At 32.0% G+C, this 144,179-nt stretch overlaps 9 protein-coding genes across 15 annotated transcripts in view; 5 read left to right on the top strand and 4 right to left on the bottom strand.

Annotated features, from left to right (window-relative positions):
• Positions 1-32,344: 32,344 nt before the first annotated feature.
• On the top strand, positions 32,345-36,873 carry LOC128193245 (peroxisome proliferator-activated receptor alpha-like). Its single transcript, XM_052866591.1, has 7 exons — positions 32,345-32,489; positions 32,771-33,270; positions 34,047-34,144; positions 34,666-34,810; positions 35,056-35,246; positions 35,546-35,906; positions 36,266-36,873. Exons 2-7 carry the CDS (start codon positions 32,781-32,783, stop codon positions 36,478-36,480), a joined length of 1,500 nt encoding a protein of 499 aa, XP_052722551.1. The 5' UTR covers positions 32,345-32,489; positions 32,771-32,780; the 3' UTR covers positions 36,481-36,873.
• A 19,059-nt stretch (positions 36,874-55,932) lies between these two features.
• Positions 55,933-76,572, bottom strand: LOC128155387 (phosphatidylglycerophosphatase and protein-tyrosine phosphatase 1-like). Its single transcript, XM_052817077.1, has 4 exons — positions 76,387-76,572; positions 74,953-75,033; positions 74,278-74,469; positions 55,933-57,438 (listed from the first exon to the last, which is right to left on the bottom strand). The coding sequence occupies exons 1-4, from the start codon at positions 76,528-76,530 to the stop codon at positions 57,301-57,303; spliced, it is 555 nt and encodes a 184-aa protein (XP_052673037.1). The 5' UTR covers positions 76,531-76,572; the 3' UTR covers positions 55,933-57,300.
• Positions 76,573-76,764: 192 nt separating this feature from the next.
• LOC128155386 (electron transfer flavoprotein subunit beta-like) lies at positions 76,765-79,815 on the top strand. Its single transcript, XM_052817076.1, has 7 exons — positions 76,765-76,905; positions 77,087-77,245; positions 77,892-78,050; positions 78,169-78,231; positions 78,590-78,748; positions 79,018-79,214; positions 79,576-79,815. The coding sequence occupies exons 1-6, from the start codon at positions 76,849-76,851 to the stop codon at positions 79,186-79,188; spliced, it is 768 nt and encodes a 255-aa protein (XP_052673036.1). The 5' UTR covers positions 76,765-76,848; the 3' UTR covers positions 79,189-79,214; positions 79,576-79,815.
• A 403-nt stretch (positions 79,816-80,218) lies between these two features.
• Positions 80,219-84,150, bottom strand: LOC128155388 (delta(14)-sterol reductase TM7SF2-like). The gene is made up of 8 exons (XM_052817078.1): positions 84,101-84,150; positions 82,798-82,898; positions 82,421-82,607; positions 82,064-82,258; positions 81,555-81,944; positions 81,377-81,457; positions 81,094-81,216; positions 80,219-80,476 (listed from the first exon to the last, which is right to left on the bottom strand). The coding sequence occupies exons 1-8, from the start codon at positions 84,111-84,113 to the stop codon at positions 80,316-80,318; spliced, it is 1,251 nt and encodes a 416-aa protein (XP_052673038.1). The 5' UTR covers positions 84,114-84,150; the 3' UTR covers positions 80,219-80,315.
• A 2,300-nt stretch (positions 84,151-86,450) lies between these two features.
• Positions 86,451-89,384, top strand: LOC128155333 (E3 ubiquitin-protein ligase XIAP-like). Its single transcript, XM_052816986.1, has 5 exons — positions 86,451-87,346; positions 87,614-87,786; positions 87,881-87,986; positions 88,079-88,237; positions 88,910-89,384. Exons 1-5 carry the CDS (start codon positions 86,593-86,595, stop codon positions 89,104-89,106), a joined length of 1,389 nt encoding a protein of 462 aa, XP_052672946.1. The 5' UTR covers positions 86,451-86,592; the 3' UTR covers positions 89,107-89,384.
• Positions 89,385-89,721: 337 nt separating this feature from the next.
• On the bottom strand, positions 89,722-107,918 carry LOC128155332 (golgin subfamily A member 6-like protein 22). Of its 3 annotated transcripts, none has more exons than XM_052816983.1 (26): positions 107,788-107,918; positions 105,164-105,304; positions 104,794-104,940; positions 104,473-104,559; positions 104,326-104,361; positions 104,106-104,189; positions 103,814-103,897; positions 103,570-103,653; positions 103,372-103,425; positions 103,128-103,202; positions 102,653-102,727; positions 102,033-102,107; positions 101,423-101,485; positions 99,356-99,463; positions 99,130-99,225; positions 95,040-95,210; positions 93,008-93,244; positions 92,720-92,887; positions 92,421-92,618; positions 92,125-92,292; positions 91,848-91,994; positions 91,416-91,583; positions 91,020-91,218; positions 90,829-90,915; positions 90,624-90,719; positions 89,722-90,538 (listed from the first exon to the last, which is right to left on the bottom strand). In XM_052816983.1, the coding sequence occupies exons 2-26, from the start codon at positions 105,244-105,246 to the stop codon at positions 90,245-90,247; spliced, it is 3,084 nt and encodes a 1,027-aa protein (XP_052672943.1). In that variant the 5' UTR covers positions 105,247-105,304; positions 107,788-107,918; the 3' UTR covers positions 89,722-90,244. The 3 variants fall into 3 exon arrangements, with proteins under 3 accessions (XP_052672943.1, XP_052672944.1, XP_052672945.1); XM_052816984.1 differs by having other exon boundaries at positions 102,045-102,107; XM_052816985.1 differs by having other exon boundaries at positions 101,423-101,449; positions 102,063-102,107.
• A 492-nt stretch (positions 107,919-108,410) lies between these two features.
• LOC128156700 (homeobox protein PKNOX2-like) lies at positions 108,411-114,460 on the top strand. 2 transcript variants are annotated; one of them, XM_052818953.1, is made up of 10 exons: positions 108,411-108,489; positions 109,057-109,207; positions 109,406-109,486; positions 109,932-110,103; positions 110,234-110,557; positions 110,756-110,873; positions 111,035-111,138; positions 111,417-111,493; positions 111,724-111,962; positions 112,276-114,460. In XM_052818953.1, the coding sequence occupies exons 2-10, from the start codon at positions 109,119-109,121 to the stop codon at positions 112,392-112,394; spliced, it is 1,323 nt and encodes a 440-aa protein (XP_052674913.1). In that variant the 5' UTR covers positions 108,411-108,489; positions 109,057-109,118; the 3' UTR covers positions 112,395-114,460. The 2 variants fall into 2 exon arrangements, with proteins under 2 accessions (XP_052674913.1, XP_052674912.1); XM_052818952.1 differs by having other exon boundaries at positions 108,464-108,514.
• Positions 113,628-123,509, bottom strand: LOC128156699 (cilia- and flagella-associated protein 91-like). Of its 2 annotated transcripts, XM_052818950.1 has the most exons (16): positions 123,350-123,509; positions 122,828-122,904; positions 122,512-122,669; positions 122,248-122,394; positions 121,759-121,943; positions 121,381-121,558; positions 120,881-121,038; positions 120,344-120,666; positions 119,714-119,830; positions 119,103-119,129; positions 117,926-117,997; positions 117,575-117,721; positions 116,441-116,662; positions 115,929-116,077; positions 115,496-115,587; positions 113,628-115,374 (listed from the first exon to the last, which is right to left on the bottom strand). In XM_052818950.1, exons 1-16 carry the CDS (start codon positions 123,417-123,419, stop codon positions 115,250-115,252), a joined length of 2,247 nt encoding a protein of 748 aa, XP_052674910.1. In that variant the 5' UTR covers positions 123,420-123,509; the 3' UTR covers positions 113,628-115,249. The 2 variants fall into 2 exon arrangements, with proteins under 2 accessions (XP_052674910.1, XP_052674911.1); XM_052818951.1 differs by lacking the exon at positions 119,103-119,129.
• A 14,259-nt stretch (positions 123,510-137,768) lies between these two features.
• The window catches only part of LOC128156698 (hemicentin-1-like), a 36,976-nt gene continuing 30,565 nt past the window's right edge, over positions 137,769-144,179 (top strand). Inside the window, exon 1 of one of the 3 annotated variants that reach the window (XM_052818943.1) lies at positions 137,769-137,906. The gene's annotated coding sequence lies outside the window, so the exon portion shown is untranslated. Of the gene's footprint in view, positions 137,907-141,693; positions 141,848-142,959; positions 143,028-144,179 lie in introns of those variants that run through there. The other 2 variants (XM_052818942.1, XM_052818944.1) reach the window with 2 other exon arrangements.

Below are 144,179 nucleotides of genomic sequence, written 5' to 3'. Positions count from 1 at the left end.
ACATTCAGCAGAGACTAGCCAAAGCCAGAGCAGCATTTAAGAACTTGCAAGCTGTGTGGAAATCCAGCCAGTATACCAACAAGACAAAGCTCAAACTGTACAAAAGCTGCATCATACCAATTCTTTTGTACGGTTCAGAGTGCTGGAGAATGACAGAGAACGACCTTAACAAACTGTCAACTTTCCACACCAAGTCCCTGAGAAGAATCCTAAAAGTATTTTGGCCAAATACCATCTCAAATCAGGACCTTCTCAGCAGATGCGATCAGAAGGATATGGCCACCATCATCACCAGGAGACGATGAACCTGGATTGGTCACATACTCAGAAGGGACCCTGAATCCATCATAAAGACAACCCTCTTCTGGACACCAGAAGGTAAAAGGAAGAGAGGGAGACCAAAAGTTACCTGGCGGCGAACAGTTAAAGCCGAGATGAAAGAGCATCAGAAAAGCTGGGGCACTCTCCAGAAGCTAGCCAGTGACAGACAGGGATGGAGAGCCCTCGTTACTGCCCTATACGCTAAAGGCGTCACGGGCAGTAAGTAAGTAAGTAAGTTTCTTACTAAATTATAGTTTATAGCTTAAGAAATCATATCTAAAAAAAATTAGAAAGATCTACTAAAATGACAAAACTATCGTGGTTTTTAAATTTCCTTTCGCCAAATGTTTGTGAAAAGGGTCGTTAAGGAGCCTTAATTTGATCGAAATTGAATTATTGTCGTCCTGTACAAAAATTGATTTGCTATATATTCCTTAGAAGAAATATCTTTCCTCTGACAAAAATTAATGATTTTTTTCCAGCCTTATTTATCATAAAAGTTTAAGTTACATGCAGACTTAGCATATTAGCAGGTTTTCACAGCAAAATAAAATTCTAAACAATACAGCTCATATTGCTTTAAGTTATTCATCAGTAATTTTCTTCTATTATCAGTTGAAAAGCAAACTTACGGTTGTACATCTACAACAGCGTCTACAATCGTTTAAATCACGGCGTTTAAAATCTTGAATTTTGATTAAACTCGGGGAAACCCACAAAACAATAATATTTAACTAAATTAATGATCCAGTTTGTGAAAAAAAAATCTTATTTTTTTTCTTCAGTTTGGCAATATCATCAACTACTTGTAATATGCACATTCTTTTTATAACTTTTTTATTCATTTTCCTAATTTTTTAAACATTGTCTTAAACACCATCTGAGAAACCAATCACAAAAATATGAGAATTTTTTAAAATATACATGTAAAAAGAATTTTTAGAGTCTGATTTTATTTTATTAAAAATCTAATTTAAAGGTATGCATACCAGGTTTAGCATCTTTATTTAAGTTTTAAAGCATTTTTATGTATCGTATTGTGCTGTGTGTACAAACAATATTATGTTATATAGCTTTTATTTCAGATATTTACACTGTATTACAAAAGTATCTTTAACACATTTTCCATTGCAACATATAACTGTCTTCTGTAAATGTTCAAAGAATCTTTTAAAAAAATGCTTGATACACATGTATCTTTTGTTAATCAGTGTAATAAAATCATGAACTTTTTTTTCTTTGGGTGGCATTTCAAATAATTTAATGAATCATTAATAAATAAATTCTTGCTCATAAAACCAAATGCAAAATAAGGAAACAACATTTAAAGCATTTTATAATGATCCAGCAACCAAACTTTTACAAAACTCTTTTAGTACAAGCCCACAAATAACCATTGATGAAAATAATACCTAATACTATTTGCTGCAGAATTGTAAGAATCATGAAACACCGAAAGAATAGTTTATCCAGATACTTTACGATAATCTGCCACTGGATAACAATATCTCCCTGAAAATGCTCAACTTCCTGGTCAATTTTTGATTTCGCTCCCTTAACATTTATTTCTACAACATTGGTTTCTTTTTAACAACAACATTTCATTGTTCGCATCCCTCTAGCTGTCCGGCCCATCAATTATACATTATGACCAGCCAGTTCGGTATTGGGTCATCCTCTGGGGCGTGATGACAAGAAAGGACGTTTTTTGACAGGACAACAACGACCCCACCTGAAACTAATGTGATAATTAGGTATAAACCTGTGCAAAAAGTAAAACAAAGAAGTAAAATTTACGTCAATTTATCACCATTGGGAGTCCTATTAGGTTTGTTACTGACTGTGTACAAACATTTGTGGGGTCGGTAAAGTCCATAGAAGGCGAGGCGGAGCCGAGCCTTCTATGGACTTTACCGATCCCACAAATTTCTTGACACAGTCAGTAACAAACCTAATACATGTAAGTGTTTTGTTTTGTCGAGGACCTACAGTTTGATATGTAAACAAACAGAAGATAATACATAATATTGAAATTCATAGCTTAATTCTTTTTACCTTTTTTACCTTTCTCGTCAGTCGTCTGTGCAAACCTGGATGCCATATTGTAGGATCATAATATTACGTCACGGGCAAAGGGGGGGGGGGTCACTCTAAATATTTTGGGGCGTAAAAATCAAAGGTATGGTTGAACATTTGTGTAAAAAATCAGCTTAAATAACGTTACGTCTTCCATGTTGCCGTATAGATTTTGACGCTTGCCGTGTAAAGGAATTTATAAGGCAATCACGTGACGCTATTCATCCAATGACGTCGAGACATTCCAGTCCGAGGCAGAACAAAAGGAGCTGTGTTGCAATCGTTAATGATACAATGCCCCTTAATGATAATAAAAGTACTGAATTGTAATTATGAGAGAGAGAGAGAGAGAGAGAGAGAGAGAGAGAGAGAGAGAGTACTTGTTGAGAAGAACAAATGATGGAAACCACGTATACTTTCCGAAAGTGAAAATAGATTTTATAGGTGAATATGCTGCACTGGACGACCACATCAGACGCGGGTCCGACCATACCTAGGTTAAATAAGTTATTTCATATCAAGAGCGACAAACTCTGTAGCGACGTCAAGCATTTTTGGGAATTATTTATTAACTTATATGCCTTGTGGTTTTTTGTTTTCATTGTGTCCATATATGCTATGGATCCTTCTATAGGATTGCATATATTCAATATTAGTTTTAGGTCTATGGTCTTCTCATAACAGCTCTCAGTAATTTGACAACATTATGTTTATACAGTATCTAAAGGTAATGTGCTTCCGCGGAAAGCTTGATATCCTTATTCCGATGAAATTTATATTAATCTGTCTGATTATAAATGTTTTATCTCATAATTTTTGTTCTCAGTTCCTAGCTGTTTATTTCAAACTTACAAAAGTAAAAAATCAAGCGATAGTCATAGAACCTTCTGCAATGTCCTGTAAATTTGAAATAATAAAGAAAAATAATGAAAAAATACTTTTAAAAAGTATAACTATGAACTATTTATGCACGAAAATCTTTTACAAATAAATAAATTCTAGTAATATGAAATGCATTTGTTGCGCCCGGCTTGATCAACATAAATTGTATACATGCAACACTTACTATGTCCATTAAAGCCATCGGATATAGTTTGATAGTAACGTTAACATTGCCGTCTGGGCTAACATATTCATCATAATGATTGATTTGAAAATATTTTATTGTATACATATTTATAAGATACAAATACAAATGGTTTGGACACAATTCTGACAACTTACTAGGTCTTTACCATTAAATAGAAAAATTATACAAAACTTAGTGTTACAACAGTTATTGATTGATATAGAATTGTTATTACGATAAATGAAAATAGGTGATATATACGAGAATAAGAAACATGCACATAAACTATATTCAACAAATCTACCAGTTTCGTTGATGTACAATTGAACTAATGAGAATAATTGCTTGTTTATATCAAGGGATATTGACTCATCGCCCCATAATAAAAGAGTAATGATCTAGTTGTAGCAGATTAATAAAAGAAATTATTTCTAGCGATAGTATAATTTTTGCATTTGAAGAAAAAATGGTAAGCATCTTCGGGTCATCCACACCGACAATTACCGCTTTCTATAATATTCATTTTGTGTAAATCATAATTGAGTATGCAATTGTGTCTTAGCTTGGTATGTGTTATGTTTAGCTTGCGCTTGCCATGTGTAAATCAAAGTATCGAAGAACTAACGGGAGTTGATTTTATCGATGTTTATTTATTTAAAATTCAATGATACATGTATGTAAACAGTTATTTTGCATGACATTAGTGCAGGTAGTTTGAAATCTGTATTTGAATTACGCACATTTTTATAGTATGAATTTTCGGACTTTTTCGACACAAGAATGTTGATAAAACCCCATGTGAATCATGTTAAGTAATATTTAAAAATAGAATTAATTTAATTCAATCAAACTATGTATCAGTAATAGATATATTTCGGGAAAATTTAGGGATCCAAGCAATATTGAACTCTCGTCTTGTTCAACCAATGCAAGCGCTCGGATGTCGCCGTTAATCTCCGACAAGAAGAGAAACTCTCTGCTTGTCGGAGATTTACGGAGACGGCCGAGCGTCGAGTTGAACGAGACTATATTGAACTCTGGCGTAAGAATACATACGACTACAAAAATATCTAAATTGTTCGTACCATTCAATTATTTTCAAGAACTAAGTCTTGTCAGCGGCAATGATTTGTGCTTTGGTCCAAACACTGTTTCACTTTCGGTTTGTCAGAGTAACTGCATAGGAGAGTTGATTAAAACCAACTCCCAAAAAGAGGGAGCTTTAGCTATGTGTTTGGATTTTTATTATGAACTCATGAATCTTTGTATAGAAGTTTCATTTCTTACTCCTATACTTAATGTATTCAACAATTGAATAATGTCCGGTACAAATGATTTCTTAAATAATTCTGTTCTACACCTAGGTAAACTATAATTTTCAATGTTCCTTGTTCTACATGCAGAATCGTTACTTCTAGTATTAGGGATGATCTGAGATAAATATTCAGGGACACACCATGGTGGTAAGTTAAGACGTCATACTTTTAGCAGAAAGAGATTCCCAGCCTGTTTCAAAATATAAGGATGTTTTTGATGCAATAATTGGTAACCCTGTAACAATGCGGGCATCATATAATTGAACTTTCATGAACTATCATAATGATTGGTAGTCCACAGCAGGGTTATTAACTCTCCTTCTTTAGTAATCCTTGATCCAAACGCCTCTATCGAGGAGACAACAAAAACAGTGTCTTATAAAACAAAATGCAAATATCGGTACATGTTACTGATTTCGTTCAGCCAGGATGCATCTGGTCATGATTTGGTAGGCAAATGCTGTTTGAAAATAAGAACTTGATGAGATTGGCCCGTATGGCGTTTCTGAACACTCGCTCAGTAAAAACAGAAGAATAGTAATAAGTGCTTCATGTAAACTTGTAAATCCGAATATGCAATCGTGCTGATGTGTGAGCCTGAGCATGAATATGTGTAATTCTGATCGTGTAACCTATAAACCTCGGGCATAAACACGTGTAAGATTTGACTCAGTTCCTTCGCATGATGCACATTTTGCAACTTTATTGTTTACATTAGTTAATTAAACCTTCAACTTTGCACACTTTGAATCCGTGGTTTCTGCGTTTGTAACTTCAGGCTCGGCAATAGCACATCTGACATGATACAAATTGACAAAGTTTGTCGAATTTTGACATGACCTTATATGGAAACAGTGACGTCACTGATAAAAAAAAAGGCTAGCTGCAGGTAAAGGCATGCCGTAATCGCCGGAATAGGGACGGAATAAATAAAAAAAATATTAGGTAAGCCTATAATCATATTATCTCACAAAACCAATGTCTTTAAATAGTTTGTTTTTCTTGAGTTATCGATAACTTTGCAACTCAGCTGACGGACCCCGTGTAATTTTTTAATTTTTCGCGGGGGGGGGGGGGGGGTCTTGTCACAACTTTTTGGTAGCGATAAGGATACATTTGGAGATATTTTCTTAATTCAGCCGAGGCCTATACTTTAACAATTTGTTGCATGTACTCTAATAACAGTGGCGTCGGAAGCAAATTGAAGGGGGGGGGGCTAAACTAATCATGAAAAATATTGACAAGAATTCCCATAATCATGAAAATTCTAATCCGTGGGGGAGGGTATACCAATAGCTCCAATCTTACCTGCCCAATTTTTTCCCCCAAATCATGAAATTCCTAATCCCTGGTGGTAGTGGGGGGGGGGGGGGGGTGTGCTAGTATACCTACTATGACTCTAATTTTCAATATCACTATTAATATTTCATTCTCTTTAAGGTCTTTTAAGGAACAGTTTTGTTTGTTGCGAGGAAAAAGAAGGGGGGGGGGGTGAATCCTCCCTATTGCTATGTTCCTAATGCTTAGGTCTAACTTGGCAAAAAAGTAGGGGGGGGGGGGGGCTATGTCCCCCCCCCCCTCCCGGTTCAGACGCCTATGAATAAAAATGCGTATATATCTTTATACACGTGTATTCAAACAAAGTCATTAAATGTAAATTTTTTTCAGTTCTAAGAGGATATCTGAAGCCGATCGAATTCTTTACTCGCATCTTTTATACATTCTCTTGATAAAATGTACACCAATCTCATAATTTACTTTTCCGAAAACTAATACTCTATGAAATGTTGTTATCCAGAGATAATATGATTATAGGCTTACCTAATATTTTTTTTAATTTATTCCGTCCCTATTCCGGCGACTACGGCATGCCTTTACCTGCAGCTAGCCTTTTTTTATCAGTGACGTCACTGTTTCCATATAAGGTCATGTCAAAATTCGACAAACTTGTAAACTTTACATTTGTCAATTTGTATCATGTCAGATGTGCTATTGCCGAGCCTGAAGTTACAAATGCAGAAACTACGGATTCAAAGTGTGCAAAGTTGAAGGTTTAATTAACTAATGTAAACAATAAAGTTGCAAAATGTGCATCATGCGAAGGAACTGAGTCAACTCTTACACGTGTTTATGCCCGAGTTTTATAGGTTACACGATCAGAATTACACATATGTTCAGGCTCACACATCAACATGATTGCATATTCGGATTTACAAGTGTACATGTCTGGATTTTTGAACACGATTACCCTCCATACGTTTGACCTATTCTTTGGTTTCTGACTTACAGTGAAAGATTTTTAAGCTTAAAATGTAACTTCCGGTATTTCATGTTATATTTCATGTATAGATCGATATCTGACATTCTGGTATGTAATTTTTCCCAAATATTAATGCAATATGCACATTTGTAGTGTGTTAAAGGGAATGTACTTCCGGCTTTATAAATTTATGGTCGGGCTCAATGTCCAGTTTTTGCGCCATTCTGGCTTTTGAAGTCATGCGAAGAGATAATCTTTTACAATACTTTAAGTAATTTAATCGAATACATTTATTATCATGAAAGTGATTTGTTGCTTGTTAATTGATAGTGAAATCACTTTAAAATGCACCTGACCGGGCTCTCTAACTCTAACATGTTAATCACTTGGCCCCTTGATATACTATATAACATAATTCTTTTAAAATTCTTTCAATTTCAACAACGAAACTCTAGTTCGCAAGCAAATATCTTGCTATAGAAAATTAAATTATCTTGTTTGCTATGTAATGTGAAAGTTATGAACTATTAGTATGTCGGTTACCGGAAGTAAGACATCGACTGGTATGTAAAACCATTATGCACTAGATAAGAGTATTAAATCGTTAAAAATCAGTAAAAAAAAATCATTTAGTTCAGGACATCATAAATTGAATAAAGGTCATTCCCTTGCCTGAATCTCGGTTCTGCAGAACACCTGTTCAATGATTTACGAATATATTGCTTTGTATTTCTCGATTAGCAATCATTTATTTAGCAACCAAGTTAACTTTACCCGAATCCTTTGATCCCCAGTTGTTAAAGAATACATTATGATTCTATATTTGACTACATATTTTTATTTACAACGGGGCGAACATAAAAGTTTTAAAAATAATTGCCGAAGAATCATCAAATCGAGCTTAACATTTTAAAGGTGCAATAACACACCTGGAAAAAGTCAGGTTTTTATACTGAAAGATATAATGATAAATAAACTGTACAAATGCCAAATAAGCGAAAATTTTGCAGTTTGGGGGTAAAAAATGAATTTCTAAAATATTTATTCCAGTAAGTAACAACAAAAGCCCCTGCGGTATTCGAACTCGGGATGTACGGATCAAAAGTCCGACACTTTATCCACTCGGCTGTGGAGTAAGTTACATGTTTTAGTCCTAAAATATTTTTAATAAAACGAAATGTCGTTTCGATCAGCGGTCAGCCATTTTGTGATGATGTGTTATTCAACCTTAAGGTATTTAATAACTAATATCTTTACATTGAAGCACATAGAGTTATCCCTCTTTTTGTATCTATTCCGGGCGAAGTTCTCTAGGGGGCGTGTCAAGGAGCAGGGTAGGAAAAATCTAAAACAAAAGTCGCTCCCTGTCAATTCGAAGAAATAAATCAGTAAAGTATTCCAATCATAGGTACATGATTGACATATACCTACCATCATTGATTTTTTACGGTGCTATAATTGCTTTTAAAAGTATTCTTTAAAAAAAAAATAAACACGACAAAAATAGTCTGGATGCATCGCTTTTGGTTACTGGTATATTTTTTTATGATTCCACACACCTTTGATTTTGAACAGAATACACGCACCTTAGAAATTGAACAGAATACAACACTATCTTAGATAGAAATGTCCCTAACAAAAAAAGGTAAAAGTGGAAAGTACATGTGTATATATAAATACCAATCTGAAATCTTTATATCGAAATTTAAAAATTCTTCAAATAAAATTTACATGTGATCTAATGTTCTCTTTTTTGTGCATCATTTAGTTGCATTTATTTAAAAAAGTTTTCGCCTGAAAAATATTATATGTAGCTCAAACAATATATACCATAAGTCTTTCGGGGAAATATACCTTTGGTCACCAATCCTAGCTTACAAATCGGCTTTTGTAGAAACTAATGCTCCAAGGTCCAGACCGATTGATGAAGCATATATAAGTAAGGCCTCTTACACTCCATTCCTTTGCTCAATAGCGTAATTGTTCTAATACGCCGTATCTATTTATATCTCTCTGCCATGAATATTTGATTTCTGGAATCCAAGTAGGATACTTTTCTGTTGTATTTGGTGCCTAGATGCCATACTGAGTAAATATAGTAAGATATTTTGCGTTTATTTTGTAAAAGACTGGATACATTTTTCAATACGTTTTTCCTTTCCTTTATTTTTTATTCATTACAAACACAAAATATTCTTACAGTAGTCTCAATTGTATTGTTTACAGTATTATCAATAACATAAAGCTGGAATGACATTCATATTAACGTTTCTAATTATTTACTTCTTTTCCGAAATACATGAACTAGAACTTGTACATGTAGTTGCACTTCAAGTTGTTAATACGCAGAAAGCATTTTGTTAAGTAGGTGAACAGCGACACAGTTTTAAAAAGTAAGCTTTCAATGAGTATTTGTCACAGAAATTCTATCGTCGGGCCCTACAATATTGTCACCCCAGAAGGAAAAAAAACCCCATCTGGGTTCATTTAACTATGAAAATTAGTTCCGAGAATAAGATTTTCTTTTCAAGTGTTATATCAAGGATATTGATGATTATCATTTCTACAACGTCACGTGAAAGAAGAAATCGAAACTGGGTGAATTTACATGGATCAGGTTTAGGTCTTCGCAAATGTAGAAGCTGACCCAGATAAAAATGAACCTGACTGTATATTAATTCTCGAAAGGAATTTGAATGCTGCTGTACAGCTATGGGCGCATTAAGAAAATTAGGGGGGAAATGCCGGTATATTTGCAGTTTTCTTCATTCGTATGACATTATGTACATATTTTTTAATTGCTTTTTAGATTGCGTTCTAGGAAGAAATGTGTTTATTTTTTCTATAAGTTTAAATGGTAACAATAGCTGCAGATCCATCAGTACTTCTAAGATCCAAATTCCTGAGATATTTTTCTTGCCTCAATCGTATTCTTCAACACCCTAAACGACCTTTGAAAGTATTGGTATCAATAGCCGCCAGTTTTACCTGTAAACAACCCACATCATTTCACTTTACAGAGCTGGTAAAGTTGTTTTAAAGATATCTAGTAAAGTAATGACATCTAAAGTAAGATGTCTCAGATGCTTTTTCTTTTTTGCAGTAATTTTTTCATAAAATATATTCATAAATTAGTTTAATAACTCCAAAACCTTGGCAACTTTTTGCGCAATAAATATTCAGGGTTTTTTTGTATGGATGAACCTGTAGCTTCACGGTCCGTCAACCCGAATTTCCTGTGAAGCTGTACAGTTCTGTATCTACGGAAACGGCTGATTAATGTCACTCGTCCAAGTCGGCGTTTTGTTTGCTTTAAAGTCGAAATAAAATTACATAGATATAATATAATTATAATTCATATTAAAAATCAAGATTTTTAACGTAATTGATCTGAGAAAATATGCATCTATATGCCTGGCAATTCATCATAAAAGTAGCATGATATGTTAAAACACATTGTGATGTTGTATAATTCTACATTTCTGAATGGAATGGCCATTGTTCTGATTTTTGTTCTTTCAGGGACACGTGTTTTGCCGCATGCGTTTTTCAAACTCTTAATAGGTACAGGTACTAGTAAACGGTTTTTTGGGGTTTTTAATTGGCCATGAATAAATTAAATTCTAAAACCATTTTTACTCTTGAAGAACTTTCAGATCACCTGAAATTATGTACTCTAAAGAGTTGCAGGTAAACTGTTTTTGGGGGGCTTTAATTGGCCATGATTAAATTCAATTCTATAACCTTTTTCTACTCGTGATAAAATCACATGTCACAAAGAATTATATAGGAAGAGACTGGCACATTATTTGATTGTCTGTACACTGTGCCGGATAATTATGCCAGTGCCAAGGTGGCATTTTTGCACCTTCTTAAGATGCAGTTTCATAAAGATCCATATATACCAACTGTAGACCATTTTTTAGAGAGTGTATAATCCCTTTTTTGGTGTGGCTAAAAATTTGTCAGGTGAGATATTTACCATTAAATATTTTTTTTTTTTTATTTGCATTTTTCAAATTCAAACATACATAATTACTATTAAACTGATGTCAACTTCTTTTTTAAATATTATAATCACTCTTTCATACCACTTTCATTCATACACTCATTCAAAAATCAAAATTAAATGAACCTGAGGTTGTATATTAAATGGTTAATAAAAATAATAAATGAAATAATAATATTCGTAGCAAATTCCACCTCTGTAAAATATAGGTATACAATTATAAACAAAAGAGATCTTCCCACTGTGACCAACATTTTTCAAATTTCCTAAGTTGAAATTTTTGAACCGATGCATATTTCTCTATCTTGTATATAAAACTCAAATAATATAATAGATCAACATAGTTTGGAATCTTATTCTGCTTCAAACATATATATATGAATTGTTTTGTATATAAAATTATGAAGTTCACAGGTTTATTGTCTACACTTAGAGAATTTTCTCCAAATAGTATATTGATAACATTGAATCCAACCCTCTTTGTTGTTTTTCTATATATAGACATACTAAGATCATTCCACAATGGTAAAACATTAGTACAACTAAAGAATACATGTTGTATTGTTTCTATTTCTTCTTTACAAAAAGTACAACAATCATTTGTAATGATCTTGATTTTTTTTAAATAATAGTTAACAGGAAGAATTCTGTGTAGAACTCTGTATTGTAGCCATTGAACAGATGTATCATTAGTTGTCATAAAACATATTTTGAAACAGTCTTGTATGCACAAATTTTGTTCAAGTGGTAATTCATTATTCCATCTTGATATTGCAGTTGGAACCGCTTCAGTATAGTTCAAAATTTTATAAATTGCCTTTGTACATTTTTCATTCAATAAAATCACTTCAAAATACATTGTTTACCATTAAATATTGATATCCAACAGGAAAATAATAAATCCTATAGGAAAAATAATTTTCTTACAGGACATATTGAAAATCCTATAGGGTATTGTAAAAATACTACAGAAATTATATATCTGTAGGAGAAAAGTATTTTCTGCAGCATTTTGATTCAGTCAGGTAGTTTTCCTATAGGAAATTTAGATTTTGTATTGGATTTTAAAATCGTATGGAAGTTTTGTTCGAATCCTACCGGGATTTAAATGTCTATAGGAAGTTCGTTTATTCCTGTAGGAAAGGAACAAATATCCTATAGGAAAATTGTTTTACCTATGAGAAAAAGTTTTTTGCATGAATTTATTTTTTGAAGGTTAATTTTTCACCTGACAGTTGAGATACATTAATAACAAAGTCGGTTATAAACTCTTTTAGTAATGATCTATCGTATTGCATATTCAAATTGTTCGATGCATGCAGCTGAAGTGGGTGCAAACATGCCAGCTTGGCACTGGCATAATTATCCAGTATAGTGTTTGTTCTTTTCTTAAATTGAGATTTTTTTTAAAAATGCATTAATGTTACACATACTCATTTCTTTCTTTCTTCTTTAACAAGTTTTATTCATATACATATATACGTTTCTTGAAGTTAGGACTTAGCAAATCCATTTTGATAAAGGCTATTGAATATGCACTTACTTCATTTTTTCTTTACCAAGCCAATAAGAGTCTAGTAATACTCTACAAACCTAATGCAGACTTTGCGTTTAATCCATTAAATAGAGCTTCGATTGATTCATCCACATCCAATGCACTCAAATTATCATTTTATAAAGCCAAATTCTACACTTATTTAAAACAAATGGCAGTGTAATTGTATGCATTGGACCTGATATAACTGTTTGGTATCTCTTAAGGTTAATGTAGATTGTACCGGAAGTATCTGTATTTATTTGTCTATAAATGCTATGATTTCTTTTACGATCCGTGATAAGATTGTCTATCTTGCAGAGATATCACGGACATGGAAAAGCGCTCTATGCGCTTTTTCCGCAAAAACTATACCATATTTTTTAAGCAGTTTTTGATATACAAATATTGTCTTTTTTTACAATTTTGCATTGAAATTTTAACCAAATTTAGAGTAAAGCAGCATCTAAAGGCTCTATATTGAAAAAGGAACTAAATATATTTTCAAACATAAAAATAAACAAAAAAAAATAAAGGACACAACACTTTTTGATGCAAATATCATTTTTGCGATATCCGCGTTTGCCCCAATAAAAGTCAATACGTTTCTGTAGTTTTGGGATAAAATCATTCAAGAATAAATCTATTTGAAAGAGAAACCCTTTCAGCTTGAAAGTCTTTTTTAAAAGGACACATTTTTTGTCAACCATTATTTTCCACATTTACACGGTTTCACAATGTTGTCCCACGTTGAGTCCAAGTTACTTCGCAATTAGAATACAGTGATGAAAATCGACAAAATGACATCAATTTGCAAACTTAAGGTATACTTATTATTATTGTTATTTTGCAATCCATCTAAAGTGAAAAGAAAAGAGAAAAGACAAGTAGAATACTACGGCAAAAGAAAACACACAAGAATTCAATTGGAAAAATCTATTGATATCAAATAATGTTTTTCTATCTACAAACTGCAAGAGGATAACCATATGCAAGCTGAAATTAATAATGTGTTGGTAACTGCTTCACTATCAAAGTTAAGATGTAACAGTCTAATAAAAATTGTACATTTTTATCATATAATTTCCTATCTTCTCACATTAAAAATTTCATTTGTAGGTTTTGCTTTTTGATACTTTTGCATCATACACACAAAATTTGTATTTTTGTTTGTTCAATAGCATTTTTACCAATAAATACCACTTTTAGTGATTTTGATTTATATTTTGTTAAGATCGCAACACTGCAGATAATATGATGTTCCTATACTAGTATAAATAAACACTTTTGTTGAGACATAAGATTTTCTGATCCAAACATTGAACTCTTCTTCAAACAAAATCGCGATAATATATATATTATTATATATATATGATCTGTTCCTAGATCTGTCTTCAGTTCAATGTCAAGAACAATGCTTTTAAAAAGATTTAAAATTATTACTTCTAACTCAAATCTTACTTCATGTATTCTACAAAGAATGAAGTGAGACTGTCTAACAATTGGTTTGTATTGACCTTTGATTTCTGTTCAGAATGATGACACCTAGTCAAGATCCGTCATCTCCCCTCCCTTGATGATTTTTCTCACTGTCCTGTGATGCTTGGCCGGTTTCGAAATGCTTCAAGCAGTTGGTCATTAGGCTGTGAGTTCTTACACGGGAACATATTGGTCATTCTGTTTTTTCAGCTTAATGGTATAAAAACGGGGTGTTAATGTAGGCGTTAACTAAGTTTCCGGTTCAGAACAGTATGATTTCTATGAAACACGTAGAATAAACATAACAGTAGTTTACTCAACGCTAAAACTTGTTACTTTAGTCATATTTGCATTTTCTAGTGTCTCTGTCTGTGAAAACACTACAAATTGATTATGTAACGTATTCTTCAATTCCTTTCATCAATGTCTATTTTAATATTTTATCGTACAATTGCTTAAAAATACATGTAAATAGATATAAGAAAAAGGAATCACTCTTTAAATATAATGAGATGATAAAAAACGGTCGGAGGTGATTAAATATATTACATGTATAAAGCCTTTCGGGCTCTATTGGATTTGAACACTCTCTACCGTATTTGATCACCTCATAATTCTTTAAGAATTGTTTCTTATTCCTTATATAAATAACAAAAATACCTGAAAAGATTATGGTTCATTAATCCACATTTTGAAATGATCAGAGGAAACAAAATTCACTGATACTCTGATAGGAGACCAGAGAAATAAGTGTGCAACTAGTTTACACTACTTTACAATTATATCCTTGAATTTAACACAAAAGATGCTAAAATTATACTGAGCTATATATTGCGTAGTAAATATTTTTTTTTCATGTCTGATTTTTTGAATTGCAAGAGGTAACTTTAATATTAAAGGTAAAATTGATTGCTTTCTTGAATACAAAAGCAGTGTTTAAATAAACTTAAATATACGTTTACATCAGTATTCACATGTAAATATTCTAAATATTGCTTTCAAGACAACTTCTGTACGCAAATCTGTGAATCAGATGTAAAAAGCCGATATAATGATAGAAAGCTTTAAATGTGAATGTCACACTATTTTCCTCTTCAATGAAACCCTTAATCAAATGAATTCCTACCTGAGAGGTTTCAATCTTTTTATCTTTGAAATGAGTCATCTTAAAAAACGAAAAAAACTACGCAGTAAATAATCCATGTTTTTGGTACACTAAGTACAATATAATGCAAGATGTTTAAAGCAGTTTAAGGTGGTAGGTTGAAAAATATTTTTTTAGGTTATTGAAAATTGTTTTAAATTTTTAAATAATTATAGTTTTTCTTTCTTTATTACATGTACATTCTCCTTTTTAGAGGAGAATTTAGATTTTTAGATTTTTAGATTTTAGAGCCTATGTTGAAGAATGTCGTAAAAGATGCATAGGTTAGGACAAGAAAAATAACTTTAATAACAAAATTCAAATTATGCATACTTTTTAAAAGCATGACGTATTTTAGTTAGAAATAATCAGTTATGAATGACCATATTGATACATTTTTTCAGACTATTAACTTAAAATGATTTTTCAAATTTTAAAAATAGCAATGTAATGGTATCTGTTAACCATCAGTCCATTACTTCCTAAATCTCTTTTTTTATTCTCATGCTGCACTTCAAGACAGTCCATTTGTAAACATTGGGAATAGGACAAATTTTCTGCATTATTTTTTTTTCAATAATCCTGTTCAACTCAAATGCAGTATTAGAATAAAGAACTAATAATTGAATAATTGTTTTCTGCTGTTGTCTTTTAAAAATATCCGAATCACTCCTGTGTGCACTTGATCAAGAGTGATTTTGCTATCTATCTAGGGCACAAAATTGTCAATAATTTTTAAAATAACTGTTTAAAGACATACTTCAATCATTTTGCATATTTAAGTTCCTCACTTTTAAGGCAGTTTAAAATAAATTGAATAAGGTGTATATGTTAACCACTCTGAGAGGTTGTAGAAATATTTCCTTGTAAAAACTATTGGCGTGTATGGTATGGTTTTCATATTAAAATACTTACAAATGTTTGTGTATTCATAACTCATGTTAACGTAAATACATTATCTGTCAAAAGATAATTAAGTCTGATAAAGATATGTGAACTTTTTTTTATATATATTTATTCTTGAGTTTTGACCGTCTGGTTTGGTTCAACGTCAACACGTTACGTTGTATGATAATACAACTTGTGTTTACTTTATGTGCATGGAACTTCTGATGCGATAAACGCATGCGCAAATGAACTAGTAAACCGACAAAACGATTTGAGTCCACCATTTTGAACTGCATTACATAAATATTTAGTTCAATATGCATGTAATGAATTGAATTTGATAATTTCAAGCATACTAAATATGGATTAAAAGAAATGTTGTGTATTTTATATATTCAAGCATAAAACTATGGATTGAAAGAAATGTCGGGTATTTAAGGGATGCCATATTAACAACTTGTACCCCTTAATTCGCGTGGTAAAAAGATTCACATCAAATAATGATAGTGTGAAAATGTAACGCTTATGCATTTAATGCATGCATACTTTTTAAAAATAACAAACACATTTTCTAGTTTTTCTTTAGCAAATTTTTTCCGGGTAGGTGGGTGGCTGGATATATATCAGGGGATCACGTAGTTTAAATGTGTTAAAAAAAGATTTTGTTTAACAGACTCTGTTTGAACTCTTGTGCCCGCAAAGTAAATTCGATAACATTATTCACGCAATCTGTTCCTTAGAGATGCAAAAGTGTTTTTAATTAATATGACTATGAAGCATTTTTTTTAATTTTTCTGTGTCTAATTTTTTTCTCAAGAATATATAATTCTCAATTGTAAAGTCGATAAAGCAGTAAAAAATAAGACTCATAAAATTTAAAGAGTTGATTAAAACTGTAAACGCCATAAGATGCAATTTATTATTCTTTAAAAATATGTTGATGATAAAACAAGAAGGGAAAGTAAATAATAAATAGAGACCTTTACACTTTTTCGATTTTTTATGCGATTTTAAAAGTTTGTGTCTTGGTTCGATAGCTTTTTTTGTTAAATTCCGAGATAGATCGAAGGCCATTCAAAACTATTATATTTTCTGATCCTACTTAATCTAAAATGCATATACTTAAACATGCAATAATGGGAGTTGAAATAAAGACCAGAGTACATAATTTTATACAGAACAAATAACAAAATACCTGTGCTTAAATTAAACATTCAGCAATGCAACGTTAAAAAAATAATAAAAGCAATGGAAATGATGACCATAAATCATCATTTAAGAACAATTTTCATCTACATGTAATTAAAGCAATAAATAATTAACAGATCTAAGGATATACACAGTATATCAAAACAAACCGTCAGTGTAGCCAAATAACAAAGTAGTACTAGTTTTTGAAGTACAAGAATTAAAAAAAGTGAAGAAGTGGGAATGTCAATAGGAGAAAATCATCAAACTTTATAAAAATAACCTTAGATACAATAAACATTTCCTATTAACGACTATCTTGTTTATTGAATGGGAAAAAACACGAAGAATTGAAAATCGTTCTGTGTTTATATTTTATTGCAACAGAGGAGACACAATTTTTGTTGTTGTCTATAAGTTGACATTTTTATACATTCATTCAATATAAATTATTAAATCAATTGTAAATATTTTTGATTTGATTTGATTTTGATTTAACTGCATTTAAATATTACTAAATAATTTGTTTTAAGCAAAGTTACATGTATTAAAGATTTTTATGTGACAAACAAGTTCCAAATTCAAAACCATGCTTAAGTGTAAAAAGTTCAAGGCACGTTTTAATATTTTAGTCTATGTATAGTATTCAAATGCATGAAATCGGTTAATCGCCTTAAATTTGAATTTCTGCAAGTCATTTTGGTTAATCCATTCACATTAAACGTCTTAAAAGGAAACGTGGCAAACCTTTAATTAAAGGTTGTTGAACAAATTGGCCATTTAAATATCTGTAAAATCAAGGTTACATGTAGAATAATTATTGGCCTTGTTGATGGTGTTTACTTAACTTATCAAGGAGATGTTTAAGGCATATTGATGTTAACCAATGGTTTTGAGACCAATTTTGTTAAAAATTTGTCTAACATATATATAATTTACAAGATAATCTTTAATATTTTTTTCATAAGAATTAACTCAAAAAACCTTTAACCTTTTCTTTAGTTCATATTGATTGAAAATGATATACAAATGTATGCAAAGGAAACAGTTTGTTATAAATATTAAACAAAATGTTCAAATCTTCATTTTATAATAAAAGTTGACTTTGAAGAAGACTTATTTGATTAAATATAGGATGACCTGTTCTGTGTGATACAGGTTCATGGTGAACAGATATGATGAGATTAAAAAATAATTTATCTTCCCTGCTACGTCATGTATAAAACAATGCAATATATTTTTGGAACCAAACAGCTGACATATTTCAATGCTTTATAAGTCAGTTCATGAAGATGGATTAAAGATGACACGATTCGAGTATCAGAAAAAAGTTTTGAAGTAAAATAAATATGTAGTTTAAAGGGGGTATACTTTTTTTAACCCATATGAAATACATTCTCAGTGCATCAAGTTATAGTAAAAAAAATAATTTGCCAAGTACAAATGTAATACATGTATTTACTTTGACCGCGTATTATTTACCGCACGTTTTGAGGGCTTAAAGTAGATGTCTCGATTGTACTTAAGACACAATTTAACCTTTCCTAATAAAGAGGTTAAGGTTATTAAATACTTTATGTAAGACAAACTGAAAAGCTGAACATAACTTCGGGGTTCTTAATCACGTTCTTGGCCCTATTCTTGTGTTATGTTCTTATCTTGCCCTTTAATATTTTTAACTCAATGTGTGTATCGCTTTTCTCGGTGTTCATAGGTGAAATATTGGTAAAAAACCTATATGTTATTGATATAAGTATGATCATTTCACACAGTTTGTTAGCTGAATAAATACGGCAATCCACAGTCATAAAGTCAATAAAACTACCTGAATATTCGTTAAAATTCATGATATCATTTAATCAAGATTCAACGTCCATCTATTTTTCTCAAAGTGAAAATTACTATAAAAAAAGAAGATTACAAAATAAGTTTGTATCTAATAAATTATTCATAAATGTATCTGGCCTTCTATTTTAACCTGATTAATGATTTTGGTTTGAATAACAATTTAATACTGGTTAGTTGTAATCAAACTTGATTTAAGAATAAGTATGTGTCTGTTAATATTACGCAGTTATTGGAATCGTGTAGGTTTTTTTTTTGTCTTTATGCCAGGATTTACTAAGTTGTCTGTATACGATGCTTATAACTAAGTACTAAAGGACTATATATGATAAGGGCCTAAAATGGCCCCCTAAAATGAACATCATCATTTTACTATCATTCTTTGTTTTCTTAGTACAGATATGTATGTGATGTGTTTACATAATATTTATTTTGGTTCAAGTGCCCACAATTTAGAAATATGACATTGTAAAGACAACCTTTTCCCGCCATTTTTGCATTTTTAGCTTAAAACAGCTTGTTTTCAAGCAGTTTTTCCGTCCGAAAACATACAGCGCATTCTTGAACAAATAAAATAATTTAATCAGAGATGTATATAGCCAAGACCAATAAGTGACAAAAAAAATTTCCTTGTTCAAGCATGCGCTCTATATTTCCCATTCGTAAATAGATAAGAAAAATGTCAATTTTTGGCTGATTTTGTTTGAATTATAGAAATGGCGTCACTTCTGGCGTCATATACTGCCAGTGAGTGCAAATAAATCAAATAAATATGTGAAAAATATATTTTATATCAACTCCTCTAAAAAATAAGTTAACATTTTATTGTACCCAAAACACTTAAGAAATGGCGAATTATGGGGGCCAAATTTAACTCTTATCATATATAGTTCTTTACCTTCATAATTTTGTATCAATTCCTGTATCATAAAATGCATTCAGATTGTCATTTATGCTCTGCGAATTATTTGTAGATTGATAAACAAACAATAATATCCGAGATTCGTATCCGAAATAAAATTAAGATTTAGATCTGGTGTATCATTTGTATTGAAATTAATGTTTTATTTAATTTGTTCTGTATTTTTTTATTTAGGGTATGGGAAGTGAATATGATTTTAGGGGAGTAGCTGATAAGCAATTCTTGATCGATTCTCATGCACATACCATTTGACAAATACTGCCTAAGATGTAAATTTAGGGTATTAGGGTTTTTTGTTTAAAATCAATACAGGAGATTGCGATTTGCAATTTGAAAAAATAAAATAAAACTTAATATCTCAAGTTTAGTAATACAGTGACACATTAATAGCTGTAGACCCTAGGTTTTAAACAACAGGCTAATTTGATATAGTGGATAGTGGACGCTATCTGTGTCTCTCTGTCATTTTGTAAACAAAATAACCTTTTTTATGATTACACAACTCTGAGAATATTAATTATCCCATGAGAGTAAACCCAAAAATAAACGCTCCATTTCCTGTTTTCAAGACGCCTTGATACATAAAAATCCATAAAATTAAACAATTAAATAAACGGGGGCATAGAGAAATGACCTATATAAACCCCTCAATTTGAAAAGCTCAGTTTATTTTAAGCCACTGAGGTGAAAGACCTTCGCCAAACTGCACTCTACTTCAACCTTACTGAATATTCTGCAAATTACGGAAAATTGACAGCAACTGCAATTTTCTGAAAGAATGGGTTTAAACTGCCATATAGATTGCCACACATAATGCCAACGTTTCCGTTACAAATAGAAACGTAGTAGGTCGCTAACATTTATGCACTGGTTCTGAAGATAAAATATAGGGAAGCGTCCCTTGATCCGTCGACAATTTCAATCTTTAGGACTTTGGCAGTCATGACATCAGCCTTGAAGCAGTGAAGTGGGTTTAAAACATTTGGAAAGGAAGTAAATATAGTAAATGTTATATTTTAATAGAATTTCTACACCAAACTTTTGTACTTTATAATTAACACTGTGTCAGATAATAATTCCAGTTCCAAGGTGACAGTTTTCACTCGTCTAACCTGATTGTACATGTATCGAAAAATTCAAATATGCCATGTGATACACCATTGCTTAAAGAGTTTATCATCACCACCTTTGCTTTTGATGTCTCTCACCTGTCAGGTGGAATCTTCAAAAAAAAAAATTCCTACAGGAAATAATATTTCTCATAGTAAAAACAATTTTCCCATAGGATATTTGGAATTTCTTACGAATCTGTATCCTTCGCGGGTGCAAAAAAGCCACCCTAGGAATGACATTACTATGCGGCACAGTGTTAAATATTCTTTGTACTGCATGCGAATTTCGCAATTTTTATTTGTATTTGATAATTGTTTTGGTGTTCTGTATTTTTGTTCCATCTTATTTGGATTTTTTAATATATGTTTGTTTCTTTGTGTGCCTTTTCTGTTTAACGTCTTTTAGGGGATTTTGTTTGTTTTATTGTCTGTGGAAATTTTTATTTTCCTAGAAATTTGCTTTTAACTCTAACTGTCAAGCACCTACGCTAAAATATTCATGAATAATAATGTCGTCGAAAAAATTAAACATTAAACTTAATTATTTATTGTATTTCTTTTAAAATTGGTGGTTATACTAATCTAAAATACTTTTTCGTTTATCAAGCACCGGATATGCAATATGATCATTAGATATATAGCAATAGAATAAAAGAAACATTTATCAGAATACCATGCTGGATAATAACTCTATACACTGATTTAGATTATGCAAAATTGGATTTAGTGGGTCAAATGTCTTCAAGTGACAAATAGGCATGTTATCTCAAAAAATTATTTCTAATTTTAACTTTACAAAACAAATTGTATGACATGTTATTCATCCAATTATTTTTCTATCCAATCAAATGTTTTATAGATAAAACATTCCTTGTCTAGAAAAAATGAAAAAAATTACTTCAATTCTCGAATGTATTTTTACGTTCTTGGGTTCAAAATAAATTAATTCTTTCCGTGTTTTGTCCAGTCATATTCGTGTGCAATGATACAAGAAACATACCGGAAGGACCATTGCTTTGATTAAATGATTACAGAATTAGATGATGAAAACAAATGCATAACTTGTGTACAGCTTATCTATTTATTATACATGAGGAAATTTTCTTTGTAAAAATAAAATCACACAACCAAATCTCTCTCTCACCTTTTCACCAAAAATACCAATATTTACAACAAAATGCATTGAAGATTTATTAAATTATTTAAACCATTTATCAAAAGCTATAAAGTCAAGCCACGAAAGTCACATACGTGTATACTTTATTTTACACACACATGATGTCTGCTCATCTTTTTTTCGTGAATATACTGCCAGTAAGTGCAGACAATTTCAATAAATAGGTAAAGATATATGTTATATCAACTCTTCTAAAAAAACAATAACAATTATATGTACCCAAAACACTTTACAAATGGCAAATTATGGGGACCTTTGCCCCATACATAGTAACATACATATACATAGTTCTTTTAACATAAAAAAATGCATAGGAAATCTTTTCCTTAAAACAGTACTGTAACAGCGCTAGTACGTACTGGTACTTCATAATGAAAACATTGTATAACTGATCTACAGGATTACATCATGATATAGATAAAATTAACTAAGGAGTATGGAATCATTCTTTGAGTATTGTGGGATGATCAAATGCGGTTGGGATGATGAAGTCTAGTGCTATCACAGACAAAGAAACTGGAAAATATAAATATAAATTTTTCACACCGTGACCTCGAACCAAAATAAAGCCCCAGGTGGTGTGCAAATAAAATACAAAGCCCTTAAGGGAAACATTTTAAAAGATCTAAACAAGCATCTGTGTTGCAATTACAAAAGCATCTTAAACATGATTTGAGATCAAACTTTCCCTTTTTTTATATGTTTTGTATAAAATGATTTACATGTAATTGTGCATTTTGAAAAGTTGACCAAAATTTAGATATTAGAAGTCAAGCTACAAGATACAGCTAGGTAAGAGTTCATTTTTATGTAAACAAAGATTGAGACTCATATTTGTTTATGTACAAATAATGTAAAGTAAGAAAATACCATTTCTTTTGACAAAATGAATCGTGGCAAACAATATTAGCTAATTAAAATGTGTTCATAAATACTATTAAAAATATATATGATTATTTGATTGAAATATAAACCAATACAACATGTGCAAACATTATGATGAATTTTTAGCAAAATTTCCACCTGATGTGACTGTTTGAAATAAATCCAAGATAGCGGCGATTGGTACCTTAAGTATTATTAGGTGTAGGGTAAACATTTGTTTTATTATGAGAAAAATATATAAGGTTAGGTGCCTGTGACTTAATATTCTGTTTCGTGAATTAATAAATATGTACTCTTTATTTTTCAAAGTTATATTAATTTTCTATATCTATATAGTTACATTTGGCTAACTTAATAATAGTAAATGATATATTTGCTTCATACTTTGTTGACAGTATTTATCTTAGAAATAGTAGTTCCCGTTTTATAAATAACGCTTAACAGAGAAACGTGGTAGTTCGGTTGATCGATGCATTTACTAGAAACACCCCCAGTTGAATCCAGAACTAACTAGAGACATCCCCGCTCCCAGATCCCAACAAATTGTCAATATTACACCACGTAATCTGTTTTATGTAAAAAAAAAAATATAAGAAGTTACTGATTTACATTTTTACACGACTATTTTTAACCTACAGTATACACGTGTACTGGACCGGTAATAATATTAAACAGCTGTTAAATGTCTTATATATTTTCTATTATATAAAAAGAAGAAAAGACACAACACGCTCTAACAATCTTCCGATAAAATCTTTTTTGCGTCTCTTCTTTCGTGGATAATGTTCGAGAATAAAGTGTGCACTTTCGATATTTAAAAAATCAGGTGTATGGACTTAACAGTTAAAGGAATCTAGGGGAAAAAATAAAGTTTTAGTGCGCCGTAAATTGAAACTCTTTGACACGTATAGAGCTGTACATGTCGATCCGGTTTTTTTAGACCGCTTTCTACATGTGCATTTTTGTAACTAGCTTAATTAGTAAGGGACATGACAGATTTCTGCACGAAATTTTTTTGTGTCGGAATGACTTTCTTTAAACACCTCTTATGGCTGCAAAGAAAAAAAAAAAAAAAATATATATATATATATATATATATATATATATATATATATATATATATATATATATATATATATATATATATATATATATATATATATATATATATATATATATATCGTTTTACAAGTGAATGCTGTTAAAGTTTTAGCAGGTATAATGTGACAACTCATTTTGTAAAGCTGCACATGTATGTCATATACCAGTATATTGTGAAGTCGTCTTTCCAATATAAGTAATATTTTAATTACATTACTAATACTGTACTCAAAACTGATTCCTAAGTAGCTAGTTTTGTATGCAAGCGATTGATAAATATAGATGTATTATAACAAAATAAATGATTGAGTAGGAACATCTTTTGTTAAAAATCCAGAGAGGACGAAAAAGATCATAAATTTCTATAAGAATCTTATTCTCGTCCATCGCTTTATCATTGTCAGATATTTGAAGAAACGGCAACTGAACTTATTCAAAGACAACATGATTCAACGTATGCATGTACTTAGCTTGTGTCAAAGTGGTAATTTTTTACGAATATATAAATACAGGAAAAGCATGCCCCACGTGCACCTTTTGACATGTGTATCTTACATACATGTATGACCATGTACTGGTAGGTATTTGTGTTTCAAAAATGTATTATTGTTAACATACTCTTAAAGTTAAAATTTTCATAAATTATCATCAACAACAACCATTAAGCCAACTTTTTACGTGTCACGAAATTTTATATTGGTTTGATGTCGTGTGTCGTATATTGAAAGATGCTGAAGCAACACATTTGCCCCCCCCCCCCCCCCCCCCTCCCCTCTTCCTCATATTGTCTACAAACGGTAAACAATAATTGTACATTATCAAATGTTGTAATTTTTTGTTAGAATATTTTTGTTGTGCAAAATTGGTTAAGGAATGACAAGAAGATTCAAATGCCATTTGCTTTAGTTTGGTTCAACTAGTGGGTATGACTTACATATGTGTCAAGTAAAGCGTAAATTTGAAATAAACTGTTTCATCAGTATAAAACCATGTTTCTTTGTTCATCAGACTTTAAAGGAGAGGACAAGTCAGTTAAAACAAATATGATTTATTAGATACGTTTGAATCTATATCTTACCAGTGAGAGACATGGAGACATTCACCAAAAGAACCAGACTTCATTTTTCTCTTCACACTCTCTAGCCTTTTCATAAATATTCATTACTCTCCATAACCACCCACCCTAACAAAATTAAAATGTGGATAAATACATTACTTTTCCAAACATTTTCATCCGTGCGCGCGTGGGTGGGGGTGGAAGTTAATTATTTTCTCTTTATTTCTTATTCTTTCAAAGATAGATGTGTTTGAAAGGGGGGCTGTAGGTGTCACGTTTTAGTTTTACTATATGTATCTTAATATTATTAAGAAAACGGTCCATGCTTAAAAGGTGAAACCAGGCCCCCTTTTCTCCCTCTTACCCTGATCTGTTGCTACCTACTTGGAGAGCATAACAGTGTCACGAAAAATGCGAATTACCCTACAAAACTCTGACAAGGAGATCAGCACGAGTCACTAAACGTGCCTTCAATGTGCTTTGACTCGTTCACTTCCGTACAGCGGTGTATACTGCGTCTTTCGTACTTACAGTGCAACTTAACTAACACGGTAGGCTGGTTTCTAAATTACGCATTGTGTACAGAGAGAGAGAGAGAGAGAGAGAGAGAGAGAGAGAGAGAGAGAGAGAGAGAGAGAGAGAGAGAGAGAGAGAGAAAGAGAGAGAGAAAGAGAGAGAGGGAGGGGGGAGGGGGGGCAGAGATAAACAGACACAAGGACAATGAATTTTTTTTCTCAAAACTGAATTTACAGCGTAGAGAACATACTTAAGCACAGTATGTACAATATAATAGATGAAAATCATTGGTACATGCATGATGAAGGGATATCACATTACTGGACAGAGAGAGAGACAGAGATAACTGATAAGAAAATATAATCCTAACTTAACAAGTGTGTTCACATGTGATATTTACCTAATTTAATTTAAATATATACAAAAATACCAATATTAAAGTCTTATAAATATTATTTTAAAACCCATCATGAATTAACCAAGAAACCTAAAGCTAATAAAAAGTTATCTAGGTTTATAAGTATAATTAAGTTAACGAGCAATTAATCCTAATTAACAAATCCATCAGGTCGTTGTTTTATCGCCATGTTTTGATATCAACAGGAAGCAACGAAGGTAAAAAAACAAAACAAAAACAAAAAAACAAGCACTGACGAAAACCATATACTTGACTTAGGTCAATTACTATTATTATGTACATTATTGTTTTCATCAATATTGCATAGCGAGGAAAGTTAAATTGGTTTCAAATTGTACATGTAACCACTCGAAAACCATAGCGATACATTCTTTGCTGCACTAACACGTCAACAATATTACGTGTAATCTCATTTTAAAGAGGTTCGCTTCTCTCTATTTGGGTAACTATTTTATGTCACCTCTTGTGGTGGATCATATATAAATTCTATTTGTATATTTATATATTACAATGCCAAATAAACCATATTGAATGAAATTATTAAAAGAAAATTATATATTTACAGAATTTAAAGTTCAAACTGTAAATGTTTCTTTGATTTCTTCAAATTATCAATTTCCATGCCAAATTTTAGCAATAATTTCATGAAAATTATCATTTATATTTGGGTGCCCGTATTTAAAAAAATTGACATGTGACATAGGTCACAAATAAATAAATGAACATCTTAGGTCCCCATCTTTGTGTCCAAAATGTTTTCGGATGATTGACATTACTAGTACTTCAGGTGCCAACCTCCTAAAATAGGCAACGTTACAAAAAGTCTGGATTTTGGAATAAATTTTTTAGATTTTATTTCAGAGAATTTCTATGTAAAAGTAATAGCCATATGTGTTTTATGATGCTTGCTTTTGGATTAAAAGGTATATATGAAAATGCATTGGGTCGACTGTATGCCGTTTATTGTTTCAATGTTCAAATTTAGCATTGCTAATATTTGCTTCTGCATTAAGAGTTACACATTAATATGGTGTTTGTAAAGCAAAATCATTTTTCATGATGAAAGTACGAGTCCACGCAAGAAAACAAAAATCAATAAACAGTGGGTGCTATTTTAAAGGACAATGTTCTATTTAATAAGTTGTCCAATAACTGTGCTCGGCTCTTACATGTACTTGAGTTCGTTGCCACTAAATATCTAGATTATATAAGTATGTATCATCAGTTGAACGCGATGCATGTAACTGATCGACAGCGTCTTTAATTTTAAACATTTCATTTTTTTCTTAATATTAATAATTCTTTCAATAATTCTGGGGATTCTATATTTAAACATTGCATGTATCTATGAACTGGCTGCCTTTGCATGAGTTTTCTGGATCGATCTGAAGGTAATGCTCGACATCTCGATCTTGATTGATCATGATTTGTTAAAGATAAACGCCAGTCATTGTTTAAAAATTGTATTCAACAGACGTATTGATCTCAGAATTGAATATATATTGATAATGTCTGAATAAAGCCTTTAAAGTTTTTAATTATATAGGCTACGATCTGGATTAAAGACAGAGCTGGTGATCTAGTTCATGGAAATTATTCAGTGTACCAAGTCCACAATAAACCGAGAGAGAGAGAGAGAGAGAGAGAGAGAGAGAGAGAGAGAGAGAGAGAGAGAGAGAGAGAGAGAGAGAGAGAGAGAGATGTCTCTTACATGTCTACCAATTAATAAATTTGTTTTCTTAAAGGTTTATATACATCTTTTTGTGTATCACTGAATTAATGACGAGAATCATGAAAAAAGGTTTCATAGCGAAATCGACTGTTACATTATGTGACTTTAAACTGAAAGAAAAGCGAGGCTAGATGGGTTATCATAAATTTTTAGAAATTTAAATTGTCATTTTATTTTTTTTTATTTATCTTTGGTTATAACATTTGAAATCAACGATCTTTTTAGAAAAGTCACCTTTACTGGCATTAGCAATGTGCGTCACTAATTATGATGTATCGAAAAACAGGTTTTCCCAAGTTGTGGAGATTTTTTTTTACTTTAGAGCTATTATGAGCATACAAAAGCTGTTGGTCTAATGTCTTTTAAGGTCTTTGGACGAACGTGAGAACCTTTCTGTACTGGCCACACAGCTAGGTAAAATAGAACTGGAACGTGGTCAAACACGGCGCCTTAATCCTTCCGCCATATTAATACTTGAACAAGCAATAAACAAAATTATTTACAAAAATCATTACTGTATTTAATGCATTCTCCCCTTTATTTTGCCGTTCTGCTTATGGACATGCACATAGGAATGTACATGGGAAATTCAGACGTCTCTTGATATTAATTAATGGTCTAATTAATATATCCAATGAATAAAATCTTAGTTTGAATTTCATTTTGATACGTCGATAGAACACACATGTATAATTATACAGAAGTCACGTATATTTTCTCTTACAGTCAAATAAAAATTATGATTTCGTGTGGCCCGAAAGAAGTACAGCTATCATATGCAGACCATACTTTTAAAAAAGTTATTTTACTTAAAGATCATCTTCAGCTGACATTTTAACGGTACTTTTCAAATGTTCCATTCATTACTATATTAAGTCATTCAAAATGTAGAAAATCAAACAAATATCGATTATATGAAATTCTATAAATGAGACACGCAAATTTATGCGTTTGATGTTCATGTTCTCCAATAGCAGAAAAAAAAAATCGAAAATGGATTTGTCATAATGGTTATCTGTTTGTAATGGCGACATTTCAGGTTTACATATATTACTGTTTCTTAAATATATCCGTTATTATTTTCTTTGACGTGACAAACTGTAATTTCCAAGGCTAAGCACAATTAACGTTACCTGTCATAATGGAAAATATGGCAGTGCATTAAAACCTCTGACGTTTCTCAGGCAACAGTGATGATTTTTTTAAAAATCTGACTAAAATACAATCGTAATACTCTTCGTGCGCACATAACCTACAATGGTCTCCTGGCAGCCACCGTAAGAAAATCACAGCGAGACTCCAAAGACGTCTTTGAGAATCTATGGCTTACAGTATGCCCTATATTACCAGCTCAGGTCATTTACTCCTGTGCACTTGAAGTTATTGTGACCTGGATTTCGGATCGCTGTCGAAGGCATATCAAGAAATTCAAGAATTCACCGGGTATAACGCTTGTACGGTCCCGGAAATAAACTGAGTACTCGTTGGATTTAGGTGGTTTGAGACACCTCAATGTTGTGACAAATTTTTCATCGAAATAAACAATAAAATCAAATATATTTTTTTAAAAAATTTCTTTCCCAAAATTGCTATCTAACAGTGGGTTAGAGGATTCACTGCGGATCTCGAACTCATGAGTTCGAACCCCGCTGGAATTTTTAAAAGTTTTACCTTTCCAAAAATTTTTAAAACATATTTTTGGGTCAAATATTGTTAAATTTAAATATTCTAAACCGGTGAAAGTATTTTATTTTTAATTTTCTTTAATCCACATTAATATCGACAGATGTCCCATACCACCTTGAAGACAAAACAAATGATATCTGCAATTTTGTTTTTGGAGTCTAGCTAGTTGTAAAATATTAAGGTGAAATATCACATCTTCATTAAATGGCTGACCTCCGATTGAAACGACATTACGTATCATTAAATAGATTTTGTCGACAACAACATGTACCTTACTTCATTGCCGAGTGGATAATGTGTCGGGCTTATGATCCCTACGTCCTGAGTTCGAATCCCGCAGGGGCTTTTATTTTAACTTTAATTTCTGAATCGAGTATTTCAGATATTCATTTTATATCCCCAAACTGCAAAATTTTCGCTTATTTGCCATATATACAGTTTATTTATTATCATATCTTTCATAATCAAATAACTTACTGTTAATTTGAGTGACTTTTTCCAGGTGTGTTATTCCACCTTAAGGTCTAAGGATAAGTACAACTATTGCAGGGCTATTATCTGAAGGTGGGAACCAATGCATAACGTGGACATATTAACGAAAACAAAGTCTAATATGGATTTGAGTATGTGAAAAGACTCGTATTAGACGAATGTTATCTAAACCATGATTCTTTGAAGTCTGAATGTTAGGATTAGAATTACATTATCTTCAATACACATTCAAAATTAAGAACGAATTTCACAGTTTAACTGTTTTATTTACAAGACACTTCTATTCGAAGGGTATAGAAGTTGAATGATTATTGGATAAAAAAGAAATGAATCTTCTTTTTAAATTTACTAGTCCTGTTTGATCATGTTACTATAAGAAACACGAGAGGAAAAATAAATTGGAGGAGTGGAAATGATAGCCTTGTAATTTAAAAAAAAAATAGCTAACTTTCTCAAATTCTATTCAATTTCTTTTGAAAATACATGTATGTTTGATTGAAACTCATTTTGTATGCCAGTGACGTACATTTGAAAAATTTAAATCAAAGGACTAAAATATCAGTAAATATATACAGCATCCAGTGTCTTCTTGTGTGGAACATGTAACACTACGAATTGCACTTCAATGAACGACTATTTTTTATATTTAATCGCACTATTGACGACAATGTTATAAGTATATTGAGGTGATCAAATACAGTCGGGGTGATAAAACTTATTCCTTATAGGGACATGATGACGCACAAACACATGATTCAGCAAATATCGAATTTTTACACGACTTCCACATATTTTATATATCATATGAAAAGATAAACTTATGAAAAAATACGGTGTTAATAAGTAAATAAATCAAATTAAAAAGAGAAAAATAGAAGTACGCGTTGGGCCAACGCATAAATATTGAGTTTTCCTTCCGCTTAATAGCCACGCAAGCGCAGGGGAATGTAAATACTGCAGCGTCACATACATCACGAGCCAGAAACCTCTCATTGAAACACGATGTCTTAAAGAACTATATATTTATTAAGATGCGTTCTCTGTAAATGCATATTTCTTACCACATTCATTGAATAGCTTCAAATTCAATTTCTTTTTTCAGTGTTTCAATCCCATTGTAACTATTTTAGACAGAAATCGCAATCACGTGACACTAAACCAATGTCCAAAACAACTCGGTTTGTTTACATGTGCAGTTTCCGGATGAGTTTTAATGGCCTGTAAATTAAGAGGTGATGACTTGTGATGCGCGAAACCTTTCTTATGATGAAATCTCGAGTAGCTCTTTTCATTTCCGTTGTCATAATCAAAAAGTAAAACATCTATTTTGAGTCACCGTGCCACTTTAAATACAGTTTTTGTTTCATAAATAATTTGTTATCTTTAGAGTTACAATGATTACCTGACACTTGTTGACGTATTATTTGATTGTTTTAAACTTATTTAAGCCGGTGACGTAGCTTTTATAGATTTTATTCATAGAATTAAAAAAAAAAACAAATACAGTTTTCATTTTCATATTTATTTTTTTATCTTTTAATTAACGTTACAAAGATTACCTGAACCTCTTTGTCATGACTGTGTCATTTGGTAATCATTGTATGCATTGATGGATACCAAATTGTAGGCCATCAGATGTCTTATTAGCACAATAATGCTTTATTTGCATAATTTCCCCAAATTTCTCAAAAAGAAACCAGAAATAGTTATAACAATTAAATATAATAATAAAGAGCTTACATCGGTCTTTTTATGCTTACTATATCCATCAAATAGTGTACATGTGTTGGTGTTTTGAGCAACAGATAGATACATCCAGTGTGTATTGCAAATGAAACTTGCCATGGATAAACCAACTTCTATAACTCATTCTGCAATACCGGTATTGAATAATAGTCAATTTGCACAGCTCTACTTAGGAAGCGTGGAATTAACATATATACCGATATGGTTTACAAACAGAACCTGAATGGGTTACATACCTCGCTACGAACAGAATTAAGATAAGCCAGGAAACATAGTGTAGCATTATTCCCGGTGAAAAAAGCAATGTACATCCACAACTGGATTACTTTTCTGTACCGAGCAAAAAATGTTGGCCGAGTTCCAGAAAAAAAATGCGCCTGCTCATTGGTGCGGCAGGTCAAACTTATTTGGGTTATTAAATTGAGGTGCCGATATAAATAACACCATTTGTTAGTGAGACGATCTAGCGTGTGGGTTGTAAACATATACACTGGATTAACTGAAGCAACTGATAAGGTACTGTATATTTATTTAGGAATGAAAATAAACATTTACATGAATATTTTGTGTCAAAGTTTTTTTCTTGTTTTAATATTTGACTGTGAATTACATAGAAATAATTAGTTTTAATAATTGATTAAAATATAAATTAACGTGTTATCAATTTTCCTTTATTTTAAAATATTAAATTGGTAGCTCAGATCAACCAATATGTACAGAGTGGAGAAAATTTGATAAAAAAAAATTATTTTCCAAGTCCACTAAAAATAATTTTGAGATTTTCATATTTTTATTAGTCAAAGCACAATGGTGCACGGATTGACACTGGCTAATCTGCCGTACCCATCGGAGAGCTACAATGATGGTTCCAAAATGACAGATTTAACTATTCCGTCACACAATCAAAGTTCCTACCCAATGCAACACAGTGTGATGGTGCCACTCAAAAAACTAATGAAAATTCAAACGCAGTGTTATGATTATGACCAATTCCAGAAATCCCGGGAAGGGGAAGAAAATGACGTGATGTTAACTGTGACGTCAGTAGATGGATGTTCGGATACATCCAGTATCACTTCAAAATCTGAAACATCTGAAATTGATGTCGAGATGTTAGAGGAAAGTCCACTTGAATCTCAAGCACGGAAATTGAACTCTTTCTCTCCACCTATGATACCGAATAACTGTACCTTAGTACGTGGAAGTGGTGTAAGTCCAGTAAATGGGATAAACGGTCAGATTCCTAAACAAAATGGAAATATCCCTCCTCATAAAAATAAAGGACGTTCCAACACTGGTGAGTTATTGTTATATATTTGTCTCAGTTATGAATAATTTTTATTACTATTCAAGAAATGAAATAAAAATTTGAATAAATATTATTTCTTTTTCCCCATTAAATAATCATTATCATTATCTAGATTATGAAAGTACATACAGAAAGTAGTCATATTGCAGATATTATTTGAAAAATAATATATGTCAGGATGGACAATTCTGACAAAATACGTGTATGCATTCAGATCTTTATGTAATTTTGATGTTTAGAGGAAAAAGAAAGATTTACAAAATCAAAATTTGTGTTTTCATGTAGTTTTTTTTTCAAATATTAGAAGGTAGAATTTCTGAAGCAATGATGATAGTTATTGTTAAATTAGTAAATGTGTACATGTGTGGAAAAAAAATTAACATTTATTTACCTTACTAATTAGCTGCTCATTAATCAGTTCATTTCTTTATTTATTTACATTTTTCTCATTTTTTTATTTCCAAAAATTCTTGCATCATGTAAAGTATTGGACTGAGATTTTTTGGCTGTTTGTTTCTCCTCTAACTTTTCTTAGCTAGAGGAAACTAAAAAATAATAAACTAATTGTTGGAAAATGTAATTTTTATTCTTCATTCAGAATAACTATACTCAAATATTGAAACATCATTAGATAAGGAAAACCAACAATGAAATATTACGCCCTAAAAATGCTTGTTCTGGATTTTTTCTTTCATTTTAGAATTGTCATAATATTAGTATCCCTTTTACCAATTATATATAAATATATATTTTTTTTTTCTCAGCAAAAGTTCAGTCTGTTGATGGACATATTCTGTGCAAAATCTGCGGCGACAAAGCCTCCGGTTTTCATTATGGCGTCTTTTCATGTGAAGGTTGTAAGGCGAGTACATATGTATACATATTTTACCCCCTTTTCTTTTTAATAAAGATTAACTTTGTTAAGATTAAATAAGTGAACCAAATTGCAAAATATCTTGATATTTTCATATCATATAAGGAAAATAATTCCATCGCAACATCCAATTTCTTAAGATTTCGACTTGCAGGCCAGGAATATTTTTTTAAAAAAATTACATACATTGTTGTCTAGATGAAAAATCCAATGATCTGTTTATAAACATATTTAAAAGTCTAGCTACATGTGTTTATATCGTATTTTCTAAAATGTCGAATAAATATTCAAATTTATAATAATTATATTTGCGTTTTATTTATTGATCAATTTTTCTTTTATTTATTTATTCATCTATTTATTTTTTTATAAATCAGTCTTTATAAAATCTTATTTGTCATATTTCAAAATCTATTATTTTTAATATTTTGATGTAATTAGCTTGAGTGGAGGGGCAAAAAAACATAAACTGTGCTGATTTTAATCTTATAAATTTTCACATATTTCAGGGCTTTTTCAGAAGAACAGTACGGCAAAAGCTTGTGTACAAGCCATGCGAAAACCCCAAAGGATGTCTTATAATGCGAATTAGTAGAAATAGATGCCAGTATTGTCGTATACAACGTTGTATAATGGCGGGCATGTCACATGAAGGTAAATATGCATATTCACGCCCCGTTGGCTTAGATTTTAATGTCAATAGATTTTCATACATCCCAAGAGTCTCTGTTACAAGTCATTAAACAGAAAAGAAGAACTGCGCAGTAGATATACCTACTGCGTTTTACGTACCGAAACTAGTTCACTGTATAATACATGTACATGTAAATGTAGGTAAAGAGGAAATACATGTATTAATATAATAAGAATTCACTCTGTTTCTCTTTTACCAATTAAAGCTGTTAGACTTGGAAGATGTCCGAAAAAAGACAAGCCGAAGAAAATGGACTTCTTCAAGCTGCCTCAAAATAAACATGGAAAAGTTGATATTGATAAACAAATTAGATCGGAGCAAATGGTGTTGACCATTCATGATGCTTTCCGAACAGCTCTTAAAGACTGCACAACTGCAAAGTCGGCATCTTTTAAAGTAGGTGCACACGCACGAGAATTTAAGGGTGAAAATCTGCCCTACTTGATTTCATGTAACTAGGTCAAAAGAGTGTCAAAGAATAAATTAAGTGAATGAATTTTTAATAACAGGAGATATAATAACATGCATATATCAAAGAATTCTTAAAGAAATATTACTTCTTATCCATCAAAAAGATAAATTTTCCTTTCTGTCTCTGAAAATTAATAAAATGAGGTATTCTATTTACACAGTGATTATATGCAAAATATATTAATGAATATCAAATAATGCCTATTTGTCCTTTTCCTTTCCAGCATTTGAAGATGACATGCGAAAATGACGCCAGGAAGTTTTGTTCTCAGTATGTTACCGACATGGTTCGTTTTATCTCAATATTCGCGCGCGAGATCCCACAATTCACGCAGATGGACATCGACGATCAAAAGACTCTCATAAAACATTGCATCTTGGAATCCATCATCATACACTGTGTTAGTCGTTCGCCTTCAGACTGTGAGGAGGAGTTTGACTGTGTCTCAAAATGTGATTCGGATAATGAAGGTCCTCTCACCCATCTTATTTATGACGTTGTCACTTGTGTGAAAAAACTTAAAGCTCTAAGACTGACTGAAGTTGAACTCGCCATATTCGCAGCTATGGTTTTGTTTTGTGCAGGTACGTGTACCAATTGCTATAGATATTCTTTCATTCATTTTTATGGTTGAGTCATTGCATGAAAACTTCAATCTAATGCGAATCATATAACAAAAGCAGCAACATTTTAACATTGTTTACATTTAAAACATCAGGATTAAAGTGGACTACTTGATACTTAAAATTTTTGTCTTAAAATCAATATTTCCACAAAACGTGTATAACATCTGATACCATACAGAAGCAAGTTGGCCTCGATTAAGGACAAATGTTAGCATTTAAAATGCGCAGAATGGATAGGTGATTACCCTAGTGATAATATCTACACATTCACAAGGGGAAAATGGAGAATTTAAGAGCTTGATTTTATATAATTTCAGATCGAGAAGACTTAAAGTGTTCAGATGTACTAGAAAAAATGGAGATCGAACTGTACTTGGCACTGAAATGCCAGTTTCTCCTTAATCACACTGACTCCACATCTAATCTTTTCCCCAAAATTGTGGAAATTATATGCAGTATACGTGCTATAACAACACTGTATATGGATGACATCATGAACTCTAAAGTTGAAGTAGATGACACCAACTGCTGACAATGGAGTACATCTAATGAGAAAAAAAACCAATTCAGGACATTGTCTACCTTCTACGCGGGTCAGATATACAGGTGTACTAAATACAGGTGTACTAAAACCCGGACGTGACCTTAGGCGCGAGAAGTAGAGCAGTACTAGATGGATCGTCTAGATTTGTTGTTTGACTCCCTATTGGCCGAGACAAGACTACAACGGGGTTTATCGATCATTTCTATTTTTATCTCCTTAAAAGCTAATACGCATTAAAACAAACTGTGATAATTTATTTTGGGTGACCGTCATTATCAAAAATGTACATGTTCACCTTTTTAATGTATTTTGTTAGGTTTTCACATTTTGCCATTAAAGTATGTAATGCAGAAAGTGTTTGTGAAATAATGGCTTATGGGCTTTTTTTCTCGCCACGTCGTCTACAGCGAGTACAGGTAGACTAAACCGAAAGAACGTGGCAGCGTCCATTGCCCGTTTAGTCCCATTTTAGAACGAACAATTCTGTGGGTAATTGCATTCATGTTTTTATTGCATAATGTGCTGGTTCTCTTCAGACTTTAAGGGAAAAGAATCTCTTAAATTTTTCCTTCAAATGAAGGTCTTCTTCACTCCAGCAACATTATGGCCCGAAAACAATTGTCATGGCTTTAAATATAGTTTATCTTTATTAAAGAATGTAATGCAAAATTAGAAGTGGTCGATGTGATGATGATGTCACATGATTTTTTTCTGTATTCAATGACAGAATGTTACACCATGCAGAAGGAAAGCTTACTTCACAGATGCAATCCACAGACACAATTTGAAATATGTATTGTTCATTTGCAGATCAGGATAAATGTTCTGCATATTCATGCATAAAATGTAAAAAATGTATTAATCATAGCCATGGAGAGAGAGAGAGAGAGAGAGAGAGAGAGAGAGCTAAAGGACCAAACTACTCACATAAGCGGTAATATACAAATTTTACATGGTTGCTTATTAAATCAACCGCCTCAGATACATTATTTAAAAATAATACTATCATCTACAATCATCTCACACCTCTTTAAGAAGAGAAAACTTGAACATTTTGAAAATTTTGAAAGCAGACATTGTCATTGTCAGTCCTTTATTTGAAAATGGCAAATCTTGTAACTTCTCTTTGGGCTAAATTCTCGGGGAAATTAAAGGATAGTAATTCCTGTAGAGATAAACATCAACACATCATGTCCATATGCATTACAAAGTTTTACGACATGCTGTGCGGGATTTCAGATGAGTTACTCTGACATACTGTTTCAGCAATGGCTAAACTTATATTAAGTTCAAAGGGGATAGAATCCCCGAGAACACAACTTCGAAAGAAGATGGATGGATAAGGCGTGTAAAATGCCCATACACGGCCGGACAAGCTACTGAAAAATTAAAATATCAATAAATCCTATATTTAAAAAAAATCATTTAAAACAATATATATATTTAACATATCATTGATTTTAAACCTATAAATATGTTCAATACTTGGAAAATTTTAACTCAAACAGGCGTATTCGTATCAAAACCTGCAAATAGTGTTATTTTTTGGAACTTTAGGGCATTTTCTTTTAAAAAGTGGGTCTGGGCTCCATATTTTTCTCATAGTCTAATTAAGGTCAAATGGAAAACAAACCGATTTCAATCAACAAAAACGTGGAGAGATAACCCACTATACATTAGAAATATTAATTTGTATCCCAACAATTGAACGTTTTGAAAAAGTAATACAGGTCCGTAAATTCGTAGTCAAAGTGAAACATAATATTAAAAGAACCTTTCATAAGTAAATATTCAACAGTTTTAAGCTACATGTGTAAATTGCATTTGTTCCGAACCGTTGAATAAATCTGTCACTCCACATTAAAACTTTGATTTTTGCTTCCAACGCAACTTCGTCAAAGATAAAACAAACCCACAGTTGAAGAGAAACTGGGTAACTGTGCTAGGAAACTATATCGATTTATCCCACACAGGCGCTTATCTGTTGATAGTGCAGAAAGGGCTTGCAAGGTTTGGTCTAATGATGTAAGTTACATTAAGGATACGCAAATATTTATTCCAAATACCTTTTGCTCCTTTTCGGATGTCAAAAGCTAATGCTTTGAATAGCATATCTTAAAAAAGTTTTAATTACGTATTTTTATAGAATCTTTACAATGATGCATGGTTTGAACAACACAATTGAAACATGACAAAAATATAAAAAAAAAATTGGACCTTCCTTAAAATTTGATGGATCTCTTCACTCCTGATTAACATTGAAATTTATACAGCTTTTCATCGAAGCAAAATCTAGCGATGTAACAAAGAAAAAATCCTTATCCTTCGAAAATATTAAAAAACTAAAAAGTTGAAACTTTATAATGTTGTGGATTTTCTTTCCAATGTTAAAGATTTTTCTCGTCTTGCTTTATTATTAGAGAGTTGACAAATTCAAACTTCTTATTAACATATTGATACAAAACATCTTGTGAGGTAACGACGTTGTACAATTAAATGTTAACATCATGATTTTACAAACAAGGACGACTGTTAACTTCTATTTTTGTCAACTCTTTATTCTGGAGGTTTCTGCTTTGTTTGATTTTTAAATGATGGACTAAAACACACAAAAAAAAGAATCAAAAATGGTAATTTATTATATAAAAAAAAAATGGCGATAAACACTTTATCAAAAACATAAAATATCAAAACATATTGTTTTAAATACTTTTACATAATATAATTGTCTCCATGAAAGTCAAAGTCGGGGGATCAATTACTCGCATTTTTTTTTTAGAAAACTGGTTTATTGGCACACAACAAAAAGCGAAGTCATTATTAGCAAGTCAATTTAATTTTGTTAAGAAGTCAATGGATTGAAAATTTTTTGTTTTCTTGACACATATGAATATAAATTATAAATTTTTTTTTACAGAAAAAAAGAAAATACGCCATAAAAGTATTTTAAAACTAACTTGAAACACATTAAAATCATTGTCATGTAAATCAGTTGTCACATTCCTATCGCACAAAATGCTTCTTTAATTTTTATTTTAGGTCTTAGTACACACAAAATGCTTCTTTAATTTTTATTTTAGGTCTTAGTACATTTTTTGTTTAAAAAATGATACAACATTAGTTGAACCTTTCTTATCTTTAAAGTTAAGTTAGGTATCATTTTGTGTAAGAAATATTCCACAAGTTGTTCAATATATTCATCATTATATAATTTGACTATTTTCCCACACTTGTTAACCAAGCTCTTTGTTTTCAATTCCCTTAAACTGGATAAAAAAAATCATAAACAACTAGATTAGGAGAATGTGTTTCGAAATACACATTTTGGGTTTGAACCAGAGCTCGGCCAGATAAAATTCAAAATCAGTTCAAAATAATCAAAATCAATCGAATATTTTATGTTTCTGTGTTTCAATATTTACATTTTCCAGTTTCTTTCTGTGACTACGTATTGATTTTGCAAGATACATGTTTAGTCCAATACAGTTCATCAACGAAGCGATTGGGGTACAAGACGGGGTTTACATAATTATACAAAATGAAAATAACGTAAAAATTTAACGTTTGATTAAACAATAGCTAAAAATTATATAAATATAAGTAATAAATAATGAAGTGATCATATACGGTAGGGGTTTATCATATCTATCAAAACGGCCTTAGGGCGTTTTTGGATTTGATCATCTCGACCGTACTTAATTACCTCATAATACTATGAGAATGATTCTTTAATTACGAGAAGAAGCATACTTATCATTCAAAACCCTCAATATTACAAAATGTACATTTTACCGAACATCACCTTCAGGTTTAAAATAAGTAGAAATAGTATTATTATCATATTAGAAGCATTCTTAATAACAAGGTAATGGGATTTGGGTACTTGTGCCAAAGACACACACAAATAGTTTAATGATGGCCTGTCCATCTTATTGTCGGAATCATTTGATAAATAAAGAGAATAAAAAAAACAATGTATAAATGAGTCGAATCTCATTTTCAACGGTTTTGATCTGTGAATTAGATAGCTGTATATTACCCAAATGGCCTTGTTACAATAGCCTGATCATATTGCCTAAGAAAATAGCATTCAAATTGAAAAAAATAGTACATTATTGTTAAGATTAAAGAAATACTTTCTTTTTATAAGTATACCCATAGAAAAATCTTTAATGTATTCTCTGGCACTTTCTAAATATTATGATACAAGATCAGTGGTTATTATAAAACACTGATTCAAGCCATGCATTAAAAAATAAAAATAATAACAGTAAAAAATCATTTATTGTTCGATGATTTAATCAACGATTTTGACATAAATGTTAGACACTAATATACAATAGCACATACATGTAAAGGGTCAACATTAAGCAAGGATACACAAAAGTAGTGACTTCTAACAAGCTAAATACATGTACTATACATACACAAAAAATTGCATGGATTCATGACGGATCAAAAAGATAATTGAACCATTATTTAAGGAATAAGGAATCATTTTTTGAGTATTATGATGTGATAATTTTGGCTGGGGCGTGATCAAATCCAATAAAGCCCGAAGGGCTTTATGATAGATTTGATCTCGCCCCGACCGAAATTATCACCTCATAATATTCAAAGAACGATCCCTTATTACTTATATTTATATAATTTTAAGCCGTTGTACGACTAAATATTTAAATATAAATAAGCAAACCCCGCTGGCGCCTCAATTTGGCGTCATTTGAAGTTATGGGTTATATAGTACAAAATCGATACGTGGTGTTATCACAGGCAAAGGCACTGGAAAATGTAAATATAATATTCTATTTCTAAGATTGAATATTAATGAAGGTTTTGACTGTTCATAACTCATTCTTTGTCTCCAAACTTTGATACAAGTAAGGGAGTTAAATATCATCTGAATAATAATCACTATAGTGTTGCATGATAAAATAATCGTTTTTGTTGCATGTAGGTGGTTAAATATGCATGTATGTGGTCTGCATTGAAAAATATTCACAGATATTTAGACAGTAGCTGTCCTTAAAATTAGATTATGAATGACACATTTAGTTTTAACATAAGAAGATGCTTGGTTAAGCATATTTTCTAAGAAATTTAATTTCTTTTCTTTTTCAGGAAGTCTAACAATGCATATCTTTCACGTTTTAATAAAAAAAAATCGTATTTCTCAATGCAAGAGCAGTTATGAATTAAATTAATCTCTCATTAAATAAGAAAAGCATACATTGATGTTTTTTATGATTAAGGACAATTTATGTTAAGGAGGTTGGCACCTGAAGTAATAGTAAGAAAGTAAGTAATTTATTATAGTGACATGTGTATATAGCATAATTACAAAATTCCTTTTACAAATATAACATCAATATACCCGGCCCAACGGACCTATAAGTCACTTTCAAACTGTTACAATATGAATAAATTTTACATGTTTTAGGAGCAAGATGGCTTTGTCAAGTGTTTCTGTCTTAAATTGTGTAATTCATTAATAAAATAAGCATTTGGCGGGGTTGTTACATATTAGGTCAACGAACAGAGTACTATTATTTGTATTATTTTGACTTACAGTTAAACCATATCCAATTTTATAAGATAATGACTTCTCTGGTTATTAAAGAATGGACGTAATAAAAAGTGCTTTTCAGTTTCGATTTCGTAAAGACCACATATGTAACATATTCTGTCTTCCGCCGGTTCTCCTCTGTAGCGACCAGTTTCAATCCTTAAGGGGGAGTACAGCTTTACCACCCACTCTCCCCTTGGAATGCTAGCAACGGAGTAAACTGATGGACATCGAGATATAAAAATAGCAATGTCAATCATCTGAAAACCACTTGGATATACAGATGGGCATGGAGACCTTAAATGTTCATTTATTTTATTTGTGACCAATGTAGAAAAATAGGGCCCCAAGCAGGATGATAATTTTCCTGAAATTCTTGCTAAAATTTGACATGGAAATTGATAATTTGAAGAAATCAAACAAATATTTATAGTTTGAACTATTATTTAGTTATGATTTTAATACAGTATGAAGGTGAAAACATGTAGTGACTGTAAAAGTAAAATCTAAGTCAAAGTTTAAAAAAATTCTTGCTTTACTAGTGGCTTCAAAGGCCAGTACATAATATACACAACAACAGATGTTGCAAAATTTTAGAAATAATAAAAACAAAATTAGTAATGCCACCTTGTCAAAACTTTGCATACAAATACACATACATTTAATGCCTCATTTATAAATAAAACAAGTAAGGGTCACATCTCAAAAAATTGAGATATAGCATGAAATAAGCTAAATTTATGCCAAAATTTTTCTTAACTTCTATAAAATATAAGCTAAATATGCCTAAACATATTAATAGAAATATCAAAATATTGTTTAAATATGTTTTATAGAACATCATGAGTATATCATAATACACAAACTTTTATCTGTAAAACTACATTTAACGGTTGTAAACTATAGTTTACGAATGATAATCTAAGTTTATCCGTCTACAATTAACGTTAACGATAGATTTTGCTGATAAATATTGATTCACATCTGTAAACTATAATTTACATTCATTAACTATAGTTCAGAAATGTTAATCATAGTTTCACGATCGTGAAACTATATTTATCAGATAAATTTTGTTTTGTAATCGCAAATGGTTTGTTTCAGTGTTAATTATAGTTTAACACTTCTGAAACATAGACAATTGCGTTAACTATGGTTTACTGATGTGAAATATAGATTTACGCTGTTATATAAAGTTTCACAGATAAACTAGGTTTATCGACTGTTAACTATAGTTAAGGAACGCTTAAACGCTTTAGGAACGTGTTAAGAATATAGTTTATTGTTAACTATAGTTTATGAACCATAAGCTATAGATAACGATTCAATGACTAAAATTAACGACCCGTTAACTATAGTTTACATCTCCAAAACCATAATTAACGTTTTTAAACTATAGTTTACAATTGATAATCAAAGTTTATCTGTCTGCAAATAACTTTAACGATAGATTTCGCTGGTAAATATCGATTCACATCTATAAACTATAATTTACATTCGTTTACTATAGTTAAGAACTGTTATTCAAAGTTTCACAATCGTAAAACTATATTTTTTTCAAATAAACTATGTTTTGCAATCGCAAATGGTTGTTTTCGGTGTTATTTATCGTTTCACACTTCTGAAACATATATGATCGCGTCAGCTATGGGTTACAGATGTGAAATATAGATTATTGTCGTTAAAGATTATAGTTTTCTGTCCGTAAACTATAGTTTACAACCGTTAACCCTAGTTTATCGACTGTAAAACTATGAATGGCTCATTTTTGTGAATATGGGGTGTCATAAGATGTAGCAAAACAGATCGGCATAAGGAGGTTTTATTACATATTAAAAAACTTTACACTCTCTTTCAAAATTATATAATATTTTTATATAAATATCTTTTGTGATTTTGTTAAAAAAATAAAATAAGCATTTCATATTTCTTTTGGTTCAAATTACATGTACAAATTTGTTTAAACAACTCGATAACGCATAATTTCTTACACTATTAAACCATATTAAGACGTCCGCGTTGTTGTCGATGTATACTTCTATATAACAATTTATGTGAAAATTCATTCTGTTTGATCAATATCCGTCCAAGTGTAGCCTATCTGAAATCTACACAAAGACCAATATAGTGTGTGAAAATTTTGGGTAAAAGATATCAGGGTAAATAAAGATAAATGTTACTAGTACACTATAATTATGCAATGTAAACAAATACTGAATAACACAAACACTTTACACATTTAGAAAATCCGTAAAAATTATTCAAAGTATATATCTATATTTAAGGACTGTTGTTAAATTACGATTTGTTATTTTGCGTAGGCAAAGGCAATCTGTTCAAATACATATCATTCAATATCCGGTTTTCAATAATCAATGGCGACGTTTTTACAAATAACTGCTTTTAATTTTTCCTATTTGGGTCCGGTGTACTTTTTAAACGAATAACTCATGCAATACACATTTCACCGTTGTCTAGACAATGCTTCCTCTAAACCAATGTACAAACTAGACAAATTGATAGACAATCATTCTATCACTTCTTTTTAACAACCTTGCATGTGTGACAACTTTTCTTTTCTTCTTTTTTTTTTTTGAATTAAATGTCGTTCAATTATTATAAATGACACGTGTTGAAAAACGAGACTTTTTAGATTTAACAAACTTATAAAGGAACTTGGCTTTAATGATTCCCTCTTCACCCCTTTCGCACTAAGTGAGTCGTCGTGTACTTTAAGGAACCTAGCAATGGTATAAGGATTGCCTATACACCGATTTCCTTTTTAGCATGAATATTCATTTTTGGTCCACTTGAGTTCTATATGCTATGCATTTGCAGAAAGCTTTTACGTAACTCAACAGTGCAACTGCTAAAGTGCACAAGGCACATTTCTTGAGGGTTCGAGCCAGCCGGGAAAAAAGATTATGCAAACCTATCAATTATTATGCTTGTACGCCCGTTTTTTGAAATTAAAAAAAATTATTACAGAGCTTTACAGAAAATTGTTTTGTAAATTCCATCAGCAAAGTATTTTTAATAACTTTCTGTTTATACTATTAAAGTTGATTAAAATATGATGCTTTTAAATTTGCTACAAGCCACTATTATTGATAGGGTCGTCAAAATGATAATGATATAGATGAAACAATTAAATAGAAGTATGGACGAGACTAAAGAAGAAATAGCTCGAAACCGTTGACATTTTTCAAAACATGTATGTACCTGTGACTCTCTTTCAGCAGCATCATTTTACGTAATCGAAGAAAACCTGTTGCAAACTGTTCAATACGTAAAGTTATTATTCTTATAAGTGAAATGTATTCTTGTGCATTCAAATAGATTTCAATTTAAACAACGACATTGAGAGCTATGCAATATTATATGTACGCCCTAAGACGAACTTGCCACCGTTTGTGTCGCTGGTTGAATTTGCTTGAACATTTCTTCAAAATGATCTTAGTGCTCTCTCTCTCTCTCTCTCTCTCTCTCTCTCTCTCTCTCTCTCTCTCAAGTACAAAACGCTCGAAAACATAATAAGGGTTATAAAATTGGCAGGTATATACAATTCCATGAAAGTGTACACTTTCAAAATATTCTCTTTACAAATGGACAGTTATTAGATCCGTTGAAAAAATCTTCTAGTTATTAAGGTCCCTGAAAAAGGAATCTTTGTAAATGTGTGCTTCTGATATCATTAAGCTTCATTCTTTCGAATCGTTTTCAAAACTCTTGAACTAAATTGTTTTTTGAAACAATGTTCTTCCTATCAGGCAGGAAATACCCGGGTCTTTTTATATTTATTTCATCAAATTTTAGTGTAGTGAGACTCATAAAAACCCTACTTCGTAAATCGGTATTGTTTGCACTGTTATCGTCAGGCAACCACAATTAATGCACATATGTTAATTATAGGTTGAAGTAAAACACATTGCTTAATATCAATTAAAGCTTGAATGATTCATACGAACTAGCATTAAATTGAATACTAGTATATACATTCTTTCTAGTTTGGCAACATGCAGAGAAATTGAAAGAGAATAGACATCTTTACCGAAATTTAAATTATCAGTATTAATGTCAAACGGTCTGATAAAAAGACAGCAATCAAATGCCCATATAGTAAACATTCATTCAGGAATTTTTACTAAGTCATATGCATTGTCATGATAAACAAGGTTGTTGGATATATTAACCCCAATATCATTGTTATTAACTACTAGTCCCCCCCCCACTCCAAAAAAAAGGATATATATATATATATATATATATATATATATATATATATATATATATATATATATATATATATATATATATATATTTCGCTTATGTTTTGTTTGCGATCTCATTGAGATAATTTACAGTTTTAACACATCTAGTTATATCCTTTTGGCTTAAACATATCAGTTAATCTACTTTGGGCATATATTTCGCATTTGGATATCATTTCCTATTGCTTTTACCCTACTTTTAAAGGGATTATACTACTTTTACACCTCTAATAAGTCAGCGCCGTAAATAATATCATAGATTGGTAAAATCATACAATAAAATTTAACATATGATGTGCTGTACAAACAAGTGTTTGAAGATGGTCTTGTACATGAATGCTATAGATATCAAAAATATATATGCAGCTAAGTTTGAAATAATACCAGAAAAAAACATAGTTTTGAAATTAAAAACTAAGGGTTTTGTTTGATTCAAAGAATCTCTATTGAATGAGGAAATCATGGTATAAATACAAGACATAAGGGTAACATACAGTTCCGATCAGACCTAACCTAACACCAGAGCAGACCCCAACTACACTCAGGGTTTACTTTCAGGTTTTACTTGGGGTTTACCTTGGGTCTGCTTTTTGAAAATTTGCGTCCACTCTTGGTTTTCTTTGGGTCCATTTGGGGTTTACTTTGGATTTATTCGGGGTGTAATTTTGAGGTCCACCATAGGCACTTAAGTGTGAAGCAGAGACGTCTTCTGTCTTACCATCTTACTGACTGTAATTCCCGGCCCTTTATATTCCAAACACATGAAGCGTGTGCTTCCATGGATGTACTTCTGATCGGGGTTTACTTTCTGTGTCCCCTCAGGCTTTACTTTGGGTTTAGTTCGGGTTGACTCTGGGTCTTGTCTAGTAAAACCCGGAGTAAACCCAGGGTAAACCCTGAAAGTAAACCCAGAGTTTAGTTGAGGGTTACTTTCTGTTAGGATGGGTCTGATAGATCCTGTATATACTTCGGATAAGTGGCTGTTGATGGAATGTTTTTCAATTTCTTTCTTTCCACGGCTGTCACATATTTAGCTTGATTCTACGGAGCTGCTGTTTTACGGTCGTTTTAACTGATATACTCTGAAAATGATTAACCCTTCCAATGTTAAATAAAGCATTGTGGTATTGCACACAACAAGCATCAAACATGGTTATGATTTTATTAAGCAACCCAATGTTTATATTTCCAATCACTCTACACGTGGTTGAACACGAACGATAACTCTGTCCTGAATATCATCGTTTAATTTAAATAACCGCTAGATGGTGAAATAAAAGACATTTTAAATGATTTTCATGTTTTAACATAAATTAAAGTTGGATATGATATGAAAAACGATCAATTCTTACGTATTTTGAGAAAATTATCCGAGCACATTTACTTCCGCTCGAAATTTCACAGAAACTGAACAAATCTCGGTGAAGTCTCGTGAACTTTCACTCGAGCACCTCTGGATTTATTATATACTTAGCAACGATAAAGAACATAATCCGAACACATTCGCAGGGGTGATTGTGACGAATACTGTTTTTCTCGTTTAAAAAGAAATGGGCGCGTCTTATGTAACAATTGACGTTCGATACAAAGTTTAGAACAATCCATTCGAACGACAAATTTTACCACTTCAATGCGCTTCATTGTATGATTCTCATGGAACGACGAAGTATAAACGAAAGTATTTAATGATCCTTAACCATCCTATTAACATTGCATTTGAGCAATACGTTTTCTTCCGTCAGCTCATTTTACCTATTAATATTACTACTTAACACTCAGTTTATAAATCCTAAATATTACATAACGTATAAAGTTATCTAGATTAATGTATTCAGGTGACCTACGAACCTTGCTTGGGCCTGTTGTTTTATTTTTAATACCTCTATTTTAAGAACAATAAACTTTAGATACATTAATTATACTAAAAACAAATGTTTTATTTAAATGTATAAATAATTCGATTAATACCATGAAAGAAAACGGCAAGCAGGTGTGCCCACAAATAATGTATATCAATCAATTAGGTGTTAACACAATGTTGGATAATATGTCTGTGGTAACTCTGCATCTTTGCCCCCGTCTTAAATGCATCTATCGAAAAATTTAAATATGTCCTATGATAGATAATTACTTTAAGAGTTACTTTAAGAGTTATAACCATTTCGGTTATTAATGACTCTCACCTGTCATGTGAGATATTTACCTTTAATAAATAAAATTCCATAGGAAAATATTTTTTTTCATGGGAAAAACAGATTTCCTAAAGAATATTTAAAATTTCTTAACCGGAATAAAAGATCTTTCTATAGGAAACATTAAATTTCGATAGAATTCAAATAGTAAGTAAGTAAGTAAATCATTTCTTATAGTGACATGTGTTTCAATTAAACATATACACAATGAAATAAAACATATTATTGTCACAACCAGCCAGTCGGACCTATGTGTCATTGCTTTAAGTTTTAATACAAATATAAAAAGTCAGCGGGAAAGTTTGGTTTGTTTTATCCTGAAAGCTTTAAATATGAAGGGAAAGATACAAACAGTAATATTTTAAATAAATCTTTGTCATTAGAATTTACGGAGCCTAAATTGGTTTCGAAAAGAGAGTTACGTTAGTCGTTATATAATTATAACCTTTTTTAAAAGAAAGTGTTCTTCGGTTTCGATTTCGTTTAAGTCAAAAAGGCAAATTCTATCGTCGAGAGGTTCACCACGAAACCACCTAGTTTCCACACGGAGGGGGAGCATCCCACATCTAACTTGCGCCATATTGGATCTCATGTTTTTGGAATGTCCATCAGTTTCATTAGCTGGTATGTTTCGCAGAGTTTTTGAGATCTGATAGCCATATAAACAGAATAGAATGTTTAATGACAGTAAATTGTTAGATGTCGCAGATCGTTGTGTTTTGGTGTATATTAATCATATTTTTCAAGGCGAAGATAGATTTCAGTTGATGGTCCCAACTTCTCTCGTTATTTAAAATATTCTTCCCAAATGTAAACTTGTTTTTTAGTTCTGTTGTTATCAAATTATATTAACCTAAATAAAGCTGCTATAGAATTTTAAAATCCGATAAAAAATATCAACATCTTTTAGGAAAATTAAATTCCGGTAGGAAATACTTTTCTACTTTAAAAACAAATGTAGTCAATAAGATTTTTGGTCTTTGGTCAACAATTATTTTCCCTTTTTAATGTTAACAATGCTTCAGTAAGGCATTTCTAATACTCAACCAAACTTTGAGTCAGTCGCCGTGTTTTAACAAGATACATGTGTTTGTTTACATTTTGAATGTTGAATTGAAAATTCAAGTTTTTAACCTAACATAAATTTGAAGTTATGAGCTGTTTATTTATGCTTAAAACGATTAAGTTGATAGAAAATTCAGCTTGTAATAGATCTTTTACTTGTATATTGAACCATTGTAAGCACAAACAGTCCAGTAGCCCTTTCTAATTGATAAAACTCTATAATAAACAATAAAGATAAAAAAAAATTAAATTTGACCAAAATCGGGACCTTGCCCCTTTAAGTTGGTAGAAAAACACCACCTTGGCACGGGCATAACTATCCAGAGTGTTTCAATTGGTAAAAATATATATCTAGCAAAAATCAATTTATGATACCGGTATATAAAAAACAATCTTAAATGATAACTGATTTTAGATAAATGTTTTCTTTTAATCTTGTAAACACTGATTTTTTACATGTAGGTTTTTCAAGGGTATTATAATGCAAATATTCTAAAACTCCGGGTATTTGAGAATGGCTATCCCTTACCCTGAGCCTTTTTTAGCTTGAGGCTTGTGCAATTCAAACCTTTATGGATTTATCAACAACAGAAATGGAAGCTAATTGCTAATTTTTTATTATTGTTGTTTGTTTCTTACAGGAAATATAATCCTTAATTGAATAAATATAACTAATGTGACAAATGTTTTTAAACAACGAGTTTTCAATTATATAATGTACCTTTTAATTTTCATTCCTTTTAATATATTGTAGCATATATAATATCAGTTTGTTGAGGAATATACAATATCAGTTTGTTGAGGAATATAGGGCATTAAAATCTGAAATAAAAATCCAATTTAAGGATTCAAAATGGAGAATGTATTTGAAAATGTTGCCAGGTCATTGACTTATACAATTCAGTGGAGCGATACTTTTCCATTTTAAATTTGCAATAATTACCAAGTTTGGCTTCAAAGTGCCGACCTAAATAAAGTGCAAAATATGCATGTAACATATTAACTAATACATAAACACGTATACATGTATAATGAATTAAATTAATGAGGAGAATGATGGTTCAGATCAAGAACTAATAAAAACTGATAAAATTAAAAACTGATAAAAGGAAGATTTCCCGTCACATTTATGATTAAATTAACGATTTTGTAACATTTTCATTAGTTTTGAAGAATATGAAAATCACCCAGCTGACGGAAGGTATTTATCTACAGGTAGAGTGCAGCAGAGTCTAATAAGACAGATATACTTCATGCCCGTGCATATTAATGTACTCCTCAAACACTTGAATATGTGTATTAACAGATTAGTTTGAATCCAAAATTTAATTTCCATATTACTTTTAAACAAAACTTAATTATTTAAAGAACTTTTTTATGTATTTTTTCCATTTTTCCTTTGGACGAAATGTATGATGTATAGAAAACATGATAGATATGAAAGAAACAGTATAATCCGAACGCCCCCCCCCCTTCCCATTGTTTTTTTTTTTCTATGTGTATACTTATGATTTGATTATAATATGATGGATTGCAATCATTTTTAACCTAATAATATATTTCATGAAAGATTATCTTATTAAGGTCAATATAATTAGCAAAATTAGCTAACATTCCTCTTGAGTAAAGTTTAAACAATTAAAATTCACAGATCGTAAACAAACAAGCTTTGGTTTAACAATATAAAAGAATTCAGTTACTCAAAAAATGAATAAGAAAATATTAATCAAACAATTATTATAATAAAAGGAAGTATACTTGAAGAATACCAAACAAAATGGATGTTTTCGGTTATTTCATACTAAATGAAATTATGAAGATTTATGATAATTATGCAATAAACTGTGGAACTAGATCATCTGGTTTGATTGGCAGTTTTTTATAAAGAATTTTGCGTCTCTTTAACTTTCTTACTAAAACATGCAAGAAAAACTATCAGGGAATTTTTTACGTGGAAAAGGAGGTTTGTTGTCGTTATTATGTCAATTTCAATTTCTGTTTGTGATAGTGATGACTTTGATGACGTTAGAATTACTATAACTGAAGCATACAGTATTTTTTTTTGTTTATTTCAGTTTTTGGTTTTCCAATCATAAAAATTGAAAAGTTGTGATCTGTAAAATATAAAATTCATTTTCTGATGAGTCTCATACTATTAATTGGTCCATGTCACTCTAAGACTACTTTGTATTCAAATAGTTCCTATTTCATTTTATAGAATTTCTTGTGGCTGAATGTAATGAATAAAAAGAGATTAGATGCCAGACTGGTTCCATTTTTGCGATAGCATGTAATTTATAGAGTGCTAAATCTCGAATTACATTAATATTTAATTGGAAATAAGTATGTCACTGTGTCTCGGTATCACATGATTTAGGAAGACATTTTATTGATTTTTACTGATTACTTTTAATATCGTTGTTGCGTTCAAGTTTATCCCCACTTCTTTGGAAATATAATATAATAAATGCTGTTGAAAGTTCAATTAAAAAATCACTGAAAATGTTATCATTGAGGGCATTTTTAAAATATTCAATTTGATCTTCTTATTCTGAGTGTAAAGGCTTCAACAAAAGTATTTATAACAAATGCTTTATGTAATCTAATTAGGTCAACGGATCATAAACAAAAGAAAATTGCACAAAAAAGCGAAACTAGTTTTGGTGGCAAATATTGAAATTGAAATAAAAATCAGATGAAAAGAATAAAAGTCATCATTGAGTTTTCTTTAAAGATTTTTAGAAGCTTCTTTAAATCTTTAAAATAATCTTTTGTGTTTTACCAGTGCATTATTTACATTACATAAGTTTGTTTGATGTGCGTTTCTTTTTTAAAAAAATCAAATTCGTCGTGACAGTTAAAAAAATTCTTGGTGAAAGTCCCATCACGTAACACAGTATTCAAATCTTCATTTGCTAAGTGCATATATTACAATAACATGCATAGAATCAGATGTAGAATACAACGTCTGTAATGGCCAAAAACGGACACACTTCCTTATATATCTTCATTTTTATATCATTTTCTTGAATTTAATTCTTAGTAAGATACTCTCTTACAATAACTATTATCAAAACAGAATTGATTTTTTAACCTTGAGGCCTTTACATGTCGATATTGAATAAAACGTCAATTGACTGAACTTATATTTATAAATAATTGATTACTTCAGGCTAAGATCTTTATCACAACATTCCTGAAAATAAAACAAAATCCAAAACACATCTGTATAAACTGTGTTTCTGAGTTTTCCCTTAATCATCATGAAGATTTTATGATACTGTCAGTAAAATTAATTACATTCAGAATTTCTGAAAACAAAATTTATTCCATGATTTCATTTAAAACAAGATGGTACGGTATTGGTGTCTTTGGAAATGACATCATTTTCATGGTTCAAGTAATATTCATGTTAATTCACAAAGCCTTAAGTATATTAATATTTTTATTGACCTACAAAAAAAGTAAAAGACTTTTCAGCCTAAGAGAGATAATTTACATACAACAAGATGACCTTACTTTTTCCAAATTTTAAATGGTTAAGATTACTTCAAGGACATCTGATAAAATTGTATACAGCGTACGGTCCATATAATAATGTACTGTTATCTAGGTTAGGTACATATATCTAAAATACATTGAAACAAATTTTAAAATGTGAATTTTTATTTTTGAATTATTAAAGACCAAGTTATTCTTATGTGGGTTTTGTTTTCAAGTAAAATGACTTTATTATAGGTTTAAGGTTTTGGGGGGTTTATATTCACTTGTGAATTTTTGGGAAGAACAGTTCACTTTAACATTAACTTAAATAAGATCTTCATGCGTAATGATGCAAAAATTAAAAAAGTACAATGAAATTTTAATCCTATGTGATCAGTATATCTTGAGTCCATGGCACTATTCATGTATGTTGCATATATGTGGTAACAATACTTAAAAACTATACTTAAAATTTGCATTAGGAATAATTTGTTGGGTTCTTTCCAAAGTCATTCAACTCAAACGTTTACCAATCAGTGGCAGGGATGCTGGTGCTTTTTACCATACATACAAATAAATGAGCATGACAATGAATTTATTCTCATAATCTGTAATAGATTAAAGTGTATGGACAAAGAAGTTAAAGAATGATTATGATTTAATATGAGCAGGATATAAATAAAATTAGGATTTGGAGATTTGCTTACCAGGAAAATTCCCTCTCCATAATTAGGATGTTTTTTCAAAAATAAATATACACAATTTTATCAATGTTATGGTATTCTTTACATCGTTTGTTAACAGTAGTACACTGGTATGTAGGATAATCTGGATTACAAATCATCACAACAAGTAATGAAACTTATCATTAATTTCATTTTTCTATCATCTTTTGGCATATGGTTATCATTCTATATTCCTGCTTCCATGGATAATTTAGTATTGTGTTTTCAAGACTAAGAAAAAAGAGAAGTTAAAGTTTAATCGTTTTTAAATGAAAGAAAATGTGAGCAAATACACATACTTCACGTTCTCAATTACTTTAACAATGTTACATACCATTAATGGCAGGGTTTGCATAAATGCACATAATATCTTGATTTCCCAAAAAATTATCATGCTAAAACTTCCAAAACTTCCTAAAAATTAGCACAAATATAGATTTACATTGCATAACAACAGCAAGGTTAAATGAATTTCCACTAAGGATTTAAGAGGATTTGTCCTGACAAATTGATTCGGTACCGTATTCAATATTGTTCAGGATTTTATTTTTAAAAGAACCAAATGTCCAAGAAAAATAATGCATGGAAATAGAGTATTAATTTTTAATATATACACATCTACATATGAATTCCTACAAACTGTCTCTAATTACTGTGCAGCGGTGAAAGAAGAGTTGTGCTAGCTAAACGTGAATTGCTGTATTTAATAGCTAAACTTCTATCTTGAAAGGGCCAAACCCACCAATTCCTCTTCAGTGATTAATGAAATCAAATATCTTAGTTATTGCCACATTTACACATTGCGCCCTTATTACCTAATATTTTTAAAATATTATTTGCAGTGATTTCATTATTTATTACTTTATTCAATAAAATGCAAAAGTTCAAAGTTCAAAGAAAGTCCAAAATTCCAAAAACAATAATTGAATCAGAATTATTTTTTAGTATAAATAAGATTTAAATTTGTAACGTATACTCGAATACAGGTTTTCATGACGTTTGCATAATCATACAAAATCAAAATAACTCAGATAATCAAATATTTAATAGTACAGTTTCTGTAAACTATATAAATACATGTATAAGAAATAAGGAATATTTTTAAATAATATGAAATACTTGTACTAAATATGAGCTGGGCGTGATTAAAACTACCAAACACCCCTTTGGGATTTCTTCGATTTGATTACAATTAACCAAAATTATCACCTCATTATAGTCTTGGAAAGATTCTATATTATTTATATGTTTTGGAAATGCCTTGCAATACTTTTAAAAATTGCGAAAACAGTTCTCAACTTATAACCTTCCATAATATAAGTTATTATCAAAATTTAATGACACTAAACGTAAAAACCTATCAACCTTTGAAATAATGTTCTAATGAATATTTTTATTTCTAAAGCTCGTTGAAGCTTAAATCAAAGTGAGTATTTTACTTAGAAATCACATTAATTAGAAAATGTCTCGACACATTTAAAAGAAATTCGGGTATTTTGTTGTAGACGATCGACAATTTTTAAAGATAGCATTTAGCAAGTTACACTTGCAGAGCACTCCATCTGACGTTGAGTTCTTATGTAATACCTCCATATAATTCAGTGTTCGTTATAATACTACAAAAATGGTGGTCTTCATATGTGTGGACTTTAGCTGCATTTCAAAAAAGTTATGGAAAATCAATATACTTTTCAACGACAAATATGGTGAGGTAAAGTTTCATTATCATATATCCAAGAGTATACAAATCGTATTTATGAACCTGCAGATGTCATTTTACATTTAATTTATAAGCGCCAATGAGACATTAGAATTCATGAAACAAAGTAAAGATTCAACCAAAAAAATTTCTTCAAGTCAATCTAATATCATATATAGTCTTTCTTATATAAATATTTAAAAAATGGCTCTATGTTCAAACTTATACAGATATAAAACAATATCAAATTGACAAGACATAGTTTAATAATTTTTCATATGCATGATATCATTTGACATTTTAATGATGCATATTTTATAGGAGTTTAATTTCAGACAAATGAAAAAGTGACAATCTAAATTTTCTCGTACTGCAAATAAAGACACCGACTATCATTTAGGAACTGCAAGTTTCGAATAATGTAGAAAGTAACTGCAAGTTATATATCATCAGATATTTATTTTAACAATTTTTAATCACAAAACAAAAACAAAAAACCCGACCGAATCATTAAAAGTTTAAAAGATTTGAAAGGATAGAGTAGGTAACAAATTGCAAAATCAAGTAGTAAGTACACACATATCCATTACATTTTTCCATAGATTGATAATCGTTAACGCTCTAAATGAGGGTCCATTTTGCGTTTTGTCCGGTGTATTTTCGTCCTCAGTCAAGAGTATAGTTCATGTGCATCATATGTTACGGCCTTTTCCTCAAAGAAGCCCGATTTATTACTCAACCTCGACGAGAAGTGAATGCAGAGAAACTGAGTAATCATATTACTTAAATGTTAAACAAAAGTTTGACTTTAACCACATCACTGCGTACAAAATATCTACTAAAAAAGATCAGACCCCAGTATCATGAAGTAATTTTAGATTAAGTCAAAATTAAAGTCTGTCAGAATCTCAGTGTTTATTATATAATGGCGATGGAAATTTGTAATTAACAACTTTATATCATGACACTTCAATTTTGTCACCGTTTATAATTATGAGGCATTACAAAACTGTACAATTTTTGACTTAAGTCTAATTAAATTTGCTTCTTGAGCCTGGGGCCTGGTTAACAAAGACTAAAATGGTTCCATTTTTATTCCTTATATAACAAACTTCTTTATCATTTACAAAAGACGGCTTTCTTGATGACTTCGACTCATGGAAAAATAAATCTTCAAATGAAAATCTTATAAAGGAACATTAAACGGACTATTCCTCCCCGACTAACATAGTGAATGTTGAATTTACCTGTTCTGTTCTTTTGAAAGGTATAAAATAGAAATTTTGTTAGTTAATATTTGATAAACATTTTATTGTATCAAGCTGCAAACAAAAACATGCATCAATATTCAAGTTCAATGTCAATAATAATCATTGTTTAAATGAAAGTCATTTTATGCAAAGGTAAACTAACATTTTACGTTTGTAATACAATGACAATTTTACTTGTAGTATGACCCATCGCTTTGAGAAAAAGCAAAATTACTTAGTTATCGACAAATCCTACATACAAAGCTGTTGTTGTTCGATATTTAAACACTGATAGGCTTGGCTAAAAAACAATCATATTTTGATCAATATATCTAGATTTCAGATTTTATTATTTCTTTGGTCTTCCAGAAGAGTGACAACTTCACTGTAAAACATCAAAATCTTATTGAGTCCGTTTCTAATTTCAGTCTTTTGGGTTAGCATGCACTAATATAAGCTAAACAATCCAGAGTGAAACACCATCAACAGACTTCATGAATATACACGGAAAATAATATATAATTTTAATATGTTTTGCCAAATTCAATTATGTTCCGTTATCCTCTATGTGATTTTCTGTGCTTCAGTGTGTCGTAATATAGATTTATTGAGTCTAGTTGTTTTTCTCGTAGCCATATATGCGGTCTTTTCGACTCAATGAATGCAACTGCTTCTTTGGGATCCCAGTTGTTCACCTAGAAAAAGAAGTCAGATTCACGACTATTTACATTTGCAGTTGATGTATGAAAGTGATATTATAACTTGGAATGTGCAAAAAAATAAAGAGTCAAATTATCACTTAACTACAATATACAATATTACAATGACATATTTTTCCTCCTGGTATTTTCCCTAGTCGCCACCTGGAAAGTCATGCCGGCGAATCTTCTTATTTGACCAACCAATTTCAAACGAGTTTAGTAGTTATGTACGGGAGAATACCAAAAATATCAAATCAAAAAATATGCTTCTACAAAGTATTTTAGTTAATAAAACACTGCTATCGACATCAAAATGGCAAGTATTAAAAGTTTATCAAAAGAAATTGGTTGATGAATGAAGAAATCTTGGTATAGTGACCTTCAGCATGGCCGGCGACGGGATGTTAACTCTTGCTAAAAAGCGTCCAAGAAAAGAAATCTATTGCATGACTATGATTGATTACATTCTGGGTTAAAGGAAAGGGTTGTTTTCAATGTCACATGTAGTGTACGACTGCAGTTTGCTATTAAAATTATATTCATAGCACGTTCTTATTTTGGCAGTAGTGCATCACAACTGGAAACAAGAGGCCCATGGGCCACATCGCTCACCTGAGCAACATACGACATAATAAGATCAGCTACATGAAGTCATATCCAAAATATTAGTAAATGAATGAGTAAAACAGATCCTGTATTAAAAAAATTTCAAAATTTTCTACAGATTTTCTTTTGTTGAGCCTCTTTTGTAACTAGATGATTTCATGGTTATATCAAATATTGAGCATTGCCATTCTCAAAAAGACCTTAAACAACTGTTCATATTAATATTAAACCTACATCAAACTTTGAACCCCTTGTGGGGCCCAAGAATTATCCAGGGCCATAGTCAAAACAACTGAGAATCAACAAATAGCAGTATGCTTGCATATTACATGTAGTAATACTATATACTATATATTTTTGAGAATGATCGAATTTATTTCCTATGTAAAAATTTGGCCACCTCCCCCCAACCAATTTTAGTCCCATCCTTTTTATTTGCTTTTCAAAGATTTTTTCTATATATAAATTACACAACCAGAGGATGCTTTCACTCAAGTAATAGTTACTTAATTGATTTTTAAAAATAAGATACTCTTTACATTCCTATGTAAAAAGTCGACTCCATGGTGGCCAAACCATACCCCCGGGAATCATGGTTTGACCAAACTTGAATCGACACTGGTTTTTTAGATGAAGATTTTTTTTTAAAAAATCTCTATAATTATATACCTATGTAAACATTCGACCTCCCCCCCCCCCCCATTGTGGCTTCACCCTACCCCCAAGGGTCATGATTTTCACAACTTTGAATCTACACTACCTGAAGATGCTTCCACTCAAGTTCTTGCCAACTGGTTTTCGAGAAAAAGATTTTCTCTATATATTTCTATGTTAGAATTCTATCTCCCATTGTGGTCCCATCGTACCCCTGGGGATAATGGTTTGAACAAACTTGAATCAAAACTACCTAAGAATGCTTCCACATAAGTTTCAGCTTTCCTGGCCAACTGGTTTTTGAGGATAAGATTTTCTCTATATATTTTATGTAAAAATTCAATCCCCCATTGTGGCCCCATCGTCCCCCCCGGGGATCATGGTTTGAACAAACTTGAATATACACTACTTTAGGATGCTTCCATACAAATTACAGCTTTTCTGGCCAACTGGTCTTCAGAAGAAAATTTTTAAAGGATTTTCTCTATATATTTCTATTTAAAAATTCGATACCCCATTGTGGCCCCACCGTCCCCCTTGGCATCATGGGTTGAACAAACTTGAATCTACACTACCTAAGAATGCTTTCATACAAGTTACAGCTTATCTGGCCAATTGGTTTTTGAGAAGAAGATTTTAAAGATTTACGCAATATATTCCTATGGAAATTTTTACACCCCATTGAGGCCGAACCATACCCCCCCCCCCCCCCCAGCTTTCAGCTTTCAGCTCAGGTAAGCTGAAAACAATCTGCATTTGTTATTTCCACAGAATCGGCGTGCTGAAAATATTTAAATATAATTCATGACGCAAAATAATGAATTGGTTTCATAATATGAACATCAGACAATTTTTTGTAAAATGTGTCATACTTCATCGTCAGACGCTTCTTCTATAAAAAAAACGATTGCATAAAACTAAGGCTGTGCACAATGACTAGTCAGACATTAGACCCTTGTAAAAGGCACATCATCTACATTATAAATTGCTTCCTTCTGAACCAGTTACGTCAATAAGTAAAACGGGTTTTAATTCTATACTAGTTTAAACCGCATGCCAAATATAAATTAATCACAAATCAAAAAATAAAAATTACATAACTGAACTTGTGCTCCCATATTTAGTAAGAAGTAGTTATCAATAGAAGCTCAAGGTTAAAACGCATTATCAGATATCACGAGTTTCTTTTAATTCCTGTGCTTTTTATGTTACCAGCTCAGAAACGTTCTCTCAAATCATTATTTCTACAACAGAGGGTTACTTAGTTTAAATGCAGTGTAGTGATAGTGTATCACAAAATGATCGTTCTTATCGTTCCCTAAAACGGCGGCGCACAATTATACTTGATATTTTACTGTCATAGCAAAGTCAGTGTCCGAAGAGAAAGTAGTTAGTTAACATGATCAAAAATTTATGTCCTTAGCATTTCGTTTCACTAATATGAGGGTCAATCAATTTTGCCATACCCATTTTTCTGAACGTCATATCATTACTCAATTTGATAGACATAATTTAGCAATAGTTTCAAACAATTTAAAATCAAAAATATTAATATTTGCCTTTATTTCTAAGAATTATTTAGAGTCTAATTCTGCTAAATTGAGGGCATGGCGCATGATCAAAATTATGTTATGACAACAATAAACCATATAATGTAATATCTCTTTAAATATTAAAACCCCCCCTTCACAACGTTGTGACCCCATCCTACTCCTGGGGATCATAATTTGAATAAACTTGAATCTACCCTACCTGAGGATGCTTCCTCGCAAGTTTCAGCTTTCCTGGCTGATAAGTTTCTGAGAAGATTTTAAAGATTAACACTATATTTTTATGTAAAAGGTCGACCCCCATTGTGGCCCCACCCTACCCTTTGGGGTCATGATTTTCAAAAAGTTGTATCTACACTACACAAGGATGCTTCCACACAAGTTTCAGCTTTCCTGGCTGATTGGTTTTTGAGAAGAAGATTTTATAAAGATTAACTCTATATATTCATGTAAAAATTTTGACCCACATTGGGGCCCCACCTTACCCCCGGGGATCATGATTTGAACAAACTTTAATTTACACTTCTGGCCAAATGTTTTCTAGCCAAATGGTTTTTGAGAAGAAGATTTCTGAAAAATATCAACAAATTTTCAATAAATCCTAATTATCTCCCCTTGAAAGAGAGCGTGGCCCTTCATTTTCACAAAATTGAATCTCATTAACCTAACGATTCCTTGTGGTAAGTTTGGTTGTAATTGGCCCAGTTGTTCTGGAGAAGAAGTCGAAAATGTAAAAAAAATTCAGACAGACAGACGGACGGACGGACGACGGACAAAAAGTGATCAGAAAAGCTCACTTGAGCTTTTAGCTCAGGTGAGATAAAAGGATTTATTACACATACTTGCTTTTCTTGTGAAAAAGGGCAGTCCTCATAATGAAGATTTCTAGTCAGATGGGTATTTGTAAAATGAAATTTACCGTAATTACGTTAAGTGCTCAGCAAATGAAACCGTATGATTTGGAATTCAGTATACGTCTCAAACACAAATTCTACCTTGATTAATTGCAGTGTCAAGGCTTTGGGAAACAAATTTATCGGTAATTTGATAATAAGGTCATACATATTGTCTCAATATACTTGTTCTAATGTAGTGGCGTATATATTTTACATTTTGTAAAACAACTCGAATTTTTTAAAGCATTTTTTTTTCATTTGCGCAAAGTCTTTACTCTGAATGATAGTATGATGTTGTTAATTAAGCTTGAACCTTTTCCCAAAAATTAATATTTAAAAAAAAGACAAGGAAATTTAAAACAAAAACATTTTACTCTATATAAAACATATAGATGAAAGGTATTTATACGATCTCCAATGGTAAAATTTAAGGATCCATCAAATGTTATTATGCACAACAGACACGTTGACCTCTTTTAGATATTAAAATAGCAAGAACAAAAAATAGTAGGCTAAGATCGATTTATCATTAAGGAGGACTCGCACGCTCTGACATTTCCTTATTGGCACTTTTTAGGCCACGAAAAGTGTATGAATAGTTCGAATTTGAATTCGGTGGACGCAGGACATTCCTATTTGAGACACCTGGGATTTATAATTCGTTTTTAAGAATAAACTGACTTAATGACGTGAACATGTCTGCATGTGCAAATAGAATACTTTCCGCCTCTCTTCAGTTCAGCATGATTTTTAATTAGGAAGGTATCATGAAGGTATGGACAAGGTTCTTATTTACAACTTGACCCCATGATGGTTCCAACATACCCTCCGGGGTCCATGATTTGAACAAACTTGAATCTTCAATACCCGAGGATGCTTCCACACAAATTGGAGCATTTCTAGCCTAAAAGCTTTTAAAATAAGAAGATTTTTAAAGATTTTCTATATATATACCTATAGAACCCCCCCCCCCCCATTTGAACAGACTTGAATCTATACTACCTGATAATGCTTCTAAACAAGTTCCTAACCTGATGATGAAAATACTAAGACATTGATGGTGTCTCTATTAGACACATTTTTATAGTTAAAGTAGAAAGTTTCAAGGTCATCATAATCATACATTAAGTTTTTCCCAAAATATGAGGGAGCATAAAAGAGAATTTTCTACGATTCAATACAATTTCAATATATGGCCATATTGACCCCTCCCTGGAGTCTGAACACCTGACCCAGGGACCATGAATTTTACAATTTAGGTAAGCTTCTCTGCTAATTGTCCAGTAGAAAAGAAGATTTTTAAAATTAGAACCGATTTTTACAGTTTTTACCTAAAATACATGTATGAGCCCTGTGGTGGGGGTCATGTATTTCACAATTTATCTTTTCCCGTCCCTTTAAATGCTATACATCAAATTTGGTCAAGACAACCCTAGCAGTTTCAGAGAAGAAACTGAAAATATTTTAATGTTAATGCACGACGATGGACAAAAACGGATCGCTAAAGATGATTCAGGCTACCTACATGTAAAAAAAAAAACCTTCTTAAGGTGAGCTAAAATAAAAAAAAAACTGTTTAAGCATGAATACTTCAGATACAGTTTATTAAAATAATTGGTATACATTATACACTGTTCAAGCTTAATAACCATACTATATGTACTTTATTCACAGTTTGCTGAGCTATGCTCTGCCGTCTTTTTTCAGCTTTTTTTTTCATTTGTGTTTTAGTTACCAAAGCCATACTGAGATTACATTTACGTCATAAACAAATAACTACTGCGTGTGTTGGTATAAAGTAAAAGACAAATATAGATATTGGAATTCTAGAGCAAATGGCTTACCAAATACAATACAATGTATACAATTTTATTCTTTGCAGGTGCAAGGTAAAAAATCGAGGCCGCTATATTTTTTTATTTTGATTTTTTGCTGGTTTTGTTTTATATACGTACTTTCATAAACTTTATATAGATTTGTTAACCAAAAATGGAATTTTCATAAAAAACATTAACCTGACGTTTGCATCAAAACTATTTTATGACTCGTTAGTAAAAGAAAGGCTTCATTTTTTACAAGTACAAATTGTACAGTAATAAAATGGTAATAATATCTACTCATCAGACACTATTTAGTACTAAGTCTTATATAAATTCTTTTTCATTTGGAAATGATGAATTAGATGCCTGGATAGAACATCATAGACTATTTAGAAAACCACTGAGCATTGCAATTAACCGACACAATGTCCCGTTAAGTTAACTCTTAAAAGAATATGTAATTTTCAAATCTTTCATTATTCACGCGGTTGTTAGTTTGAATTTCTCCTAAAAGCTAAGTAAGCTGAATGGATTTCTAGGCTTTATTTACCTCCTTGTGAAGATGAGCTCTATATAAAGATATAGAAAAAACCAAATTAAAATTTACAATACTTGGATTTTTTCTTTACTAAATGGCCAAAAGTACCATGTGTCAAAGTTATTAAACGCAGATCTGATGGTGAATCTGTTGACCACTAAGCCTCCTTAACGTCAGTAAAATAAAATTTAAATGATGACACGTTGAAATAACCATTATAGACGTCATACGACATTCATATATACTAAATTAAAGACAAATGTTCATGGATTCCAAGAACCGTGCGATTCAAACCGAAAAAATTTAATTTGGTTCTAAAAATAGAATGATTTGTGTGCTTTGAAAATATCTTCGACCTTCAATTCTTTTTTATTGTGATATTGGTTGGGATTGGTTGATTTCATAGAGTGGCACCGTCTTCAGAGCTATTAGAATTATATATGAGAGGTCGCGGTTATAGGTCTTCCAGCTAGCACCATATCAGATTCCGGCAGACATTTTGAATAAGTTCCTATACATGAACGAATTTTGTGATTTTTGGACGATGTAACAATTGAAGAAAGCGCAAAAAGCATCCGTCTAATTTTTTTCATTCCGACATTTTTATCAAAACAATGTCGGTATCGAACTTGGTGCCGTTTTCGATTTTTTTTTTCAAAAACAGACAAACACACAACCAAGTACTTCAAAACTTTATAATAATACATATTCAAAATACGTTTGGTAGCAATCGTAGATCTTAAATATAAATAATTAATAAATATAAAATAACAATTAAGCATTTCAAAGGTTGATTCTCCAAATACCGCAAATGCACCTGTCATCTGATATCATGATGACAAATTACGGTATGTTATTGCGTTTTATTTTTTTTTTTAATAATAAATGATGTCGTTTTACTTTGGTATTTGGACATAACCTTAAGGTCAGATGACACGTTCCACAATTTATATATAACTTTTTATAAAATTTGTTACTGATTTACTACTACTTTGACAAGATTTCTTGCAAATATAAGTTTTGAAACCAATTTCGGTGAAAATCCGGATTATTTTTATTAGAACTCGAGGACATACAAAGAAGATGCTTGAGGAACGTGTCGTCTGACCCTAAGGCCTGCCTTTAAGCACATTATAATCCATGGGCCGGCTTTCCCTCAATATTGACATGACCTTACCTCTGGTCTTAATTTTGACATGGTCCCATATTAGTGCCAAATTATAAATTTCGCCTCTAAATATTTTTGGACTCAAACAATTTTTTAGTTAATAGTATACAAGTTTTTTTTTAACGGAATCTCATTGATTTTTTTTTTAATCATGCCACATCAAACTAAACGGCTTGATCTCAGTGATAATTCTATCACAATAATTATGAATAGTAAATCTCCTGATTAAATTTTAGTTTGTTTCAGTCCAAACTTAAGCAACTATTTTTCTGCGCGTGCTTAATATGATTTGTATTCTATCTAAAAAATTTTAAGGCCATTAGTCTTTTGTGTTGGTTTTAAAAGAAAAACAATGCCTTGTGGCAACGCACTTTGAAAAAATTACGCACTTTGAAAAAAAATTTCAAAGTGCGTTAAATTTAGGACCAAATCAACGCACTTTAAAAAAGTTTTTTAAGTTTGTTAAAGGGACCTACTTTACCCACTTTGAAAAAATTTTCAAAGTGCGTTATTTTCAAAGTGCGTTGAATTTAGGACCAAATCAACGCACTTTGAAAAATTGTTCAAAGTGCGTTAAAATTTAGATCAAGTAAACCCATTTTAAAAAATTGTCAAAGTGAGTAATTTTTCAAAGTGCGTTGTTACAGTGTCTGCATTGTTCCTACGACAGATTGTGCTCACTTTATATTTGCTGTTGATTTTGTTCTCGACATTGTTTTTTAATATCAACCAAACCGAAAGAAACGTTATTCTAATATAAGTTTTCTCTTCTATAAAAGTAACGTCATATCCACCGGCAACCTAAAGAATCCAAAAGCTCTGAGAGAAATTCAACCAACCAGAAGTGTTTGTAATATTTATCAGCGATCAGGGTCTCGGGTCGCAACCAGATTTCAAGATCAATGCAACGTTGTTAACTACTTGAAAGTAAAGTAGAAATCATTAACCCCGACGGCAAGTGTTACATTAAAACTTTTAAATCAAAGATTTCTAAACCAGGCACGTAGCAATGAGGGGGGGGGGATTTTTCTTAAATTTACATACAAAAAATTGAATTAACATGGAGTTGGCAATACAATATATTACAATTTACAGTTTACAATTCAAATCAAATACAAGATACGTTTGTGAAAATTGTGTGGTATTTCTAGCAGAAAACCGAGTGGCATCCTACGAGCTGACTGCAACTTCACGGAAATTAAAGATGAAAAAAAAATCACGCTTGAAACTTTCTTGGTGAAACAAGACAAACAAACGTGTTTATTACATACAGTAAATACATTATGTTGGGTGCACACTTCGAACTTTGGTTCAGTGTATTCATTTATCTTGGCATGAAAAATTACTAATTCTAAATTAATATGCAGTGTTACGACTCCCAAGCATATGCATACACAAAGAACTGAACTGAGCTGCAAATGAAGAATTAATAATACTTAATATAACTTCAATTTTTTTATTATTACAATTTATTAAATCGGTGAATAAAACTGTGTTTATGCTGATTCATGAAATTGAATCTGTTTCCTTGAGTATTGTACTTTGAATAGTTGTAAGTGGGCTTATTTCATTTTCAAACACTTATCGGTTTTCTCTCCTAGCAGGCCTTTAATTTTAATATCAGCCTCCTCATTAATCAACTGCTAAATTGAGGTCAGATTTATCATCAATCTGCACTGCTAATAACTACTTCCTTGACTCTAAATGACTGAATCGCTGCTCCATCTGATAACTTTATTCAGCATTGATCATAAATACATGTAATTCCTTATGTAGTAAGAGTAAGATTGATATATTGGCTTTGTATAGTAGGAAACCTCAAAGCACTGACTTTTTTCCAATAATGAAGACAATCTTATTTTATTTACTTCTGGCACAATCACGTGACCTTCATTCTGGTTAACATTCTAACAATAAAAAAAACAACGTTCTATACTATTAACGAATTTTGGTTCAAACATTGAAGTTATTTCTTTTTAATACTATTAGATTTCAGAAATGCTGTTCATTCAATGACCGCTTCGTATGTGTTCATATTTGAAAAGAACTTCACACAGGATCAATAATGATCAAAATTCAATCAATCAATGATCTAGACATAAACTATCGACGGGATTTTTCAAATATACTTATAAGACAGTAAACATGTCATTTAGTTTACTGTTTCATGTTTCTTGGACAAGAATCAATTTAAATCATTTTTAAAATCAAAAACAATTCATTTTGGGACTGGACAAAATTGCAAGCCAATCTGAGGCCAGACCAAGTCAATACTTCGTCAAGGCCAAGCCTGGGTTTTTCGTATGCCTTGCCTTTGGACTTTTAATTCTCTGGGGTTTTATTTCACATTAATCAGCAGTTTGTTATAAAGATATTACTTTATGGGTGTCTATTCAGGTATAAGTATCAGTTTAGTCATACTATTGTATGTACATTACAGGAATTCAACCGCATGTACTTTTTCACGTTCATACATTTGTTTTCTCATGGTATAAATGATAATTGGTTTGTCTTTGCAATAATCTTGCCACCTCATTTGCTGTAACTGCATTATTTGCAAGCATCTTTGGAATTTAAAATGTATAAAAATACTCTAATTAAATGGACAATTTGCACACCAGGTCCAACACAATAATTACTGACATTTTGACACTTAATGTGTCAACTATTTTAAAATGGTTTAAATGCAAAATACGTTGCATTTCTCAAGCATGAATAAACCTACTTTGTTACAAAAACGCTTTGACAGGTAATTTTTCAGCACTGACTTTCCAACTTTGACTGTTCTTTAAAAAAAAAAGATAAGTCGTCCATACTGTAGTTCTAAGTGGGGAAGCTTTTTGTTTTGTATTAGGTATTGGTTAATTTTATTGGGGAAGGGAGGTGGCAAGTTTTTTGTCAAGGAATGTCAGGAGCGTAGTGGTAAATACATCTGATTTAATTCTATGATTGGTTTTTAAAATTACCAAAATTTCTGAGCATGCGATCGGCAAAAGGCCCTGATTACTCATGAGAAATGTTGAGACATTTCAAATCAAAATATGTACAACTAATATATCTTACCAAATAAATGAGCCATAGGCAATCTCAAAATTTATTTGACTGATGACTCTATTTGGCTTTTCATTGGTTATTTACCAGCCCTTTCCCATACTTTTGATCTTATCTACATGTACCATGTGATTTTTAAGGTTATCTTTCTACACATGCAATCAATACCATTAAGTTGGGGGATTGGGTGGGAGGGGTCAAATTGTCACTTTCCCTTCGAGTGACATTTTATCTTCGGAATCCACCCTAATTTTAAGCACAAATCTTTAAGTGACGATTTGGACATAATCGCATTATTTGTCATGTACTAAGACAAAATTACTCATGCTTAAGTTTTATGTATCAGTCAATGAATAGACATACGTGCACCACTACCAAGAAAATAAATGTTATACATGTACTTAAAGAATTTATACGATTTAAAAATCGCAATTCAAATTCAGGTGCTCCCCTTCTTAAACTTTTGAAATGTCTTTTGTGTGAAACTGTCGCACGTCATCTAAAGACCCTGGTTGTATTAAACACAGGTTGTGTTTTTATTTGACAAACATAGGTAATCACAGATTACAAAGCTCCCCGAGATGAGGCATTACCTTTATGAGGGATCAGACCACCTTTATCACATTATACGAAAATCATAGTTAATGATCTTAGAGTTTATTGGAAACTATTTTGACACATTATCGTATATCATATGTTTAAAAACTGTATTATGGAACGCCTCAACTGCCTTATGTAGATAATCTTCATAATATGATGATACTTCAATATTACATGCTGATACTTTGACATTACATGATGGTTCTTTAACATTACGTGCTGATACTTCAACATTACATGCTGATACTTTAACATTACATGATGGTACTTTAACATTACATGCTGATACTTCAACATTACATGCTGATACTTTAACATTACATGATGGTACTTTAACATTACGTGCTGATACTTCAACATTACATGCTGATACTTTAACATAACATGATGGTACTTTAAAAACATTACATGCTGATACTTCAACATTACATGCTGATACTTCATTATATGATGGTAACTTCACTATGCGGTAGTTCTAAAAATAGGGTTAGGGAAGCGTCGCCTAGGGAACGAAATACGCTAAAACTCGGAACACGTGGATGCCTGTAAAGTTTTTAACACTGGGCTGTTTCTGTTTCAGAGATTGATCAGATTGGACTAAGGTCCACTAAAACTTGTTTAGATCTAGATACTGAACAAATGCTACTATTTGATTAAGTGTTGTCTTTTAAATGGGTCATTTTAAATTTTAAAGAATGGCTGCATTGTGAGTTCATTGAGGTTCAGCGCATAAAAATCAGGGGTACCAAGAGTCCTTCAAGGAATTTTGGCCTAAAAAAGTGCATTCAGAACCCAATCTTTTGGCGCTTAGTCAGAACGAACAGCTGTTTTTTTTTTTAAAAAAGCACCTAAACAAATACTTCTGTCATTCATGTTACATGTAGATTGGACTTATGGGGATTAATGGGTTCTTCCTGGAGATCCACGTGAAAGAATGGGCAATGAAAGCACTGATTTTTTCAACAGTACAGTTACTGCTAAAATCAGATTCAACAGCAATGCAATGCTTTATCCTTTGCATGATCTTATAAGTTGCATGTGTGGTTGTCGTTTGCCTAAATACATTGCACCAAAACAAATCGTATGTTTCGACAATATTTTTATTCAGTAGAGATCCTCTCTCATGAGCTGTAGTGTATTGTGTACTTCTTCAGTTCAAGCTATTTTTTTTATTTATTTTTTTTATTTTTGTTTACACATAAATCCACATACACACATATTTCAGACATATTTCATACATTTCAAGATTCTACATATTGTAATATCTTATTAATCTAAAGGAAATAGATTATCCTTGTAGTGTGAAAACGTGTTTTCTTGCAAAAAAAATATATAGATAAAAAAAATAGCAGTAAATGAAAAGAGAAAAAGGGAGATATAGAAGATAAAAAAAATACAATAGAAAAGGGGGTACATGTATCAAAATATTTGTTCACAAGTCAATATCATTAAAAAAAAGAGAGAATAGTTTAAGCAATCACATATGTTATAAAACTTGTTGTAATTTCTCACAAATTGTTTGCCAGTGGTTTTCATAATTTGAGTATCTACAGTTTTTCAATAATATATATTTTCAAGCAGAATCCTGTTTTTTATTATTTGTAGTTCCAGCTTTTTGACATGATCCAAACTAGTCTCAGTGGACCTTAGTCCTATATGATCAATCTCTGAAACACAACAGCCCAATGTTAAAACTTCCCTATTTTTAGAACCACCGCATAGTGAGGTATCATCATATAATGAAGTATCAGCATGTAATGTTGAAGTATCAGCACGAAATGTTAAAGTACCATCATGTAATGTTAAAGTACCATCACGTAATGTTGAAGTATCAGCATGTAATGTTAAAGTACCATCATGTAATGTTGAAGTATCAGCATGTAATGTTAAAGTATCAGCACGTAATGTTAAAGTACCATCATGTAATGTTAAAGTACCATCACGTAATGTTGAAGTATCAGCATGTAATGTTAAAGTACCATCATGTAATGTTGAAGTATCAGCATGTAATGTTAAAGTACCATCATGTAATGTTGAAATATCAGTATGTAATGTTGAAGTACCATCATGTAATGTTGAAGTATCATCATATTATGAAGATTACCTACATGAGGCAGTTGAGGCGTTCCATACTGTATAATAATTTTTTGTTAATTTCATACGGTATTATAAAAAACAATGTTTATCATTATAATGATATAACAAATGATATTGCATCGATTTATAAAGTTTAATTCATATAATTTATATCATATAATACAATATAATACTGTAATAAATAATATGATGCAATATGATATTGTACCAAATGTTATGATATTGTGTCGTGTTATACATTACTGTATTTGATCACATAATACAATTTTTGATACAATATAGTATTATATGATACAATACTATATCACATTAAACATCATAGTATTGTAACATACGATATTATATCGTATAATAAAGTATGATATTGTATGATATGATATTGTATCATATGTGATACATAACATGATATTGTATCATATGATAAACATAATTTGATACAACATTATATCATATGATACAATATTATGTGATTTTATTAAATATTGCAATATCATATGTAACAATATCATGTGATAAAATAATACATAATACAATATCATATTATACTATATTGTATCATAATATACAATACTATACATAACAATATCATAATACAATATCATATCATAATGAACAAAAAATTGATACAATATCATATCGTATCATATAACTTTATGAAATATAATACATGTTATAATATTGTTTCATTTTAAACAATTAGTGTATCATTTTATATCATACAATACAATATCATAGGAATCATGTTATATCATTTAACAACAAACACATCTATCAAGCAGGTTTGAGTGAGGTAGGAATTTTTTTAAGCAACGATCAGGCTCTGCATCTGAAGCTACCTCTGCGATTCATTTGTATTATTAATATTTTAATACACTATGCAAGCTATGATCTATGGAACATGTGACGCCTCAATAAAATAAACTTCACCAGCATCCAAAACCTAAGGCTCAGATTCAGCATTCAAGCCTGTCATGTGCATCAGTATCATAAGACGCACCATCCTTGCAAGTTTGGTGGAGTTAGGAACAGTATTTACTTAGATATATTTTTTAGCATCCTTGATAATGGAGATCAGGCTCTGCATCTGAAGCTACCTCTGCGATCCATTTATATTATTGTTAAATACACTATGCTAGTCAGAAAATAGTTCGATTATTTATTAAACATACGGCCTGTTTCAAAACACAAAACCTCATCCATCATTCGAAACCTATGGCTCAAATTCAAACTTCTGACCAGACCGGCCATTGTGATAGAAAATGATAAACACAATTTCATTGGTTAATATTCCTGATGGTCCAATCAGAATCAGTCTTTCTCGAAGACGTCAAAATGGCTGGCCCTGTCAGAAGTTGATGTGGCTGCAGAATAAAAGTTCAGTTTGGAGAGTATTTACGGAATTTTATCGGAATTTAAGGATGTAAGTAGCGTGCATTTGATGTGAGATTTTAAAAGATTAGTGTGAATGTTTCTCGACTTGTTGCAATACTGCTGTTGTCAGAGGCAAAATCCCATCGTGAGCCCTGGACCGGTAAATGTCCGAGTAAAAATAAACTGGCGAGTTCGAGAGAATAATGACGTATATCTCCGCTATTTTAAGACCCATCAACTTGAAATTCGGCATGAGTGTATCTTAGACATTATTTTTCTGAAAAATACACGCATATTGCAAGTGTTGTAAAAAATGATTGATTTATTAGGCTTTTGAAGCGAGCTGGTAGTTTTTTATCTGGGTCAGAGTTCGACCCCTTTCTTTATTTATGGTTACATTGAAATTAATGTTAAAACGGGCTTGGTCCCTGTGTGTCAGGTGTATCAGTTTCATAACATGCATCATCCATGCAAGTGAGGTGAAGTTATGACTAGTAATACCAAATATATATATATAATCATCAGAGGGAACCTGATACAAAAAAACTTTAACCAGCTCTTAAAACCTTCACCCCCTCAGCATCCGAAACCCATGGCTCAGATTCAGCATCCATGCCTGTCAGGTGCATCAGTATCATAAGACGCACCATCCATGCAAGTTTGTTGAAGTTAGGAATAGTAATTTAGATTATATCATCAGAGGGCACCTTCACCGAAAACTTTAACCAGCTCTAAAAACCTTAACAACCTCCAGCATCCGAAACCTTTGGCTCAGATTCAGCTTTCAAGCCTATCTGGTGCATCAGTATCATAAGACGCACCATCCATGCAAGTTTGGGGAAGTTAGGACCAGTATTAACTTAGAAATTGCTATCAAAGGGCGCCTTCACCAAAACTTTAACCTGCTCCAAATACCTTAACCTCCTCCAGCATCTGCAATTCAGGGCCCAGATTCAGCATCCAAGTCTTTCAAGTCTATTAGTGGGTCGAGATGCACCATCCATGCAAGTTTGATGAAGATAAGATAAGTAATAACTTAGGTAAAGGACATGAAACAAAAACTTAATTTAACCAGGTCCGGAGGTCCGGACACCGACGCCGGGGGTATAGCATAAACTCCCCCCGACTTCGTCTCAGTGAGCTAAAAACCCATTTTTTACGCTTTTTAATTCTTTCCAGTTTGGATTTATTTTCCTTAATTAATTGGGAAAAGATCGCGTCTTCATGAAGAGTACGACCTCGCCAACACAGGGATATAGACCTTTGCATAAAATGGAATGCACTAGATCTTTTGTATATATGTAATATCGATTTCTTTCTTTAAATTTCCGTTTTCCATCTTTGAATAAAGGATGAGGTAACTACGAGTCAACTGTAAATAATCACGCTACAATACCGCTCGATAATCCGTCATTGATGAATACCAACGCCCGAATCTGACCTTTACGAATACTACAAAAAAACGAACTCAGCCTTGTGTGCTGGTATCCGTGAGCTTGAAGTGATAATCTGACGACAAGCGAAAGGTGAAATGATATAACGATATCAAAAGCTTGCAAACCCTAAACCCTTAAGCTATTATTGATCTATACTCTGTCCCTAGATATTTATGCAGCACATTTTCTATTTATAAATACAGTGTACCTCAGGGTTTAGACGATGTTCATTGAATATTATATTTAAAAAATCCCATGATTTCTCCTTTGAACCGCCCTCTCTAGCTTGTCATGTTTCAAAAATAGGCTAAAAATAATCCAGATGATATCGTAAAAAAAGTGTGCGAGGTGTCCCAAGTACTTTTGGATGAACAAAATATGTAAAAATTTCCCATTATAAATCTGTGTAAAAAAAATGTGTATCTCGGGGTAAAAATAGATAAGTGTCAATGAAGAAATTTTGTTTAAAAAAGGTGACGGAACAATAAGTTGGGACAAACTATAGTAAAAAATGAACTTACATGCATAATATAAGATTTCGATGTTATATACCATGCGGTTGAGAAATAGAGGGGGGGGGGGGGGTACAGGGGTATGCAGGACCCAACCCCTCCCCAATTTTAGTTGGGTTTCTTTGGCAACGTTTTTTATAATAAATTACATGTCCAGGGAAAATATTTGAAGCCAACTTAACCACCTCCCCCAATTTTTAGATCAATTAAATCAAGTTCAGATCTGCGGTAGCCCATCCATTTATAAAATCTCATTAAGTAACATTTACGCCTTGATTGTTGCTTATATAATAATAATACCAGATCCTGTTATTTGATGATGAGAGATCTTACAATATATAACGGACTAAGATATGTTTTTCCTTCTCGTAATTATTAGAAGTGCTGAAATATCCCTATTTTGCTAAATTTCATTATATCATAATTGTTGCTTATTTGTAACTAAACCCTGTGATAATATATGCATTGAACGAACCAGTCAATACTTACGCGACTATAAATCATATGCTGAACTACTTGTACTAGTTTACTTGCCTTCATTAAGTAACAGGCCACGATTGTTGCACTGCGCGTGCGTCCCGCTTTACAATGAACATACACGCTGTTTTGTTGTCGTCTGTGATTCAATATAAAAGCCACTCCTTTGTCTATGAATTCTGGAGAGGGAGATGCAATAAAGTCAGGGGTTGGTAACTTCAGCTGTTCCACGCCCAAAGATGTCCATTCCTAGGTGGAATGAATGTTTAATGAATGTTTAAACTTTTTTATTTCTAGACAAAATCAAAAGAGGCTCATACAAAAGTATGAAAGTTTTAAACTAACCTTATGGGTGGTGTGCTTTAAAAACCTAATTATAATGAAGAGTTAAACTAAGACTAACTTGCAAGTTAACATTATCGTGGTTTTTGCATAATAATGATATAACTGAAGGTACTAAACCAAACGATAAAAATAATTCAATTAATTATTTGTTCATTGTATCCCTGAACTGCAGAGAAAATTTTAATGTACGCACATACTAATAACATAACTAAATCAAAGTATATATATATATATATATATATATATATATATATATATATATATATATATATATATATATTCTGCAATGATTTCTAAATTAGCTCAGTATGATCGAAGATCCGGTTATTAAACAAAGTTCGATAACTCTTGTAACATTTTTTTCGTGAACAAAAGCGCCGTACTTACCTCCGTTGAATTTGTAATTCCCTCCGTTTCAAAATCTTCTGTCAAGGAAACGATTCCACGAACATTCTCTTCTTCAACTAACTGTCGAAAAAAGGTACCATCATTTGGATTCTTTATTAATAATATATAGAGGAGAATTCAAAGTCTTTGAATTCTCCTCAATATATTATTTATAAAATATATCTATTTCAGATACACGGTTACAAGAAGTTCGAAATTCAGTTAATACTGGTAGCAATTCTTTAGAGAAAATAAAGTGGATGCTTATTCCTTGGGTTTTTTTCTTCTTCTTCTTCTTCTTAGGCATTTCAATAATCATTCATTCAGTTGGTGACTTTATGGTCACAATCTATGGCTAATAATAATTGTCATTATTAAATTTTTCATACTCTCCAACCAAAACGAACATGACCCAATGATCGTTCTTCAAAATATAAATAAAGGTTTTAAGAGTTGTACAATGATTTATATTTTTTTCAATCATAGTTTATTGCCAACCAAGATTAAATTATGGTTTGCAACTGTTAGATACATGTATACTATTAGCTTAAGAATATATAAAAAATCTGATTTTTTATTTAAAATCAGATTAAGGAATGTATCTATGGTCTACGAAAAAAAAGTATGAAATTGTAAATGAAATTGTGAAAAGTTTCACAGAAAATTGTGCATTTCTGATGAAAACTGTCGTTTAACTACGTTTTTCAAATGCAAAACTAGCTATGCATGATTTTACCAAAATCTTAAAACATATTCTATCTAATCTAAATCTGCAGATATGAATCTACATTTACCAATTTTCTGGTTCTCTCTGTTACAAATCATACATGTACCTTTCAAACTAATCAACATATAATCTATTATAATTGTGCTACCTAACAGATTTATGTTTTTGTACTTTATTGTTTTTAATTTGGTACAATCTCGTAAGTTGTTCGAGTTTGTGTATAAACCTTTTGTAGACTATATTATGTATGCGATAAGATGTCCCTGAATGCCTTAAAATCAAAATATTTAATATCCAAAAACTCAGTTAATTTGAATTTTGTTTCTAATGTACATGCATGAGGAAAGTGCACTGTACATAAATATATTTACGGTGTAGTACTTGCCACTGCTGGTACCCTTTCCTCCAGTCATTGCTAACAAGCATAGGCGTCAGCAGTTTTATTATTTTGTTGTAAATTAATGATGAACAGACAAATCCTACTAGTGAGCTTCCAGCGAAGCTGAAAAAATATAAATAAATCGGATTCTGCCTGTTTCTTTCTGTTTGCCCGTTTCTGTCTATTCACAACTAATTCTTAAGCTAATTACTTTTGACTTGATGTACATGTATATAAACGGGTAAAGGTCGTAAACCGATGCTTTTCCTAATAAGATAAATATGTAAAATAAATAAATAAGATACATTAATAATATATTTCAACTTACTATTTTATTCCAACTTCGTAAAGGAAGTGCACCAAGAAGGACGGTTTCATCGATTCGATCATACCACCGTCTGCTTGAGACATAGGTCATTAAAACATTGTAACCTAAAGTAGGGTAAAACAAAACTTTTGTTAACAGCGACATTTTTTAAATAAAGAGAAAGTCCATGGCCATGCGGGTCGAAAACGAAAGAAGATCTTTTATGAATGAAGGTAAAAATAGTCGAAGGGATAGTTTATTATTTGCTGAATAAAACAATTACTCTGTAACAAACTTTGATGTGATGTATATCAAATGAAGAAAATTTTGACTGATTTATATAAAACAAACAGTTCTTTCCTTGTAAAAATTTAAAATACCGAATGCACAGAGATATAAAAAGGACGACATATAAATATCGAATGGTACTCCCGCAAGTCCAAAGGTGAACAACCGTGTCCAACAAAACAACCGAAACACACAATGTCAGGGTTTAGAATATTAGTTGGTTGCAAACGTGTAATTGATTATGCTGTCAAGGTAAGTGTTGCAATATCTTCTTTTATTTTATTCGCAATTTGGTTTGCAAATATACTCGAGATGAAACATAATTTTATTTCATTCCGAAATTCCTCGGGTTAAATTTTGTTAACATTAATTTTACTTACGTAAATTTTTATAAACATTTATTAATTTAACCTTTTGTGTGTTACTTTTGTAGGTCCGTGTTAAGCCAGATAAAACTGGAGTAGTGACTGAAGGGGTGAAACACAGCATGAATCCGTTCGACGAAATCGCTGTGGAAGAAGCAGTCAGAATGAAGGAGAAAAAGCTGGCCTCTGAAATTGTTGCAGTGTCTTGTGGTCCTCAACAATGTCAAGTAATAAACAAAGCTAACATAGATTTCTACCCATTTGCATTGGTTAAACAATGAAACCATTTCACACATTTCTGCTCCCTGCTTTAATTCTTTTTTTTGTATATAACCTTTTGGTGACAATGGTCCTTAAAGCATGTAAAAGGATGGAATGAGACAAGGATTCCTTAAAACACTTATAAACCTTTTAATTGATTCATGTATTCACTGCAACCAGTAAAATTATATTCAAAATGTCTCAAAGTGAGAATCAGGCTTGGTCTTCCAGAGGGTCACCATGCAGAACAATTCTGATTAGACTTCTCAATTTTTTTATAGGAGCATTTCTTTTTCATATCTCCCTCTTTTGCCTGTGTCACAATTTTGCTTTTTTTTTATCAGTTGGTTTACTCTGTTTATAGTACTATTGATTGTGTATGTGTCTAACATTCTATCAAGATGTTTATACTAAAGTGACCAAAGTTTGAAGGGCATACATGTATATCTGAATCTGGAAAAGTAATATGTTCAAGATATTTTTTCTGAGGGGCCTAGTGCAAATTACTATGTTTATAAAATATGTTAAAGATTATTCTCCTTGGTACCTATTGCAATTGTTCAATATATATAAAAGGTATTGTAAGTTTTGAAATATTCATTTCCATTTTAGGAGACTTTAAGAACAGCTCTTGCCATGGGTGTGGACAGGGCTATTCATGTGATTACAGAACCAAAAGAATATGAATCAATGCAGCCCATTCATGTCTCTAAAATCCTCTCAAAGATAGCCACAGAGGAGAAGGCAGATCTCGTGATAGTGGGCAAACAGGTGAGTGAGTCTCTGACTTACTATGTATGCAAAATAGGCAAATAAAATAGGAGGTTCTCGAATTCATGAATTGTATTGTGGCAGCTAGTACAAAAGTATTTGTGAAATACAATTTCAGGCCATTGATGATGACTGTAACCAGACAGGACAAATGACGGCATCTCTGTTGGACTGGCCTCAGGTAAAGAGCTTCAATCATTTTGGTATTTTGTACTTTGTAATAACCTGTACATGTAGTATTATTGTTGGTCAATAAACCCTTTCATTTATACTTGTCATACATGCAAGGTAAATTGCGTGGTTTTATAAATGTAAATGTTTAAAACTGTTCATTAATTGCAATTAGAAATACATGTTTTGGACTTATGATTAAAAGTTAAGATTTCTTGTTTTTACTTACAGAGTGCATGTATTAGAATTATTTCATTGCATGATTGTACCGATATGTGTTTTATGTATATTTACTCCAGTTAATATTAATATTAACATGAGCATGTGCAGAGAAGTCTTACTGTTTATAATGTTTATCATATCCACAGGCAACCTTTGCGTCTAAAATAGAGAAATCAAATGGAGATCTATCAGTCATGAGGGAAATTGATGGTGGACTGGAAACAATAAAAGTGAAAGTACCAGCTGTACTTACTTCTGATTTACGACTAAATGAACCTAGATATGCAACACTGCCTAATATTATGGTAGGTTTTTAATCTACAATACCGATTAGACCCAACTTAACAGAAACCAACTAGACCCCAAATTAACCCTGGGTTTACACTCAGGGTCTGCTCGGGGTTTACTCGGGGTTTGCTAGACCCAGAGTTTTTAATAATAATTTTCCATGTTTAATGATTAGTTTCTTTTTTCAGAATAACAAATTTGTGCAATGACAAGTGCTTTTTTTTTAAACTGTCATTAAGTAAATTTTACATATATCACATACATGTATACATATGTGATTTTTCAGAAAGCTAAGAAAAAGCCATTAGTCACGAAGAAACCATCTGATTATGGAGTGGACATCACACCCCGACAGGAAGTTGTCAGTGTGGAAGATCCCCCTGTCAGACAGGCGGGACAAAAGGTGGAGTCTGTGGAGGAACTGGTCACGAAACTGAAAGAGGCGGGGCTTGTGTGATACTGTCCAGCGAATCAAATTCAAAGGTATTCAGAGCAGATTGTCTAGAATTTTAATTAAATAATTAAAATTATTTGTAGTTTAAGGGTCTAACCAGTCAAACAAGTGGTAATATTTTAAAAGCATTGATGCTCTAGTATATGTAGGATTAAAATATCACTGAAGAAATTGCAATTTTAGGGAGTAACTTAATTTTCTATAAATTTTTTGCATTACAAGTTCAAAAATGTACCAGCCATATATAAACATTGGATTAATGTGTCAGTAGTCTGACTCTATGTCAAATGTGGGTAACAAACTAAATTTTGATTATATGTAATGTGGAATAAGATAAATGATTTAGACGAATGCAAGTGATTTTGGAAAATCATGTATTATTCATTTCAGGTAGAAAAGTGATGTAGAATGGAATAAGCAGATTAATGGACCAATGATATTTAAATGGATATTTATACGATAATGTCACTGAAAAAATATGATACACCAGTTCACTGAAGGTGCATGCATAATATCAAAACGGTCAAAATCAAGGCATTACGTGGCATTTATTTATGAGAAAAATTGAGTTAAATCAGAATGGGTGTACTTGTTATGAAAATTTTGATTGAATTAAAACTGAAATATAAATTTATTTTGTTTGTTATTTTGTCAAATGTAAATTTAGTGTATGTTATATGTATACCAATATTGGGGAATGATATACATGTTTATAATATATTTAGTAATTTCAAAAGGAAATAGACAGCGATTTATATAGAAACTTGCGGGACTGAAATCTACAAGTTCAACTTCAGCCAGTTTAAAAACGTCATATCTGCAAATGTGCATCATTCCTTTAACTTTTAAAAACTGCTTTCAGATGAATTGTTAAGTTTCTTAAAAATCAATTTTAGTTTAAATGCATATTAGAATTTTTTTTATTATACTGTATTGCTCATTGATTGGATTTTTAAAAGTACTTTTGGAACGGTATTGAAAAAATATTTCCATTACCATGGCAAATATTTACTCTAAATAGTACAGGATCATGATCCTTTAACTGCTTATTTATTTTTCTCCTTTAAAAAAATTACAGTACGAGCATATATTTTCATGTAATGTCCCTGTCTTTTTCACTGGTACTCCGTTCAGTAAATGAAGGGTATGATTTTATATTTGACAATCTGACAATATTTGTCCCAATCCTTGCCGTATTTTTCCCGGCATCCCTCGCTATCCCGGTTCTCTCTGTCAATCAGCAGCATCACAAGGAACAGAAATCCCAAATACGGCATGAAGTGCTGAAAACCTGTCGTAGAAACAACAACATATGCATTAAGCAGTAAGAATGTATTAAAGGATTTTTTCTTCATTTTTCTTATTTATATCTTATTCCATAAAATTACAACAAATTTAGCATAAAGATTTTTTTTAAATCGAATCGATAACAAATACAAATGAAGAAATAAGCATGATTTAGGTTAGTACTTTCGTACACGTTTATATACCGCAAAGCATTAAATGTACTAGATAACTCGTATTCCTATAAATGCATTAGTTGAATGCATGAATACACTGTCCAAAAGTTTAGTCCTTTGGCCGGATTCCCACACACTAGTTTTTGTCATGAAAAAAAAGATAATTCTTGCCATCTCCAATGTACAAAATGTAGTTTTAATTGTCTCAAAATATATTTTAAAAAATTAAAACAGCAGAAAATTCATCACAGGAAAGCAAAGTGATAGCAAAAGGAGGAGGAGTATTGAATTTCTGTTTTCACATTTGATTAACCCCGCAAAGAAAATGTTCTTCAAGGTGTGGATTGCACTATTCTTTACGACGCGTTATAAAAAGTCAGTAAATCGTAAAAAGAATAACATTTACTAAAATTTTGACCGCCTTATTCTACACGAAATCAATACTTGCCTGTACATAAAGCATAACTCAGAGAAATTAAGAGATCGCCCAGATAATTAGGATGTCTGCACAACCCCCACCATCCGGTTATCAGCAGCCGCTTTCCTGATTCTGTCGGCATAGTTTTTAAGTCTGTTTAGGGGAACGAGAAAGAATGTACAAAAATCAATATTTATTTATGAGTCATATTTAAATATAATATAATAATAAATGACTTGCACATTTTCACTCATCATGATATTAAATAATTAGTACGCAGATTGCAAGTGTCCATTGCAAGAATTACACGTACATGCTAATGCTGGATCGTCTGGATTCTGTCTGAATTTGTTTTTCTCCAAATTACTGGCTCTGTAAATCCAGTATCCAGTTCCTTTTACAAAATAAGACGAAAATTAATGGACGATTATTGGACGTTTGAAAAATTTTTGCTGGAAGTAGGTTTCATTGTAAAATATAATTACATGTACCATAAATGATGAATATTCCCAGAAGCGTAATCCAAGATGACGTGTACCCAGTTGTGGCCACGTATCTAGTTTGTGTGCAAAATGTGAAAGGAATCATGAGAAACTGCATGCTAATGTTGAACCCAAGACCTTCATGTACAATATCACGTGACACGAGTATTCCCTCTTCAAACCAAAAGTAGTCTATGACGTAAAATAGCTGTGTGATTACCAAAAGAACCAAGTTGGATGGAACTTCGTTTTTGCCCTCAGAAAACGCTAGGATTAAACTGGCAAAGTTCATCAGCATCCATCCAATTATGCCGCTCCGAAACATTACGTACTTCAAATCCAGAGAACCAAGACGAGGATTCAACTCCCTACCGATGAACCAGTCGTAAAATGAATGGCCTTCACAGAAAATGTAAGACAAGTAAAGGCCATGTTAAATGGACTCTATGTGACTTTATCATAGATTATTATAATCTGATAAATGATGTTTCTTAAAATTCATTTAATGGGGCAAACACCTGTGTTCCCTCTTGGATTTAGTCTCCAATCCTCAATATAGTCGGCCAAGTGGTACAATACACTGCTCAGTACCAAACAGGTTAGAATCCCAGCTGTCAGTAGCTGCAGCATACTATTTATGACCACGTTGATTGGAAAACCAAGAAAGAAAGCGACAATGAGACCTAATAGGTTTACGTCCAATGCAAATAAAGCTGCAAGAAAAAAGTTTAAGATTTATTTCGAAACATACAGTATACGAGTACTTGGAAGCGCCTCCTAAGATAAACGTAGCTAAAGTAGCCAATTTTGTGCATTATTAAAGTTCTTAATGACGCAAATACAATTATTTTATTCGATATTTAGACTTAACTTACCATTTAGTTGATACTCTAGTTTACGGCCCTCTTTTAGCACAGGTCCATAAGCTGATTTTCCAATTGGTAAACTATACAGCACAAGCTGTATACCAAACCAAGCCAACAGGCCTAGTAAACTTGACAGACTAACCCACTGACGAATGTCCCAGTTTATTTTATGCATTTGGAAGAGATCCCATTCACCCTAAAACATTTTTATATCGATAAAATAAGTTTTTCTCGAGTTTGATTTGCAAGCTTGGTATAATTATATACGTTCGATGTATTAAAATTGGAGAAATGTTATCATAAATAAAAAAAAAAAGAATCTTTATTACGGTTTAAATAATCAATTTGTGCAAACCACAAGCGTATTACAAATACAAACATCTTACAGAGACATTTTTCTCTGCATTGAGGTAGGTCAGAACGATGAAGAAGAGAGACAGGGCCGCTGCCCCCGCCGGACCCCCCATTTCAAAGCGCTTCCTCTCATCTAAAAACATACATGTAATATTTCATTGGTCACATCCAAGCTGTGCAAATACTATAGTTGTCAATGTGCAGTAAAAGGGAGAGAAACACAACACAGTTCTTATTATTTTTCGTTATAGAAGACGAAGATGACTGAGGTTTCACTCTCTGAAATTCTTTATTTGTTATTTCTACATTTTGTATCGGGAAGGTTTTTTTTTTAATCCTAATTACTATAGTCTGTCCCAAGTTATTGCTTCCATCGCTTTTTGATGATTTTTAATAAAATTACACATACCTGTGAAAGAAATACAGTTGAAATCGTTAAAAGGGAATATATCCAAGATATCTTCATTGAACAATTATCCCTTTTCACTCAGAAAAATTCACAGGAACGAAAACAGATTCCTTACGGAGATTTATAATGGGGAATGTTTACATCTTTTCATTCGGAACACACTCGGAATACATCGCGCAATTTTTTTAACGTTATCATCCGGGCTTATTAATGGCTGTTGCATTGCAAAATCTCCGTAGACTTTCAATTTCGGGATGTGTATTTAAACTGGAAGCGGTAGAGGGGGCGTTTCAAAACAAATAATCTGGACATTTTTTATATTAGTGGATGAACATAGTTTGAGCACAAAGGTATTTACTATTATTGAAATATCAAGCAAAAAGTGGTGGAAGCAAAAACTCGGGACAGAGTATAGTAGAACTTATAGTAGAACGATTTAGAACGATACAATACTAATATGAATATTTAATCATACATAGCTTTCCGTAGCAACATTTCTGATTTGACCAACTAGCAAACATACCAAAATCTCATGCCTGGCAAAGATTTTTATGAATAAATCGGCAAATTTATTGAGTTTTATTTTAATTTTATAAAATAATGTAAAATTGATTATGCCTAAGTTATATTAATATGCAATGCATAAATGAACAATACACTGAACTTGTCAAACCATATTTGATCCTCTTAGATCGTACAGATTTAGCCTGGAATGTCATAGCGACACTTTATTTCACTTATCAGCTGAATATTTTCAGGCCAGTACTATTTACCACTACATTACAAAATTTTACCAATCTACCCCATTCGTTAAGAGAGACTTCCATATTTTGTATTATATATTCACGGTTTGTGGATCTATTTATAGATTGTAAAATGTATATAGGTGCACAGAATGAGCACATCCATAAGGGAAATATTCTTACCTTGAGATGGCATTTTTTGGTCGGTTTTATCTTTGTTGAGCTTAGGACAGATAAAGTGCTAAAAGTCACAACGACAATAATCAAAGTACTGAGAGCACTTTAATGCTAAAAGCATGATGCTCAGTAGTTGTTGAAATTAGGCATTCTAAAAAGATTGCAATGAAAGTCAAAGGTTGTGTAAAGTTTGATGAAACGTTGCTGGATTGGGTTACCCATTTGTTACCCAACCGTATATTCAACATCAGTCCATTAGAATTTGAAAATGGTCGAAATAATTTTGCTTGCTACCATCAAACCTGCTCAAGCAACCCAAAAAGTATTAACATGTATTTACATGTACATGTATTCGATTTTTGATTATTTCTCAGTAAAACTGGCTATAAATGATAAATACTCAATTTTAGTGTTTGTTTGTTTTTTATCTTTTTTGTGATTTTACAAAAAGAAAAATAGATCAAAGAAAGATTCTAGTATAGAAAGCTTTTTGTCGTCATTTTTTTCTTCTGAACAAATATCTGGCTTCGGAAAAATAAAGTGCAAAATTTGTTTGGCACTATTCTCAGATATCATTGTAGATACTACAACAATTGTGTTAGAGCATGTGCTTTTGTTGATTTGCCGAACTTTATCTTCAAAAGGTCAACTTTGTGATATATGATTATAACTCTATTTTGACATCGTTCTTCAGGTCAAACATCTCTAAACTTTAAAGAAAAGATCACTACATTATACACTGTAATTCATTTTTATTATCTGTGAATTAGTCCTTTCTTAGACTAAACTTTAATACAAGCAAAGGAGAAAAACAATCTCTAAAGAAAACCATCCTAAATTAACCTCTTTATGAACATCATTATTTTTGTTAATTAGCCCTCCGTTAAGACAAACTTGAAACCAACTTGAATAATTTTGTCTCATTGAATTTTGAGATAAATTTATGTCTTTACGTTTTTAATTTCGTTAAATTCCGATAGTTTTCGTTTTACCTTGTTTATTTCAAGACTGGTTATATCATGCACGAGCGCTTTCGCGCTCAGTAAAAATAGATTTACTGGGGAGTATTCTATTAATGCGACGTTCGTTACAAAGCAGTACAGGTTGTGTCTTTGGTTTTCCCTACCCGCCCTGACCCAAATGTTTTTTGAGATTAACTAATACTAAGTATTTTGCGTTGTCGTTTATTTGTATGTTGAATGGATATGAAATGCGATTTGTAACAAATGCACCAACCCTAAAAAAAATTTGTTTTGTTTTTCAATAAATTAGTCAAGAAAATATTTATTTTTGGAGGAGTGAAACGAGGGAGAAAATAAGTTTTTTTAAAAAGCTGACTGTGGAACGATTTTTTTCCTTTAACCGACGTGTAAATAGTATTTGAACCTCATTCGCCAAGAAACACCTGCTACATTATCAAGTTACATGTTTACCTATAAAGATATAATTTATTATTCGTTCTTTTAATGTTATTACGAGACACAAAAATTACGTAATCTGATTTAAATATATTTTATCGATAATAAAATAGATTGGGTAAATGACCAGACAAGCCTTTTTAACCCCTCTCAAAAATAGAAAGTCAAGAAGTGGAATTACAATACTATTTTGGCTTACAGAGTAATGAACATATTATTGATATTTTGTGTACATAAGGTAAGGAAACATTAAATCTTAACTTTACCATACAGAAATTGAAAAGAACAAGAACTAAAAAAGCTTTAATTTAAATGAAATACAAAAAATGAAATTAATTACGTAACTTGACAATTAAACTTGAGTGACTTCAAACGGAAATTAGACGATGTATCAGTTTAGGGATAATGTTTATTTTAGGTAAATGTTTTTCAGTCAATAGCCTGTAGGAACACTGAAGCGAAAAATTTAAAAGAGTATATAAAAAAAACGGTATACCTTAGTTTCTTGAATAAGGACCAAAAACGTTTGCATGAAAATCAACAACAAAAATTAAATTAAATTTAATTTAATTTAATTTAATTAATTAATTAATTAATTAAATTTAATTTAGTTATGCAACTTATTGATATCCTTTCAAAAGTTATATTTTCTGTTCTTGAGTCGGGACCGACATTTTACATGATTTTTAAAATATAACGTTAGGAATTATTTACGTTATTATAATACCTGTAGACCTCTCGATCATGGTCAATTTTAGTAATTGATTTTTTTAATGCGCATTTTCATGCACTCCAATATCGAAAACATAAAAAAAAAAATCACCTCGTTTACGGAGACAGCTTATACGTGTTTAACATTGACCTTGACTCTAGGTTGTAAAAATATATGCCAATACGGAGTTATCGTGCGTTCTCGCAGTAGTAAACAAACCACCGAGAACTACATCAATCTAGAATTTTCCAAAACATCGACTGGTAAATATATACTCCGCGCTTGAACCTGCCTTTATTCATATCTAGACATGCTGAATTAGGAAGGCCTTGTTTATTTTTAAGAATTGTGTTGCATATTCCAATTCCATGGAGCAGACGACTCCTAAGGACGGATACAACTGCCTAGCAGCCGAACTTCCTCTCTACTATGCAGAATGTGCCAAATATCCAGAAATGAACGTTCCTGATAAAATGAAGTACGAGATCATCAGATATTCTTCTTTCAGTGACTTTAAAAGAAATTGTCCTATCTCACTCATGAAGCTTTCAAGAGCTGGATTTTACTATGATGGAAGCTCAGATTCTGTGACATGTTACCAATGTAACTACGCTTATACTGATATTCAGTCAAGTGATGATCCGATGGAAATCCATTATAAAAATTCACCAAATTGTAATTTTGTAAAAGGAAATTACGATTCAAGCCATTTAGCAACAAGTGTTGTCAGAGAAGAAAGTCATAGTCCAGCAGTTCTAAGGAATACTTATGGTGGACAGTCGGATATCACTGAATCAATCATTAATCAGAGACAACATAATTCCATTGAAAATAGTGCATTAATACAAAACCAACGAAATGGTCAAGGGTCTATTGAGGAAAAGAACAGACCTTCTTCCTCAAGTATTAACTCAACAACACAGGCGTCTGGTCAAAATGTGTGTAAAGGTCGACCGAAAATAACAAGGAAGGCAATATTTGAGGACCTTGGAATATGCATTGAAAAACCTAAGCACCCAAAGTATGCAATACTAACCAACAGGTTGACTTCCTTCAATTCATGGCCAACACCAGGCATTGTCAGTGGAGAGAAATTGTCCAAAGCTGGATTTTTCTACGATGGTACGCTTATTTTCAACAAGTATTTCCCCAGTTGAAATTTTTTGATCAAAGCTTTTTATGTGGTCTTTCCAGAGCAATAAGTTATTCTTTATCAGAAGTTTCAAGATGAGAAGAGATGCAGTAAAAGAGTAAGTGGCTCTCGTTAATTGTATTTGTGTCAATCACTGCATCTATCTTCAATACTAATAGAATTCAAAACGGTAATTTGAAAATGCATTTGAAGTGTGATTAGTCGTAATAAATGGAGTTTTTATTTTCAACCGAAAGGTTCAAAAGATCAAGTTCATTGCTTTTTCTGTGGTGGAGGATTTAAGGATTGGGAAGAAGACGTAGATCCTTGGATTGAGCATGCGCGCTGGTTCCCTAGCTGCTCATTTGTTAAACAGTGCAAAGGAGGCAAATTTATTCAAAAAGTCCAAGCGAAGGAACAAGGGAGAGAGGTAAGTTTAGTTCTCTTTACAATGGCAATCAAACTTAAATACTATAGCATGCTATTTGAGAAAAGGAAATTTAACAGAGTTTTTTTTTTATCAGACACTAAAGGAGGAACATTATAATTCTGCAGCATTTCAAAGTGTCATGGAGATGGGATTCTCAAAAGAAGAAATCAGAAAGGTTTATGAAAAAAGTCTTTATAAAGGTAAATAAAAATCTGTCTGCAATCTGTATTTAAACAATATGGAATTTTCTTTTGATTTTTTAAAAGTTTTCATGGTATGATATCTCTTTCAGGAAGCTGTATTTCTGCTGATCAGCTGCTTGAATTGTTGTGGGGGACAAGCAATATAAACAATAAGCATTATGAAAAAGACTCGAATCCAGAAAGTGACCAAAACAAGGAAAGGGAAGACATCGAAACAAGAGAAAAATTCGACTACTGTAACGAGCAGGGTATGTATGCTGAAAACCGCCTTATATATTCATTTCAAATAATGCCCAACAAAAGAAATAAATGAATATCTATTATTGTTTAATAAATTGCATTGGCATGTTGCGTTACTCCATGTGGGGGAATAATCTGTAATTTCATTTTTTGTTGTATTTTCTTATTTTTGACATGAAAGCCAATTTGTCCTTTTCAAAAATTTAAATGCAGTGAAAGTTCCAGAATAACCAAAAGTGTATATTCTTGATTAATGCTAATATTTATTCCTTGTTTTTTGTTATGTATTTTTCGAACATGTATTTTGTGAGTACATGATGTTTCGCGAATTGCAATTACAAGATAAAAAACCTAATACATGTATCTATTTGTTTACAGACTACGATTTGTTATAACAGATTTTTTTTAAATTATGTGCATCATAAGGAGACACGGTGTTTGAAAAAAGCGAAAATATTGGGGTTTTTTTAAGTTGACATAACATGCAAATATCTTATTTTATGGTGTAAACTAGTCTGTCGAGGGGTCTATCATAGGCAATGATATTTCTACTTTTTGTTTTCGACTGGAAATGTTTGTTCAATAATTCTAACTGGAAAATATTATACTGTTTCGGCAGTAAGTTAATGTTATATTTAAGGTTTAAAAACTCTTTTCTGTATAGAAACCCTTTTCTGTAGGTTACGAAGCTCTAGTTTTAGAACACCAGATGCTATTAGAACAGTCATTATGCAAAGTCTGCAAAGATGATAATGCAACCACCGTGTTTTTGCCTTGTGGTCATATGTGTACGTGCGTGGACTGTGCACCAGCCATGGTAAAGTGTCCAATATGTCAGACATTCGTGAAAGGAACTGTGAAAGCCATTTTAAGTTAAATGTTTGAACTGTAAATTTCATATGTGCCAAACTTTTAATGTATACATTGTCATGTATTTACCAATTGAAAAGATGCAATTGTAAGACAGCAAGTATTTTAACCTGGCAAATTTTGAAAGATTGTAAAGAATATTTTATATTTTTCAAAAAGATTTGATTTTTACGAAAGGACTTGCAAAAAATACACTTTCAATGTTTATTTATTGTATTTATTGTTTTATGTTAATTGCAATATGTTGTTGAATTTACAATAAATTAAAATATGGAAAAAATGAAACATTCTCCTTTGCTCCTTTAACATACAACTTTTTCTAAACATAAAATTATGTTGTTTTTGGAATTGGGTTTTATGCTCTATGTGCAAAAGTTAAATATATATTTCTCTCATTCTTAATTTGATACTGAACAGAACTGGGTAATAATTAGAAAGTAAATATTTTTGTAGAGGAGTTTTTTTTTTTTTTACGAATATGGTTAGACTGAGTTTTTTCGAGGACGGAGCCTTGGAAGTCTTGGAAAATTGATTCAACATTCATAACTAAAATGAGTCTAGTAGAGGTACACTAAGATAGCACCGTATGATATGTTTATGGAATGATATAATAACGTCCATAAACAAAGTGTGATTAATATTTATTCATTTCAGTACACCGTGAAGGATAAACATGATATTCTATAATCTACAAATAAAAAAAATTACACACAAATGATATTCTAGTACTGTGATGATTAATCATATACTGGGAACACCATACAGCATGTGCAGATTAAGTCGGGGTCGTAAAGGGGATCCGAGACGCCTGGTATTTGCAAAGTAAATACTACTGTGGTTTATACAAACATATTTATATTTTATATTTGTGCAATAAGTAATGAAGACACTGAACCTGTCCAAATTTTAATCCCCCTTCAAACCCTGAAAAAAGTCTTCAAATCTTATCCTCCCCTCCTACCACCCCAAATAAATACATAGACAGACTACATCTAATTGGAACAAATATATAGATATATTAAAGTAAACAATAAATAAAATTATTAGTTATATTAAATGACACATATACATATCAAACGTAATACAAATTATTATAGATTCTATACTTCAAAATGTTTATCTACAAATGCAGTTAAAAATAGGAGTTATGGTGCAATCTTTGGTTGAGCCACACCTTTCGCCAAAACTGGGCCATTTTCTTGCAAGTAAAGAGTTGGCCAGACAAGAAAGTCTAGGTATCCGCCGGTTTTTGTATACCTCTTCAGTACGTCCGCGTTGAATGTCGATCCACATCTAAACTCAAACCGCACAAAAAGGGGCGGATCCCGGATTCTCATCTTCCAACTGAGACTTGCACACTGGCGAGCGTACAACTTGGTCAATGGGCATGCAGCAACGTCAATACTTTTCAAGATGGACGGGAGTTTGGATAGCACCATCTGCACAGATAACCATATTAAGTTTTACATGAATAAGGAAATACTTATCAAATTTATTGATATATTGCCTGTATAGTACACTTACCTCTTCAATGACCGAACAACAAGCAGGGCTAAGTGAGATCCTTAGATCAGCAAGAACTTTCTTTATCTCAACGTTTTCATTTTTTATTTGATGGCTCTAATAACAAAAGACATTAAACATATATGCCTTCTGTTCAATAATAAATAATATTCTGTTTATACATGTTACCATGCTTTATTCATATCAAATTATATCAAATACAAACCACCGTTTTGCTGGCTAATGTGAAAACTGCCTGTCCAATTCTCGTTTCGTAATTATTTTCTGTTTCTACGCAAAATTTGTATGCCTCCTGTAAATGCAATTACAATCAGTATTGTTTTAGCGTCAACAAAAGAGCGTTTGAAATATATTAAAAAAATTTCTAATCTATACACGTAGTACTTAAAGCTGCACCTGAAAAATTCGAAGTAGAACTTTAATCGTTTCTTCTTCATTGTGGAAAGTATTATCTAGTTCCTCAAAAGCATCCGTCCATGCATTGTCATAAAGTTCCGAAAATTTCTCTGCTAACTTCGTGGGACGATCTGTGTCACTTAGATCTGTTATTGCTGCATTTCCATGTGTTAACTTAGCACCAGCTACTTTGCTTAACCTGTGATGGAACGGGTTCAAATTTTCGTTTAGAAGACTAGGTGGACAAAAATATTATTCAATAGATCTAATTTTATATAACTATAGCTATAAACATTATTTCGCGCAGAAAAGGTCCATAAAATGAAGTTTTTAAAGTGGAAAATCTTACCCTTTTTCCCCTAATATCTATTTTACTAGGAAAAAAATTGCATATACCTCGTAAGCGCGTCTTCTTTCTGTTTAGATAAGTCATCAATATCACGTCGTAGACGACTGTTTTCACTCTGCAGATCTTTAATTCTCCCTTGCAAACGCTTTGACTCGGTCGTAGCTAAAAGCAGTTGGTCATTATAATTTGCGTTCACGCTCTCAAGATCACTTATCCTGAAACGAAGTTGTGAAAAATAATTTAAAACAGATCTTCTTGTATACGTTTATCGGATTTTTTTTGTTATATCCTTGGTTTAACCTTGCATTCTAGTATCAATATTAAAGAAGAATGTTTGAATTGGTAGAATACAATGCTATTTATTTCGTACACTCATTTTTGAATTTATAGTCACGGTACTTTGTGTGAACAAATAAGTTGTTATAAAAATTCTGAAAAATATACCCATGATTTGTATTTTTAAATAACGTTCATATCACCTTTTGGTTGCGCCTTCCTTCTGCTTGGATAAGTCGTGTCGTAGATCTCTGATTTCATTCTGTAGTTCTTTTATTTTCTCTTGCCAACGTTTCGATTCGTCCATGGCTAATAGCATTTTGCCGTTTACTTTTTCAAGTTGCTTATTGCTTAACAATAATGAAGAATAAGGTTCCAGTATATTAATTTCTATGCTACATTGTATAAATTCTTTTAATTTCTATACATTCTAATACCAAAGTAAATAATTAGTTTAAATGAAAATATTCTAATATATACCTTTCCACCAGTTGTTGTTTTTCTTTACTTATATTTGAAAGACTTTCTTGTAGTTTCTCATTGTCTCCTTGTTTCAGTGTTACCTGTTTTTGTAAGCGCTGAATTTCTTCACCTTTTGATTTAATATCAAGTTGTAAATGTCTCATATTTTCCTCCGCTTCGAAATATCTTACAAAATGTAAGAAGTGCAATTAATATTAAACAACTAAATATTTTAAAAGTTAAGCATAAGTTGTCCACATGCCAGAAATATAGCTAATATGATGAGTATCATATCATAATACATTTGCATCTACCTTGACAGTGCACTGTCCTTCTCTTTAGACAAAGTATCAATGTTTTGATTTAGTCGGTCATTGTCTTTTTCTAACAGCTTTACTGTATCTTTTGTTTCCTCCAAGTGCTTCCATTCATCAGTAGTTTCCATCCTGTTTTCTTCAAGATGTCTAATCTTGACATTGAGTTTATTAAATTCATCTTGCAGACGCTGATTTCTACAAACCAAATCTACAGCATCAAAATTTCTGTTTTTATTATTACTTTTTTATTTTGATATATCATGGATGTGTCGATATATAAACACTATGGTAGATACCTTTGAAACAAATTGTCTCTCTCCTCTAAAACCTTTGAATGCTTCTTTTGTAGATCTTTATTTTCATTTTCATGCAGTGAGCACTTATCCTGCAATCTCTGTATTTCTAATTTTTTTCCTTCAGCTTCGGTCTGTAATATTTTCACTTCGTCGGCAGCATTTGAATTCCTTGATTTAATATTCAATAACATTTTTAATATTTTTCTCTACTAAGATTCGATGATTTTGATAAAATTAAAATACATAAAGACATCAAAATGTAAATGTACTTATTACTGTATAGCTAACCTTGCATGCAAATCATGTCGATCTTTTTCATTTTGTAAAAAGATATTTTCGTTTTCTAATTGTTTAATTCTTTCATGTAAACGACCTATTTCTGTTTTTCTAATGTTGAGTTCTCTCTCAATTTCAAGCAATTTAATCTCTTCTCTGAGCTGTCTTGATTTTTCAGATTTGATGCGAGTTACTTCATTTTGCAAACGCTGATTTTCATGCAACAACTCTTGAAGCTCACTGTCTTTTCTACAAATCAAAAAAAATACAGTAATAGTTAAGGGGGTTCGATGGTCGAGCCCATTTTAAGACTATATGAATCTCCTATAGAAGAGGAGATCTATATAAATCCCTAAATTGAAAAGATTTCTTCTTTACTTAATTATATTTTATAGCTAAACAAATCGTGTATTAAAATTCTTGGTAATTCTGATACCAGGGTAATTCTGATACCAGGCTAAAGCTAACAGCTTCACTTTATTATCGGCATATTTTAATCCGGAAATAACAGGCATTTAAAATCAAAAAGTTCCCGTGTTGTTGCAAATATTGGGTAATCGGACATCTTAAATTGTGAATTTATTCCCCTGAAATAATAAGTCTCTGTCGCAAACCAAGACCAAAGCAATAGAACTTCAAAGGTGAATTTGAGATTATTTTCTGTGCGTCATGTTTTGACGTGAACCTTCGAGAAAAAATTGCTCAGATGTACACAAGAGACTTTTAGCTCACCCAAACTTTGTAATTTTTTAGGAGTCTAGGAAACATATATGACTATTATTTCCCGGCCTCAAATTTGGGCTGTAGGGGTGCCAACAAGTGGCTCCCAGGGGTTCGGGTTCATTTTAGAGCTTAATATCTCAGCTGAGTTGTTAAGAAGACGACCTCAAGAAGTTTTCATAATAAGCGTTAGAGGGCGCATATGATGACCAAAAGGGTCCAGTTAGATCACCTGACCATTTTGATTTTTTAGCATTTCACAATAATATAGGGTATAAGAAGGTCCATTATCTCCCGTATCTTTAAAATGTACATCAAACGGATACCAGGGCAGTGACGGGACGTATAGGGATTATTATTTCCCTGTCTTAAATTTGGGCTGTAGTGGTGCCACCAAGAGGATCCGAGGGGATCAGGCTCATTTCAAAGCATAATATATCACCTGAGTTTGATCCCAAGAACTGGAAACACTGAGGTTAAGTAGATGTGATTCAAATGAAGGAAGATATTAACCCCTGAAATAAGAACAAACCCCTGGGAACCACCTGGTGGTACCACTACAGCCCGAGAAATAATAGCCCTATACATCCCTACACTGCCCTGGTATTCGTTTGATGCACACTTTAAAGATAAGGCAGATAATAACACACCTTTCACTCCTATATCATTGTCAAATGCTAAAAAATGACAAAGTTCGGGTAAGCGAAAGGACTCTTTTTATCATTGATATTGTATTTCCTCGAAGGTTTACGTCAAAACATGGCTGAGACAAACGTTCGCTTTAAACTGGCAGCGTTTATGTGTGTTTTGGTTAGAATATGTACAGCGTATATTGTTGCACCCCTTTCAAATTACATTAATTTATCATGTCATATATTATCACTCATTTTTATTTTACTTTATAGGATACATTTAGTTTTCCATTTTTATTAAAAAGTCTGCATTTCGATTAACTTATGACCCATTTAGACATATATTAATTAATAGATTTGATTTCTGTCAAACAAAGACGCATTTATAAATTTTATCCAAGTGAGCTTTACTGTCTCTTAAGGTGTCAATGCTCGTACATATTATTAATGCATTTATCATCTTAATATTTAATTAAAATATGCCGATATGAAGTAAAATGTAATTTTCTGTTCGAGTACTCTCAGTACTTTTAATGATTTTCCTTATTGGCTGCTAGCTTCTACGGGCTTAGTGGCTGTTGTTAGTGGCTGCTAGCTTCAGCCTGGTATTTCTGATGGTTATTTGTTGACATTCATGCCTCCTTAAGATTGAATTTTGTATTTTGAGCATTATCATTTTTTACGCTGTCTACCTTTGCAGTAAACTATCTTTTCGTTTTGAATCCCCTGAAAGGTCAAGCAATTGTGCAGATTTTCTCTCTTCTTTTTTTATTTGTTCCTGCAAGCGTCGTATTTCTTTTTCTTTATTTGATGCTTCCTCTTTAAATCGTTTTATTACTTCTGTTTCCATATTAGAACTGTTACTGTAAAAGATTGGTTTAAATTGCAAATACTGTGCTTAAACAATATTTAGTAACAACTACGATGATTTCGTTAAATGTAGTTTATTGTGACATCTTATCAATATTAATACCCTTGCAAAACGTCTCCTTGTTTAAAGTTTGACGCTTTATCTTTCAATTGCTGATTTTCTTTCCTAAGTAGGAGTACTAAAGCACAAGACCTTTTTAATTTCTGCTCAATGTCGTCACGACTGTTAATACAAAATTGTGCTTATTAATTTCAAAATTTACTACAGTATCGATAAATAAATACTTTCATTAAAGAAGCGTATAAGGTATACATATATTCTATGTATTAAGTGGACGAATGTCAATTGAATATGTTTAAATTTCAACTTTACACTCTTAAATTATTTTCTCTCAGCTCGAATATTTTCTTTTCAATATTTTTTTTTCATTATTCTTTATTTTTTTTATTCTTTGATAATAGCACATTGGCTTTATCCTCTTCTTCCAACATATTTAAGTAATTCCAATAAATATTTAACAGGTACATCACCATTTAACTGCATATGCGTTATTATAAGTTTTGCCTATACTGGATGGATTTCAATTTGGTTTCTGTGGTGTCTAATCTCCAATTTTTTTTTAATGAAAGTTCGCTGTCCTTTTGTCAGAGAGAATCTTTTTGCTTCTCTTCCATGGTCCTTTTATCATGCACTCTACATTACGATTCCAGAATTAATCACATAATGTTATTGGGGACAAAACTCACTGAACACTAGTCAATGGCATTTGGTTTTTCGGAGCGATACAGCTTTTATATTGATTGTTCCGAATGTGTTAAAGAAAGTTAATTATCCGAAACTGTCTTGGTTTTTTTTTTGTACGTAATTATATTCATCCAATTGCTTAAATAATAACTAGCAAATGCTGATCTTTTTTATTCGGTTTATAATACTCTTGCATACAAATCTCTGCATTGACAGATCGCGTGTGTTGTTTTTTTAAATAATCCTTTAGTTTTGTTTCCTTTACTTTGTTTTCTCCTGACTATGTTTTATCTTCTTTGATAGTATTTACCATTTTTTATCTATTATATCGTTTTATCTTTTTGAATGATAGGTGTTCTTTTAACACAACCTTAAAATGTGAATAACTATACTAGGTTATATTGCAGTGGGTAAAGTTTTATTTTGTTTTTAACTACTTTTTAACTGGTCTTTGATTTCATTGGTATTTTTGTATTTTTTTCCCACCAATATGTAAATTTTTGACACAAGAGGGCTGTTCGATATGTAATAAATATTGTATCACAGTACGATAACGCTTTGATACCATGATCATGATGCTATTTTTGAATATCTTTATTTAATATCTACAGAATAAAACGAGCCGTCATCTCCGCATCGTTTTAAAGCTATAGTCATTTCAATACAGCGAATAGACCATATTTGTAAAAATGGTTAGGAAATGGGTTGAGAATATTGAAGAATTTAGAGCTTATTTAAAGTCAGACGATACGTTCCTCGTAAAATGATGGTAATTTTTCAATTTTTAATTGCCTGATAAATAAATGAAAATATTATTATTTATCATTACTATATATTTACTATTTCTAACCAGCAAGAAAATTGGAAACGGAAACAGAATAGAGCTAACTACACTAAACACGGTAAAACGCATGTAGTAGGCAAAAAATACAGAGAACGATTTTTATTGCTTATTCTTCTCATGTGATGGTATAGCCGTACAATTCCGGTTCCGATGGGCAAAAGTGTTACAGGTTGGAATTACCAAGATGTTAATCTAAAATAGCTCAAGTAATATTTTCATAAACTACGCCTGTATCAGGATTTGTATACTTCATGATAATCCACCATTACATGTTTCTAAGCTTGTGGAGCAATTTTTGAAGTCGGGAAGGTTACCGTCCACACCCACCATTATCTCCAGATCTAGCTCCATGATACTTTACTCCTTTTTCCAAAACTTAAAAAAGTTATTAACTGGTCGTCGTTATAAGTCCCGACAAACCCTTATAGACATTACAATTACATATCGAACTACCCTCGTAAGTATAATCCATGTGATCAGGGGTGTTTTGTTGATCAACATCCACAAGTCTCTTTCGTACTAAATGTTATGTTACTTCTTACTCCTAGTATATGTTTAGTCATTTTAAGGCTATATTTTTGCATCAATTATCTATTGCAATATTTTTTTTTGCTTTTGTTTTGCAATCAAAGTTGTAATATTCATCTTATGAGTTTGTAATACCGGTATAATTTTTGTGGTTTATAAGTTACAGGTTGCTAAATGATCAAATGCTTATATATCATTATATTTTTAGACATTTACTAGAGGTAAAATGGCGCAATTGTATTTTATTTCGTTTGAAAACTCTTTCAAACTAAAATTACTTACTAAATTAATTACTAGATTATTCATGCATGGTGCTGCGTTTGTCACAGCTGTATATCAAATACAGCAGCATGGAGGAACTAATTTTAATAAGATCATGTTGAAACTTGGTTTCTATTTATATTTTATTCTTTAAAACTTTGAAACTGTTTTGTTAACCTATTATCGTTGTTCAACGCCTTATTCATCATCTACATGAATATGAATATATCATTAACATTTATCTTTCTATTTGTCTAAACAGCGCTGTTGAGATCTTTCTGCTATGAAATGTAAGAATTTTCAACAGAGGTTCAAAAAGTGCATACAAATTTTACCATCTATGCACAAGACTTAAACAAGAGGTCCATGGGCCACATCGATCACCTGAGCAACAATGGCTTTATATGGGATTAAGAAAGAAAGCTCTGTATCTTGCTTATAACTCGAAGCTTGACACTGAACATGGTTAGTAAATAGAAAATTGTAAACATTTAAAACAGGGGGAACATGCACTAAAACAAAGAAAGAGCACACTTTATTTTTCAAAATAAATCATATATTATATACCTACATTTTTTCATTAATCTATGTTTAGACTGAAAAGACTCGAGAAAATGCAAACCATCATAACAAAACACGTTGCGTTAATCAACCTGTTCGCAAAGATCATACCGAATTATCAATTGAATGAATCTTAATATAGTATGTTGTTATGACATCAGATTTTGCTCATTTTGCGCAGGTAAACAATCAGCTGTCTGATTTGCCGATTTCTTTGTTGGATTTGGTGTGTTAAAATCACAAAATACAGACGATTATTTTCCTAGTTACAACGCATAATTAATGAAAATGAAACGAAAATCAAGACAAGCTAAAGCCGCCGTAAAAAGTGAATATGTCAACGCATTAGAATAGTTAACCCCAATATACTTCAAAAAATTGGCACCGATGTATCTTGCATATTTTAAATATTCCCTTCGCACGCAAACTGTTGCACAACCAACACATCCATCTTTGTCAGATTGACCCGTTAATCATACGCCTAACATGGATGCTTCAAACGATTAATGAACCTCGTTTTCGAGATATGGAATACCGAACCCGAAGTTATAGACTGATTGCACATCCCCTCTTTATTATTTTCGTAATAACTCTAATTTGGAACTAATTTTTTACATTTACTTTTTGCAATTTATATTTTCCTTTCCATAAGGATGATTTATGCTAAATTACGTTAAATTTAACTCAATAGTTCTTGAGAAGAAGAGTTTTAAAACGCATCCCACATTTTTTACAGTTTCGAGGTTTTCTCCGCCTTTCGGGGCCTTTCATTTCTGCATTTTATATTCACTTTATCTTAGGGATACTTTGTATCAAATTTGGTTGAAAATAGCCAAGTGGTTTTAGAGAAGAAAAAGTTTACAGACGGACGGCGGACAACATGTGATCAGAAAAGCTCACTTGAGCTTTCAGCTCAGGTGAGCTAAAAAGTTGGATTTTTCACATCTAGCCTTAAAAACAGAAAAATTCTTACAGGCGTTTATTTTCCTTCTCCAAGTAATCTATTCGTTTCCTCATTTCCATGTCATCTCTCTCAGCTGGAAATGAGTATTGGCTATCTAATTTCCACCTACCCATATGAAATATCGAACATACATGTATGAATCAAACTATAACCGATACAATCTAAAATTGAAAGGTAACAGTAACTGTTATCATGTATTCTACAGTGAGAGTAATGGTTTATGAATAAGACTTACGGCGCAACGATTCCAGCGTTTTGGTGTTTTATATTGTCCTTTTGTTTTTGATATTCTTCTGTAATGGATTGTATTCTCTTGTGAATCTCTGTTGGGGAGTATTCGTTTCTGAAAGAAACATGGAATAAATATGCACAATTTGACATTAATTTTTATTATATAACATGCAATTAGGTTGAAACAACTGATATGATTTAATGCATTTGTTTTCTGAATAATCTACGTCGTAATGATATGACAATATAGTAAATCAATAGTGTGTCGCTTTTTATGTAGAAATTGGCCTGGTACTATAATGAAAATTAAAATATTTCTGAATCTCTATAAGTTTCTTCTTAAATTTGCTTCTTTACTATAAAAAACTGTTTTACAGTAAACTGGTATTTTCCTCAAGCATAATATCTGAGTAATATACGTAAATCAACCAGTCTTTTTACCGATTTTGTATGATTCGTTTCTTTTTCCAGTCTTTTCAGTTGAAGTTCAGGGACCAATATTTAGATTATCTGATAAATCCCTTAATTAGGGTTAATGGATACTCTGACAAGAGAGGTAACTTTTGTGAATTTTGTGACATTAAATTTCTTTAGAAAATTATTTTCAGAGCGTAAAAAAGTTATTTTGAAAGTTTGCTTTCTAGAATTTTGAACAACACGTATAATGTCAATGATGCACTTGATAACTTCAAAGTGTTGCAGCAGTTAACATACTGCCAGTTCGTGATATACAAGTTGAGGTTTAAAACGCACATTTACTACTGAAAGTTTAAGGCTTCAATATTCTTAGTCTTCAGTATGACAGGCAATGGAATTTTGATACATTGAGAACCCTTGTTGCAAAGTATAGAAATAAACATCACGAATATTGTAGTTGTATGGCAAGCCAAATTCACAAAAATGAGCTAAACATAGTTTTGCAGTCGATAAAACTAGGTTTACGAGTAGTTTTCACCTGAAAAACCATATTTGGCGGTTGTAAACTATAGTTTAAACTATAGTTTACAACTGCAAACCTATGGGTTTTCTTTGTCTGTAAATACACGTTAACAATAGCATAGATTCACCTCTGTTAAACATAAATAAGAGTCAAATTGTTTATGAATCGTGAAACTATGTTTATCAGATAAACTATGAATTGCAATTGCAATGGTTGTTTTCGGTGTTAATTATAGTTGTACACTTCTGAAAGATAAACGATCTTAATTTTTCAGTGCAGCGTCATGGCTTGGCTCCATCCTAAACTGAGGATCTTTCAGCTTGTTGATGCCTGATGAAGGACGTGCTTGAATTCTGCCTGTGTGGACACTGTTGAAATGAACTCTTGTCAGTTGTGCATAATTTTGCAGAATATGCTGTCTCCGGGGGGGGGGGGGGGGGGGGGTACTGTTTTTTATATCATAGATCGGGTCAAGATAGTATTTCTCTTGTATTCTTAGATATATCATTATGCTGCCAAATAACATCGACGCATACATTATTTATATTATAGAATTGATTAACATTAAAGGGCCTTGACAAGCAAGCCAAAACATAATGTCGTTATTATCATTCTTATCATTAGGTAGTAGGTAAACACAGTTTCTTTAATATTGTACAAATCAAAGGTGTCGCGAAATAACCATATCTAACGGATGTAAACCATAGTTTACATGCAAATCTAAGTTTATCTGACTGTTTGTTAATGCACATTAACAATAGATTTTGCAGATAAATATAGGTTCAAATAGGTAAACGATTATTCACATTCGTTAGTTAAAGCTAAGAGTTCTTAATTATAATTTCACTATCATGAAACTATATTAATCAGATAAACTATGTTTTGCAATCGCAAATGGTTGTTCTTGGTGTAACTGAGTAATTATAGATTTACATTTTGAAACATAGATAAAGGTGTTAACTACAAGAATGGTTTACGGATGTAAAAATAGTGTCCGTAAACTTCAGTTTACAGCTGATAAACCTAGTTTTATCGACTGTGAAACAATGCTTAGGTCATTTTTGTGAATTTGGCGTACATTATAGCTTGGGTTTATACATCTTATAAACAAGCAAAAATATCTTGTCCCACCTTGAAAGCATCCTTCTTGCTTCTTCTTTTAAGACAGTGTTTTCGTTTGTTAGTTGCTCGCAGCTGTGTATAAAAAATCAGATTAACGTTATTATTCGATGACTATAAAACATCATTTTGTATATACATGTATAAAAATCTTCACTCAAAAAAAACATGTAACATATTGGAGGCAGGTTCTTTTTCATCTATAGTTAGCGTTGTTTTTTTGTTTTTTTTTGCTTTTTTTTTTTAATAGATTTTGCTGAAAAATATAGATATTCTCATCTGTAAACTACACTTTACATTCGTTAACCATAATTAAAAATCGTTTATCATTGTTTCACAATCGTGAAACTTTATTTTTCAGATAAACCATCGCAGATCGAAAATGGTTGTTTTCGGTGTTAATTATAGTTTTACATTTTTAACTTTTGTTTCACTATTATCTAAAGATATGAAATATAGATTAACGTCGTAAACGATAGTTTTCTGTTCCTAAATTACAGTGTACAACCGATAAACCTAGTTTACCGACTGTGAAACTATATTGAGCTCAATTTTATAACTTTGGCGTGCAATATATAATGGGTTTATGAATCTTATAAACAAGCAATATATCTTGTCCAACCGTGAATCATACATCCTCTTTGTTTCTTTAAGTTCTTCTTTTAAAAGAGTGTTTTCGTTTGTTAGTTGCTCACAGCTGTAAAAAAAAAATCAGATCAACGTTATTATTCCATAACTATAAAACATAATTTTGTAGATAAAAATATAAAAATCTTGACTGAGGAAAACATAACATACTGGGGCGGGGGTTGATTTTTTAAATCTATAGTTAAATTTGGGATAAAAATTTTCATTGCAGATTACCTTGCCAAGAAAGTATCACATTCTTTTTTTTTTTATTATTTAACAATTTATTTTGCTGATAAATATAGATATTTATATCTGTAACCTAAAATTTATATTAGTTAACTATAGTTAACAATTGTTAATAATAGTTTTATAATCGTGAAACTACATGTATATTAATCAGATAAACTATTTTTACAGTCGCAAATGGTTGTTTTCAGTGTTAATTATAGTTTTCCACTTCTGAAACATAGATGATCCCGTTTACTAGATGTGAAAAATAGATTATCAACCGATAAACCTAATTTACCGACTGTAAGACTATATGTTTAGCTCATTTTTGTGAATACAGCTGAGTGTTCATGAATCTTAAAAAGCAAAAATATCTTGTCCCACCTTGAAAACAAGCTCCTTCTTGTTTCTTCAAGTTCTCCTCTTAAGAAAGTATTTTCGTCTTTTAGTTGCTGATAGCTATATATAAAATAGTATAGATATTCACATCTGTAAACTACAATTTACATTCGTTAACTATTATTATAGTTAAGAGCTGTTAATCATAGTTTCACAATTGGGAAACAATACTCATCTGATAAACCATTTTTTGCGATCGGAAATGGTTGTTTTCAGTGTAATTATAGTTTAACACTTCTGAAACATGGATGATCGCATTAACTTTGGTTTAGAGAAGTGAAATACAGATTAACGCCATTAACTATACTTTTCTAGTGTCCTTAATCTACAGTTTAACACCAATAAACCTAGTTTACCGACTGTAAAACAACTACATGTATGTTTAGCTCATTTTGTGAATTTAGCGTGCAATATAGCTGAGGGTTTATGCACCTTAAGAAGCAAAAATATCTTGTCCCACCTTGAAAACAAGCTCCTTCTTGTTTCTTCAAGTTCTACTCTAAAGAGAGTATTTTCGTCTGTTAGTTGCTGACAGCTGCATATAAAAATATCAAATTAAAGTTATTATTCGATGATTTTTAAACATCATTTTGTATATAAAGAAATTGTTAACTGAGAAAAACATACTATATTAGGGGTTTTTTTTTTTAACTTATTAATAATCCATAATTAAAATTAGAACAAAAATTTAAATTGCACATTACCTTGCCCAGAAAATATCACATTCTTTTCTTGATTTTTTAAGCTCCTCGAAACATCTAAGGAGAAAAAACACGTGTTTGTTACTAATTCCCAAAATCTTACTAGAAATTTGCAATCAATCAGATGTAAATGACCAATCATATCATTTTCTACATAGTATAAAATGCACACAGAACGTTACAAAACACCATTTACATTACTTTTTAAGGTTTCTTTCTCCTGCAATGATTTTTTGCCTCATATTCACTTCATTAATTTCTTTCTCTGTTAAAACTTCTCTTAACCTAATAACATTAGAAGAAATTTTCGGTTGGTTATGTATAGTAACATTAACAAATTTAAATAGTTATATGCATGTAATTTACATATCATTATTATATAATACATGTACGTACATGTACATATTTTATACGTAACAATTATTAATAAGGAACTTTTGGTTACCATTTCAGTTTTGATTCGGTCTCCTCTAAAATCTCTTTAAGGTCCCATACCTCTTTTTCCTTATGTTTGAGTTTTCTTTCTAGTCTAAATGTAGAGTCATTTGTTAAACCATTATCACACTATTTATTTTGCATAGACCTGATAAAAATCGGGAAAACTCGATTTTCAATTGTATAAATCTTCAAATATCATGAGAAAACTAAAAGATCTTCAAAAATAAATCTTTTCAATTTATAATTTCCAATCATCTCTTTTTAAAGATTTGTAAGGTATACAAATATACGAGTCTTACTCGGTGTTTTCTTCAAGTGATCTGTAGTACCTTCCACGAATGCAAGCTACCGGATCATATGGAATGCTACTAATTTCCGAAATTCTGACAGAATCACAGATGTTACAAGTGAAAAAAAAATGTTTATAATGTTTATAAGTATTATTTCAATCTCTAGATGAACTGGCTGCTAATATATTTTTATATTTGTGCAGTATTTACAAATAACATATTTTTTTACCGTCGTCTTTCTTCAACTGAAATTTTTTCTTTCAATCTGTTGGTATAAACAAAACACAAGAATACAATATGAAACTTTATCGTAACAAACAACGATTCAACGTTGATTAAACTAACACTGGTATCATATCAATAGTGTTACTCTTACGATGTGTTTTCTCTGTATAATTCGTCCAGTGTAATTGAGACTTCGTTCCATACCTCCGTTTCCTTTTTCTTTAACATTGTTTCAACTCTGTTTTAGCGAAATTAAAACATTAATGAAATTCAATAAAGTAAACAATATAATAAACAATACTTGAAAGAATAAACAATATTTGAGAGAGAGAGAGAGAGAGAGAGAGAGAGAGAGAGAGAGAGAGAGTGGTCATTCTCAGATGTGAAAAGTCTATTTCAGCTAACGAGATACCCATTATAGTCAACGTAAGGTTTTTTCGAAACCAAAAAACATTGATTAAAGTCACTATACCTGTTCTGAAGCCGATCATTTTCATGAATCAACTCAGTTTTCTCTAATCGTAAATCAACACAAGATTTGCAAATATAACTCGAACGTGTGATTCCAACGTCATTCCATTTACATCTCTTCGGTCTTTCGTTACCATAGTAATCGTTACTAAAATAAAAATCTCATGTTTAGACATTTGATTTGATAAGAACTAAATAATTCACACTTGACACAAAATTAGTTAATGGCAAAAATTTCAAAATTGGCATTAAAATCAATCTATATGTAGACAAACGTGTTTTTTTAATTGTATAATCACATCTTATTTTTCTTTCGAAGAACAAAATTTGGATCCGGTGAACGATGAAGCAAACGTTTCATTAGTACTCACTTGTACGTGTACACCCTGTAGGGTCGCGGAGACTGAGCTGACCGAGGGCGAAGGCGTGATTTGCGATTATATTCACTCAACATTGTGGAGATCAGCTACACAATGATGCATTTTATCATTGTCGCTCTTGTGTGGTGCACTCTGTAAAACAATCCAATAATGTGGATATAATTTACGAGTATAATGTAAACCAAAAAAAAGGCCAGTCAGTTCTAATTCAAAACTTCATTGTACTTGTTATACGTTGAAAAGGTACGTGATAATTACTTACGCAGTACAGTTAAGGCGGTCAATAAACATATCGGCAAATTTTTGTTATGAAAATACGTATACTATAGTTCAACTGGCATGTCCTTTTTAAAATCAATAAAAGTCACTCAAATGCAATATTTTTATAAAATATATATAAAACAGTACAATATTTTATGTTCATAGTGGTCACGTGATATGGCAGTCGAACGGTACAAGCAGATGTATTTGTGGTTTTGAGGTCATTTAAAATATTCAATATTGCAAGGGCATAGTAATGTCAAAATTCACAACTGAATTATAAAATAACTTGATGTCATATCGTAGATTTTGAAAAACGGTGCGACCTTTTTAAGATAAGAATATTTGTTAGTAGAAACCGTAATTTATAGTGCATTTCTTGAATAATTTTGAAGGTCACAGGGTTAATTTCATTAAAAAATAATTAATTTGTAAGATTTTACAAGGATCATAGAAGTTTTTAAGTTACATAGAATATTTCAAATTCACATGTAAAAGTTTGTCAGGATCAGGTAAGTGTATGCCCTTGCAATTAAGTGATTTAATTAGGTACTCAGCTTTAAGATATACGATGTTTTATACAAAACCGAGGTTGCTTCTTTATACGATGCATACTTTTAACAAAATGAAAATAAGACTATATAGGTAGCATTCTAATAATAATAATGTTAAACAAAATATCCATCTATAATTTTCTGTTAATCTATGATATTTATTTTTCTTCGCTACAAAACTGCATGATAGCCTTCAATGACTGAACTACAGCGAGAACGACATCTCGCTTATTTTTCAGTGTGTACGATATAACGGACATCAAATTTGTAAGTAATAGCATTTGTTGTTTTCAATTAAAAGATAAGTATAAGTAAATTTTGTTAATAAAAAGATTAATAAGTACTTTCGAGGTTTGTAACATACTGTGATGTCATAATGCACATTTCCCGTACTTTTTGTCTCAACGGAGTTTATTGACAGCCTTAACTGTGCTGCGTATCGTTTAAGATAATAAGTGATATATTGGAAAGCGTATTTTTGTACCAAGACACGGGTACAACTCAACTTATAGACACTTTTTTATGATACAATAATCGTTAGAGAGTATATTTACAGTAATCCAATCGTGACGGCGCACTGTATTGTATTATATATATATATATATATATATATATATATATATATATATATATATATATATATATATATATATATATATATATATATATAGGGTTTTGAACTTGTGCAACAACGGTACGCTCATATCATCTGGAGAATATTGGGTGGGTGGCCATCACCTCCATCCCAAGATGATTCAACGGATATTAAAATAATTTCATGAAAAGTAATGGTAAAAATGCTTAGAACCATTTTAACAAGACCTTGGACTTTCAGTAGGACGTAACTATCTATTTCTTGCGTCAATACAAGTTAAAAATGACGCAGTTTCAAGCGAAATTTGCACCGATTGCGTAGTCTTAGCTCAAAAGCCAGACAAAACTTGCTGATTTCAGAGAGCTATGGCTGAGTGGCTGACAATGAAATAGACAGGCCTACATCACATTGCTGTTGAACACAACTACCCAAAGTCCAAGCTCTAGTTAAAATGGTTCTACTTAGAAGAAGGCTATACATTTATGCAATATAAAAACCCTAAGAGACTATATTATTGATGACATTTCTTTATAGTTCCAAACTTTGAAACTGAATATGAATAATATTGTCATTTTGTAAATTCTGAATTTACCGGATGGCAATAAATACAAAATTTACAACATGTATTACTGCCATCCGACAAATTTAAAACTTGACAATCTTAAATACATGTAACCGTATTGAACATCTCACAAAATCAAAGCAAGCTGTTAAAAGGTATCATGTTATACTGTAAAGTACATGTACATAATTATGTACATGTAATATACATGTACATACAATATAATACATCTACATGTATGTCCATCAGTGACGTCTCAATGTGCATAAAATTATCACTTCGACAAATGAAGTTAAGCATGCAAGATAACATCTCCTCTACCGTTAGATCCACCACATTGGAACATGTCTTCACATGATTTTATCATTTTCAATATCGAAACTAAAATATTTTTGTATCTGAAGAGAAAGAGGAGAAACTACTAATAGATAATTAACATTTGATACTAAAAAAGTTTTCCCCATCAGAGTTGCATAAAAAAGCCCCAATTCTATATATAAATTCTATAATATTACATGTATTTGTGGACTCCGGCCTATAGCATAACAATTAAAGCCGTATCAAAACTTCATCAGCTGGTAAAAAGATAACGATAAGCTGCATGCTAATATAGAACCTAAATTTATCAAATCTTCCTGTTTACCTTGATCAGTATAAGTTTGATCTATTGTCACTTTTCACATCTTCTTTAGCTAAGGGTTACTACAATGTATGAACTACTTTCGTTTTACCTACCTTCTCGGAAATTTTCAATGACTATTCATAGTGCTTGCACAGGAGAGAGAGAGAGAGAGAGAGAGAGAGAGAGAGAGAGAGAGAGAGAGAGAGAGAGAGAGAGAGAGAGAGAGAGAGAGAGAGATTTTCTAAATTGTGCGTGCATGCACACTTCTTTTTCAAAAAAATTTCCCTCTATCTATTTATATAGATAATTCCATTTTAGTGATGGTTATATCCAACTGACAGTGTTGATTTTGGTCTTAAAATTAAAATTTAATTTCCCGTTAATACAAAAGCATTTGTTATGTTTTCCTTCTTTTATCATGTTTATTACCCTTTTCAAAACTCAGAGCAATACCCATTAACTATAATTTACGGAATGTTTTTTTCTAATGCGCAGCTGTACATACATCTGATCATCATATCTTCACTTTCGACCTCGAGACTTAACCCCCCCCCCCCCCCCCCCTTCTCCGAAACACAACACTTTAACCAGTTTACTGATAATTGTTTATAGTTTTATTTTCCCTTGGGAGCCTCACAGAAAATCGGGGCACCTGCTCTATTGTGACGTAGTTTATCACGTGATAGGGTGGGCCAGTGTAAATTGATGGGCGCCATTTTGACGGTGAGTGACAGTGTCTTTATACGAGGTAGGCTGTCAATTAACTGCCAGATTGCTTGTCAAACGTTACAATGTTTACATTGATTTGCCTCTAATCAGTTGATTGGGATTTTAAATAAATTAGCAGCAAATAGTATAATAACAAGCATTTCAAGATTCAAACTGAAATATTTTTTATGTACATGATTGTTTGCAAATTGACCTATTTTCAACAAAATTTACATTCTGGCGTTTGGCACTGCCCCAATTTGTCGTCAGTTGGCTCGAACATTTCTGCATCAGTCCGTCGTCGAATATGTTGTCATACTGCAATACTATTTTAAAGGTTTTCATGATAAACTTTACCATTTGAATAAATATATGGTCTTAGTTAATTAAAATGCACTCGCAATGTACTTGAAAAAATTCGAAGATTACGTGTTGAGCGAAAGGCAATGTTTGTCTACATATTACTATAGCTTAAATCACATTACGTGTCATATTATCCGTCCTTTATATGATTACAAGTGAAATGTATGTGTGTTTATCATATCAAACAATATATAGATGATTCTCTTATTTGATTTTTAGAATTCAAATGGTGCCATATTCAGGACTGGAGCCTTAATTGCTTCACATTTTAATTGTTAAAAATGTCCGTGGTCCAAGGCCTCCCTCCCACATACACAGAATCCAAGTTGCTGAATAAAGGGGGCAATGGGACTCCCTCAGAAGTTCACAGGTAAGGTTTGAAGGAGGAGTATACTACAAGTAAACTAATATTTAAATGAATTAAGTCCTTTCAAATTAATTTCTTTTAAAATTTGATTTTATCGATTTACAAACTGCATCATTTAATATTGATGAAAAATTTAAAAAAATATGTTATAGTAAAGTAATTTTGTTTAAACTTTAGTATTCTGTATATTACTTTCTGCAGTTCAGTGGAATCCATGGGGACCATTACAATACAGGAAATCAATGATGCACAGTATGAAGATGAAAAGAAGAAGATTTATGGGTAAGATAATGTTTGTATATTGCTGGATCACTTCATTGGTAAAAATCATATACAATTTCATTGAGTTAATATTTTGAAGATGTGATCAGAAGTTTCACCCTTTCAAAATTCTGAATTACTTTATTTAATTGATTTTCACATTCTTTTTGTCGTATTGTGTCCAGATAAAAAAAATTGGAACCATTTTGTGAAAATTTGTCAAATTTTGCACATGTTCTGTTAGAATAATCAGAAAAATTGCAGAAAGCATTTGAAAAAAAAAGAAAATATTCTTATAGTGTTAAAGTCATTCTTCTTAATTTTTTTTTCTTAAAAATCAAAAAAATTGAAATGTATTCTTTGTAAGTTTGAAAATTTCATACAACAGAATGTGTTTAAATATAAAGTTCAGAGGTATTTGGTTGCATGATATGCTTTAAATCATTTTTGATTTTTTTTCCCCCAGACATCCTCTCTTCCCTTTAATGGAGCTGCTGTTTGTGAAATGTGAACAAGCCTCCCAAACGTCGGATTGTCCTAGTTCTGACAGCTTTGATGTAGACATTCAGACATTTGTTCAGCGCCAGGAAAAGGAAAGAAAGCCTTTCTTCAGCGAAGATACAGAACTGGACAATTTGGTTGGTGAATCTTTTCGAGAGTTTACTCATTGTGCTAATTTATTTTGAGAGTTATTTCCCTTATTCTCTTATTTGCACTAGTTAAACAAATATTTCTGATACTAATTGTCTTCTATATACTGTCTTACAGATGGTTAAATCAATACAAGTATTACGGATTCATTTATTGGAACTGGAAAAAGTGAATGAGTTATGCAAAGACTTCTGTAACAGATACATAAACTGCCTGAAAGGCAAACTCCAAAGTGAACAACTTCTCCGTGTGGACACAGACTTTGATGATTTCAGTGAACATGGTTCTTCCCCGCCCCTAAGTGGGGGTCAGGTTTCAGGGACGGCAGGTGTGGTGACCAGTACAGGTATGGTGATTCAGCAGCAATCAGCAGCAGCCACGTTGAATCAGGTGTATCAGATGGTGCAGACTCCACAAGGGCTGGTGGCTCAGCCAATTCAGGTATTCAGATTGATTTAGTCAATGGCAGATGGGTTTGGATTTTCAATATCCACATTTCTAAATTCTTGATTGAAATACTGACAAAATTCAAAAAATGTGGTGGAATATTTATTAGTAAAATATTTTTTTTTAATGGTTTTAATTTTAAAAGCAATTGGTTAGTTTGACAGACAATGCAAATTTTGGTGTAAATTTCAGATACAAAGCACACCTTTACAAAGTCCCATTGTCTCCAGTGCAGTGATAGGGGGAAGCTCTTCTCTGAATCCCCTGGGGTTAGTCAGCAGTCAGTCTGCCCAAGCTGCAGCAGCATTAGGTAACTGAGACCAGAAACATTGTTGTTTTTTTTCTTGTCCTCTCTTTTATTTTATCATTAATTTTTTTTTATATCTTCAAAATGTTTGATTTGTCATTCTTAAAAGAAGAATTCTTAGTCCAGAGTAAGTAGAAATTAAATTGAAAATATTTTGTGTATAGACTCTGATGATGATGATCCACTGGGGAAAAAGAAAAGTAAAAGAGGAGTGCTTCCAAAGCATGCAACTCAGGTCATGAAATCTTGGCTCTTTCAACACATTGTGGTAAGTTTTTGTTTATGTAGCCTCATTGAGCTTACATCTTTTTATAACATCTTTTCATTGTGTAATATTTTGCTTTTTGCAGTTTTTTGTAATTTCACTAAAATTTAAAAAAAAAACCCAATTAGAAACACTTTTTAAATCTATATAATAGTTTCTATATATCTATTTGACAAGTTTATTACAATAAGAGGGGGAATCAGTCCATTTATTAGAAATACAATATGTTTGTATCAACATTTTGTCTTGATAAAACAAACGTATGCTCTATTTTTGTACAGCATCCATACCCTACAGAAGACGAAAAAAGGCAGATAGCCAATCAGACAAATCTGACATTGTTACAGGTCAACAACTGGTGAGAACTCTTGTTGCTTCTATATTCATCTTGTTTTGAATTTGGGGGAAGGGATGTGAATTCAGAGGAGTGTTGATATATTACTAATTTGTAACTGGCAAAGGAAAGGAGGAATCTGAACTGCAGTTCATTGTTAATAAATGGAAAGTTGCATATATTGTTAGAATTTATGTTTAGATGCTGTCATTTCACATGCATAGTCTTATGACTTTGTGCACTGTGTTTCTTAGGTTTATCAATGCCAGAAGAAGAATTCTACAGCCAATGTTGGATGCCAGTAATCCTGAACCTACAAAGAAGGCCAAGTCCAAGCCACAGAATCGTCCCTTACAGAGGTTCTGGCCAGAGAGTATAGCCAACATTCAGCCTCAGTTACCCTCGGGTCTACAGTCTGCGGTCAAGTCGGAGGCCGCCACCTCGGTCACTGACACAGTGCAGACTCAGCCCATTGTCATACCCATCGTTACAAGTGAGTTTGTTGGACTTGATTTCTTATGGCATAAATCATAATCTCTAATTCAGCAATCTTAACAATCAACAGTTCTGTATGTTTTGTACATCAAAACACAACTGTGTGTTGTTAATGTGCTGAAAGAACTTCAACTTTTAAATATTTCTGTTTTTTTTCCTTCTACCGTAATGTACTTGAAAAGAAAAACTTGGTAGTGGAAATTTGATGAGTTGTATATATTGGCTTCAAAATTTATCATTGCTATGATAACCATTTTCTAACTACAATATTAGTGCCATCTCTTGACATCATTCACTAACTACATTTTCAGTGCCATCTCAAAGTGAGCAAGAGACAGCTGATGATAGCAAACACAGCCAAGACAGCATTTCATTATCAAGCCACAGAGAGCCAACAGACTCATCCTCCAGTGAGACAGACCCTCACTGACAGGGGGAGGTGGGGGAATGAGGAGTGTTATGCTGCCAAAGACAAATGTTATTGTTCGCCCAAGTGTGAAGACTGAGAGTTTCATTGCTGAGATGGGACCGTTATTTAACATAATGCCAGATAAAATTTTTAGGCCAAAGTCTGTCAATGCTTGGTTTAATATATTTTGTTACGTGCCAAAAGAAATGGTTTCCAAAAACAGAAGAGGCAGGTCAGAAAACTAATCAGTTATGGATCCATCTCGGTAAAATATAGAGAAATAATTAAGATATCTTCCATCATTTTATTGTTAGCCAAATTTCTTCAGATGTCGTATGTTCTGTGACATGTATTTATCTGGCTGCTGAAAGGAGATGAATCAAGGATTTCCCAGGAGGTGCCAAATCCAGGGCGAGGCAGCAAAAGCCACTGTAGACTTTTTTAATTCTGCAAAGCAGGATGATTACTTTTGCATTATTATGCTGTATATGTAAAAATTAAGGAAACTGGTGTAGTGGCTTTTTGTTACTTATCTTTGTGATTGAACGTAAGCGATAAAATGTTCTTTCATACAATTAGTTTTATTCTTTTAGTCCATATACATGTATCAACAATCATTTTATGTCTACAAATTATCTTGAAGTAAGGAAAGTAAAGAACACTCACTGTGTACACGGTTGCACTTAATCACACTTGTAAAGTTATTCATATAAATTTAAAATTGTGCTTTATAATTACATTATTTACTATTTTGAATTGAATAGCCCCATTCTAATTTCATCCATAAACTGACAATATAGGCAAATAGGGCAAAACTATAACATAAGGAGAAGATTTCTCTGTACACGTTATAAATGTATTTTTTACATTTGATATTTAAACAATTTGAACTTCAGTAACCAAAGAAGCTTTTATTTGTTTTTTACTCAGATTAATTTCAAATTTTGTGGAAAATAATTTTTTTTATGTTTCGTTATAAGAATCATAGTGTTGAGACCTGTATTCTCAGTCTGTGCTTACAAAAAGTCTCAAATTTGTCAAACTCTCTTGATAGGAAACATTATTTTTATGTTGTTCTAAAACAAGCATAAAATTATATTGTACATTTGTTCTGTGTTATTTTTCCAGCATGATAATTTGAACGCATGAGAAGTAATATAAATCCTGTTGAATTGTTGGTTTTTCATGAAATTTTAGCTTTTGTAAGATATACTTGTTAAGAATATTGCATAAGTGTTGATGATTATTTGTAAAAAAAATTCCTGTTTACAATGCTTGTTGTATGGACTTAATAAGTTTTCTGGTTGTGTTCTTTGTTATCAAGATATTTAATCAAAAAATATTTGTGTAGATTTTTTATTATGAAAGAAAAAGATTCAATTTTTTGAATATGAACAAAATGTGTTTTAAAAAAGCAATTGAGAATATTCTTTGTCATCAAATTTGCAAGGATATGCAACGGAAAATCCGGCAAAGGGTGATACATATATGAATTTTATGTTATGAGTTAGTACAAAATACATTTCGCTAACATTGTTTTGATTGAATTTATGTGATATACATTTACTGTGCAAAAATAAGGAAATTTAGATCATTACCATAAAAAGATTTACATTATTGTCATATTAACTAACTCATAAATCATGGTCCTTTGATTTAAATACTTGTACACGTTTCTAGAGGAAACAGGTGGGTAAACATTCATTTTAATGAATTCTAAATGAAACGCTTCAACATATTTGTTCTAGTCTGCCTGGTTTTCCATTGGTCTATTTTAGCTCAAGTTAACTTGATTTTTTTTGTATGTTCAGTGTTTTGTACAGTGAATTAATGTATGCATTGTTAATTTAAGTAACATAAACAGATTTAGGTTAGTGTTTAAGAATGCAGGTCTTAAAAAATTGTCAGCATTTTAGTCTTTACTGGACATTAGATTGTTTGTTCCCATAGATTCCGGGCTTTGGATGTGCGACATATGGTGCTTAGCTTTCATACACTGTATTTTCCTCCATTTTTGTACTTTTTTAAAAGTACATTGTTTTGTTAATGAAGAAAAACAAACAATAAAAAAGAAGAAATCATTAAAATTTTCTTTTGTCAATCATAATCAGGTATTTTTTTTTACTCAGGATATACCGGTACATATAATATTTGGGTCTGCCTGTAATTTAAAATTGGCAAGGTTTTGGAACCTGTACCGGTGTATGGGATTCCAAGTACTGGCCCCAGAATCATGAAGCAAACTTAGACTTAAGTCAAAAATTGTGAACTGTCTTAATGTCTCTTGATTGAAAACACTGACAAAATTGAAATGCTATTAAAAGTGTCTTGATATAATGTTGTCAATTACAAATTTTTGTCGTCAATTTATGATAAACCATTATTTTATGACTGGTTGAAATTTTGACTTAGGTAAGTCAGAAATTGCTTCAAGTATAGAAGGATTTTTTTTTTTTTTTTAACTTTTTTTTTTTTATTGAAAACATAAGTTAAACAGGTTCATACAATACATATATCTCTTCACATATTCAGTTCTTACTACAAAATATACATATGTTACACATGCACACTAAAAGTGTGCATTTATTAAAGAAAAATTTATCACAGAAACAGCCCAAGGTCTTATTTGTATAAAACATGATTGATGGTAGGTCTAGCATACATTCTTTTTCTACCAAGGTGCAACAAAAGGAACTTTCTATTCAGAAAATATATCACAAAAATAAATTTGGAGTGAAAAGTAGACGTCTTTCAAAGGTGTCTGAAGATCTGAATTAACACAAAACATTCCTCTTTGGGGATATTAATTATTTCAAGCACTGAGATGTGATGTTCATTTTAAAGTTGATTTGTAAGGGCAGTCACAGAATCAGAGTTCATGAGGAACCTTCTTTGCTTGACTCTGGTTTAACAGGTTTAGCATGCATGGATAAGATCTCTTCCCCTTCTTTGTGAATTTCTTTATGTGCAGCCAAAAGATACTTCCTCTGGTCTCTTCTCACTGAAAAGAATTCAGAAATATTATGTTAAACATATGTGTAAGTTTCCACACTTCATGAATCTGTTACAGAAATACACATTTTCACTGATTTTGTATGGACCAAAAAATATAAACTATGTACCTTTTTCTCGCATTGTGGTCTTCTGAACTTCAGGCAATAAAAAGCAGTGAACAAGATCTGCAACAATTTCTTCTGACTGGAGCTGAGTTCGGCTGCAAAAAAGATTTTTAAAATCCAATCAAAGCCCATTTTTCACTTCAGCAGAAAGATATTTTAAGTTTAAGCAGTTCTCAATGGTCTAATAACTCGAGGCCTCTTAGGTAAAGTAGGTTCATGTATATTCTTTGAGCACTACTGTTTTCAAACATTGCATCTTTATGACATATGTATAAAAATGACCAATTTTTCAACCTGCATTTTATCTCTTTTGCTTCAAGTCTAGTAGTATATGATTTCTTCATTACATGTTCCCTCTCATACAGGCATCAAGCACTCTTTTACCATAAAATTTACAGATTTAATGTAATGTATTTCTGTATGTTCTGTAGTTTACCTCTCTTCTATTTCATAAGCTACATCATTGATCTTCTCTGCCTGGTCCATGATCTCGCCTCTAGCCTGCTCATCAGCGGTCTTGTCTATAGATCCCAGGATGATGTCTTCTAGATAGGTGTCTACTGAGCGCTGGTGGACCTTCACCACCTGTAGCACAAAATACCCTCATATACTTTTGTTCACTTTCTCATAATTTTCTTGGCCGGAACAGTTGGTTACACATTCTTAACTTGAATGAGTGATGGAGTTTTGCTTTGCAACATTTTTGACAGATTTTTGTCTAGGGAGAGTGTAGCTGCAGAACTATAACTTGATCAAGGGAAATTCAGGCTTGTCAACCTAATTTTTAAGTAGAACTACGGTTTTGCCTTTGGGAGAGTAATAAATGTATTCAAGAAGTTTTCTAGAAAACAATTTCAATATCCTTCTACAATCAATATTTGGAAACTTGGTCATCTTTCCTTTGACAATATATCATGAAGTACCACAACTGACACGTTGAGAACTGACCTGTTTGAAGACTTCATCCTCCTCGCGTCGGCGACGTTCCTCCACTTGCCTCCTGCCGCTCTCCTCTGCCTCCCTGATCCTCCTCTGGCGCTCTGCCAGCATGGAGAAGGCGTGGATCCTCCTCTCCTCCTGTAGACGGACCAGCTCCTTACTGAGGAAGTCCATGGTGTCGGCCAATGAGGAGCCCTCTAACTGGCTCATTGCCTCGTCCACCAATAATTCCTGCAGAAAAGAATTATTAAAGTAAGTCTGTTTTTCTTTCGTTTGCATATTAAATAATTTAAAAAGCCTGTTTTTCCTATGTTTGCAATGAAGATACTTTTTTGAGGCCAATTTATTGCTAAGTGTTGGGATTTTTTTTGGTGTGAATGAAGAAAATTATAAAATAATACAAATTTGCTAAAGAAAGAGTACATAAGTTAGGGTAAATATTCAGTCACTTAATCCTAAAATTACCTGTCAACTAGCACACTAACAATTCCTCTAAAACAAAACGTCCAGGAAAATATACAACTTCATTTAATCAGAACATAGTCAAAGATTTATCCTTTTTTGTATGTAATTAATTATGCATTGGCCTTGTTAATCAAGATTCCTTCATCTGGCCAGCTTCTACTGGCAAAAATGTAAACTCTTGGTTCATGAATAATAAATGGAATGGGTTTTTGGACATGTTGAATTGCAAGAATGTTTTGTATGAGAAAAACTCTGAATCAATATTCTAGATGATGGATACAGTTGTCACACTGTGCATATATATCATCCTACACAATGCCAACTCTACCGAAGAAACAAGAGGTGTATTTGGGAATGTTGTAAACAGTTTGCAGTATGCATACATTACTTATTCAATATGGATGCAATTGTGCAGATGCAGATATATAATGAAAATGATAGAAGCAATGTTTTATCCTATATTTACAAACTGAATTTTTTGTGTTTGGTGATATTTGCTCTACACCAGGTACCATAAGTTAACAACCTCACATGCTGCAACTTCATACAGGTATCACATATATACAATAACTAGAACCTTTTCAATGTCATGATCACATTAGTTCTAGAGTTCAAAGTACATGCAATTCTGTATTGTGACATTTCATGAAGAAAGCAGATTTGCAAACTAGAACATACCTTGTGCTCATGCAGCCTGCGCTGGCGTTGCAAAGCTAGTGTTGCTTGCTTTTCCTGTTGCTTCATTTGTTGCTCGGCTTCTTGCAGAGCATGTGTGCTCCTTAGCTCCTTGATGAGTTCTTGTCTTTTCTCTTTTCCTTCGAAAATCTGACAAGTTGAATAGTGAAAAAAAAATTAAGTACTGGGTTAAGGATGCAGACTTGATATTCAGTATTTTTACAAGGATCAGGATTTCCTGCAGTATTTCATGAGAGAGAGAGAGAGAGAGAGAGAGAGAGAGAGAGAGAGAGATTTTCTTAAATTACAATTCATGAAAATGCTTGTACAGATTAGAGAAAGGTATATACTGACCATATTCTGTATAGCTCTGCCTCGGATGACTTGTTGCAAGAATATGACTGCAAGCTCTTTTTCCTCTTCCTCCTAAAACATTGCAAGCAAGAATTAGATACAATGTCTACTTTACAGTTGTCAGCAAATTAAAAATTTCATATAAATACGCTGTTTATATACCTTGCTGTGTCAACATAAACCATAAAAAAAATTACTTCCATTTTATCCATTTTTATTTATTTATTTGGCTATTTTAATCTTTTTAACAGCACTTATTATATTCATAAACACAATTATTTGCATGGTTATGTGTATTTTGGTCTTGTAGTAAAACAGAAGCAGGGAATATTAAAATGTCATAATTCATATACATAATTAATCATAAAGCCTAAGATTTGTGGATTTAAGTACCAACAATAGAGCAAAATACGTGTTAATGCTGATACATTGTAATTTAAAAATATGATTACAATCGTCACTGGTTTTAATTGTCTGTTGGTTACAACTCAAAAGCCATGCGGTGATGCTTTCAAAAACATACAAAAACCAAATTTGAATTGTATATCATGTGAAGTACCTATGTAAGTTTCCTTTCAAACAAATTCTATATTCCATAAAAGCGTGATTCTTTCCACAATAAAAAAAGCTGTGCTTAACACCAACATTATAACTTTGTCTTTTCACTGCTTATTAGATTAGTTTCTTTGTATCAAGCAATAAAATAAAAACATTTGATACAAATTTTCTCTCTTGAAGCAACCATTGCTTTCCTGTCTAAACAGGATTAAAATTTGATTAATTGCAGGTAAATTTTACTTAATAAGAAGCTACAATTAAATTACCGCTATGTAAGATAAATTCATAAACTTGTATTATATTTTAATCCTCTACTCTTTAAGGGCTGAACACTTTACCTTTGAAAAAGATATAAATTTTATATAAATTTTGTTATTTTTTTTCACAACATTCAGAAATTCAAATTTCTTCAATGAAAAATTTCATGCGGGTAAAGTTCGTCAAAAGTGATTACGATGAATAAAAATATTAAATATTTTTTAAAAAATCATAATGAAATGATATTGATTTTGGGCAAATGATTAAAAATGTCGTCAATGGGAGAGCGAGTAAAGGTAAATATGAATCAGCCACGCAGATATATATGTGTGATGCATGAAAAATGACTTGATTTACATACACTCTTATCCACTGCATGTTCCTGGTCCTTGGAAATACAAGATATTAGTGATTAACAGAAAACCTGTTTGGTTTGAAATGTTACTGTTTAAAATTGTCTACAGCTACCTGTACCACCCCAAAAAATCAAGCATTAAAACATATCAACCAATGACACTGTTAGCTAGCTGAAAAAAAAACCCTTCAAGAAAAAAAATCAGTGATATTTTCACATTTCCAAATCTATATAATTTTTTTTATTTCTTTTACCCAGTAGTATATTTTGACATTTTTGTACAAAGATGTTTTTAGCAACACAATAATCAATTTCTGTTTTATGATACAGGAAAAAGAAAATGACCTACAAAGCATGGACTGGTACAAAGAAAAAGAAGAAGATACGCAAAGTATTTGATTAAATTTTTTAAATGATAGTGAATCAATTATATTTCAAATATGTTTCAATGTTTCCTTGATTATCAATATTACACAGTTTTCTATTGTGTTTCCTAATTTAAAAAATGGATATGAAAATGAATGGAAAAAAAATGAATATTAAACCCATCCACCTTTCTTTAATTGTAAGTGATGAATAATTGTTTTCTTGTACTGAGATACATCATGCTCATTTACCTCTGAAGGCACATCCACAGTGGGGGTAGGAGGTCTTGGGATGGGCTTTTCTATCTTCTGAAGGAATCTGAGGGGCTTGGGTTCCAATTCTCCCTTCTCTTTCTCCTCTACAATTGTCTGTGAATGAAAATTAGGATCAAGATTATCAACAAACAGAACATTTGAACTGAACTTTATTTATTTTACAACGATTGATAAGCAAGTTCTACAACTTATATTAATATCTCTCGTTGGCACGGATGTTAGCGCGAGGGGGTCATTGGTGTGGGAAGAAGCCGGAGTACCCGGAGAGAACCCACGTGTCCAAGCGGGCGACCGCCATACCCTATCACATACAACCACTGTCGATCATGGGTATCGAACTCGGGTCGCAGCGGTGACAAGCGAGTGCGTTGTCCACTACGCTACTTGGACACAGAACATTTTCCCCTTTCTGAGTACAAACTTAAGTATTAACTTCCTAAATAATGTTGAAAATTGTAACAGCAGTAAATCTATTGATTCAAAGGAATAAGAAAATAGTAAGCAGTCTCAAAAATGAGACTGACTCTCAACCAACAATAGAAGAGAGAGAGAGAGGGAGAGAGAGAGAGAGAGAGAGAGAGAGAGAGAGAGAGAGAGAGTTCTAACCTGGTGCATGTCTTTCAATTCCTGCTCCTGCCTGTACTTCCTCTTCATGTAGCCAGTCTTGGTCACAGTTTTGGGCTTTGGTGCCTTGACACGGGGATTCACAACAAAATCTGGAAGTGAGGCTTCAAGCTCTAAAAGACCCTGGTAGGTGCTCAGATGCCTGCTCTTCACTACGTACTGCTCCGACCCGCGATCCAAAAACATTCCTATCCGAGTCAGGGGAGCATACGTCTGAGATCCAAAATTTGAATATTCTTGAATGATATCCCTCCTCTCCATTTGACCTTCAACCTTTCCTCTCTTTCTGGTCAATTTTCTGATTGCTATCAAAATTTTAAACATACATTACAGTAGTTTTTAATTTTGCTTATTGCAAATTATATTCAAGTTACTTTGGGTTTTTATAAAGCTAATTATATGAAGTTTTTTTTATAGTTCTTTTGGTGTGTTCTCATCCCATTTTTATTGCATATATAACAAAGTTTGCGAACAATTTCACTGGCCAGGAAGGGCCAGGTTGAAGGCAATCTAACTCACTCTTAATGTGTTCATTCCTAATTTTCTTCACTTTAGCATCCTTTTCCTTTTGTTTCTTGGACCACAGTTTGTCCAGCCTCTTGATATTTAACTCTGCATGATTCTCCTCCCTCTTCTTTAGAAGCTGCTTAAGCACTTCCAATCTAGCCTCTTGTAACCTGAAATTGATTTCAGTTTTGTTAATGAGGCGACTGATTTTACAATGAAAATTACATGTCCAATGTATTTGGTATTGTAATTTCATCGTGTAATTACTTATATCTAAAAGTACTTTTAGATACTCCTAAACTCCTCGTCATTTAATAATTTTCTTTTATATATATAATTTTTTCATACTCAAAACCAATCACAAAATCTACACGGAATAGGAATATAAACTTGTATCTGTAACCCAGAAAATTATGTGTTAAATTGGCTAAGCAATTACTACCAAAGCTTATATGTAAACAGATGATGAGAAGTACATAAGGTAATGCTTGTTTGATATGATGATGTCATACTTTTCAATTTCCTGCTCTCTGAGAGCCCATTCCTTTCTCTCCATTTCATCCATCATTTTTCTTCGTTTTTCCAGTTGTGAGACATCATTTAGAGGAGGAAGAGTTGCCTCCCAAGCTCGCTTTGCTCGAGCACGCTCAATCATCTCGACCTCAGCCATACCAGCTGGAAGCCCACGGCCTAAAACATCAAAGTCAATACATATTATAACACCCTTAATTTTTTAGTTGTGAAAACTATCATCCCCTTATTTAAACCAAGAAAAATCAAGAAATATGATTGATTTTATTGAATAAATTCATGTTGAAACAGTTGAGAATGTATATATTAATGAAATGAACATTTATGAAATGGAACATCTTTTCATTAGAAAAGTTTACCATGTGATAAAGTTGCCAGAGTGAGCAGCTCAGGGGCGGATCCAGGTCGTACAACATACTCAGGGGTGTAAGGATCTGTCTGGGCCTCTGAATCTCTGTAATCCGTTTGGACCTCCACTGTTTTTGTCAAAGGTGTGGGTGGACGCTCTAACTGCAACTGGTCAGGTCCTGCCAAGGGGTCTTGCCTAATGAAAATAAAAACTTTTCTCAGGCATTGTATTTACAAATTTTACAAAACCGACATAATGTACAAATATACACCTTAATACAAGTACAATGTACCTTTTAATTCACACAATTTTTTTTTCACTACTGGTAATACTTCAAAATTATTTTTGTGTGTTGCTTTTGTTGACTAGATTATAAATGACTGTCTGAACTTTCCTGTAATTGTATATACATGTATACGGGTAATATACTTTGAAATTCAAAAATATGAATAATGTGATGTAAAAGTACAGTTAACATTATGCTAGTACTAGTTCATACCTAGCTGTTGCAAGCATAACTTCAGGTGGTATTTGTTGTAAAAATGGAATAATTGGTCTCTTGAAAAACTTGTATCGATTTCTTCCTCCAACCTCTGCATTTGCATAATGTTTTGGTGGTACTGTGACATTTGGATCATAATTAAAACTGAAAACAAAATCAAAGAGTCAGAATCAAGATAAGAGTGCTTAAATAATAATTATCAGGGATTTTTAAAAACATATTTGAACACTGTTGAAGGAAAAACATTGGTTATTATCTTACGTTGTGTATCTTATCATAGCATCACGAGCCTGATCAGCATAGCCCCTCCACTGTCTGGATATGAACTTTGGCACTGGATCTGTGACATCCAACCGCATTTGAAAACGGGGATGATGACGTAGTTCACTGAACATTGTGTTGTACAAAGGCACCCGTTTCTATTTTTTAAAAAGTATGTAAATATCCTAATACAATCCAAAAGATGATAAATTCACATTCAGTTCTATCATTATTATTTTCCATGTCTACTGAGTTTACTATTACATAGAATAAATGTATAGTACAAAAGAGTAACCAATATTTAACATAAACTTACAACACGGTCTGTGCTAGTGTGTGCTTTGAATGTTGACCTAGCATGGTCTCTTTCACTTGAGGTGACATGATGGGGATCTGAAAAACATTTCATTTATTACATGCTATACATCAGATCCACTTTTCTTGGTTAAGAAAAACAACAACATGGTAACTACAAAAGCCAGGTATAACAGCATTAATGACAGGGTTTTTTTTTTACACAATTTGAGCAACAAAAAAGTAGGTACCGGTATATAGTATGATATAAAAAGGAGGAATATAGAATAATGGGGTATTTTTTTAATACTAATTATGTACCCCCTTTTTTGTCGGTTTGTTGCCCATTTTGTGATATAAATTTTTATTTTGCTATTGAAAAATATCGCCAAACGCATCGATATAACGCACATATATATGTGTTCAAATTTTAAAACAATTCATGATGTGTTATGGTATATATATACTCTTTTATCAAATTGTTTAAAAAAAACATCGTGTATCTATGAAAAAGACTAAAATTTATCGTGTAATATCCACTTACCGTATAAGTAATCGTGGGTCCTGGCTGGTTGAAAGCCGGACCGCTTTAAAGAATGAGTTTGTGTCGCCATTTTTGTTGTAAATTTAATTCTTTTAACACTGTTTGTGTTACGGTGTTTTCCAGGCGGCCATTGTAAACAACATGGCGGCTATTGTCGTCATAGCTACCGTATGTACCTTGAAGAGTTATTCCTCTTTACGTGATCTCGTCTTTCCTTCGGAAGTACTCGAGAGTGATAGTCTTGAGGCCGCGCAAACTTGAAAAAAAAAGCATGTGCAGACAAAAAGCGTCTTTTCGTAAGTTTTAATAGAAATAAATCATGTAGGGTATGAAAATGTGAATGTATATACTATAGACATAGGCCTAATGTAGTATCACTTAGGTAGATATATAATTTTACGAATATTTTTAATTTAGGCGATTAAAAGTAAAATCTCGGTGATGAATTTGTGTTATTTTGTGATTAACAAAATGTGATTTATTTATATAAAAAAAACCCAAAAAACCCTCTTTTGAATGGTCCTCAATACTTTGGCAAATAATAAGCTTTACTCCAACCTCATTAAAATTTTATCAGTTTACAATATATGTAATCGGCAAAGATTGATGAACTGTGAACTAAAACTCCCAAGTTCATCAACATGTTTGTTTAATATTAGCAAACCTTAGTACTACAGACTCAAATAATTTTCCTAGATGTATCTATACCAGCTTCTATCAAATTTATGACAATTATTTGCCCTTATTTTGTTATGAAAAATTTCCATTCATTTCAGTCTTCATTTTTTTTTACCATACACATTCTAAAAGAGATAAAAAAATTTGGTTACATAGGTTCATGACTTTACAGATTTCAGTCTGATGCAGAGGTTGTTCCCTTTCATTGATCACCCTATCATATCCCATTGGAGTGACCAGTGTGGCACTGCCTTATTGAATGTAATTTTCATTTATATCATGGATTTTTGCATGTTCATTTTTGAACTCACCTTTTTTCAATGAAAGCCATTATAAATGATACCTCAGTGCATTCATCTCTGTTTTAGCATTTGCCATCAATTTGATTCCAACTTCAAGTTTTCAAGGCATTTGTTCAATGAAGTTGATAAATTAGTCTGTCTTATGGGATAAAACAAAATAATTTGCAAATGTTTCCTTAACAAAAACCTGTTTTTGTAACACATTGGGACCTGCCACATTGATTTATGGAAAATGGGTTTAAAGAAACAGCTAATTTGAGATCTGGACACCTGAATGCAGATGTCCCAGTGGCTTGTTTAAGGAAGACTATTGACCAGCAAGAGGCACCTGTCATGCAAAATGGAAATTAATGTAGTTGAAAGTGACCAAGTCAATGTCCCCTGAAGAGCTCTTTCTCGTTTTAATGATTTAAATTTGACTGTTACAAGGGGATGGCCTCAGACAGTATGAAATTCAGCAGTTATAGTGGGAGATAACTCATTCATAAAATGCTATATTTCTCACTGACAATTTTATCATTGGGATATTGATACATTCTTTGCAGCTTTAGGATTTTAAAATAGATTATCTTTTAACAAGAATTTTTTTTATGTTTACAATATTCTTTCCTCTTTGTTTTATTTGAGTTTTTTCTTCTTCTTTTTTCACAATGCATTATCTCTGAACTTTGTATTTGTATATTAACAATTGTGACAAAAGCATTTTCATTCCCATCAGATAGGGAAAACAGTGACCTCCTGGATAACAACAGAACAGTTAGATAATATATAAAGACTGAGTTAATTAATTTAGAATAATGGAAAAATGCACGGTAGTAAATTGCGTTTGTTTAACTTTTACTCCCATCGAAATATTAGAAGTTTTTAACTGCTGTGAACTTTTTTAATGCATGTACTGAATGGACAAATGTAAAAGATATTTCTTTATAGATAAACATTTGATGGTTGGTAAAAAAAATTCCAAGCATAACAGACACTTAGTGCATCTGTAATTTGAATTAAAGAAAATTTAATTTAATAATACAAAAATTTCAGTGGCAACTGTATACCGGTAAATACCACAGTGAAATTAAAGGAAAAATCAAAAATTTTTATGGTTATGTAACGTATCTAACATATAGCTGATTTGTATGACACCCATCAATTTCCTCTTCTTTTGGAAGAGATGCCCTAGTGATGTAGCCATCAACAATAATCCTTAATTAGCCTAGGTTTATGATCACTGTATAAGAAACTCACACAATGCTATTCGCAATCAGCTGGTTACAGTGTGAATGGGTTTGTCAGATGCTGGTGACATTAATGTGATGACTGGGCAAACAGGGGACTCAAATTAGTATAGTTATGACTAAACCATCCGAATTTGTCACCCCCATTATCTAGTGGTAGGTGTGAGCTATGCTGTATGTGCCTGTTCAGTGAACAAGAGAACACAGCAGGGCATGGCTTTGAGAAGAATGAACAGCAAATGTCCAGTGAAATTTTGTCATTTTTTGTATAAACTCTTTAACTTACGACACTCTATTAAAGAAGTGAATAGTACATGTAGAATGAAATGTTATGGGGGTGAAATTCCATTTTGATAGGATAGGGTTGGCGGGGGTGTTAACATACTATGTTGAATTTTTTGGTTGTCATAGAAAATTAGCTTTGAAGAATTGCTAAATGTTCTTTATGAATTTAAGTATTTTATGATTTTAAAGCAAGAAATGTTGGGCAAAAGAAAACTACCTGTGTCATTAGACAAGGGTTTTCGGGGACCTAATTCAATCTCATATAATTTGGTCAATTTCCTCATAAAGAAAGAAACAGGTTTTCCGTCTGAATAATGCTATTCAAATCTGAATTTGTTTGTAGGTATTTGAACTCCACTCATGAACATACCTTTTATAAGATGAAAAATTGTATTTTTCTTATCACAAGCCCGTATCAAATTAAAATTCCCCTAGACAAGATATTACCGGTGTTTGACAGAAGTGGTTTGCCGATGGCATAGAATTACTGTGGCGATTCGTTCACACTTTCAGCATGGTATATTACATAGCCATATCATATAGCTTGGCTGATTAAAAGACTTCGACAGAAAAGTGTAGAGTTATTTGCAAGAATCTGATTATTTTCATTGATAAGCGAAGGTATCATTATAGCTTTAAATTCTGAGTGGAAATTGGAATTGTCATTTATTGATTCTAGAAATATTACCAGGTGCAGCAAAAGCTGAAGAAACAGTGTTTCTTTGTAAAGATTTCGTCATTATCATGTCAGTGTGAAATACCAATATTTCACTATACTCTGCTAAACATTTCACTAAACTCAACTAAATACATATGTATTCCTTTGAAATTCTCTCTCTCTCTCTCTCTCTCTCTCTCTCTCTCTCTCTCTCTCTCTCTCTCTCTCTCTCTCTCTAGATCTCTCTCTAGATCTCTCTCTCTCTCTCTCTCTCTCTCTCTCGATCTCTCTCGATCTCATGCTCTCTCTCCAAGTATGTTTTGTAAAATATTACTAAATAATGAACTACTGGCACACTTTCAACAAAATTGTAATTGATCATTAAGGAATTACCTGTACATTAACTGATATCTTTAATGGTTTTAAAAGGTGTGTTTTGGCTGATCATTCCATAATATCATTACAGAAATTACTTAGGTGTGGATAATTGGAGCATTAAGCAAAAAATAACCCATTAAAAGATTACTAAGTTTTGCATATTTTATACCATTTAACACATACCTTGGTGTTATTTTAAAAAAGAAGTAACAGCTGTATGCATATTTGAAATGTATTTTATCACTGAAGCAAAGAATATTTTTGCTTTCTTAGTGTAATGATACAAAGATTTTCATTTTAAACAAAAATTTACAGAAGCATTGATTGTCCAGTCTGTAATTTGCGGAACCTGGTACTACAGGCGATTTAACTGAAATTTCAGGTCTTTTTGTAATACCAATATATAAAAGCAGCCCCAAGAAAACGGTCTGTAGAAAAGTTAAAAAGCTTCAAGCCATATAATTGGTCACAGCACACTGGAGCATGATTATGAAGTTTTTTCCAAGTATCATTGTCCTCTTAAATACACACTCTGCATCCATCTGTGTGAAATTAAGGGTATCAAATGTATAATAATTTGTTTATATTTAAGGGTATCACTGTTTATGGGTAGTTGACTGTGGAGCAGAGAGCGTTTTTGATACATGATTAATATTGTGACTGTGCTTTCTTATTTTGTTCTAAAAAAAATTATCAGATTTTTCAATCTTGGTCTGGCAATAGAATGTGGGTGAATTTTCATCCCGAGCAGCACTTTCCCAGTGTTTGGTGTCCAAATTTAAGTCATTGTCCCATACCCCTAAAAATTGATAGCCATTCTACATAATAAGGACCCTTGTGCATGTGGTAGGTAATATATTTTATGATAGTTTCTCATTTCATGAAAGTTTTGTTTCTTTTATTAGGATTTCTATATATTCTTGTTTTCTTTTATTGAAATTATTTAGTCGAAATATGCTAACAGCAAAAGCATGTTTGTCATAATATTAACCAGGTATATTGATTAAGTCTGAAATATTTTTAAGGTTTTCGATTTCTGGCAGGAAGTTTAGTTTTCCCAGTGAAACTTGATACATGTACTCTTATAGCATTTTTATATCAAATGCATGTAAGTATCTTGTACACCTGTCATCATGATGTATTATTTGATGAAGACACAGCATGTGATAAAAAAGATATCTTGTCATACGATGTCATGGAAACCATTCTTATTGATCCTGCATATTTCACCTGTACATAATAGCTACAGATTATCTTGGATCATAGCTATATTGTAAAACCAGAGTTGTCAGATCTTATAATATTTTTTGAAGTCAAAAGTACAAGTTAGCCATTCAAGCCAGGGATGGAGATACTGTAGCAATCTTGATTAGAATCTGAGCCCTGCCTGATACTAAAGACCCTTGGAACATGCATGATGTATACGATGACAAATGTCTCCGTCAAATTAAAAAGAAATATCCGGATGCTCTTTAATGTTCCGTAAGAGATAACCCGAGACATTAATGAATTGTCTTGGCTGGTTTGGTATCAAATTATCTCTCTGTGGATCCTAGTCGCCTATCATCGTCAGACCTTAGTCTAGCCATCATGTTGTGTTTTGGACTCTTCTTGCTTTTACTGGATGATTAAAGTTTAGGCATAACAATGTCGCTTGATAAAATTTCAAATTAAACGGTGATAAAAAATCTCACGATAATATTTCTTTAAAAGAAGTTTTAGATGATGTATGGAACAAGTATGATGAAAAGTTGTTGATTTGTCCTTAGTTGACTGCTTTCAGGACAAAAGTTAAAACAGTAAAGATAAGTGATAATTGATATGATGAGATGGAAAATTACTGTTTACCTTTATTGAGGATGTTATTTACAGATTTTTGTTCCCGGTATATATACTGAATTTATTTTTGTGTAAAATTTTCAATTAAAAGAAGATTGTTTTTCTGACCCAAATATGTAAATAATATTCCTTTGGCCTATGGGATGTTTAAATTTATTTAATATTTTCTAATCTAAATTCAACTACCGGCATGCTATGTCTCAATTCAATAGATAAAAACTGTGTCAAATGCACCGTATAATGTGTTTTGCTCTTATTCATTTGAATTAGGTCTACCTCACGTCTTATGTCAACTTTTCTCATTTAAGTCGTATTATAGTATGGAAAAAAAGTGTCCCCATTTATTTTGTGCTGTAGTTGATCAACAATTTAAAATCCAGCATATTGACAAATAAATGATAGCACATATAATTAAGCCATGCAAATCTTTACGCCCCCTGGGGAAATCGACTTTCTGTTTATCGTTTTGTACATGGGTTTCTGTCTAATTATGGGTATTGCTTCATCTAGAGAGATTTAGAGATTTTAGACAAACATGAAATGTGAATTTACATTATTATGTTAGAAGGCTCTTTGAATCTGTTGTAATTGGGTCTCTCCGTAAAAGACCTGGGAAGGGTGGCGACATAAATAAATAGGTTTATATAGCTTTGAATTTGTAGGAAGATCATAAAGGTTTGCAAAAACATTAAGTAGGAGACAGGTTTCAGACAGCCTTCTTTGTATTTTATATCAGGTGCAGTAATTGGTTTGCACAAGACGATCACAAATTGATGGCAAGAGTCGAAAAGTTATGATCTGTAAATATGAAATGTCGCACTCATTTGTATGCAGTGTTGTGCATTTCCATCCACTTATCTTCTCCTGCTTTTTCTTTAAACTAATAAGCACCCAGTTACATGCGTTTTGACAACTCTGCGTGAATCTAATTTTTTTATTCAAAGACAATTTTCAGTGCAACACATCCCGGTATTAAAAAAAATATGGTACAGTACCAAGACAATTTATAAGATAGCCCTCTTCCAGAAATACATCAGTTTTTTTTTGTTTTTTTTTTTATTGTTTATGTTAGTAAATATTTTAATAATTATGTTGTCAAATGATGCCATATTTATATTATACTTTATATTTATATTATTCTTCATAGACTGTTTGATAAAATATTTCTTACCGTAAAACTTGTAAATGAATATTTGAAGAAAAATTCAAAGAGAGATGTAAAAATATGGACTATGAAGTGCTGAAAGTGACCATTGCAGAAAAAATTATTTACACATGGGTGTTTTTTTCTCTTATACCTGCAACATTCATACCCTTATGAACCACCAAAGAAAGCAACTTATTGTTCAAGAACCCAATGAATTTGTTACTCCATTTTAAAACCTTTCTTCATATTAACGTTAAAAGTTTGAAACCCAAAAGGGCATGTATCATCATATACTGCTAAGTACCTGGTATTCTGATTTTTTGACAACAAAAGATCAAAAAGATAATCTGTTATTAGCAGGGGAAGTTTTAAACCTGTGTAATTGCTGCTTTAAAAAGATTATTGAGGATGTTTTGGCAGGGATACTTCTTTACCCTGGCAAAAGATGATTTTTAAGCTTTTCACTATTATGTTAACACCATATTGTAAGGGTTTTCTATGTAAAATGGAACATGAGAACCAATTTTGAATTTATGAGGAAAAATTCAACCATCTATGATACCGGTACTTATTTTTTCAATCACTTGTTTCCGTAAGGGGTTTTGCCATTGGAAAAACTTCCTTCAGTCAGATTTTTATTCCAACTTGTTTGTTGGTAAGGACAATTGACTTGGTTTTAATAATGGCACCAGTGTTATGTAATTTTGACAACCTGTATTATCAAAATATTGAAGTAATTTTTAAATTTATTTACCGGTATTTTATTTTCATTAAGAATGCCATTGAGCTGTGCACAGTTCTCTGTTTATTTAAAACACATGTACTAAATACCTTTCCTCTCCCTTTCAACTTGTACAGATTTTGAATTTTATTTACATATCTTGGAATAGTGCCTTATCAAGAAAAGTGTGACACTTGTGTATGTTTATGTCATCCCTAAGAGCTACATCTGGGTCCTCATTTCTCTGTCCGACGGTAAACACGACCACATAACCACATCTTTGTCCCTCCCGATCCCCTCATGTTTGTGGAACACCTCCATCGAAAGACATTTTACATTCATTTAAATAAATTGGTTTCGTTGATTTGTTTGTAGAAGATTTTCAAGAGCTGTTTTTTGGTACAAATTAGCTCTGATGTCTTTTTGACATGTGCGTGTTATTTACTTTGGGGACGGTTCAGACGATTCGTGGAGATTCTTTCTTGCTTTCTCCTGTTCCAATATTAAAAGCCCACTTGAGATAAGACTACCATTGACCTCAGTAGCACTGTGCCGATATCAACTTAGAAATCACTAATTTGTTTGAATCAGGCAGAAAGTATGTTTACCAAAGAGTATCTTGAAATATTGTTAATTTTTTTGGCTTTTAAATAAAAGCTTCCATCTATTTGTATTTTTGTTGCGTCTTTCCACTTTGAATTATTTACCTTTTGATTGAACAAATTTTGCTGGTGGGCCACCGGTACTTTTCTGGTTCCTGAACCTCAGTTTCTTTACTTTTCATGTTTTTGCTTTGGTGATCTCATACTGGTACATACTGAAATTTTGTGTCCAACTGTAACACTATACAAATTCAATGAGCCACATCAGCTGATTTGTAAGTATGGCTTTTATAATTGCTTATTCATACAACCCCCTTTTTTTGGGGGGGGGGGGGGGTGTGCAAAAGAGTACATGTAGAAAAAAATTTAGTTCCAATCTTAAAAATTTTGTCAACATAAAGTTTCACTTGTTCAAACTTTAAAAAAACTGCAAAGGTTTAATTCAGTATGCTGGTAAAGAGGTTGGAGGGGGGGTCTTGCATTGGGATCTTAATAAGAATGCTGCATATCTGAGAAATTTGTCAGTGCTGAGGTTGGGATTTAGCTGTGACAGACGCTCCTTTACCTGATGTAAATTTCTATATCAGCATGGACAGGTCTGTACCAGAGGCTAATTGAATTTTTATTGTGGCCCCCATTCATTGTCCATGGGTTTATTTATTTGTAACCTGTCTGTGATGGGTTATGTCAACATCAACGCTTTAACATGCTAGTGTTTATTTAGTTTTACTCAGTATCAATGGCCCTCTTTAAAGTTTTACTTATATGGTCTTGAAAGAAAATTCAATATGTATTTTCTGAATATCAATGGTCTTTAAGGGTATTTAGTAATTTATCCAAGGCCTTTTCCCAGTTGCCCTGCTTTGCTGCCATTTTGCATTGGCTATCATGAACCTTATATCTGCTCAGTGGTTTGAAATTCTCACGATATTGCTATATAATATATGACTCCAATTTTTCAATAATAATTGCAATTCAATTCAATATAGTTATTCAAAATGTTTTTTCATATTGATATATACTTTTATTGCAACAAATATTAAATATGGTTATTAATCATTTCAAAATGTATGGGAATATTTTTATTAAAAAACTAAATTAATTGTTACTTTTTAAGTTATTTGAATCATCGGTTTAACTTGTGATAGACATATATTTTTTAAAGTTGCACAGTATGACAAAAAATTACCAGTTCCGTTACATATTTGTACAATGTTTTAATCACAAGGAATAAGGGACACGTATCTATGTAATGATTTTCATGTGTATCATATCATATGATGAAAAGAATATAGCTATATATTTAATAATCAGTGATGATATCAGAAATTTAATATGAACCGGGTACTTGATTTTTCTCTGTATTTATATTTTTTAGTACCAGTGCATGTATTTAGATGGATGGTGTATAATTTTACAACTGACTCATAGTCTTTCTCATGTACTAACTAAGTGCTAAATTCTACACAACCATAAAACAGTAACACAATACAATTTTCCAAATAAAGTTATTCAGAATAAGCTTGACCACATCTAACAGTGGCTTTAAATCTGTTGCGCCACAAACAATTGCTTTTTTATAGACCCTCGGTAGATTCAAAGTGGGACAAACCCAGGTAATCAATTTAGATACCATAGGTAGTATTGACCAGAGGAAGATATTGTTTACCTACGTCCCAAAAGGTATTGAATGATTAAAGTAACTAAATGGGACACTTTGTATGGGGGATTCGGCCAATGCTACACCGTTTATTTTCTTTCAATATTTACGCAAATCAACAGCAAATACTGTTTAAGGGTTATCGCACTGAAAAAGAATTTTGTCTAACTGAGCAAAGTGATTAAATGGGAAGTGTGGGGGATCAAAGCAGAATTTGAAGTGCTAGGAAGCTGATGGGAAAATAATATCCATTGTGTGTTGAATTCTTTCAGGAATTTTTCATAAGCAAAGAGGTGAGATAACATTTTTTGTAAACATTAAAATCATGTTTTTATATGACATTTATGATATCATTGGTTAATTTCCTAAAAAAAACTTCAATCTTTTAATCTATTATGGATTGCTTATATTTTTTGTTAAGATTCATTTTTGTGTTAATTCAAAGCAATTTTCCATTTTTCATGAAGAAAAGAAAAGAGATTTATAAAGCAACATGAAGTGCTCTCGGAGGCTCTTAATGACCATTGACAATATTTTTACAGTTCATCCAGATGGACCATTAACCATTCATTTTTTTGTCGCCTAAGGAGGAGCATTATTATTAGTCACATGGCTGATAATTCTTCTCAGTTTTTTTTACGCCAAAGATTAACCATAGAGAGACCTTTGCTGCAAATGCTCTCTGTAATTAGTGATACGGTGCAATTGTTTAAGTGTGTTTGTGTGCACAAAAAGGGGTATCATCTGGGGTACAATACAAGCCCCCAAGGCCCTTATGACCCCTGTCAAGTTCCCATTGTCCATTCTGATGGCTAGACGGTTCCTTATTCACAGGCTTATTATAATGATGGTTCTCGTTGTTTCATGATACGGGGAACAAATTTTGGGTAATCAGATCTCCACTATGCTGCTTGGAGTCAGCGTAGCTCTCGGGTATGGGACGGCCCTACGCCTCTGTTACCCAGTGCAGTGTCCCTCTGTGATTAGGTGAGGCCAAATGTCACTTGTAATTTGTCATTTCTTACAAACCGTACCTCTGACTTGTCAATGGAACAGTTTATGTGGCATTTCTAACATTTTTGTTTGTGGCTAATGTCTTGTCAACATCTCAGAGAAGCATTTATCTTTCAATTGTAATTACTAGGTGTTGGAAAATTGTACACCATAAGTTATTTATTGATATTATTAAGATTTGGTTGTCAATTGGAGAAGTTAATTATTCTAGTTTTTCAAAGAATGTGAAAAAGCATAACTTAAGACATAACAATCCAGCTTTAAAAATATTGAACTAATAAACTATAAAAACGAGGAAAAATTCTGTTCTGTACTTTTTTGCTTCTTTTTTGCTTTCTCTCAGAGAACAAAGACTTTTAAGGCTATCAGTATTACAAAGAGGAAAAAATCTTTTACAGAAATTAGTTCTTGACTCTGTAACCTTACAATTCCCTAATACCCAATGTTACCAAGATTGGCCAGTATAATATTTCACAAGAGGCTCAAGATAAGCCTCTTGAAGCTGGACATTGATACAGTATTCCATGCCTGTGGCATCACTGTAAGCTGGGGACGACCCAGGCTGAACTGTGGGTGACACCGCTCGATGGCCCCTGTTTAAGCCTCTCTTAACACAGGATGGCTCTGCTCTCCTCTGGCCATGATATAATTGAAGAAAATGAGAGGAAAATCTTTGAAAATTGTGGAATCCATGCAAGTGCATAGACCAAATTTTGGCCTCCGAGAAGTTGATCTAATTATTTTTGCAGCGAATGGGCAGATAATTATGAGGGTCTAACTGAACAAAGATTTAATGTCCCGATGTTATGGGAGAGTAGAGAATTGCCCACTCGATGTTTAATTTCAATTTGAATATTAATGAACATGAATCGAGATTGATTGTTTTTCTTTGTGATTAAATTCCAAAGTTTTCATGCTTGGTATGAAATAGATGTTTTCTGGTTATGAGTGTTAAATCAATGTCACACAGTGGTCCCTTCTCTTCATCCCCCACTTTTCTCTCTGTAAGTGACCAGATGTTGTTACATGCCCTTAACTAACTGCTGGACTCAAATTGGCTTCATCTGATCATGTAAGTTTGATTTGAATGTAATGCAAGCTCATTGCTGGAAGTTAATGGAAGCTTTTCTATTTTTAATTTGCTTGAATAAGATATTTTAGATTTACAGCTTTTAAAAATCTATCATTTTTAATTAAAACTTGTAATTAAAATGAAAGAGATATTGAATACATGCAGTTTAATTTTGAAAAGTTATTATTGTACAAAGATGAACAAATATTTAAAATTATTGAATCACACAAAAACCTCTAGCTTTATCTCACAGGTGAATATTCATGCTAACTATAGTAATCAACCGATTTCTCAGAATAATTTCCTCTCCTATTAACAAATAATCTTGAGTAGGGTGATGATGAAGTAATAATGAAACTTATAGACACACTTCATGACTTCCTACTCAGAATAGATAAGCTTTTCTCTTGAGAACATGTTATACAACAGTTGCTTTGTTGAGACAACAAGGGAGATCTTGCACTCTGGAGCCATTTTTTGATTACCTCAATTGTCATTTCATTTTCTGTTTAATTGAAATATCAAAAGCGGAGGATGAACGAGAAAATTTTTTTTTTTAAATTTGATCAATTTTCCTATGTGTTTTTTTTGTCTCCAGAAGAGTTTAAAAATTCTTTTGTTAACAATTATCAGAGTCATTAAAAAAGCAGAAAAGGAGAAGAAGGATTTGAAAAGCTTTATAAATGGACTAGTATATTGTTTACAATACTCATGACAAATTTTAATTCAAGAAAAACTAATCCATTAATTAAATCCTGTAAAGTTTATAATTAACACCGTTGGGTGTATATGTGGGCATAGTTTCCGAACCATGGTTCTGCTCCACCTATTGTAAATAATGGCTCCCTAAACAAGTCCATGATCATTTGATTCCACATAATCATAAACAAATGGAGGATAAAGTGTGGACAAGGTCGCGACCCCTGGGTGGATTACTGCAGCCACCTTCAACAAAATTCCTCCATCACCTCTCCTCTCCGGAATTAAACCTGAATTAAGGCAAGTGTTTTTATTGACACCGTAAATGGTTTTTTAAGACGCAATGCTTGTCATCTTCCTGGGGTGGATAGAAATTGTGGAATGCAGGGTATACCTGTGTTCCTAGTCTGGGTAAATATTATTTAAACTTGGTGGCAATATTTGCCTGCTGTGGCTTGATTCAGGCTTGTGATAAGAAAATTCAGATGTATGAAGATAAATGCGATTGAAACTATGGCACTGCAGTTGTAGTTTTTGGTATTTCAGTTTTTTTGATTAATGAAGGATACATCGCCTTAATAAAAGGAGTTTTGTTCCTTTTACAGTAATTTATTTTCACAGAACATGCTTGAAATGAAAGAAACATAAGCTACCACAATTGCATTCAGATTATCAATTTGTTTATTTTCTGAAAGGTCTGTAAAACGAGAGAGCAGTTCATTCTGCTCATTCACAAGTGAGAGAGAAGTCAGATCAGCTCTAACCAGCTTTCGTTATAAACATGATACTGCATTATCATCAGCAGAAATCTGGGATATCCCCGGTAGCTGTGAGGTTTTTTTGGGTGCTTCTGATTTAAGAGTCTGTTTTCCTTACTTATCAAATATTTTGACAGTGCAAGATTGGCTTGATTTATAAAACTAACAACTGTGTGTCATTACCAGGCGGTTCCAAAGTTTGATGGCTTTTCCATCCATCTTTCTCTCTCTCTCTCTCTCTCTATTGAATTGATGTCACTGAAAAGTGTTAAGAACAATGATATAAAAAAGATTGAAATAGACTTCTGATCTCAAAGATTGTCATCTAGTGTCAATAGCCAAGGTCTTCATAAATTACAAAACCTTATGTTTGCAATGTGATATTCCACAATTTGGGATTTGGTTGCTTCCAAGAGCATTGTATCCTGTAGGCCCTTTTAGTAGTCCCCAGACAGAGACAAATCCTGAAGGTCTCCATGCTTCAGGAGTAGATTGCTGGATTTCTTGCTCTCATTTTCATTATCTGAGTGATTTACTCCTGATTTCATAGGTGTTACTTCCTTTCATTGCCAGATCAAAATCAGTATTGGTGTTTTAATGAAGATTTATATGGAATACTGCAGACAGGTTTGGTCCATTGATGTTCATTGGTGGGAGGGGCAGAATCACAGATGGCCAGGGAAGGGGGGGGTCCTCTTTTGAGTTGGGTGGTGAATGGGTACCATAGAGCCAATGTGGAATTTGATGGGTTGATCTCTGGGAAATACTGGTATACGGTATTGGTAGGCATTTAATTTTTATTGGCTTTAGATATTGATTAAAATAATTACAGGAATTTTATGGTGTATTGCAGTAAGATTTTTTATGTTGCAAATTTATGATAAGTGTAAACGTCAATATATATTCTTTAACATTTTTATTAAAGGGAAAAGAAATAAACGTGTTATAATTTCAAAAGTTGTTCACAATTTTCCTCAACTACGAGCTAGACTGTTCGCTATTTGTCCTGAATAGAAATTTGATTTCGGACTCTTAGAGATTCCAAAGTTCAGCTTCTCTTTTGATTTTGTGAATGATCTGATGGTAGAGATGAAATTCTATACAAAAGATATTTATCTCAGTTTCTAAATAAAAAGTTTGTCATTACTTATTTTTTGAAGGCCATTAGCTGCCTTTTTAGGCCCTAAACGGGTCATATTGCAAAAGAGGAGATATCAGTGGGGTTTAAGTGCAAGGAAAATCAGACACATTACTGTCCTTATTTAAATGGCTCGGTCATGCGCCATAAAATTATAATTTGTTGATAATTGGTGTGTAAATTGCAGAAGATATCTAGAGGTATGAACAAGGGCAATTCTTGTCACATCGTCGGAGTATCACATTAATTTAATACGATGACTGCTTAGAGAAGTGTGTTTGTGTATTATACTGCAGATATCCAAAATTCCTCAGAATGTTTGAAAGCTGTGGAGATACTGCATACATTGTATATACCTGTACAACTGCATAAAGACAGTAAGTCAGCATTGATTTCTGATAAATCTTTTTTTTTAAGAATTCTGTTTGAAATATAAAGCAATCTTTAATTGAATCAAATTGTATGTTTTTAGACGAAAAAGATTTTATTGAAATGCATTAAATGCTGTGGAATTAATTTATCTTGGTTGTAAAATTAGTTGAATAAAAAAACATGTTCTTTATATGCATGTTTCATAAGTATAGAAGCATACTCTGATTATTGTCCTTGACATTAAAAAATAATAAGATTTTGTGTGTATAATTTCATTGTTTGTGAAAAATAAACAATACTACTGTAATTCACAGTGTAGGAAAATTTTCCATTTTCATATTATTTTGATATTCATCATCCAAAGAGTAGGAGCTTGTTATGAAGATTCAATGTTTATGTAGAGGTCAAATCTGGATGCTAACCAAAACTGAAAGTTCTTTTGATCATATTCCAAGCAAATAACAACAATATTAATGTTTAAAGATATCTCAACCAAACATGCATTAGCACTTAGAATGTGTTTAAATGAATCTACAATTAAATGATGTCACATCAAATTCATTCAATCAGATAAGCCCAGAGTTTAATGCAGCCATCAGAAATCTAATGGGCCCTTCTTCTTTTTTGGCCTCAATTTAAAAATTTCCACTCTTTTACCCTACTTTATGCGAGATTTTACTGGAAAGCTGTAAAAAAAATCTAAGGGCATGCATCATTAGTTTCTTCAAAAAACCCTAAGGGGTCTATTTTAGATTAATATTTTACCACTTCATAAAAAAGTAAAATTTACATTTTAGAATGAGTATTAACCTTCATATGAGATAGCGTTATTCGCTGCAAAACATTGCTGCTTTTAAGGCTTTTGAAAGCATATTTGAAATTTGAATACGTTGGAACTGATAATCAGATATAGCCTGAATGGAGTGGAATACCCACGAATATATTCCAATCAGAATTGAAGCTGTAACACTAGATTTTTCAATAGATGTGAATTATTGATATCTCTTATATTTAACCATTATTCCTCATGGAGATTTGCAGTTTTCAGCAACAGAGATAACATTGTACACTGCTGTAGGCATTAGATATCTGGTTGGGATAATGCCATGTTATTCTATGCTATTACCATTACCATTATAAGAGTGAAAAGTTTTATTATTTCCAGTTCTTGTGTTGATCACTTGAATCTTAATTTCTCTTCATTTTAACACTTTCATGTGCGAAACCTTGAAATCTTAAAATAACTTCAGATATTGGGTAACAGTGCAATGCTAGAACTTAATATATTCAATTTAATACTTTTATCTATATAAAAAAAATCACAAAATTGGTTTTTATTTTCTTGGAATATTTAGCATTTTAATCCACTTCAATTGCACACATGCAGAGATATTGCTTAGATGTCATACATTGCTTATTTTGAGCATTGCAGTCTGACAAGAGTCTGCATTCAGATAAACGGGCATGTTTTTGAAACTTTGTGGGAGGAGAAATTTTTTTTATGAAACATGTCGAAAACATTTTGTAAGTGTATCAGACATATCTGTTGGGTGCTATCAGACTAAGGGATGTGCCATTTCCTCATGTTAATACAACTCATGTTGTTTTTTGAGATAAAATATTGAATCTTCCACTGAAACATACAGATCTGACTAATTCTGACAGGAAGAGAAACTGGGGTTTAATGTGTTCTGTCTTATATTTCTCTATGATATTTGAATCAAAACCCATAAAATGCTAACATTATGATGCATTTAGATTGACATTCAAAATAATTTTTTATCATGGCATTTTTTTTTTGGTGTGATTTTTAGAAGTGTGATAATTTAGGTTTAACCAGTCCAAGAGCCTTTAGATTCTTGTGTTGTCTAAGGCAGACAGTTATAGGGACAGTTATATGCATATGTAAATCATCTCATCCAGAGATCTCCATATTAATCAAACTTGTTGATTCCTTGTTCATAGCATTGGTGTTTACTCTGCTTTGGAAATCTTTAAACCCGCCAACTCTTGAATCCCGATTTTATCAACGAATTAGCAGAATTAGTTATTGGTTGACTTACTGAAAAGGAAATTTATATTTATTTTCTTGACATAAGCTAACAAACAGAAGATAAGCCATCAGTGACATAAGAGGCAGATGTGAATTCCGTGTTTGGGACATCATGATATCTGGTCCACTTAATCATTTTTTGTCGACATCTATCTTTTACGTATGAAATGCAATACTTTGCAGGACGTCTTTATCAAAAAAGAAAAAGATTGGTGAAAGATAATACTATGTCAAAGATTAGCAGTTGGTCTTATCTGTAATGAAAAAAAAATTACAGGAGGAAAAAAAGATGGCCTTCTTCAAAACGGCCTATAGTACGTGATTTACTGAATTAATATATCAAATATTTATTTTCCATATTTCATACTTTATTATTGAAGACAAACGGAGAGGAGATCAAATGAAATATTTAGCGTTATGTGACATTTCTTATCGTCAACATTTACACTTCCCTTTATAAGCTGTGAAATGGTGGGCTTTTATCATTGTAGCTGTATGGATCCATAGATAATGAAGTCAAACACTGATAAGTTATCTCCCATTTTCCCAGTAGTTATCTCCCCTTGGTCAGAGAAGTGTCCTTATGATCTACATGGGCTGTCAAGGATGGGGCCCCAATATCACTATAGTTTGTGGGTAGTATTGTATCGTGTGGTGACCTGGCCTGATGAAATTCTGAGTCATTTTCTTTATGCCACAATCCCAATTTTAATCTCTTGAAAACAAAGGTATATTCGTGTGTATAAACAGAATAAAATGGGATCAAGAATATTGCATAATTTTTAACAAGACATTTGAAAATGCAGCATCTTAATCTATTTTGCATTAAATCCACACATTTATTTTCCTTAAATTGCATTTTAGAATATCTAAGCAAGCACCATGATTTAAAGTGATGTAATAATTTTCTTGCTTGAAATACAAGGCAGATTTAGCACAGTGTGAGTTGAAATGGTTCCAGTGAAATCTCTGAACTCTGTAATTGGCTTGTGACAAATATGTTTCTTTCTCAGTGGGATTCAAGCTTTATTAATTAGACTATCAAGTTTTTTCCCTAATCAGCCTTTCTTATCATTAAAGACTTATCATTGTAAAAATCAGCTACAGCAAAGAGATTTGTGAGAGTTTGTGATCCAAGATGATGAAATCTTGTATCAATCAATCAATTTTTTTATCTTGGAGGATGAAAAGAGTTTTTTATGGGTTCATGGAGATATATAAAACATTCAGTACGATTGTGGTACCCTCATGTTTCAACGGTTACACCCAAATTTTTGGTTTTTTTTTTTTCAACTGCAGATAATTGGATTATGATAACTCCAATTTACAAACCCCAGAAAGAAAATAAAGAAGATGTGGCATTACCATTGTAAAGAAAAGATATGGGAATTAAGATGAGGGAGAAATTTTAAATAATAATGATGTTAACCTTCCATAAATCTCAAAAGTAGCTGGATCCTTGGTCTCCCTTAGTGCTGATTTCTGACTAAAGTTTGACAGGACATTTTGCATTCCCAATCTAAGACATAATCTTATGTCAGGTGCCTTTTTCATTTAGATACCACTTTGATATTCATCACAGAAGCTTGTGCATTTTTTCATCATAGATGAGAATTTTTTTTTTCAATACTTGAATCTTTTTCGGAAATCTTGATAAGATACGAAAAATTCTGCTACAAATGATGAGATGTAGATCTGCACTGCAGGACGTCCCAGCCAGCCGAAATCAGATTCAGGTGATCGTATCAATGCTAATGTTACTGCAATTCCACTTAAGAAGTTTATAAACAGACTTATCAGCCTCTGTGATGAATATTAGCTCACAAAAATGAGAAAACTCCCAGTGTTAAGACCTCTTCTCGTCCAGTCGGAATTTTTCGATAGCTGAGAACAGTGAGTACGAAAATGTTTTCCTCAAAATTTATATTTGCTTTGAGAGATTTGTTTACATATTTCAAATATATACATGTATATCTCTTAGCATGGAGGGATGATGCGCTCAGAATGAGAGATTGATTTCGATGATGTTGAAAGCCTTGGTATAATTGGCCAAGATTTATGGCTCATATATATTTTTGACCATTTCTAAAGTGGCTGTTTTTTCAAGTCTGAATGATTTATTGCAGCTCATTTCAATTCAAATAAAGAGAACCGATTACAGGTGAGACCGCGTTCTATGTACTCTGGTTTTCTTTTTTATATTGCTGTTTAGGTAAATATTAAACAAGTATTTTTAATCTCCGATCGCTAGATTTAATATAGGGGTACAGACAGCAATTTCAAAACAGTCAGCAGAGTATAATAAAGAAACCAGTTGCGAAGTTTATATAATTTTGCCAAAAGCTTGTCACTGAAAGCCGTGAAGATACAAAATGAAGATCACATGATCTTAATGTGTTCTTCCAAGTTTTAATGATCATGCAAGGATTTATGTACATGTATTGAGGTGCAAACTTATCATTGATGAGGATTTTTTAAGTGGCCAATTTTTATTAATGATTATTATTTACGATATCCTGTGATATATTCAGAAGTTATCCACCAAGAAAATTGAGATCCCCTCGACTGCATTGAATCGTTAATTGGTGTCAGAATTTTGAGGTAAAGTGTTGGAATTATAGAAGGAAATTTTTGAGTAGGTGAGCAGTTCAAACATTTGCGTGATTGAGACATGGTACACAAACGTAGTAGTCAGAAGAACGAAAAGGGATAATTGACTTGGTGGATCCTCAACCAATAATGCAGATAATTATATGTTAAATGATTTTTTTGTGTACAAATTATCATCCCAACCCTAGCTTTGGTTTGTGCGGGTTAGACATCAAAACAACCAAAGAATAGGACTTCTAGCCTCTTTTATAAAGGGGAATATTAGGGAATCACTGGCTAAGAATATTTTACGACTTAATTGATAATAATTTAGATATCATTTTCAATCTCTGTACTCATCTTAACAGAATGTATATATATACACTTTGTCCTGCTGATGTGGTTATAACTCCAAACTAGGGTCTATAAGATTTCGTTGACAAACTGCGATCATCAAAGGAGTAAATGCATGTACATGTACAAGGTAAATCTTTGCTTTCTTGTTCATGTTGTCAAGGTTCTAAGAACTGCCTCTGAATCCAAGAGATGTTTCAAGTGGTATTAGTCAATTTTACAATGGTTTGGATTGGGGTAATACTGCTCTGTTTTTGTACTGGAAATGTTGCTTGTTTGCTCTCATCCTGTTGTTTACATAAATCAATGAATTATACTGTCTAATACCTTAATGCTTTAAAAGCCATGAAAAGACAAGGTTCTTTAATAATCTTGTTAAAGTCTTAGAAAAATATTTCCCTGATTTTACCACTTTCACTAGTGTTTATTCACAGGGGTATATTGCTAAGGACATGCTAATCCTCAGGTCTAAGAGGGGACTTTTTAATTTCTTTATTGTCCTCAGTGTAAGTTGTTTATTTTAAAATGACAATAGCCAATAAATTATAACACCCTATAAATTCCACATTTATTGTACCCTCAGGAATTGATTAGGGCCGACTTTGCCTTATGTCATAAAGGCCTGAAGAGAACCTTTAATGAGAGAGCCAGGTAAGTCTGTGGAGGTATTCATCTGTTTCTTCACATAGGTGTCCCTGATTGCTTTCATTGTTCCCCTCTTCTCAGAAGAGCCCTGCATCCCAGGGTAGGTCAAGGCAGTGGGTCCTAGCACAGTCATTCCAATGACATCACCTCAAGAATGGGTAATGACAGACCTAGGCCTCTAAGTGCTAGTTTGTCTTCTCTGCAGTTGGGGACATAGTGTTAGGTGTTTTGATGCAAGGTGTGGAAAAAGCAACAGGACATTGGATTAGGTGAGAAAGGGGAATTGACTGGGTGTTGTTGTTTTTTTGGACTGCTTTAACATGTGTTTAATCCCTGTCATTAGTCTCTGTGGGTTAGTGGTCATCCTGTTGGATTAGTGGAAATTTGGTAAGACCCTTTCTCATCATTTCAGTATCATTTTTCTTTCATTTTTGCAGCTAATGGCATTGAGTTCATTATTTAAGACTTCAGTAATTCTTTTTGTGTGTCAATGTGTTATGATGCATTAAATGGTTTTATACTGAAAATTTAAAATGATAGCAAAATTGAGATCAAAATATGAAATTTGCTGTGAAAATTATAATGGGGTTTTATCTACTCTCTGGAATCAGATACTGGTAATATTTTGTAACAATTT

This window comes from Crassostrea angulata, chromosome 7 (genome assembly GCF_025612915.1).
Source record: "Crassostrea angulata isolate pt1a10 chromosome 7, ASM2561291v2, whole genome shotgun sequence".
Taxonomy (NCBI): Eukaryota; Metazoa; Mollusca; class Bivalvia; order Ostreida; family Ostreidae; genus Magallana; species Magallana angulata.
The sequence above is the reverse complement of the archived record's forward strand: the minus strand, read 5'-3'. Positions and strand labels throughout refer to the sequence as shown.

Excerpts from the sequence above, each read along its gene's own strand:
- LOC128193245 (XM_052866591.1), top strand. The coding sequence starts at position 32,781 with ATGGTGCACGGATTGACACTGGCTAATCTGCCGTACCCATCGGAGAGC. Across the intron at positions 35,247-35,545 it reads CAAAGTCGGCATCTTTTAAA|CATTTGAAGATGACATGCGA; the intron begins GTAGGTGCACAC and ends TTTCCTTTCCAG. Across the intron at positions 35,907-36,265 it reads TATGGTTTTGTTTTGTGCAG|ATCGAGAAGACTTAAAGTGT; the intron begins GTACGTGTACCA and ends ATATAATTTCAG.
- LOC128155387 (XM_052817077.1), bottom strand. The coding sequence starts at position 76,530 with ATGTCGCTGTTAACAAAAGTTTTGTTTTACCCTACTTTAGGTTACAAT. Across the intron at positions 75,034-76,386 it reads TACGAAGTTGGAATAAAATA|TTAGTTGAAGAAGAGAATGT; the intron begins GTAAGTTGAAAT and ends TTTTTTCGACAG. Across the intron at positions 57,439-74,277 it reads TGGCCTGTTACTTAATGAAG|GTGAACAACTGGGATCCCAA; the intron begins GCAAGTAAACTA and ends TTCTTTTTCTAG.
- LOC128155386 (XM_052817076.1), top strand. The coding sequence starts at position 76,849 with ATGTCAGGGTTTAGAATATTAGTTGGTTGCAAACGTGTAATTGATTAT. Across the intron at positions 76,906-77,086 it reads TAATTGATTATGCTGTCAAG|GTCCGTGTTAAGCCAGATAA; the intron begins GTAAGTGTTGCA and ends TTACTTTTGTAG. Across the intron at positions 77,246-77,891 it reads GTGGTCCTCAACAATGTCAA|GAGACTTTAAGAACAGCTCT; the intron begins GTAATAAACAAA and ends TTTCCATTTTAG.
- LOC128155388 (XM_052817078.1), bottom strand. Across the intron at positions 82,608-82,797 it reads ATGCAGAGAAAAATGTCTCT|GGTGAATGGGATCTCTTCCA; the intron begins GTAAGATGTTTG and ends AAAATGTTTTAG. Across the intron at positions 81,458-81,554 it reads GGGAATATTCATCATTTATG|GAACTGGATACTGGATTTAC; the intron begins GTACATGTAATT and ends ATTTTGTAAAAG.
- LOC128155333 (XM_052816986.1), top strand. The coding sequence starts at position 86,593 with ATGGAGCAGACGACTCCTAAGGACGGATACAACTGCCTAGCAGCCGAA. Across the intron at positions 87,347-87,613 it reads AGCTGGATTTTTCTACGATG|GTTCAAAAGATCAAGTTCAT; the intron begins GTACGCTTATTT and ends TTCAACCGAAAG. Across the intron at positions 88,238-88,909 it reads CGACTACTGTAACGAGCAGG|GTTACGAAGCTCTAGTTTTA; the intron begins GTATGTATGCTG and ends CCTTTTCTGTAG.
- LOC128155332 (XM_052816983.1), bottom strand. The coding sequence starts at position 105,246 with ATGTTGAGTGAATATAATCGCAAATCACGCCTTCGCCCTCGGTCAGCT. Across the intron at positions 104,941-105,163 it reads TACAGGGTGTACACGTACAA|TAACGATTACTATGGTAACG; the intron begins GTGAGTACTAAT and ends TTTTTATTTTAG. Across the intron at positions 92,619-92,719 it reads AGAGACAATTTGTTTCAAAG|AAATCAGCGTCTGCAAGATG; the intron begins GTATCTACCATA and ends TTTGGTTTGTAG.
- LOC128156700 (XM_052818953.1), top strand. The coding sequence starts at position 109,119 with ATGTCCGTGGTCCAAGGCCTCCCTCCCACATACACAGAATCCAAGTTG. Across the intron at positions 110,104-110,233 it reads ATACAGAACTGGACAATTTG|ATGGTTAAATCAATACAAGT; the intron begins GTTGGTGAATCT and ends ACTGTCTTACAG. Across the intron at positions 111,494-111,723 it reads TTGTTACAGGTCAACAACTG|GTTTATCAATGCCAGAAGAA; the intron begins GTGAGAACTCTT and ends TGTGTTTCTTAG.
- LOC128156699 (XM_052818950.1), bottom strand. The coding sequence starts at position 123,419 with ATGGCGACACAAACTCATTCTTTAAAGCGGTCCGGCTTTCAACCAGCC. Across the intron at positions 117,998-119,102 it reads AACATGCAGTGGATAAGAGT|GAGGAAGAGGAAAAAGAGCT; the intron begins GTATGTAAATCA and ends GCAATGTTTTAG. Across the intron at positions 117,722-117,925 it reads GCAGAGCTATACAGAATATG|ATTTTCGAAGGAAAAGAGAA; the intron begins GTCAGTATATAC and ends TCAACTTGTCAG.